The sequence below is a fragment of the Ambystoma mexicanum genome, chromosome 14 (genome assembly GCF_040938575.1).
Source record: "Ambystoma mexicanum isolate Mex_15411 chromosome 14, UKY_AmexF1_1, whole genome shotgun sequence".
NCBI lineage: Eukaryota > Metazoa > Chordata > Amphibia > Caudata > Ambystomatidae > Ambystoma > Ambystoma mexicanum.
Window position 1 is genome coordinate 91,290,794 of NC_090940.1, and position 128,480 is coordinate 91,419,273.

At 48.2% G+C, this 128,480-nt stretch overlaps 2 protein-coding genes across 3 annotated transcripts in view; both read left to right on the forward strand.

Annotated features, from left to right (window-relative positions):
* Positions 1 to 246: 246 nt before the first annotated feature.
* LOC138527164 (uncharacterized) lies at positions 247 to 67,741 on the forward strand. Its single transcript, XM_069638271.1, has 8 exons — positions 247 to 348; positions 2,264 to 2,329; positions 62,723 to 63,133; positions 64,159 to 64,578; positions 64,641 to 65,072; positions 65,145 to 65,543; positions 65,606 to 66,016; positions 66,968 to 67,741. The coding sequence occupies exons 1-8, from the start codon at positions 247 to 249 to the stop codon at positions 67,739 to 67,741; spliced, it is 3,015 nt and encodes a 1,004-aa protein (XP_069494372.1).
* Positions 67,742 to 124,690: 56,949 nt separating this feature from the next.
* The window catches only part of CCDC177 (coiled-coil domain containing 177), a 15,887-nt gene continuing 12,097 nt past the window's right edge, over positions 124,691 to 128,480 (forward strand). The window contains exon 1 of one of the 2 annotated variants that reach the window (XM_069638578.1): positions 124,691 to 125,377. The gene's annotated coding sequence lies outside the window, so the exon portion shown is untranslated. Of the gene's footprint in view, positions 125,378 to 125,442; positions 125,561 to 128,480 lie in introns of those variants that run through there. The other variant, XM_069638579.1, reaches the window with a different exon arrangement.

A 128,480-nucleotide genomic window follows, 5' to 3' on the forward strand; every position in this document is an offset into this window, starting at 1 on the left:
GCCACCTGGCTTGTTTCCCCTTTTTGGCTGTTGCGGGACTGAGGCCACCGGTCGTTTGATATCCAATAGATCACCGTGGCGTTGTCCCGCGGCAGACCCTAGCTGCATAAAATGAAAACCAGCCTCAAAGACAAACTAAGAAAGGATCGGAAGGTTTAGCTTACCTCCCCCTCTGGTGAAGAGACAGAGATAAGCAGAGAATCAACAGGTGAGTGTGACAGATTGCAACGCCCATCCAACCCGAAGATGGCAATGGCAGAACAGATTCAAGAGCTGGTGGCCGCTGTTCATTCACTGAACATGGAGATGCAAAATCTTAAGGCTAAAAATATGGTGCTATGCCAGTTGGTAACCAATAGGGATCAACCTCCAACAGACCTGCCCCCCATGCCTCTTTCCTCAGTCAAATATAACGGATCGCCAAAACGCCTAAAAGAATTTCTCGAGGCATGCACGGTATACTTTGCCTTCCGTCCCACGAGGTTCACTTCAGGTTCAAGCAAGGTGGGATTTATGGTGTCCATCCTGATTGGCAATGCCCTGGCCTGGGCAACACCTCTTGTGACCAGCAATAACCAAGTCCTTAGGAACTTTGATTCTTTTGTGGCTCTCTTGAAACAGACATTTGAAAGACCCGAAGTGACTTTTGGGACCTGTGAGACAGATGGACTTATTATCCTACATTACTCTCTTCAAACGCTTGGCTTTAGAGGCCGGATGGCCAGAACAAGCCCAGTTTTCTATCTTCAGAAGGGGTCTCAAAGAGGAGCTAAAGGATGAGTTGGCAAGAATTCCTCACCCTTCCTCCATCTCGGATCTGTTGTCCACCGTATTACAGATTGAATTCCGGCTGTCGGAACGCAAACAGGAGAGGAAGAAGAACAAAGCTACCAGCTGGTCCTCAACTACCTCAAGTACAGGAACCCCTACAATCCCACTCCAAAGTAGAGAGGAACCTATGCAGATAAGAACCACCAGATCGCCACTCACTCCAGAGGAGAGGAAACGATATAGAGGCACTGGCCTTTGCATGTATTGTGGGTCATCTGCACACCTACTACGGAATTGGCCCGAGGTTCCTTCCTGGAGATCGGGAAACTGACCGCCTCAGACCTAAATGGGATGAAGGTCCGAGGGGTTAATGAAAGTCCCTACGTTACATTGGCAGCGGCTCCCAGCAACGTTTCGGAGGATTCTGGACTCATGGTGGTTTCTCTCACACTAGCTTGGGGAGAAAAGAAAGTCGACTCCCTGGCCCTCATTGATTGTGGGCTGCCGGAAACCTCATCCATACGGTGTGGGCCAATAAAGTAGGCATCAAAAGTATACCTAACAATGAAAATCAAAAGGTGGAAGGAGTTGACGGTACTCCTTTGAGCTCTGGCCCCATTACCCATTCCACCAAAAAGATACAGGTTCAGGTTATACAGCATACCGAGAAGATGTCCTTCTACATAATCAGAGCCGCGCATTTCCTCATTATTCTGGAGATAGCTTGGTTAAGGAAACACAACCCTCTGATCGACTGATCCAGAAACACACTTAGCTTTCACTTGCAGTTCTGCAAACAAAATTGCCTTCACACCTTGCATTACGAGCCAGCTTCTTTCTTGGCTGATGACATCAAGACCCGCACAGTGCATTGATTGCCCACGGAGTGCAGAAACTACGAGGATGTATTTACAGAAAAGAAGATCTGTGACCTCCCCCCTCACCGGCCGGAGGACTGCACCATTAAACTAGTGCCAGAGGCCTTGATACTCTTTGGGTGCATGTTTTCCCTTTCCTTCTGTAAAAAAAGCAGTGTTGATAGAGTATCTGGACACTAATCTGCAGAACAGGCTCATCCAGGCTTCCCGGTCACCAGCAGGAGCCTCATTGGTTTTTATAGCCAAGAGGGACACCACAGAACTAAGACCATGCATTGACTATAAGGGTCTCAACCAGGTTACCATTCGGGATAGATATCCCATGCCCTTAATATCCGACATATAGGAGGCAGTAGAAGGCGCCTCTGTGTTTACTAAGCTTGATCTTCGGAATGCCTACCACCTGCTGCGCATTGGCAGCGGATATGAATAGAAGACTGCGTTTAGGTTTAGGACACCATTTGGGCATTTCGAATATAGGGTGATGCCCTTCGGCTTGGTCAATGCACCTGCAATATTTCAGTGATTTATGGACCGCATCTTCTCCGACTTCCTCTTCCATTCTGTTATTATCTACCTGGATTATATTCTGGTGTTTTCTTCATCCATTCAAGAACACTCTTAACATCTCCAAACTGTCCTCCAACGTCTACAAGAAAACCACCTATTGGTTAAACCAGGTAAATGCACCTTCCAGGCATCAATGGTTCCTTATCTAGGTTTCATTCTATCACAAGAGGGAGTTAATATGGACCCCTCGAAGGTCTCAGCCATTATGAATTGGCCCTCCCCTGCTCCTGTAAAAGACATTAAATGTTTCCTCGGACTGTCTAATTTCTATCGGAAATGACAACTTCTCTGCCACAGACCTTCCCATAACAAGACTTCTCAAGAAAACCATCAATCCGTTCTGCTGGATGGAAGAAGCGGAGAAGGCCTTTTTGTGTCTGATACATACATTTTCCTCTGCACCCATACTCTGACAACCCAACCAGTTGAAAGGTTTCATAGTGGAGACAGATGCATCTGCCAATGCCATCGGTGTGGTGCTTCTGCAGGATTATGAAGGGCAGGAATACCCAGTGGCCTACCTTTCTAAAACCATTACATCCAGTCAAAGTAACTATTCAGTTATTGAAAGAGAACTCCTAGCCATGAAAACCGCTTGTGAAAAGTGGAGACACCTGCTGCAAGGAGGCTCTCAGCCTTTTGTTCTTAGAACGTATCATAAGAACCTGCAGGTGTTACGCAATATGGAGTTCCTCAACACTCGCCAAGCACGTTGGGCCCACTTCTTCTCTCAATACGATTTCAAAATCAGCTACATATCCTGTAGTCAGAACATCGTTGCGGATGCTCTTTCCTGCAGAGATCTTCCCAATGGTCCCTACGGCAACCTTCCGGAAAAGATGTTTTCTCAGGACCTTCGCATAGTGTCAGTTGTCTCTTTGTTGCTCTCACAAGTTAAGGATGCCACAGAAAGCGAATCACCCCTTCGTCTCCCTGGAGCTTCAGGCCACATCGAGGAAAATTAAGGCCTGGTGTTTGTCATCAAAAAGCTGTACATACCACAAGGTGAACCGCAATCCCAGATTTTACACTGGACTCATGATCACAAGACCGCTGGACATCACGGTGTGAAAGCCATGTATGATCTCGCTCAACAATGTACTATTGCTCAGGTATGGTGACTGACATCAAAAGATATATCAAGAAGTGTACCGAGTGCGCCAGGAGCAAGAACCGGACTCAACGACTCATCGGGTTGCTAGAGCAAACCCCTCTTCCTACCAAACCCTGGGAGCTCATCTCCACGGACTTCATTGCAGAACTTCCTCCTTCGAAGGGTTGCACCTGTATTATGGTAACGGTTGATTCCTTTACCAAACTTGCACAGTTCTCACCACTCAAAGGGGTCCCTTCAGCTTCTCTGATGGCATTGGTATTCATTCGGGACGCGTTCCGTCTTCACGGACTACCCTCAAAGATCATATCAGATCAAGGCAACCAATATACCTCGAACTTCTGGACTGCTGTATGTCAGAAACTAGGTATCGAACGAGGCCTATCCTTGGGATTCCACCTTCAGACTAATGGGCAGACGGAGAAGCTGAATGGCACTCTGGAGCGGTATTTGAGGTGTTACATCAATAACCAACAGGATGATTGGGTAGCTCTCATCCCTACTGCTGAATTTGCATACAATAACTCGATCCACTCAGCTTTGGGACTCAGTCCATTCGTTTGTACCTTCGGCATACATCCCAGGGGCATTCTCCCTGAAGTTGCCCCTTGTACCAACATATCATCCGCCGATAGCCGCCTACTGGAGATTTCCCAAGCCCACAAGACAGCCCAATGCGAGTTTGGAAGATGCGAGGCAAAGATACAAAAAGTCGGCTGATCGGAACCGCAGTAAAAACCCCACCTTGATGGTAGGATCCAAAGTCTGGCTCTCTACCAAATATTTGCCTCGCTGGGTACATCCTTCCAAACTTTCACCCCGCTTTTTGGGTCCCTATGAGATCATTAGCCAGATCAACCCTGTTGCCTTCTGTCTGAAACTCTCTAGGAGTCTCTGTCGTATTCATCCGGTCTTTCATTCTTCTCTACTTCAACCGTCAGATGGGAACTGTAAAACCATTCCAGTCCGCAAACAGATACAGGAACAAAGCTCTGAGGAGTATGAGGTTGCTAGGATACTCGACTCATGATTTCGCAGAGGAAGGCTGGAGTACTTGGTCTCCCGCAAAGGCTATCCTTCTTCCAGGATTCATGGGAACCAAAGTCCTTCGTTCATGCACCCCGTCTTGTACATAGGTTTCATCGTGCCCATCTTGCCAAGCCGGGTTGCCCCCGGAATCGGAAGGGGCATACTGTCATGAACCTGCACTCATGGAGGACCTGGGACCGGTGGATACTGTGGCGCCATTAGAATCTGCCTTTGTTGTGGCTCACACTCTTTCTGTTACCAGTCCAGTCTTTTTCAAAATGGCCACCGCCGGGAGCTCTTAGCCCTCCATTCCCGACGGTCGCCACATTGCAACTGTGCTTGCTTTGCTTTCTGCTTCGTTGCTAACGCTCCTGAGTTTTCCACTGGGCATTTCGCTTCCTTTCCTCCCTTGAGCTCTCTCCTGCTGGCTCTTCTCCATGTCGCTTTCCTTTGCCCGCTCAAGTTTCCACCTTTTCTTATTCCGCTTTCCCCCTGAGTCCGCTTACCTGCCCTTTCTGCCTCTAGGATACGTTCTCTCTCTTTCTCTTCGGTTTCCTTCTGGCCGCGGCTTGCTTCCTGTTCTCTTCATTTCCTTTTCCCCATTCTTTCGGTCCACCATTCCTACCTGCTACCCAGACTTGGCATCAACCTCTAGCTGCTGTCAGACCCTCGGCAGTCCTTGGATTCGGTTTCCTGATTACTCCGGGCCAGAGCATTAACTCTTCCTGCATCCTTCTGGAACTCCACCTGCTCTGGAACCATCCTGCTGGATTACACCTATTGGTTCGATGGAAGATTTTTTTTTGTGCCGCCTGGTTTTTTTCCCCCTTTTGGCTGTCGCAGGACTGGGGCCACCAGTCATTTGATATCCAATAGACCACCGTGGCATCATCCTGCGGCAGACCCTACCTGCATAAAAAGAAAACCAGCCTCAAAGACAAACAAAGAAAGGATCAGAAGGTTCATCTCACCTCCGCCTCCGCCTCCGGCAAAGAGACAGAGACAAGCAGAGAATCAACAGGTGAGCGTGACACACAGACCGAGGGGGTGACAAGGAGAGAGTCGACCTTGCCCTTTCCGACCAAGGCCCGTGAAACCTCCACAGACGGGAAAATAAGACTGCAAACAGAGACCAACATGTGTTGCAGCAGATGTCTATGGTACACAAGACACTCCTACACTGATTACCAAGCTGGGGAGAGAAGCTTGCCTCGGTGGTACCAACCTTGACTCAAAAACCAAGTGGCACATCACATCCGGTGAGTCGAGGGGAGTGTCAATAAGAAACAGAACTGTATTGAGCAAAAAGTAGCAAGAGCTAATTTGAACTTTGAAAAGATACGATTGCGGAAAGAGAGGGAAAACCAGCAATAGAGGAGTTTGGCATCACATGGGTGCTCACGCAGGAAACTATGGGTGATTACCCAACAGTAAAGACTACCGTAACCAGAAGGCCTTGGGAAGAGGCGAAGAAAGGTCAAAGTGTTCATACAGGGGTCTTGTAAAATCCTCTGTACCGTCGAAGGTCTTTGACCGGAAGATGATTGAGGAAGCTAAGGGAAGTGAATCCTGCATGGTGAAAGTTAGTACATGAACTTTGTATCGAAAAAGTCAGCGAGAGTGAATCCGGCAGAGGGAAACCGACAATGCAGGGCAAAGCTCCAAAACCTCTTTAAAAAGACATTAAGATTTGTGAAAGCAAGAAGTATTGCAAGACAAGCGGAAGGGAAGTGACCCCGTCACCTAAAAAGGTTATTCTGCTCAGCCCCTATACTCAGGCAGCCTGACTAAAAACTGCAATTCATTGTGGAAACAGACGCCCCTGCAGGAACTCTAGGAGCAGTTCTCAAACAAGCTATAGATGGATAAGAACACCCCATAGCTTACCTCTCTAGGACCTTTGCTCCTAACAAATTGAACTATTCTGTTATAGAGAAAGAACTTATGGTGAGGAAAAAAGCCTGCATGGAGTGGTGTCATCTTTTGCAAGGTGCTGTTCAACCATTCGAGATTCGCACTGACCACTGGAATTTGCGAGTCTTGCAGCAACTGGAATGTCTGAATTCCAGACAATCCTGCTGGGATTTCTTTTTTGCACAATTCGATTTCAAGACCACCTACATCCCAGGAACAGAGAACATACTAGCTGATTGCCTCTGTAGGACGTGGTCAGGTGAATCGCCAACAACCACTAGAGCAAAATCTCTTTTCAAGGAATACATTCCTATGCATTATTACGTCCTTTCTCCAGGAAGTTTAGGACACCTCGCATCTTGCGTTTCATCTTTGAAAAATAAAGACGGACCTCTGTTCCATCAGGATCGATTAGTCCTCCCTACGGAGTCTCTCCAACAAAGAGCCATGTCCTGGTGTCACGAAGGTCCAGCTGCAGGACACAAACGTTACAATACCACTTAGGATCTTATCCGACATTCCTTTTGGTGGTCGTCAATGTGCCATGATACCAAAGAATATGTTAAATCCTGCCAAGTATGTTGTCAATGCAAATACCTAATGGGCAAACCGATTTGCCTATTGGAACAAAGAGCACTTCCTACCAGACCTTGGAGCCACATTTCCAAGGATTCCGTGGTTGAACATCCTCCCTCAAGAGGCCAAACAGCTATCCTGGTAGTAGTAGATTCCTTTTCTAAGTTGGTGAATTGTATTCCTCTACCAGGCATACCCTCTGCCTCTGAAACAGCCAACAAGTTTCTTCATGAAGTATTTTGTCTACACGGATTTCCAGATTCTGTTACGTCTGACCGGGGGACCCAATTTACCTCCAAGTTCTGGAAGTCGTTGTGTACCCTACTCGGTATTGAAAGAGCCCTCTCATTGGGTTATCATCTGCAGTCAAATGGGCAGACGGAACGACTCAATGCCACAATAGAACAATACCTGCAATGCTTTGCCAACGATAAACAAGACAATTGGGTAGACGTTTTGCCTACAGCAGAATTTGCCTACAATAACGTGATTGATACCGCCATTGGCATGAGTCCGTTCTTCTGCACCTACGGCTACTCTCCCCGGTTTCTACCGCTTCCGGGATTCCCAACCACAAATATACCGATGATTGATACTCTTCTAAGGGATTTATCCAAAGCTCACAAAAAAAATCACTCTTCTGGCAAAACGAAAACAAGAATACAAGACTCAATCTGACAAGCACAGAAGTCTGAACCCAGAATGGGAAGTAGAATCCAAAGTTTGGTTGGGTCACCAGATACTTACCTAGATGGGTTCCCCCTTCCAAGGTGTCACCTCGTTACATCAGGCCTTACGAAATACTGACCAAGATCAATCCTGTGGCGTTTCGGTTGAAACTCCCTTCTCCACTGAAAAGGCTAGACTTGGTGTTTCACGCTTCCTTATTGCGCCCATACATCCCAGATACACATGGACATAAAAGGAAGGATTTCATACCAACGCTGGATCCTGAACCAACTGAGTACGAAGTATCTGAAATATGCGAGATTCTCGCTACTTCAAAGGAAGACTACAGCATCTGATTCATTGATTCCCAGAGGTCTTCTGATTCAGAAGACCTCTGGGAACCTACGACATACATTCATGCCCCATGTTTATTGCAGCGGTTCCATTCTGTACACCCAGGGAAACCTGGAAGAACACAGTATAAAAGGGGGCATAATGTCATCAGCCTGTGTCCCTGGAGCTTGTGGAAACATTGGCGCCTGAACCGCCATTAATGTTCAGCCATGTTTCCTCCACACTAGACGGACCGGTCCAGTCTTTTTTCAAGATGGCCGTCACCATCCTTATCAACGCCGCTTTCTCCCGATCGTGGCGTTGCAACCCTGTGCTTTCTGTTTCAGGTAAGACACTGTTCATGCTCTGCTTGTGCTATCCTTTTTTCTTGCTCTTGCTTAGCATTCCAGGCACATTTGCTACCTTACTCCTTCCATCACACTTCTGCCTGTTCTCTCACTCTCTCTTTTGTCCTTCCTTGTGCCTTTGCCCCATTCCCTTTGCTTTGGCTTGCGCTCCGTATTTCTTGTTCTCCCGCTGCTACCTCTTTCTGCCAGGTGCATTCCTAGCGAGCCCTTGCTTTACTTACCGCTGGCACTTTCCAATACATCTGGGGCTTATCTGAGGATATCCAGCTTTACTCATCTAACGACTCTCATACCTTGGGCATACAGAATCACATTTTGGAGAGGCGAAAGGATTCAACCAGCTTTGGACTACTCTGAAAGGTTTTTTCAGCCAGTCATGGCTTTTTCCCTTCAAATACGGTTTATCTCGGGGAGAGGTCTCTTGCCTGAAAATATACCCACAGGCATAGTGGCTTCATCTCGAGGTAGACCCTACCTCTATGAGGACCGCAAGTCATGTCGCAAAAAGGCATGCTCACCTGCACCGGACCATCTTTCAGAGGAGCTCTCTGGTGAAGACTAAGGTGAGGATATTACCCCTATTGCTGACACAGACTTCAGGGATGAAATAAAGGTATTGCTACAAAACCATGGGAAAGATCCCTTCCAGATCCATCAGGGGGGTAAAATTGTACACGGGTGCTTGAAAGAGAAAAGTTCCCCAGGGTAAAGCAAGAGGGCAGGAAAGAAGTAACAGATCGAGGTACCCGAGACTTCGGGGAGGCTGATAAAACATCTGATACCCCTCTTAGTTCTGAGCCCAGAAGGGCCATGGAAGAAGAACCAGAAAATCTTACCGACCTAGCATTTGCCCAAAGGAATGACCGGCTGTTAGCTACAGCCTTCCTACAAATCATACCAGAACTAGGGGGCTGTGAGAAAAGAGAACCCTTTTTCTTTCTAAATCATGGGTTGATGTACGAGTCATAAGCAGGTCGTCCTAGAAATAGCCCATTCCCATCTGACGGGCGGTCACTTAAGACAGACAAAAACACAGGCACAAATCCTCAAAAAATGTATTGGCCTAGAATTCACGCAGCTATTAAAGCCTTATACAAGCATGTGCAATCTACCAAAAAACCAGGGCCCATATGCCACTCCAGTACCTTTACAGCCACTACTGATTACTGAAGTGGCATTTTCCAGAATTTGGATGGACATTGTAGTACCCCTGGAAACATCTAAGTTAGGGAATACATTTATACTTGTAATAGTAGATTATGCCACACGGTATCCGGAGGCCTACCCCTTAGAGGTAACACCACCCAGCAAATCCAAATCGAGAGTAGGGTTTCCCAAAGAAATCTTAACGGATCAGGGCTCTACATTTATGAGTAAACTCATGGGTGAAGTGAAGCAACCTTTGCATATTACCACCTTAAGAACTTCAGTATATCACCCACAGACAGATGGCCTTGTAGAAAGGTTTAACAAAACCCTGAAAACAATATTGCGTGAGCTGTAGACCGAAGGAATTGAGATCAGAAGGTAATTTGGGCTTATTTTGCTGTCAGAAAGACCCCCCAGATTTTTACAGGATTCTCCACATTTGAATTACTATATTGGCGGGTACCCCGAGAGATCCTGGATATTTTGAGAGAAACCTGGGAAGAAAGGAAGGAACCCCCAATTCCATTTTCCCAAAGCGCCCACCGTCTTAAAGAGCACATGACTATAGTAAGATCTTTAGTTCAAACACATATGGCCAAAGCACAAGAACAGCATAAACCCTCATATAATCAGAAAGTCATTTTAAGATCCTTCTCGGTAGGATAAAAGGTGCTAGTGTTATTGCCACCTCAGAGAATAAACGAATTTCCAAATGGCACAGGCCTTATGAGGTGATAGAACAGACAGGACCCTGTAACTACAACATTTCTCAACCCAACCGCCGATCAAAGACCCAGGTATACCACATTAACCTTTTAAAAGAGTGCAAGGAAAACTCTACAGCGACCACTACGGCTATTCTGTCATGTTTATTACCTGATGACTCTGATAGAACAGTGCTTATCCCTCCTGAACCTGGTAATAACCAGAAACAAGATCTGTATGATTTACTCCAACAATTTACTGATGTACTCCCACATCTTGGGAGTCGCCAGCACTAGCACTTAGCCTGAGGTTCTCCCCCTTGGCTCCACTTAGCACTTCCCTTCCGGGCCCTCTACCTGCACTTGCCACTCCTCTGCTCACCCCTCCTCCCTATCTCCTGCACTTCTCCTCAGTGCACTTGCGTATCTGAATGCCACAAGACCTAGTAGGACCATGACTGTTTTTTAGTTTTTACTGTTGCTATTTTGTCCCCTGTTCCCTTCCCATTTAGCTTTGTGGCACTTTGAAACACTATTCAGTTGTATAAATGCCTAACAAATGCTCAATAAAATAAAAAATAAGTAAAATAAAAGTAAATGCCATCTGCGTTCAATGCCTATCCAATGCCCCGTATTGTTGATCTCATTGATCGGCTTGGCAACGCTATATATCTCTCCACCATAGACCTTACAAAAGGGTATTGACAGGTTCCACTTCATTGCCCTGATAAAGAAAAAAACTGCCTTCCCCTCACCCTTATGCCTGTTCCACTTTAAAGTCCTCCCTTTTGGACTCCATGGGTCCCTGCAACATCCAACCTGAAAAAGAAGAACCTATGAACATTGTGCGATAAAGTGACAGATGAAAGAGCGGCTCGAGCTCGGTAAACGGAAGCCTGTGCAGAACTTTATGCTATAAGGATCTCAGCCCGGGTGAGGGGGATCTGGGGTGTATAGGGACTCACCGATGTGAATACTTGTGAAAATCTAGAAGGGAAAAGGACTTTGTTGTTTATTTGGTTGCATCAGGCCCTTTGAGTGAAGAGACTTTGAGAAGCAAGGTGACTTACGCTCCGAAGGCCCTGATGCTGATGAGTGAACTGTAACCTTGTGCTTAAGAAGCCAGAGACTTTGCTACGCTCGAGTGAACTGCCTTATACCGTGCTGACAATGTAGGGAAGGGAGGCCAATGGCCTGAAAACCTGACATCTCTTTTTGAACACTTCTTTCTTTTTCATAACATTATTCCCCACAATATTTGTATTTAGAGGTAAGGATTGGCAATAGGTTTTTTGTAAAGGCCCTTTTATTTTGACAAGACACCACTAAGACTGCGTTATTATTATTTGATGGTCGTAGTTTGCTCCCATCTGTAGATTTAGGTTCAGAAAGGTGTTTAGCATACCCTTTTTGCAGTACAATAAACACCTTTGAACGGTAGTCACGTGTGACTGTCTTACTCTTGATGCCATGCCTTCATCACATGTGGTGTCAGGAATGGGATGTGACTCAATTAAAACAAATTGGGGACCCCTAAAATTCCAGAAGCTTAGTCATAGAGCCTCAGACACATCCGTTGCCACAAAATAATCAATAGGCTTTGCTATCTGTAGCAGCAGAGGAACTATTATCCCTCCCGGCAAAGGAGGAATGATTCCCACAGACTTCGTTTTGATACCCCCTCCTGTGTGTTATATAAGATTGGCCCCAAAATATGGCCTAGCCTGGAAGTTTGGTCTAGACATTCTGGCAGGCATCATAGATCCCGACATCCGGGGAGACATAAAGGTTATCTTACAGAACCATGGTGAAATTCCATTTGAAGTACATTGTGGGGACACAAATGCACAGGGAATTCTTGAAAAGGCTCTATTTTCTCATTTTAAAGAGAGTGAACTGGAAGATACTGAGAGATGTACCTTAGGCTTTGGGGAAGCTGATCAACCTTCTATGACTGAAGAGAAAAGGGAAGAAGAGCTTACCATCTTTTCCGACCTAGCCTTCGCTCAGAAAAATGACCCAGCTCTTGCTGAAGCTTTCTTACAAGCAACTCCCAAGGGAAGTCCTTTTTTCCCAAAAACAAGGATTACTGTATAGGATGGAAATAGCCACAGAAGGCCTAAGTAAAACTCAGTTGGTAATCCCCAAAACACACCGGAATATCGTACTAGAAATTGCGCATTCACATCTAACAGGGGGACACCTAGGACAATTTAAGACCCAGGCACATATCAGTGGGAGGTTTCACTGGCCAGCTAGCCATGCTGATACAAAAAACTTTATTCAGACATGTGAAATATGTCAGAAAACCAGTGCTCACATTCCCTTGCTTGCCCCTCTGAATCCTTTACCAACAGTGGCGTCGCCAGGAATCAAATTTAGGAGGGGCACGGAGGGGGCCAAAGACAAAAGTAGGGGGGCACAGACAAAAGTAGGGGGAGAACATGGTCACTGCTCATCTTAGGTGGGGGGGCACAGGCCCTGGCCCCCCCAGACCTCCCCTAGCGACGCAACTGTTTACCAATAATAGAAGTTCCTTTCTCAAGGATTGGGATGGATATCATTGCACCTTTGGAAACCTCTAGACTGGTGAGTGGAAGCGCCCCCAAGTTAGCACGATCCTCCCCGCAATGGGAGACAATAATGGACACTCCCGTGATGGGAATAAGGCCAAGACAGAGTGCGGGTGAGCGTAAGTGGGAGTTTATCAAACGAATATGGCATGCAAAGAACTCTGCAACCTCCGAGAGCGCTCTGCCTGACAATCGCAAAGGCAGGCGTATTTCTAATACAAAAAACGTCATCAGAACCTACACACTATAGGGGGCACAAGTTAATTGGGATTGGGTGGCGTCGACTAACTATAGGTGTTGCTGCAGCGTGGTTGGTCCGGGTGGGAGGACGTCACTGGTCAGCCTCGTGGGTTGGGTTGGGCCTGGCAGGCCGGCTTGAGGTCATCCGGGCGGTGTTGGTACGCTGGGGCAGCCTGTGACAAAGATGAATACCTTCCCTGACTTGGGTGCTCTAAATCATGCACATTGCAGTTACTTAAAACCCGATATCTAACTTCTACAGTAAATCTTTCAATCAATACAACACAGGAGGAATGCACCTTGTGAGGGGTCTGGTGGTCATCTATTGGATTTACCGGTGTTCTGACGTCTGGTATTTCAGGTCGAGGGGCTGGGCTCTGGGGGCTTGTGCCGGGTGGTACATGTTTTATTACTACGTTAGAGGCTACTATGAAGGGGGGCTCTGTGACTTGTCCCATTGTCGGGGGTAGTCTTTGTGCGGGGTCAGGCTTCTTGGGGTGGTCTGGGGGATTGTGGGATTTACGAGAGGGTGCTGGTAGATCATTGGATTCAAACGTAAGTTTATTACCGTGCTGTAAATAACGCAGGTGGCGGCCGGTGGCCTTGGATGCTGTGTTGGGGCCTCTGACTCTCTGAAGCGGTTCCAGCTTGGTCGGGGGAGGTGGGGGAGCACGGCACAGGCCTTAGCTTTTTTTTTCTACTTGGCAGGCTTCGTAGGGTGGGAGGGAGAATGGCCTTGCATATATTCACAAAAGGTATTTTCCTCGTGTGTTGCCTAATTTTGAATACAAAACTTTTATATCATTTGTCTTATTTAAACTACTATACCATACATATATACTTCGAGTTCATTAAACATTTCGTTAATATATTCAGTCTGAGTACCTTTTCGTTACCTAACATTATATTCACTACAGTGTTTGATTATTTTATGTACATTAGACGTTACATGAGGTAGTTCTAGGTTATGGCCTACAGAGATTGATACTCGCCGCTTTGGGTGATTAAGAAAACATATACGAGTTTAGGTTTCTACATAAAATTGAAAGAACACTTATACAGATAGAGGTTATACGTTTCGTCGACATCTTTCTCTGTGGTTATAGCAGCATTAGTCCAGACCTGGGGTGACATCATATAAACGTTACATCTTTATGGTTGATTCACAGTTTACAGAATCTGTTTAAACAGAGGTAGTTCATTAATACCAATACTTGAATTATTTTCTACTTTCTTCAGATAGTGATGCTTCAGTTTTTTCCCCGTCGCCCCGGCCTCGCGGACCAGGTCATGCGGGGTGCAGTATTACATTGTGAACGATGAAATGTTACAGTGTTAACATCTCGGGTTAGCTCATACCCGGCTTTCTCATGGGAACGCGCTCGCAGCGGATCTACCATGGTGCTACGGCGGCAGGGATGCTTGGAAAGCCCTCCAAAGGTGGGGGCCGCGCTACAGCGCGCTGAACTCACGCCATCTTTGCTGGGCAAGAAGGCTTCTAGGCCTGTCTAAACTTTAGTGTGTGTGACTGATGGATACGTGGGGGCAATGTCATCGGCGGGCAAGCCCTCCTCCACCTGGGCCCGGGTGGCATGAGGGGACGCTCGGCGAGCCATGGTCCTCACCTGGGGAGAATAATGCAGGAGAGGGGGGCCTTAAGGCCTGTCCTCCCCTACATTTCCCCCCTTTCGTTACTAAAGTAACGAATTCTTCAGGTCTTCCAACCTTCTGCACTCTTGTTCCTCTACTACCGCGTCATCCCATGCGGGTGTTCCCTTAATGGGCATCCATGCCCTACACACCCCCCTTAAGCTCTCTCCTCTTCTAGCATATTCGTCTGGTGTGCACGTTAAATATATACAGTCACCACTTTCCTCCAAATCTACCCATACCTCTGTGTACCATTCTAATTCCACATCTCGGGGTTCCTTGATAGTGGTATGCCATAGTTTGTCTACTATGTACTTGTCACGGTACATAGGCACTAACCGGTACTGGGGGGTGTTGTCTATTCCTGTCTGCACATGTACTTCTTGTGTTGCCCTCATTGTACCACCAGAGTTGCCCATTGTCACCATCATCATTGCGCCGTTAGGGACCGCATTTGCACAACATCGGAGGCCCACCTGGCACAGGCAGAACACCACAAGGAGGAACACCACAGCTGGTACCAGAAATTTCATCGTCATTCCAAGCCACGAGGGAACCCAGGAGAAGATATTGTCGAACCACGTGCTGGCTTCTGCTCCACCTTCCATCTTCATCTTCTCTCCCAGATTGCGTACTGCTTCGATCACGTGGGATAGGGAACCATTTTCCGCGTCTTCAGAAGGTACGAAAGTGCAGCAGGCACTTCCTATTTTTTGGCAAACACCTCCGTCCATCGCTGTCAGTAGGTCCAGAACATACCTGTTCTGCATGGTCATCAGGCGTAGAGCTCGCAGTTCTACTTTTATTATGTTGAACCCTTCTTCAGTGTCATTGGCTAACTGAATCAGTTCCCACCGTGTTATCTGGAGCCATTTTGCATTTGCCCTTGCTTGGACACTTGAAATTAGCGAGGCAAAGAACGTTTCTACAGAGCTGAACAGTCGGTACCTGTCTGGGATCTGTGCCAATAAATCGGACGAAGCTTGAGATATGTAATTTGATGCCCGTCTGTTCCGTGATAGCTCTTCTCCCTTCTCTCCGGAGGACAGGACATAGAGGTGTGATTTTGCAGTGGGAGGAACCGCACCCTGGTGCATGTTCCCTGGCGTCCTTTTATTTTCATCAACGTGGCTCTCTGGAATCACCATTAGGGCCGAGTGCAGAGTGGCCATCGAGCAGCTGCCGCTCCATGCCTGGGGAAGGTGCAAGTATGCCTGGTTCCCACATACCCAGTATGTGTCCATCAATGCGGCTGTTCCTTTTCTCATGTCTGGGATGGTGAGAGTTTTGTTGCAGTTTTTATTCGTCCCTATTGCCACTTTTCCTTCTCCCTTAAAACATAGTTCGTTCTTGATCTCACTTTGTAGCTTGAAGGGTTTCTCCATTGCTGTTACCCATGTCAGTTTGGAAATGTGCTCCTTCCATACTGGTGTGCATGTTTCTTCCATCCATCGCATTCTGGCTGGTTGGACACCTCTCAGTGCTTCCGCTTTGCACAGTACTTCTTCATCTTTCCATTTGTTTTCAGAAAATAGTGTCCCTTGTATCGCAAAAAATGGTTCTTTGAGACATACCACTCCAGCTGCTTTTGGGTAGCATGTTTTTTCAGTCTGTATAATCTTGAAAGTGACGTCGTGTGCCTGGAAGGTGTTTTTTATTCGGCATAGCGTGAGATGGAGGAGACACTGGGCATCTACAATGGGCAATTCTCTGGGCAACAACACTTTAGGTGTGCCTGATGCATGGGGGATGAGCGAGCAGACATAACAGCTCTCATTTGTCGTTTGTTTGGCTGTGGCACTCATATCAGCATACCATTTATTTGCTTGGTGGGGGTGCCGAGGGTCTTCCATTTTGTCTAAGCCTAACCCATAGTACTCATCATACCCCCTCCTGCTTGTCTCTCTTCTCCGCCTACTATCCTTGCTTCTCCTACGTCTGCTGCTTTTGATAGATGAAAAAATGGGCCCCCCTTCCTCCTTCCCACCCCCCTTGTCAAATTTCTGATATATTTCCTTATGTTCTTTCATAGTTATAATATTCCCATCTTCCTCAATAAACAACAAGTCACTTTCTTCTGATGGGGTGGGAAGGGTGTTGGGGCTGCTATATAGTTCAGGTATGGACATTGTGTTGTTTTCCATTTCTGTTTGTATACCTCTTGAATCTGACAGGGCGACAGTGGGTGGTTCAGTGTAGTAACCCCATACAAAGTGTGATCCATCCCATACCAAAAAATCACCTTCTTTAATATTTACACTTGTGGTTGCATTGCTCCCAGGAGCTCGGGTGATGTTACTCCCCCCTCCCCCCTCGGTCATCTCGATAGAGATGAACGCTATAAACCAATATGTCACCAGGCAAAATATTGATAGGAAGAACACAATAACACAAATTGACAATCCGCATTCGTATGAATATGTAAGTCTATCTATTAACATTTCTTTAATTCTAACAAATCTATTAGTTGCAGGCTGCCCATTAGATGCCATGGTAATTCCTGTTTGAGATACAAAAGTGCATTAGGTACAGGCATGTAAACATTTCCAAAGTTGTTAACTTTTTTTTTTTTTTTTTTCATAAAGCATGGACGTGGGTGGGGGAAGGGTTTGTTTCCACAGACACGGGTATTTACAATCAATACTTTTAGATCATTGTATATTATATAGAAAAAACTTCTTCAAAAGAAAGAAAAATTTCAAAAAATGAGAGAACAAAAAAACATTCAATTAAAAGAGCAAAAATATTTTTTTTTTTTTTTTTCGTACGAATGCCATGTCATCAGTTGCATTCATTGTCAATCGCTGCACATACACAAAATCACCTTCACTCATTCTGCACAACTCCACTGTCCGCTGTTGCCTGTGCCTCGTCCTGCACCTCACCTTCCACGGCGCTATAGGCTCTGCGTACGTCTGTCAAATGCACCCAGTATCTTAGGCCCTTCACCTTTACTGCCGTGGGTGTGCAAAACACTACCTCATAAGGGCCATGGAAACGTGGCGCATTCCACCTTCGCACAAAACTTCTGACATATATAAAGTCACCGGGCATTAGCTGTAATGGTTTGTCAGGCAGTGTCACTGTTTCTGTTGTATTCCCCTCCTCTCTTGTAGAGGGGGGGGCTAGTTGCTTCGCTATTATGCGCGCTGCCCGTGTCAGTTTTTTCAAGTACTCTGTGAACTCCTCTCCCAATACCGCTGCGCTTCTGTGTGCATCAGAACGTTCACGGAGAGGTGAATGTGTTGTGTTCATTCTCCTTCCCGTGACGATCTCATGCGGGGACAAATGGTGGTCTTTACTTGGCTGATTGCGCAATTCGAACAGGGCCAGAGGTAGGCAGTACATCCAGGTCTTTTTGAGGGAAAAACATAATTTTGACAATCTGCTTTTTAACAGGCCGTTCATCTTTTCCACTACGCCATTACTTTGAGGATGATAAATCGAGCATAATTTGTGCTTTATTCCTAATAACGTAGTCACTTCTTTGAATAGTTCATTGACAAAATGTGTACCATTGTCTGAGCGAATGACTTCGCAAATTCCCCAGCGCGGGAATACTTCCCTTACTAGGAACTTTGCGGCGCTCTTCGCATCAGGGCGCGCACAGGGACCTGCCTCCACCCACCTCGAAAAGGGACATACAACCACAATCATGTAACGAGCCCCATTGCATCTTTCTCCCATGTCTACATAATCAATGTGGAGCTCTCTGAATGGGCCATTTGGTTTTGGTATCGTACCTCTCAGTGTGCGCAATGTCATACCTGAGTTGTAAATTTGACATGTCGTGCATTCCAAAGCCAGCCTTGTGATGTGTTCCTGGAGGCAAGGTGCAAACCAATCTTCTTGTATCTCCGCCATTATGTGTTGTTTTGCATTGTGTGCGGGAAAGTGTAGTTGTTGAAATGCTATTTCTAACAATGTAACTGGCATCACGGCTTTTCCTGAGCTTTCTTGTCGCCACAATAAATCTGTCGGCGATTTGCTGCATCCCCTCTTATTCCACAGCAATTTCTCTTCTGCACTTGCTCCCTCTTGCAGCTCTATTATTTCCTGTGTAGGCATCATGTTGTATCCTGTGGGGACCTCTTGGCTTGTTGTGTGGTGCAACATGTACTCTCCTACCTCACCTTTCTGAAAATATGAAGCTTCTTTGGCAGCGGCGTCTGCTGCCGCGTTCCCCAAAGATATAAGATCTGTATTTGTAGTGTGGGCTTGGCATTTTACGATGGCCACTGCCGTGGGGTCTTGCAGGGCCTCAATCAGTTCTTTCAATAATTCTGCATGCTGAACCGGTGTTCCATCTGCTCGTCGAAACCCTCTCCGCCCCCACCGTGCCAGCCCTCCGTGTACTGTTGTTGTCATGTATGCTGAGTCTGTATAGATTGTCACTGCGCACCCCTTGGCGGCATGCAATGCTTCTATTAGCGCTATTAGTTCTGCTGCTTGGGCTGAATAGTGTGATGGAGGCGGTGTTGCACTAGTGTCTCGTATTCATCTTCCTCTAATCGTACCACTGCCATACCCACATGTTTCTCTCCTGTCTCCATGTCTATTGATGCTGACCCATCCACGAAATACACCTCTCCCTCGTTCAGGGCATTCTCAAAAACCACCTGGTCCTGACCTCCGTCACCTGTGTACGTTGCGCAGTTGTGGTTCTGCATGTCTTCTATGGTGCACGCCTCTGTGATGAATGTGGCTGGGTTCACTGTTTTGCATCTTACTATATGGATGTTTGCGCTGGACAATATTATTTCATATGCTGTGGCGCGTTGTGTTGTCAATGTGCTCTTTGATCGCTCTAATATTGCAAAGAGTGAGTGTTCCACAAATAGTGTCACAGGACAGCCCATTACTATCGTGGCACTTTTTTCAATAGCGAACGCAGCTGCAGCTAGTGATTGCTCGCACGCGAAATGACCTTGCATTACTGCGTCTAGGGTGCCACTATAGTAAGCCAGTGGCTTGTGCCCTAACGATGTCTTTTGTGTCAGCACTGCTGTCATCAGTGTTCCTTTGCAGTGTGAAAATAAGAAGAATTCGCGCCCATAATCTGGATTTGCCAGTACTGGAGCGCTTGATATCAGCTCTTTCAGTGAGTTAAATGATGTGTTCATTTCTTCTGTCCATTCTATGTGTTTGTTTTCCTGCTGGGCTTCTTTTAGTGCCTGTAATAAGGGCCTTGTGTATGCTGCATAATCCAATATCCATGCTCGGCAGTAGTTGCACATACCCAGGAATTTCTGCATCTCTTTTACTGTTTTGGGCTCCCCAACTGCTCTAATCGCCTGTGCCCTGTCTGGTATGATCCGCTTGCCATCCTTTGATATCAGCTGTCCCAAATATAGGACCTCTGTCAGGCAGTATTGTAACTTACCCTTGTCCACTTTGTACCCTTTATTGGCCAATAATATCAGGAGTGTTATTGAATCCTTTCTACACTCCTCCTCAGTTTGTGCACAAACCAATAAATCATCAACGTACTGAATCACCGTGCTTTCTACAGACAAATTCCCCAGATCTTCATGTAGTATCCTGTTGAATATGCTTGGGCTCTCGCAATATCCTTGTGGTAGTCTGCAATGTTCGAACCTCCTCCCCCCTAGTGTAAATGCTGTTAAGTACCTGCTCTCTTCTGCTAAGGGAATCGAGAAAAATGCATTTTTCAAGTCAATGACCGTGAAGTGGGACGCCGTTTTTGGAATATTACATAGTATTGTCGCCGGGTTCGGCACTAGAGGGAACTCCTTCTGAATCACATCATTGAGTGGGCGTAAATCTTGTATCATCCTCCAGGAACCTCCCTTCGCCTTTTTAATCGGGTAAATGCATGTGTTACATGGGGAGTTTGAGGGCACTATTATTCCTTGCGCTAGCAGTGCATCTATTGTCTCTCTGATCCCTTCTTCTGCTTCGCATGACAATGGATATTGTTTTACCCGGGGTAGAATTGCTCCCTGTTTAAGTTTTATTACCACAGGCTGAACCCCATGTAGTAACCCCACATCGTCGGGGCCATTTGTCCATATGTTCGTCATCAAAAAATGTATGTGGTGCTCCTACTACTGCCATTAATTCAACTTTAGTTTTTCTGGCTGTAACTACAATGTCGCACGGCATTGCTAGTTCCATCACTATTTCGCCATCTGTCTCAGTGTCAGAAAATAGCTCCTCGTCCGATAGCTCCCGCAGTGGGATATTTGCATTTGTACACAGTACTGTCCGCCACTCACATCCTTCCATGTCAACGCCAATCACACATATTCTGTTTGCTGATACGTGTACTGCGTGTAAATCCAACGATAGCACTGACCCGGGAGCAGTGTCGGGGCTCACTATGGGGCGGAAAAGGAATTCGGCTGGGATTCTCCAATCCATCCTTTTTAGTTCTGGTACTATGAGAGCCAATGTTCTCATGCCCTCAATAAACATCTCCTCGTTTCTTGGTAACCCTCTGATCTCTTGCATGATTGTGTGGCCGTGTATTACTGCTAGTATGCGGAGGGGACATATGCCTGGTGTTGAACATACGATACCGCTTTCTGTGAATGATATTGTCATATTTAGTTTGCTTAAGAGATCCCTCCCCAGCAAATTAATGGGAGAGCGTTCATAGTACAGTAAGGGTGCTTTCACTGTTTTACCCCCCACTGTCACATCCAATGCCTCTGTGTAAGGAACTTCAATTACAGCCCCAGAGAACCCCTGCGTCTCTAACGTTCTATTAGATAACGGGAACCGGCCCTCTTTAATACATGATTTTTCCGCTCCCGAATCCACCATGAATATGAATTGCTTGTCTCCTATCTGCGCTCCTATCAATGGTTCCTCTGATGCATTGTGGGTCGTAGATAGTACTGGACACGCAAGTGCTCTCTGTGGGCTGTCCTATGCGGGGTGTCTCATTGCCCCCCCTTGATCAAAAATGTTCCCCGAAACTACTGACACCCCGCTATAAGGTGCGGGGGCGGGCGCTCCATTAGCTGCTGTGGCGAAAGTGTTACCTGGCGTGTATTGCATATTGTCATTATTCTGTGGGTGGTTTTGTGTTCTGTACTGATGTCCGTGTAGTTGTGCGTTACTTCTTTGTCCTGCATTTTCTGGTTGTTGGTATTGTCCCATGGGGAGGCCGTATGGGCTTCCTGGGTGGGGGTGACCGTACTGCTCTGTCTCCTGGAACCCGTTGTTTTGTCTGCTCCTGCACTCCCTTGAGTAATGCCCCCATCTCCCACAATTCCAGCAGCTCCCCTGTGGACCTCTGGGACCCTGCCAGCCATTTCCTCCCATTCCTCCATACCCTTGTCCTCCTCTTCGGCCCCTGTACCCACCTCTTCCCCCTCTTGGGGCCCACTCTTGCCACGCGAGACCTCCGTTCTGCTCTTGTTCGTTCCACTGTCGCTGGCCTTGTCTGGCCCAATTAGCTGCTATTCTCCCTTGTATTGCTATCTGCCCCTCCTCCCCTTCGTCTCCCTCCCTCATGAGTGGGAGTCCGGCTACCGCTGCTGCAACCTTCACTAGCTTTGATTGTACCAACTTCGCTTCGTCTGCCAACCTTTTCTGTGCTACTTCCCTCTCTCTTTCTTTTATTCTTTTGCAATGGTGCACTATTATGCTTTGGATCTCTGGCCACCCCTTCGCCTCAACACCTGCTATTTTGTCGAGTGCCTTCTGCACCTCTTTTGGGAGCCCTCTCTTGATGATAAAGTAAAACAGAGACGTTGACTGATGCCAGGGCGTGCCCGTTTCCGCTCTCCACATCTCCTGCACCCGGAGAATGTAATCCATAGCATCTTCCCCGTCATTCATTGTACATTGCATTACTGACTGTAAATCAGGGGTATCTGGGAACGTCTCCCGCAGTGCGTCCCACACCCTTGCTCGCACTGTATTAAAGGAAGCCCCGTCATGGCGATCACAAGTCAACGTCACGCCCGGGAAACCAGCCTTAGCCCATACTCTGTCCGCTTGATCTCCTACTGCAGATACTAGTAGGCTTTTCACATCGCCTACTGCCAACGGTATGCCGGCGGTATGTTTCTCAAATGCATATATCCACTTGCTTGCCCCTCCTGACAACGGGGGCAATAATTTCATTAGATTAGCCTTGTCCATCTGGGCCCAGGGTATATAGTTTTGTCTCCCCCCCCCCTGTGTATCAACGGAAGTTGTAACTTCCCTTTTGCAGTTGCACCCTCCCCTACCTTAGTCGCTGCTGACTCCAACGACGCCATCTTCCCCACTCTATTTCTTAGTCGTCCCATCCATTCATCATCTATAGTCCCTAGCGAGCATGCACCGTCCACCTCCTCGCTTTCCCCTCCTACTGCCATACTCAACCTATCACTCTCATCCATCCCTCCTCTGACATCACATAGCAAGTCCTCTCTGATCCCTCTCTCTCGTGATACATCACCAATGCTCCCTTCTACTGCTCCTACCTCTATTATTCGTGTCGGCTCTTCCTCAATTCTAAACAGTATTTCTCCCTTTTTCCATCCTTCCTCAATCTGTCTACTTTCGCTTGACGCTCTAGACGTGCGTCCTGATTGTGTAGGGGCGCACGCTGTGCGCTCACATATGTCTTTTATTCTTGAGAGTTCATCCCTTGCCACAGAAAGCCTCGACTCTAAGTCACTCGTTAGCTTTTCTATATCCACTCTCTGTGTGCTTCCCTGGGCGCGCTCTCTAGTGCTTTCGTATGGCGGGGGGGCTGTTGGTCTTTGTGGTGTAACAGTTATGGGGGGAGGCACATAAGTGGGGTCGCTATATCCTGCTGCGGGGGCTGGTTTGTTCAATATTGGGTACAAGCTAATCACCTCCGTAGGTTGTTCTGTATTTAACTGGTCCTTTTCCCCTCTTGGAATCATGAGTGGGTTGTCTGTTGTGGACGGCAGATCGACATTTGGTGCCGGATCTTTGGGTGGGGGTACTACCTCAAACAGTCTCCAGAGGTCTAATATCTCCTTCCTATTTTGCCATTGTTTTCCCTTATACTTGAGGCTAATGCATGCTCGTACCATATCAAGAACGCTTTTGTCAAAAGACCCTCCCTCGGGCCAAATCTGGGGCAATCCCTCCCCTTTCAATTCTGTTACCCATTGATCGTGATATTTATTTATTCGTTCAGTGTACCCCGGTAAGCTCTTACAAATATGCGACAAGGGAGTTTCTGCCCCCATATTCTAAATCACTAGCAACGACCGTGTCCACCTCCTTTACTTTTAGTTAGGTGTAGATATATGTATCTATATCTTTATGGCACAGACAAGAGCGGACGTCTCAACGATATCACCCAAAGTTATTCACTGCGCAAATCCTTTCTTACTCACCACAACTCATCCCCTTCCCATTCCCATACACTCTCATGTGATTTCACTTACAACCAATCAACTACTAGTTATGGCCAACACTCTCTAGCACCCCCTCGCGGTCAACCGTTCGTCTCCAATACTCACACGGTGCGCGCACCCCTCACAATACTTTCCCACTCACACCTCATCTTTTTTCCTCCCTTTCCTCCCTGGCCAGCTGTCCCTGTTTTTCTGCTAAGGTTACTGTGTTCACGTCTGTACGTGCCACTACTTAATCCCCACTCCTACAAAAGTGCTCCCTATTTTATAGTTCTTCTACAAGTATATTTACCTTATACCCTTCTCGCTTTCACCCCTTGCCCCGTGGAATGGAAAAAAGAAATAGAAAGAGTAGCAATCACTAAAAATATTCTCTGTGCCTCCCTTTGCCAGACACCAATAACGTATTTTTTACTTCTTCATATATTCCCAGTACTAGTTTAGATAGCACTATGCGGCGCCGCCTTCCACCCCCTTTCGGAGCTAGGTTTCCGTCACTTCTACCTCTTCACTTACTTCTTACTCCTAATGGCCATATGCAAAGAAAAGATAAAGAAAGTTTTAAGACCTGTCTTTAGTAGACACCCGTGATTCTCTCCTCTATCTGCCCACGTTCTCCTGTTCACAAGTTCCCCTCCCTCTCCCTTTATGATCGCTCGCACTCGGTACTCACGTGCCCGTCTTGAACCGATAGTCTCCGAAACTGGGTCCGTCCAGGCGGTGTTGCCTTTCTGCTCAACAGTCAGCCCCGGCTCCGGCGAGCGGTACTCAAAGGGGATTTTGCAACCGGGATCCCGTACCCCTTCTAGTTTGAGTGCGCACTTCTAAGCGTACCGGTCGCCGTTGGCGGGTAGCTTCCCGGAGCCGGCCCACCGTGCGTTTCCCTTTCTGACCGGAGATTCTCGTGCCAAAAGGGGGTCGTTAAAAGGAGTTCAGGAAAAATAAATTTGGAAATATCACGCTATCGGGGTCACCACTGAGTGGAAGCGCCCCCAAGTTAGCACGATCCTCCCCGCAATGGGAGACAATAATGGACACTCCCGTGATGGGAATAAGGCCAAGACAGAGTGCGGGTGAGCGTAAGTGGGAGTTTATCAAACGAATATGGCATGCAAAGAACTCTGCAACCTCCGAGAGCGCTCTGCCTGACAATCGCAAAGGCAGGCGTATTTCTAATACAAAAAACGTCATCAGAACCTACACACTATAGGGGGCACAAGTTAATTGGGATTGGGTGGCGTCGACTAACTATAGGTGTTGCTGCAGCGTGGTTGGTCCGGGTGGGAGGACGTCACTGGTCAGCCTCGTGGGTTGGGTTGGGCCTGGCAGGCCGGCTTGAGGTCATACGGGCGGTGTTGGTACGCTGGGGCAGCCTGTGACAAAGATGAATACCTTCCCTGACTTGGGTGCTCTAAATCATGCACATTGCAGTTACTTAAAACCCGATATCTAACTTCTACAGTAAATCTTTCAATCAATACAACACAGGAGGAATGCACCTTGTGAGGGGTCTGGTGGTCATCTATTGGATTTACCGGTGTTCTGACGTCTGGTATTTCAGGTCGAGGGGCTGGGCTCTGGGGGCTTGTGCCGGGTGGTACATGTTTTATTACTACGTTAGAGGCTACTATGAAGGGGGGCTCTGTGTCTTGTCCCATTGTCGGGGGTAGTCTTTGTGCGGGGTCAGGCTTCTTGGGGTGGTCTGGGGGATTGTGGGATTTACGAGAGGGTGCTGGTAGATCAGTGGATTCAAACGTAAGTTTATTACCGTGCTGTAAATAACGCAGGTGGCGGCCGGTGGCCTTGGATGCTGTGTTGGGGCCTCTGACTCTCTGAAGCGGTTCCAGCTTGGTCGGGGGAGGTGGGGGAGCACGGCACAGGCCTTAGCTTTTTTTTTCTACTTGGCAGGCTTCGTAGGGTGGGAGGGAGAATGGCCTTGCATATATTCACAAAAGGTATTTTCCTCGTGTGTTGCCTAATTTTGAATACAAAACTTTTATATCATTTGTCTTATTTAAACTACTATACCATACATATATACTTCGAGTTCATTAAACATTTCGTTAATATATTCAGTCTGAGTACCTTTTCGTTACCTAACATTATATTCACTACAGTGTTTGATTATTTTATGTACATTAGACGTTACATGAGGTAGTTCTAGGTTATGGCCTACAGAGATTGATACTCGCCGCTTTGGGTGATTAAGAAAACATATACGAGTTCAGGTTTCTACATAAAATTGAAAGAACACTTATACAGATAGAGGTTATACGTTTCGTCGACATCTTTCTCTGTGGTTATAGCAGCATTAGTCCAGACCTGGGGTGACATCATATAAACGTTACATCTTTATGGTTGATTCACAGTTTACAGAATCTGTTTAAACAGAGGTAGTTCATTAATACCAATACTTGAATTATTTTCTACTTTCTTCAGATAGTGATGCTTCAGTTTTTTCCCCGTCGCCCCGGCCTCGCGGACCAGGTCATGCGGGGTGCAGTATTACATTGTGAACGATGAAATGTTACAGTGTTAACATCTCGGGTTAGCTCATACCCGGCTTTCTCATGGGAACGCGCTCGCAGCGGATCTACCATGGTGCTACGGCGGCAGGGATGCTTGGAAAGCCCTCCAAAGGTGGGGGCCGCGCTACAGCGCGCTGAACTCACGCCATCTTTGCTGGGCAAGAAGGCTTCTAGGCCTGTCTAAACTTTAGTGTGTGTGACTGATGGATACGTGGGGGCAATGTCATCGGCGGGCAAGCCCTCCTCCACCTGGGCCCGGGTGGCATGAGGGGACGCTCGGCGAGCCATGGTCCTCACCTGGGGAGAATAATGCAGGAGAGGGGGGCCTTAAGGCCTGTCCTCCCCTACACTGGGTAACAAATATGTACTCATGATTGTCTATTACTCTCAGGAATAGGGTTTGTGGCAAGCCAAGGAGACAGTATGTAAAGAAATTAGCATGAAACTACACTTTCCAGCATGCTTACGGGCAGATTGTAGTTTCAATAGATTTGCGCCGTGAGCCAGCTGTAGGTCATTAAGACGGTATTTAACCATTGACCGCCCGTGCACAGGTGCTGATAATTGGTGATTGTGCAGCACGGGCACTCACAACGGTTTGGCTGGAACTCTTGAAGCAGCTGGAGGCAGAGCTGCAGTTATCATGCGGGCGTGGCGGTGAACGGGTCAATTTCACTCGCAGTTCTGCTGCTCTCCCTGGGCCACAGCGGTGACTCTCAGAGGCCAGGTGATTTCGCGCTCGCAGTTCGGAGTGCATTTCCTTCCCGGGCTGCGCTGGTGAGCTCGGAAAATCCATGTGATCCACGCCCGCAGAGGAGGGAGTCTGGGCAGTACGCGGCAGTGTGCCACAAGAGGCCATGGCATGTCTAAGGCGGCATGCTTCGAGCTCCAGGTGAGCTCTCGAGTCACCCGGACACTAAGATAAGTGCACAACATTTGTTTGTTTAAGGAATTGTGCAATGTGTTTTGAGTTTTCTGTTCAACTAAGGAACTAAAGGCTTTATTTCTTATGGAACGCACAAAGCCATATCCAAGCATCGAAAGGTTATTTGTAGTATGTTGTAAAATCCGGAGTATGATGCAATACTTGCAGTGAAGAGTGGTATCTTTACTGAGGGTGCAGGGTATGAGGTATGGAAGGGCAGAGTCTTCCATGCACAGAGAAAACCCTGCTTTATGTTGACCGGCAGCCCAACGGGCAATGTGTCATGCTATTTCATTGTAGGGAACCTCCCTTGTTTTGTGCCATACAGTTTGTGGTTTGCTTCATGTCTGCAATGTGGTGTCATGATCTTGTTTTCTCTATATGTTGACACGTTATCTGGTATGGCAAATACCAATCAAGGTTTATTATGCTGCTTATGTATTTAGTTAAGCAGGAGTAGGGTAGGAAAGTTGGTAACAAGTGTGGAGAGCAGGATTGGGAGCACAGTCTGTCTCATTATTAAGTATATATGCTAGATGTATAGATATGCATGTTTTTTCTTCCCCACCTCCCTTTGTCAGTCCACACCCTTTCCCTAACTCTGTCTTCCCCCCATTGGCTGCCACGTGGTTCTCTGTATTATTAACATTCAGATGCCCGTGCCAACCACGGTGGTAGGGTCGATCTATTTGGCTTTCATTGGTTCTGGAGAGGGGGTCGATACCCGTTCATCACTTAGTAGACTTGACAATTACGCAACTGATATCCCGAGGCATTTCTTATGAGGAACAACCCCACCTGCAGATTTGAAAACACCTATTACTGTATTTTTCAATAGTTGGTATTCCTAAGGAAATCCTGACGGATCAAGGATCCAATTTCATGAGCAAGCTCAAAGGTGAAGTCAAGGAGCTACTCCATATCACCACCTTAAGAACTTCAGTTTACCACCCCCAAACAGATGCATTAGTAGAAAGATTCAACAAAACACTCAAAATGAATCTGAGAAAGTTGCAAAATAACAGTGGAAGGACTGGGACCGTATGATCCTGTGGGCACTATTTGCAGTAAGGAAAACTCCTCAGGCAACCAATGGATTCTCTCCTTTTGAATTACTCTATGGAAGAGAACCCAGAGATGTCCGCGACATGTTCCAGGAGACCTCGGAAGAAAGAGAAGAGGCACCCATTCCCCTTTCGCAAACCACCACCTGATTGCGAGGGCATATGAAACTTGTTCGAAATCTGGTATACTCATATGGAAAAAGCCCAAGCACCACAATAGCCCACTTTTGACAGAAAAGTACATCTGAGATCATTTTCCATAGGACAAAAAGTATTGGTCCTCTTACCCAATTCGGAAAACAAACTTGTCCCTAAGTGGCATGGGCCATATGAAATATTGGAACAAACAGGAAACTGTACTTATAAGATAGCCCAACTCGACAGGACACAAAAGACCCATCTATATCATGTAAATCTCTTAAAAGAGTGGAAGGAAAGTCCTTTAGCCGCCAATGCCACAATACCATCCTGTTTGGTACCAGAAGAAATAGATAACTTCAAATTAATTCCCCAAGAGTTACCTAATCAACAAGAACATTTAAAGTATTTAGTTATATAATTTCCCGATGTATTCTCGGAGAAACCAGGAAGAGTGAAAGGTACCTATCACTATATTAGAACAACTAAAGGAAAAGTGGTCCATCTGAAACCATATAGACTCCCGGAATCGCGTAAACAGATAGTGGTTGAGGAAGTAAATAATTTGTTAGGGTGAATATTATCTAACCCTCTCCAAGCCCTTGGTCCACCCCTTTCGTATTGGTCACCAAACTGGACCATTCCTGGAGCTTTGCATAGATTTCGCCAAGTTAATGCCATCTGCAATTTCGATGCCTATCCCAAGCCACGCATCGAAGACTTGATTGATAAACTCACTTTCTATCCACCCTAGACCTAACCAAGGGGTGTGCATGGACCTGATAAAGAGAAGAAAGCCTTCTCAACGCCCCTGGGGATGTTTCAGTTTAAAGTCCCCCCTTTTTTTGCTTACACAGGGCCCACGACACTTTCCAATGACTTATGGACAGAATATTACAACCCTACTCTGATTTCTGTGGAGCTTATATTGACGATATAGTCATTTATAGTAAAACCTGGGAAGACCATCTTTTCCACCTTTTTACTAATATGAGAGCCTTCAGGGAAGCCAGCTTAACTGCTAATCCATCCAAATGTAGCCTAGCCCAATCAGTCGTGAAATACCTCGGCTTCTTTGTAGGGAATGGTAGTTGTTAGTAAAGATTTCATTCATATTGTATTTTTCCCTCTATTTGTGGACCCGCCCAAACCTTTTCCTTTTCTTTGGCTATCCTATCCTGACATTTTACCAGTGGAGCCCAGCCTTCATCTGTGCTCGCCTGGGATTTTGCGCACTTGTTATGGGTAAACTGACATGTCCTTCAGACTGTCAGTACTGGGAAACTATGTTTCCCTTAGTCTTTGACGGATCAGGGTTGAAAGCCTGAGATCCAAACGTTTGAGGGAGAAAAGACTGAAGATTACTTTTCCGAAATAACATTTAGTCTTTTCTCCCCTGAACATTTGCAACTTGGTCCCCGGCCCCCACCCACACACCCACCACACCCCCACCCCCTACTCACCTTATGGCTGCTGACTCACAGTGTCCCTGGAACGCCTGTTCCCTTTCACTTACGTGATTGGGATCCAGTGCCGCAGGGTCCATTCCTTTTTCTTTTTTTGGGATGACTGCGGGGTAAACCCTGCTCACAATATAGTGAGCAAGGGTTTGGGTGGGACAACCCCACCGCCGGATGCCTGCATGAAAGCATATCTTCGATTGGAAGTCCTCAATTTTGGCGTGAAGCTAATCTTGGATAAGAGAAGGGGCTCTGCATCCATTCCAGGTCGATCACCTGAGTTCTCTCTGAACTACAGAAGGAGCCAAGTATCCTGTACTGAAGAAATGGACTTGTGGAATGGCTGGAGATGCTTTGGAAGGTTAGGAACCTTTCACCCTCTGCTGTCCCGTTGGACCCCTGCTTTCTTCATCCATCAAGAAGGCTTGCCAAGGTGCTTTGCCCCTTTGGAGTAGTGGGAACATCTACCCTCGTTGAATGAGCCCCTTCGAAAGTGTTCCTGGGCCATCCAGTGAACTTTCCAGCTCTACCTCAGGGTATCCCACAGAATCGCTGCTGTCTCGAGTTGAAACCCGAGACTTGGGACATCACTTGCCTGTGGTCCCGTGCCCTCTCCCGTCATATTTTGCAGTCCTGGCTCCAATGCGCCCCGAATTAGGAGAGTGCATAATGCTGCACACATCTGTGATTCCCACGTCACTACCTGTCGGTGACAGTCGCTGTAGGTGTCTTGCTGACCAGCTCTCCTGTGCTCTGAAGCCTGCTGCACCAGAATTTTCTTTGTATCTCCTTCAGAAGCTGAGAAAAGGTAACTGTCCTGACACAGACTATCATTCTATCCCGCAGCTGCTGAGAGCCAGAGCGCCGTGAAACTGCAGGACTCTAACCTACTAGCAACCTCAACTAAATCTGGCAAAGTTTGTTCCATACTGTGCCGAGGGTCGGTGAGTACTTGCATCACTTACCGATGACCCCCTGGCACAACCAATCTCTTTTATGCACAAATATCCTAAAATGGTATTCGCTTTTGACTGGGTTAGCCTGCGCTTCCTAGCTATTCTCACCTTTTGGAAACTGCTCTGCCGCCAAGCTCAGATCCTACTTGAATAGTGGGAACCAATTCTTTAGCACCTCAAGCCCCTTTCTGACTTGCTACAGCTCTTTCAAGAAGACCCTCTTTTTGTTCTACCTGCGCGATCGTGAATTTTTACGCACAGCTGTACTGTTGAGCACAAGCTCCCCACTTCTTAGGGCTGGACTTGAAAGTTGGGGAACGACTGTAAAGAATTGTCTAATGCTCCTAGTGTGTTAACCCATCCTTCTCTTTACAGGTTGTGTTTGTGTTTTATTCATTAGTCGCATTAGGAACCTTATTGTATATATGTTATATAGTAGAGTATATTGTGTGGTAACTGTTTTTATATAACTGAAGTTTACTTGAGTCTATTGGTCTGGCCAACAATAAATGTATAGATATTTTTTATATACACTTGCCAAAGAGTAATTTGTGGTTTGTTGCTGTGTGTGCTCATTGTGGGCTTCCGATCACTCTCACCCCTCCTGAGACCTAGTCTTGACCGCCTGCCAAGCTACCTAGTTTGGTCTGGCTTGTCCAGAAGGTTTCATTAAACAGAGGGTGGCCTCCTAAACGTCTGCCCACCAGGTCAGAATTTAGAAATCCATCTTAACATTAGCGTCCAAACTCAGTGAGAGAAAGTGAAGGCTGTCCTAGATACCCCTATGCCTAAAACCAAGAGAAACTGTAGAGCATTCTTAGGGTTACCGTAGGTTTATCCCTAACTTCTCTGACATGACAGCTTAACTTGACAGATAATTTAAAGAACTCTGAACCACCAGAAAATTCATTGGACTGATGAGGATGATGTATGTTACAACAACCTAAAACAAACCCTGTGCCAGAACACGATCCCAAAGGTGGTACATTTCTCAAAAGAGTTTGCATTACAGACAGATGCCTCCCTTACAGGGCTAGAAGCAGTCTTGTCACAAATTTTCAACGGATTGGAACATCCTATCTTATTTACTAGTCGCAAACTCTTTTCACATTAACAAAATTACTCTGTGCTCCAATTAGACGCCCTTGCCATCAAGTGGGCCATTACCCACCTTAGATATTACCTCAGATGATGAAAGTTCACACTCGTCATGGATCATTCTCCACTAGTTTGGATCAGCCAACAGAAGGATTCTAATCCTTGAGTCATGCAATGGTTCTTAGAACTGCAACCCTACTGTTTCACAGTGGAGCACTGAAAAGACAAACATCAAGGGAACGTGGATTTCCTTTCTCAGTCCCCTTGTGAAACAGATGCGGCTACATTGCATAGGGGAAGGGTATGTGAGACACCTGAAGGTGTCTCACCCACTAGTCCCCGGGGATCTGTCATCCAGGTGGCCAGGACCCTGCCATCGCTTTTGGATCCAGTGTGGGAGGATCACCTAGATGGGAGGTCTTCTGGGAGTGGAAGTGAGACACCGGACGGCGAGACACGGTATCCCCTTCCCTGTAAAACCTTTACCCCATCCTACCAGGTAGGATACATAGGGAGTCACCCCCGCCCCTTTTTCTGACACAAACACTTTCTCACGGACAACTCACTGTAAGGGAAAACTAACTAACACCCGAGTTGTATACCTGACATGTCCCACTACAATGGTCAGGCAAGGTCAGGCAATTACTGATCATTACACACGCCCGACTTCCATCACACTTTCCCACACAGATAAAAGGCAGAGCACGAAAGCACACTCTGGGCAAGGCAAATCACAGGAGGAAGCAGCAGTTCCAAGATGGCAGTTTAATGCAAGGTGGAAGACAGCAAGACCGAAGAAGGTTGCAAGGAGGGAAGTAACCTTGACCTTTTCACTGAAAGACTGCATCTTTCATGAGCCTTCGAGAATAGGTAATGTAAGACCTGGGCCCTCATTACGAGTCAGGCGGTGGACCATGGTGCTATTAGCACCATGGTCCATGCCGGTAACTCACCGACTCCGCCATGGTGGATGGCGGAATTACCGCCCCATTCCAAGGTTGGCGGGGTGGTAATTCCCCATTCACCATGGCCCCTTCCCCATTCCCATTTTTGCCCCCATAGGGCATAATGGGAATGGGGAAGGCGCTAATTACGGCACCGTAAATTACGGTGCCGTAATTAGCTCCAAAGTCCCTTTGCGGGTTGGATTTTTAACACCTGCTAAAAGCAGGCGTTAAACACCAACCCGCAAAGGGACACTTGTAATCAGGCATTAAGGGTTTAACGGCGCCGACGCTCTTTACGGCGCCGTTAACCCCTTAACGCCTGACTTGTAATGAGGGCCCTGGAAATAAATCTGAAGAATCCTGCATTGTGTGTCGGAGGTACACAGGGCTCTCCTGCATCGATAGTCAAGGTGGGGAGAAGCGTTTGCTGCCGTGATACTGTCCTTGGCTCCTACAACAAAGCAGCACCAGTGAAGGGTTCATAGTCATTTTTTCAAAATTAAAAATGTTGAAAGTCATTTTTTCGATTTTTTTTAATTACGTTTTTCATTCGAAAAGGGGGTTCCCCTTTTTTCCTTTTTTTAAAAATTTTACCCCTTTCTTTTTATTCCCGGACCCCAAAATAAATATATAATTAAAAAAAAGGAATTCAACTTTTTTTTTTTTTCGACATTTATTTTTCGACATTAATGTCTTTTGACATTTTTTTTTTAAAAAAAAATTACTGCACACACCAGTGAAGTCAGCACAGCCGGTGAGTTGGGGAGACTGATACCAGACCAGTCTGTGTGGAAACCAAGGTTGTAAGCGGCAATATTGTATAAAGAAGATTATTAAGACAGAAGATGAGTGAATGAACTTTGAAGCTAAGATATGATACCGTAGACAGAGTGGTCCAGCATTACGTGGGTGCTCATTCAAAAGTCTCTGTTAGGTATCCAACCAAAAGGTGAATGTTAAAAGAAAGGAATTGTGAAATCGAAGTGGTCATGCAATGGGTCAAGCCAACCCTGTTCCCATTCGAAAGTCTTCGATACTTGATGTAAAATTGACATTGGTCCAAGCCTGGTTGAGGGAGACTAATTGTGTTGAAGGGATCTGAGCCCGGCAGAGGGGGTCCGTATGAACCATGAATCACCTGAAAAAGAAGAACCTATGACCAGTGTGTGATAAAGTGAAAGGAGAAAGACAGGCTTGAGCCCGGCAGAGGGAAACCTGTGCAGAACTTTATGATAAAAGGATCTCAGCCCGGGTGAGGGGGATCCGGGGTGGATAGTGACTCACCCGGTGTGAATACTTATGAAAATCTAGAAGGGAAAAGAGCCTGTTGTATTTTTGGTTGCATCAGGCCCCTTGAGTAAAGAGACTTTCAGAAGCAAGGAGACTTAGGCTTTGAAAGCCCTGATGCTGATGAGTGAACTGTAATCACTTGCTAAAGAAGCCAGAGACTGTTCTACACCGAGTTTACACCTTACCCCGTGCTGAAAACATGGGGAAGGGAGGCCAACAGCCAGAAGACCTGACATATGATTTTGAACACTTCTTTCTTTTTCATAACATTATTCCCCACAATATTTGTATTTGGAGGTAAGGATTGGCAATAGGTTTTTTGAAAAGGCCCTTTTAGTTTGACAAGACACCACTAGGACTGCGTTATTTATATTTGATGGTCGTAGCTTGTTCCCCTCTCTAGATTTAGGTTTAGATAGGCATTTATCATACCCTTTTCGAAAATTCAAGAAACACCCTTAAACTGTGGTAACTTGTGTCTATCTTACTGTGGATGCCATGCCTTCCATACACAACCCAAAGGCAGGTGGGACCAATCACTACCAGATGTTCTCCCCAGGACACTTTCAGAAAGCCGTGTAGGAGCTGGTACATGAACATCTTACATCAGGACACATGGGGTTAAGAAAAATGCAAAGAATGTGGGAGTCGTTTGTATTGGCCTAGACTCTATGCACACATCCAGCAGATTTGCACAATTTCCCCATATGCCAGAAAGCATTCCCTGACAATATAATGAAGACACCACTGCAGCTCTACCATCGAGGTGATGTTTCACAGAATCTGTATGTACATTGTGGGTCCTCTTGATCCCTCATCTCCCATTGAGAAGTAACACCACAAAGACGATCCTCAAAGTGTTGACCCCACTAGCATGGGATTTCCTCAGGAGTGCCTGACAGACCAGGTCAGCAGCTTTATGTCCACTTTAATAGGAGAAATGAAGGAACTCATGAACATAAAGCCTTTGCACATGCCTGTATACCATCCTCCAACCAATGGACTAGTAGAAAGATTCAATCCAACGCTGAAAAGGATCAGATGAAGACTGGTTGATGATGAGGAAAGAAATCTGGATGATCTGATTCAGTGAGCTCTCTTGGCTGTATGAAAAACCCCAGAAGCCTCAATGGGATGCTTCTTTCAAATTGGTTCATTAGCAACATCTGCAATATGTCCACAGAGAAAATAATGTAGGAGGAATGGGAGGACACAGAAAATCGGCATTCCAGTGACCATCCCTTGCTGTGGAACACTATAAAACACATGGAGAAAGTCAGAGACCTAGTCAAATCCCACCTCCTAGTAGCGTAGGCAAGACAGGAGAGATCATACAATCAGAGGGCCAAGCTACAAACTTTGATAGTCCTCCTGCCCACAACCCCAAATAAGTTGTTGGCAATATGACAAAGACCCTACATCATTACTGAAGAGGTATCCAAAATGACATATAAAGTCCAGTAAGCAGATCAAAGCAAACTATCTTAACTCTACCATGTCAATAAACTTAAAACCTGAAAGGAAAACAGGAATCCCTTTCTGCTAGCACCATAGAATTACAAACCTAGAGAACCACCACTACGTATGTTTGTATATGTGGTGACTATTCCCCCTGGTCTATGTGTTCCGGGCACTCAGACCTGGTAGAGTGCCTCTAAGCTTACCCTGATATCTTCTCAGAAAAACCAGGAAGAGTGCAGGGATTTTCTATGAAATCAAAAAACTGTAAGGGAGAGTCATCTGTTTGAAACCCTATTGGCTGCCAGAGGTGTGGAAAATGATTGTACGAGAGGAACTGAAGAAGAAGCTACACTTGGGAATCATTGAAAGGTCCTAAAATGAGTGGTCATCCCTAATAGTGCTTGAACAAGAACCGGATCGAAGTACGTGGTTTTACATAGACTTCAGAAAATGGAATAAAATATCTGAATGCAATGGCTACCCAATGTCTTGCATCGACGAGCTTGTGGAAACCTTGTGTAAAGTCACTTTCATATTGGTTCCTCGATCTTACAAAGGTCTACTGGCAAGTACATCTGGATCCAGAGGCTAAGAAAAAGACAGCTTTTTCAAACGCACACAGACTTTTATAGTTCGCAATGTTGCCCTTTGGTTTACATGGGGCCTCAGCCAACTGTCAGCGACTTATGGATAAAGTCCTGGAACCATGCCGTAGCTGCGCTGGGGCCTATCTAGATGACAATGTTATACACAGATAGCCATGGAGGGACCATATCCAACACCTCTATTTTGTTGGCGATAGCCTAAGACAAACTGACTTCAATGCTAACCCTGCCAAACGTCATCTGGCCTCCTCTGTCAAATTCTTGCGATTCCAAGTTGGGAATTGGCCTTCTATTCCTCCACAAAAGTATAGTAGAGGTAGTTCAGATTGCCACCCCCACCTAAGGACCAAGAAGGACATCAGAATGTGAGCGTTCCTTGGGTTGATGGGAACCTGTTGCCACTTTGATCCAAATTGTTCCACTCATCGGAACCATTAACCACTAAACTAGGGACAACTCAATCAAATCCCATCATTTGGGGTGACCAAGCCCAGAGGGCATTTGACCACCTTAAGATCAAGCTAGGTCATAGCCCCATGTTAATTATGCCAGAATTCTCTGTGGAAATCATCTTGCAGACTGATACTTCCTTAATCGGTCTAGGACAGTTCTGACCCAGATAGATCAAAAGTGGGGAAGAAAGACCGATCCTTTATATCAGCAAGAAGTTATAGCCTCGAGAACTGAAGAACCCTATCATCGAACTGGAATTTCTGGCCGTAAAATGGGCACTCCAAAGTTTACAATATTATTTAGCTGGAAGAAATTTTAGATTGCTCACCAACCCAACACTCTTAGCATTGATGGTCCAAAACTAGGAAACCAACCAGAGAATCCTTAGGCAGTTCATAGCTTTAGAACCCTATTTGTTTCATATGGAACAGAAAGCAGCAGAAAAACCAAGTAAAGGTGAATGTTGTATCCAAATACCACCAGGTAGTCTGCAATATGGAAGATGAAGGGGGCTTGGAAGTAGGGGGATTATGGAAAAGGGCAAGGGGCCCCAACCCAATCTGGGGTAGGCGGCCTACTAGAGTGTATGCCAATGCTGATCATAGCCCAGTGGCGGAGTGAGGAAGATGGGGCGGGGGGGGACACAGCCAATCACTCAAAGCCTACCAGACTTATTAATTTGCAGGACCACAAGATCCAGAGGCCCACACAGTGGCAGACAAACAGACTGAGCTGATGGAGAAAATTGCTAACCACGACGTTCCCGGTCATACTGACTCGCAACTTACTGACAAGAACTGCAGCCTTACAAAGAAGAGGGGAAGCAAGACACCCAGCAAATGCCAACCTGCCTGGACCAATAAGCTGGCATGAACGCATGTCAACTAAAAGGGGGCGGGGTTTAAAGGGGGTTTTGAAACTGTGCAGCCTGATGATCCAGTGACAGGGAAAAGCCTAGGACTTGATTGTCCCAAATGGTCAGGTGAAGTAAGGGACTAACGGGGTTAGGTGCATAATAGTAACAAGAAATCATGGGTATCAAAATTCTGCATTCACAAGGTAGAGTGAAAGTTGTTCGTGTGAGGTCAGGAGGTGTGGTGGTGGACCAAGAGACCAGGAGGAAGGCAGAAGGTGGAGCTGGGTTCTAAGGAGACTGTGGATATGTGGGATGAAAATGCAGGTAAGGTATTGGCTTTGATAGAGAGAGAGGGACCAAGTGTGATATGTTGAAGTTGTGATTGTGAGATGGTATGCTAGAATGAGTGCTCGTATAGAGAGAGAGGGTGTGGGAGATAGGAAACAGTGAGGGTAGATAGTAACAGGAGAGACTGAGTGAGAGAGAAAGAGCTTGTGTAAGGAAGAGAGGAAGTATGAGTGAAAGATAGGGTGACCAGACGTCCGGGTTTTCCCGGGACAGTCCGGGGAAATCACCCGACGTCCGGGGGTCCCAGGAGTTTTTTTCTTTTATAAACCCCGTCCGGGGTTTTGGTCATGGTCCCTTTTTTTTGCCGGGACCCGATTTCGAAATCCCGAAATCGGGTCCCGGCGCAAATCTTTTTGCGCAAATGGGGGCGTGAAATGCTTTTCACGCCCCCATTTCCTCCCCCTTCCCTTCCCTGGCGCTCTCCTCCAATGAGAGGAGTGTGCATGTTAGCACACCATCTCCGCGCCCCCCCCCGCAACAGGCCAGCAACATAGAAGTAGGACTAAAGGTGTATGTGTATTTACCTTAGTCCTACTTCTATTTCAGTGGCCCGTCCGGGTTTCTTTTTTTTAAATCTGGTCACCCTAGTGAAAGAGAAAGGATGTAGGTGTAGAGGGGGAAGGTTGGAGACAGGATTGAGTAGTAGGAGTAGGGGATTTTGTTAAGGACTTCAATTGGATGACACACACCGGACCAGGACCTTTGCCCTTAGCCTTGGATGTAGCACACAATTGGAATGCTTTCTCTTTATTTCCTGCAAATTCAATTTGAGATGGCACGCAACCCGTCTCACACCCCCTTTTACTAATACCCCTGGTAACAATGGGCCATGAACCAGGCCGGTTGGTGGGAATCCAATATTTATTTATTTTAACATTTAGAGAAATCACACACATTTTAATATTGGGCAGCAATCAACAGTGGGGTGATAATTACAATAAAAATCACTGAAATACACTTGGTTCACCTTCGACCAGAAAAGATCCAAAGCACAAATTAATAGGAGCTCTTTTTCAATTAGGCTAGATAGCACCAGAGTTATGATTTCCCGATGCAATGTTCTCTCAACCCACAATTAACCTAATTCTAACAACTAAATGAGATTTCCAAGATAAAAGAGGGTTCGGTTATATATCTAACGTGTACCCCAGATGAATATGCCAGGAGAGGTGAGAGCTTAAGGGGGGTGTGCAGAGCATGGATGCCCATCAAAGGAACTCCTGCATGGGATGAGGCGGTGATGGACAAGGCAGAATGTAGGAGGATAGAAGATTTAAAGAATTCGTTACTTTAGTAACGAAAGGGGGGAAATGTAGGGGAGGACTGGTCCAGGAGACCCCCCTCGCCTGCGCTTTCTCCCCAGGTGAGGGCTATGGCTCTCTTGGGCGTCCCCTCATGCCACCCGGGCCCAGGTGGTGGAGGGTTCACCCACTGGAGACATTGCCCGCACGTATTAATTGCCCACATGTATTAAAATTTAGCTAGGCCCAGAAACCATTTTGTCTGGTAAAGATGGTGTGAGCTCAGCGCACTGTAGTGCGGCCCCCACCCTTGGAGGGTTTCAGTCATCCTTGTTGCCGCAGCACCCTGGCAGATCCGCTGCGAGCACGTTCCCACAAACAAGACGGACATGAGCTATCGTAATACACTAACATTGTAACAGTTTACCTCCCGCAGTGTATCATCGCTCCCAGCATGACCCGGCCAGCAGGCCGGGCAATGAAAAGAACAGTAAAATAGTCATCAGGTGGCAGACAGTCTTTATATATTAATGTTGAGACCACTCGCAAAGCATGCTTTCTTCCACAAAATCCCTTATATTACAAAAACTTGTAAAATGTATAAACATAAGAAAGCATGCTTCCATGATATAAGCAATGGCGAGCCCACACCATTGCAGTTGGGTGCTAATAATAAAGGAACGCACCAGGAATCTATTTGTTACGTGTATCACTGGGAAACTTACACCCCATGGGCTTGCGCCATAACTGAACTAATGCTGCTAGAGGACACAAGAAGACGAATGTAACCATACAGAGGGCCCATGTGAAGGATGCACGAGAAGGCGCATGTTATGTGTGCATGTCTAGGCCCCACATGTGCCACCACCGTCACGAACAGTGGCGGGTTACTTTCTATGTTCTCCACCAATCCTAATTCTACCTCACTTACTGCAAATATATATGCATATAACTAAATACTGTACTTGTTAAAACATAATGTATGAATAAGGTGCTCAGACTGGGTATAATCGAGACACATCCAGCAAAGTTTAAATGTATGTTTTGTATTGCTTTGAATAAGTATTATAGAGTGTTCAAATGTTTGTGATGTCTTTACCTAAATCGGCAACACACGAGGGAGATACCTTTGTGAAATACGTGCAAGGCCATTCCCCCTCCCACCCTGCGAAGGCTGCCAAGGCATGAGAGCAGAGGCCGCGCTGCTTTACCTCCCCCAACCAGACTGGAGCCGCTTCAAAGATTTGTAACCCCCTCTGTAGCACCCAAGGCCGCCGCCCGCCACCTGCATTATTTACAGCACAGCAGTAAACCTCTGCCTGAACACACGCGCCCCCTCGTAAACCTCACAACCCACCGGACCATCTCAGACTTATGGCCCTGTGCAATCAGGACACCCAACACTTTGACAACACACAGCGGAACATCCATAACAACTTCTAACAAGGCAGAAAGACCTGTACCATCCGTCCCAGGCCCTGAAGCTTAGCCCCTTGACCTAAGGCCCCGGTCAACAGGACACTGGTAACCATGTCTTGACGTATTACCTCCAGGCCCCTCACAAGGTGCATTCCTCCTGTGTTGCATTAACCTGTAGTATAACCTATTGGAAGATTTACTAAAGAAGATAATATTGAAATGGCTGAATGACTGCGGTGTGCATGGCCTAGGGCAAATAAGTCAGGAAAAGACATTCATCTCTGACACTGGCCGCGATGGCAAAACAACACCGCCCGGATGAACTCTGCCACCCTGCCAGGCCCAGCCCAACCCACTAGGCTGACCAGTGACGTCTTCCAGCCAAAGCCAACCACATCGCAGCAGCACCTATAGTTAGTCGTCGCCACCCAATCCCCTTGAACTTGTGCCCCCTATAGTGTGTAGGTTCTTATGACGTTTTTTGTAAATATATACGCCTGTCTTTGCTATTGTCAGACAGAGCGCTCTCGGAGTTTGCAGAGTTCTTTGCATGCCCTATTCTGATTGATAAACTCCCATTTACGCTCACCCGCACTCTGTCTTGGCCTTATTCCCATTTTGGGAGAGTCCTTCATTGTCTCTCATTGCGGGGAGGATCGTGCTGTTTGGGGACGCTTGCTTTCAGTGGTGACCCCGATAGCGTGATTTATTTTTCTTCCTAACTCATTATCACCGTCCCCTTTTGGCACGAGAATCTCCGGTCGAAAAGGGATACGCACGGTGAGCCGGCTCCGGGAGGCTGCCCGCCAACGGCGACCGGTACACTAAGAAGTGCGCACTCAGATAGAGAGAGGGTACGGGATCCCGGTTGAAAAATCCCCTTTGAGTACTGCTCGCCGGGGCTGACTGTTGAGCTGACGGCGACACTGCCTGGACGGACCCAGTTTCGGAGACTATCGTTTCAAGACGGGCACGTGAGTACTGAGTGTGAGCGATTGTAAAGGGAGCGGGGAGAGAAGTGTAGGACAGGGAACGAAAAGGGGGTACGAAGATATACTAAAGATCATTCTAAAATTTCCTTTCTTTTTCTTTGCATATGGCCATTAGGATTAAGAGGTGAATAAGAGATAAAAGTGACGGGAACCTAGCTCCGAAAGGGGGTGGAAGGCGGCGCCGCGTAGTGCTATATTGACTAGTACTGGGAATATATGACGAAGTGAAATACAAGATAAAAGTGTTCAGCAAAAGGGGGCACTGAGAATATATTAGTAACCGCTATTACATCTTTCTTTTCTTTTTCTTTAGGGGTAGGGGGAGAATAAAAAGTGAGGTTAACACGAACTCAGGAAGAAAGTAAGAGAAAAAGGGTCCTACTAGAAGGGGGAGAGCAAGGTTGAAACATATACATATATGCATATATATATATACGCATCCATCTATCCAAATAAGACGGACAGGGACAGCCGGCTAGGGAGGAAAGGGAGGGCAGCTTGAATGGTGAATTGAGTGTTACCAAGAGGTGTGTGCACCTCGTATGTGTCAGGGGACAATTTGATGTTGTGAATGTGCATAACGGTTATAAATGTATAATAGTTAAATGGTCATGGTAAGTGTGACCGGATAAAACTTTTTCGAAGGCAAAGTTGACACAGTGAAGTGAGTGTGTACCTTTTTTTGATTTCCGGATTGATATTGTCGAAATAAATGATGGGTTGCCCTTGTATGTGCCCCCCCAAGAGAACAGAGTAGACACTGTGTATAGCCAGTTTTGTATTGTGTAATAAGGGGACGGGGGGAGAGCCCAAACGAGCCCAACATTGAATGTGAAGTAGCATAAGAAAAATAATATTGACACTACATTTACAGTGTAATTGCAGACACACAGAGACACACAAGCACTAGGAGGGCACAGAGATGGGGGCCGAAACACCCTTATCACATATTTGTAAAAGTCTTCCAGGGTACGCGGAGCGGATTAAGAAATATCACGACCAATGGGTAACTGAGTTGAAGGGAGAGGGGCTACCCCAGATATGGCCAGAGGGAGGGTAATTTGATAAAAGTGTTCTGGATATGGTGGTCACATGCATTTTCTGGAAGTACAAAGGAAAGCAGTTGCAAAATAGGAGGGAAATATTAGATCTTTGGAGGTTATTTGAAGAGATACCACCGCCTAAAGCACCAGCATTAAATCCTGATCTCCCATCCACCACAGACAATCCACTGATGATACAGAAAGATATCAAAGAATTGTCAAGTGTAGCGCCACCAGTAGAGGTAATAAGTTTGTACCCGATATTAAAAAAGCCTGTACCCGCAGAAGGATACAGTGATCCGACGTATGTGCCTCCCCCGACAACTACTACACCCCTCCGGCCCACTGCACCCCCACCATATGAAAGTACAAGGGAGCGAGGCCAGGCGAATACACAAAGGGTGGACATAGAAAAACTCACAGATGATTTACAGTCAAGACTGTCAATAGCAAAATATGAGCTCTCGAGGATAAAAGACATGTGCGGACAAACAGCACTTAATGCGGCTAGATCAGGGCGCACGTCTAGAGCGCCAGGTGAGAATAGAAAACCTAAAGAGGGGTGGAAAAAAGGTGAGATACTGTTCAGAATTGAAGAAGAACCGACACGAATAATTGAAATAGAGACACGCGAGGGAGATACTGACAATGATGAAAGGCCTATGGGGGATAGAGAGGAATTACTATGCGACATAAGGGACGAGTTAGAAGAAAGTGACAGGTTGAGCATGGCTATGGGAGGGGGAAGCGAAGGGGGGGATGGCACATGTTCAGTGAGAACACTGGACGATGAGTGGACGGGACGTCTAAGGAACAGAGTGGGGAAAATGGCATCACTGGAAACATCAGCATCCAAATTGGGTCCGGATGCCATAACGAAAGGAAAGCTACAGCTCCCGTTGATACACAGAGGAATAGGGAGGCCTAACTATATCCCATGGGCACAGATGGATAAAGCCAATTTATTAAAGCTATTGCCCCCATTATCAGGAGGGGCAAGTAAGTGGATATACGCCTTTGAAAAACATACTGCTGGGGTACCCCTAGCTATAGGAGATGTGAAAAGTCTGCTCGTATCAGCGGTGGGCGATCAGGCTGAAAGAGTATGGGTTAAAGCCGGTTTCCCGGGAGTAACGTTAGATTGTGACCGCCATGATGGGGCCTCCTTTAACACAGTGCGGGCTAGGGTGTGGGACGCCTTACGCGAAACATTTCCAGATACACCGGACTTACAGTCAGTGATGCAATGTACAATGAATGACGGGGAGGAGGCTATGGATTACATTTTTCGGGTCCAAGAGATGTGGAGAGCGGAGACGGGCACGCCTTGGTATCAATCGACATCTTTATTTTACTTCATTATAAAAAGAGGGCTCCCAAAGGAAGTGCAGAAAGCGCTCGATAAGATAGCAGGTATTGAAGCAAAGGGATGGCCAGAAATTCAGAGCATAATAGTACACCATTGTAAACGAATAAAGGAAAGGGAGAAGGAGGTGGCGCAGAAAAGATTGGCAGACGAAGCGAAGTTAGTACAGACAAAATTGGTGAAGGTCGCAGCAGCAGTAGCTGTGCTCCCACACAGCAGGGAGGGAGACGATGAGGAGGAGGGGCTGATAGCAATACAAGGAAGGATGGCAGCTAATTGGGCGGGAGCAGGACAGCGGCAGTGGAATGAGCAAGAGCAAGGTGGAGGTCCGCAGTGGCAAGAGTGGACCCCTCGAGAGGGACGAGGTGGGTACAGGGGCCGAAGAGGAGGCGGAACGGGGTACGGGGGAACGGGAGGAAATGGATGGCAGGGTCCTAGAGGTGCACAAGGAAGTTGCTGGAACTGCGGGCGATGGGGGCACTATTCTAGAGAGTGCAGAAGCAGACCTAATAACGGGTTCCAAGAAGTAGAACAATATGGCCATCCCCACCCGGGAAGCCCATATGGCCTCCCAATGGGACAACAGCAACTAAGAAACCCAGGCCAAGGTAATGCTGGCCAGCAACAGGGACCCCAGTATAGAACACAGAACCACCCACAAAACAATGACAGTATGCAATATACGCCAGGTAACCCTTTCGCGACAACAGCAAACGGGGCCCCCGCACAAGCCCCTTACAACGGCATGTCAGTGGTTTCAGGAAATGTCTTTAATGAGGGGGGGGCGATGAGACACCCCGCATAGGACAGCCCACAGAGAACACTTGCGTGTCCAGTTCTATCTACCACCTACAGTGCAGCAGAGGAACCATTGGTAGGGGCGCAGATAGGAGATAAGCAGTTTATATTCATGGTTGATTCGGGAGCGGAGAAATCATGTGTCAGAGAGGGCCGGTTCCCGTTATCTAACAGGAAGTTAGAGACGCAGGGGTTCTCTGGGGCTGTAATTGAAGTTCCTTACACAGAAGCTTTGGATGTAACAGTGGGGGGCAAGACTGTGAAGGCACCCTTACTGTATTACGAACAGTCCCCAATAAATTTGTTGGGGAGGGACCTTCTAAGTAAACTTAACATGACCATATAATTTACTGAAAGAGGAATAGTGTGTTCTACACCCGGGATATGCCCCTTGCGTGCAATGTTGGTAGTGCAAGCCTACACAACCACACGAGGGCTGCCACAAAATGAAGAAATGTTTATTGAAGGGCTAAAAACTTTGGCCCTCGTAATTCCAGAGCTAAGAAGAATGGATTGGAGGATTCCAGCAGAGTTCCTCTTCCGCCCCATAGTGTGTCCCAATGCAACACCAGGATCAGTGGTATCGTTGGATTTGCACGCTGTGCAGGTATCAGCGAAAAGGATCGCTGTGATTGGAGTGGACAGGGGAGGATGTGAGTGGCGCACAGTGCTGTGTACAAACGCCAACCTCGCCCTACGCGAGGTAACAGATGAGGATCTCTTTTCAGATACAGAAGGGGATGGTGAGATAGTAATGGAAATAGCAATGCCCTGTGACATTTTGTTCCAAGCCAGGGAGATCCCCGTCCAATTGATGGCAGTGGTAGGAACACCACCGTCATTTTTTGATGACGACATGAGGCTCGTACCAAACAATTTATGGACAACAGGCCCCCATGATGTAGGGCTGTTGCACGGAGTACAACCTGTGATAATAAAACTAAAGCAAGGAGCAATCTTACCCCGAGTCAAACAGTATCCATTGTCCCGTGAAGCTGAAGAAGGGATAAAAGAAACAATAAATGCACTACTAGCACAAGGGATAATAGTGCCTTCAAACTCCCCATGTAACACATGTATTTATCCAATCAAAAAAGCGAAAGGGGGATCTTGGAGGATGATACAGGACTTACGCCCCCTCAATGACGTAATTCAGAAAGAGTTCCCTCTAGTCCCGAACCCTGCATCAATTCTATGCAGCATCCCAAAAGCGGCATCACATTTCACAGTAGTGGACTTGAAAAATGCATTTTTCTCAATACCCCTGGCTGAAGAAAGTAGATACCTTACAGCCTTTACACTGGGGGGTAAGAGATATGAACACTGCAGACTACCACAGTGGTACTGTGAGAGCCCGAGCATATTCAATCGCATATTGCATGAAGACTTGGGAAACCTATCAGTTGAAAGTACAATTATTCAGTACGTAGACGATTTATTAGTGTGTGCACAAGACGAGGCAACATGTAGAAAAGATTCAACAACGCTCCTGACTTTACTAGCCAACAAGGGATACAAGGTAGACAAGGAGAAGTTACAATACTGCCTGACTGAGGTCCTATACCTGGGACAGCTCATATCAAAAGACGGAAAAAGAATAATTCCCGACAGGGTAGAGGCTATAAGATCAGTAGGAGAACCCACAACAGTGAAAGATATGCAGACATTTTTGGGGATGTGCAACTATTGCCGAGCATGGATACTAGACTATGCAGCATACACGAGGCCCCTCCTACAAGCACTGAAGGAAGCACAACAGGAGAATGAAAAAATAAAATGGTCAGAAGAAATGAGCACTTCATTTCAATCATTGAAAGAGCTAATTTCAAGCGCTCCAGTACTAGCAAACCCTGATTATGGACGCGAATTCTACCTATTTTCAGACTGCAAGGGAACACTTATGACAGCAGTACTGACACAAAAAACATCTTTAGGACACAAGCCATTGGCTTACTATAGTGGTACTTTAGATACAGTGATGCAGGGTCATTTCGCGTGCGAACAATCACTAGCTGCAGCCGCATTCGCGATTGAGAAAAGTGCCACAATAGTAATGGGTTGCCCTGTAACATTGTTTGTGGAACATTCGTTATTTGCAATACTTGAGAGATCAAAAAGCACATTGACCACACAGCGGGCAACAGCCTACGAGATTATATTGTCCAGCGCCAACATCCATATAGTGAGATGTAAGACAGTGAACCCCGCCACATTCATTACAGAAGCGTGCACATTAGAGGATATGCAGAACCACGATTGCGCAACCTACACAGGAGAAGGAGGGGAGGACACAGTGGTGTGTGAGAACGCCCTAAGCGAAGGGGAAGTGTACTTTGTGGACGGGTCTGCATCAATTGATGTGGACACGGGAGAAAAACACGTTGGCATGGCAGTAGTGAGGTTAGAAGAAGGTGAGTTCGAAACACTAGTACAGTACCGCCTCCCGTCACATTACTCTGCACAGGCAGCAGAACTGATTGCGCTCATAGAAGCACTACATGCAGCAAAGGGTTGTGCAGTGACAATATACACAGACTCAGCTTACATGACGACGACAGTACATGGAGGTCTAGCAAGATGGGGGCGTAGGGGATTCAGACGGGCAGACGGAACACCAGTACAGCATGCAGAATTGTTAAAAGAGTTAATTGAGGCCCTTCAAAACGCTACTGCAGTAGCAATAGTGAAGTGCCAAGCCCATACATCCAACACAGATGTTGTGTCTTTGGGGAACGCGGCAGCGGACGCTGCCGCCAAGGAGGCTTCCTATTTTCAGAAATATGACACGGGTGAGTTCATGATTAAGAACAAAACAACCGAAGAACTCCCAGAAGGGTACAACATGATGTCCGTATCACAAATACTAGAATTACAGGAAGGATCTAGTGCAGAAGAAAAATTGACGTGGACAAAACGGGGGTGCAGCCAGTCGGGAACAGACCTACTATGGCGGCAAAATAACTCAGGGAAAGTGGTAATGCCACTACAGTTACTAGAAGTTGCATTTCAACAGCTACACTTCCCTGCACATAATACCAAACAGCACATCGCAGCGGAAATACAGGAAGAATGGTTCGTGCCCTGTCTCCAGGAGCATGTGTCTCGATTGGCAATGGAATGTACAACATGCCAAATATACAATTCAGGAATGACATTACGCACGCTCCGGGGAACAATTCCTAAACCCATTGGCCCATTCAGAGAACTGCATATAGATTACGCAGACATGGGGGAAAGGTGTAATGGCGCGCGGTACATGATCGTGGTTGTGTGCCCATTTTCAAGGTGGGTGGAAGCAGGACCCTGTGCGCGACCTGATGCCAAAAGCGCCGCCAAGTTCCTAGTAAGGGAAGTGTTCCCGCGCTGGGGAATTTGTGACGTAATTCGCTCAGACAACGGCACTAATTTTGTGAATGAACTTTTCAAGGAAGTTACCACATTATTGGGTATAAAACATAAATTGTGTTCGATTTATCATCCCCAAAGTAATGGCGTAGTGGAAAAGATGAACGGACTGTTGAAGGGCAGGTTATCAAAACTATGTTTCTCATTGAAGAAAAATTGGATTTACTGTCTACCCATGGCGCTATTTGAATTGAGAAATCAGCCAAGCAAAGACCACCATTTGTCCCCGCACGAGATCGTGACCGGGAGACGAATGAATACAGCACACTCTCCACTGCGCGAACACTCAGATGCTCACAGAAGCGCCGCAATATTGGGAGATGAGTTCACAGACTATTTAAGGAAATTGACAAGGGCAGCGCGCGCGATATCAAAGCAACTCTCCCCACCCTTCACTAGAGAAGAGGGAAACATAACAAGATCTGTCACGGAGCCAGAGCAACAGCTACAGCTGATGCCAGGCGACTCAATTTATGTCAGAAGCTTTGTGCGTCGGTGGAATGCACCACGATTCCATGGTCCATACGAGGTAATATTTTGCACGCCCACAGCAGTGAAGGTGAAGGGCTTGAGGTACTGGGTGCACTTGACCGATGTACGGAAAGCATACAGCAATGTACAAGAGGAGATAGATGAGGAGGCACAGACAACAGCAAACGATGCAACTGAGTAGAATGTCTAAATATGAACTTGTGTGTGTGTGTCAGCACCGGACTTGAATGAGAGAATAACTAATAAGGATATTTCAAAAAAAAAAAAAAAATGTTTTCTTTTTATCTTGTCGAGTTGTATGTAATTAATGAAATGACAAAATTATAGCCTGTATACACCCTTGTCTGTGAATACCCCTCCCCGCATCCCCACCCGCTTCCATTCCCCGTCAAATATATTTTGGCACCGATGGTGCTAGCAAAATGTTTACACACATGCACTTAATGCACTTTTATATCCCAAACAGGAGCTTCCATGGCATCTAACGGGCAGCCTGCAACGGATAGAATTAGTAGAATGAGAGAATTAATACATGAGAGATGCAGATTCGAGATTCGTATGAGTGTGGATTATCTTTATGCATCACATTGTTTTTTATGATAATGTTTGGTCTGGTCACATACTGGTTTATAGCGTTCATCTCTATCGAGATGAACGAGGGGGGAGGGATTAACAGCACTACTGGGCCTAGCACTACTGGGCCTAATGCAACTACAGGTGTCAATACTAGGGAAGGTGATTTTTTGATATGGGACGGAACTAAACTTGTATGGGGGTATCATACCACACCATCCAGTGTTGTCACCTTACAAAGAAAAAAGCCACATGGTGGAATGCAGAACAACACAGTGTCTCCACCAGGAGTATCTAATTACAATGCCCACAGTCTAAATGACTGAAACCCGTCTGCCATATCATGGTTGTATAACACCCCCACCAGCCAGCCTGCCCCCATACTAAAAAACAACCTGCCAGATAACGTCAGGAAAGAAGAAGAAAAGCTACTAGCAATGCACGAAATATTATATGATGAATGGGCCAAGGGGGGCGGGAATGAGAAAGGGGGGTCTAGTTTGTCCCTTGCCCAGGGAGTTGGGAAGTACATGAGGAACAAGAACAACAAACGGAAGAGGGAAGCAGGGAAGAGGAAGTATGATGAGTACTATGGGCTAGATCTAGATAAGATGGAAGACCCACGACACCCCCATCAAACAAATAAGTGTTATGCAGACATGAGTGCCACAGCTAAACAGACAACAAACGAGAGCTGTTATGTCTGTTCCCTCATCCCTCACGCATCAGGTACACCCAAAGTATTATTACCCAAAGAGTTGCCAATTGTAGATGCCCAGTGTCTCCTTCATCTCACGTTGTGCAGGATTAAGAACACCTTCCAGGCACACGAAGTGACTTTTCAAATGCTGCAGAACGAGAAAACGTGTTACCCAAAAACGGCAGGGGTGGTATGTTTGAAAGAACCATTTTTTGTAATAGAAGGGACACTTTTTTCTGACAACAAGCGGAAGGATGAAGAAGTACTGTGCAAAGCGGAAGCACTGAGAGGTGTGGCACCGGAGAAATTGCAGTGGATAGAAGAAACATGTACGCCAGTATGGAGAGAACACATTTCAAAACTAACATGGGCAACTGCCATCGAAAAACCGTTCAAACTGCAGAGCGAAATGGACTATGGACTGTGTTTTAAAGGAGAAGGGAGAACCCCCATGGGAACAAACAAGAACTTTAACAAGACCCTCACCATCCCAGATCTGAGGAAAGGGACAGCGGCCCTGATGGACACGTACTGGGTATGCGGCAACCAGGCATACCTACACCTCCCCCAGTCATGGAGTGGCAGTTGCTCAATGGCCACTCTGCACTCAGCCCTAATGGTGATACCAGAAAGCCACATCGATGGGAGCAAAAGGACACAGGAATACGTGCAACAGAGTGTGGCTCAACCAACTGCCGAGTCACAAATATATGTCCTGTCTTCCGGAAACAAGGGAGAAGTGCTGACCCGTAACAGACGAGCATCAAATTACATATCAAAGGCATCATCAGAACTATTGGCTCAGATCCCAGACAAATATCGATTATTCAGCTCAGCAGAAACATTTTTTGCCTCGCTCGTCTCAAGTGTCCAAGCAAGGGCAAACGCAAAATGGCTCCAGATAACCCGCTGGGAATTGATTCAGCTGGCAAACAACACTGAAGAAGGATTCAATATAATAAAGGTGGAACTAAGAACTTTACGACTAATGACCATGCAAAACAGGTATGTCCTGGACCTGTTGACGGCGATGGACGGCGGTGTTTGCCGAAAAATAGGAAGTGCCTGCTGCACTTTCGTACCTTCTGAAGACGCAGAAAATGGCTCCCTGTCCCATGTGATCGAAGCAGTCCACAACCTAGGAGAAAAAATGAAAATGGAAGGTGGAGCAGAAGAGAGTACATGGTTCAACAACATCTTCTCCTGGGTTCCCTCATGGCTTGGAACGACTGTGAAATTTTTGATACCAGCTGTTGTGTTCCTCCTTTTACTTTTTTGCCTGTGCCAGGTGGGTCTTGGAGTTTGTGCTAACGCAGTACCAAATGGTGCAATGATGATGGTGACAATGGGCAACTCACACGGTACAATAAAAACGATGCAAGAAGCACAAGTACAAACAGGGATAGATAACACACCCAGGTACCAACTGGTGCCTATGTACCACGATAAGGATATTGTAGATAAGTTGTGGCACACCACCATCAAAGAGCCCCGTATACTAGAATGGTACGAGGAAGTTTGGGTAGATTTGGAAGGAGATGGTGGATGTATATATCTAACGTGTACCCCAGATGAATATGCCAGGAGAGGTGAGAGCTTAAGGGGGGTGTGCAGAGCATGGATGCCCATCAAAGGAACTCCTGCATGGGATGAGGCGGTGATGGACAAGGCAGAATGTAGGAGGATAGAAGATTTAAAGAATTCGTTACTTTAGTAACGAAAGGGGGGAAATGTAGGGGAGGACTGGTCCAGGAGACCCCCCTCGCCTGCGCTTTCTCCCCAGGTGAGGGCTATGGCTCTCTTGGGCGTCCCCTCATGCCACCCGGGCCCAGGTGGTGGAGGGTTCACCCACTGGAGACATTGCCCGCACGTATTAATTGCCCACATGTATTAAAATTTAGCTAGGCCCAGAAACCATTTTGTCTGGTAAAGATGGTGTGAGCTCAGCGCACTGTAGTGCGGCCCCCACCCTTGGAGGGTTTCAGTCATCCTTGTTGCCGCAGCACCCTGGCAGATCCGCTGCGAGCACGTTCCCACGAACAAGACGGACATGAGCTAGCGTAATACACTAACATTGTAACAGTTTACCTCCCGCAGTGTATCATCGCTCCCAGCATGACCCGGCCAGCAGGCCGGGCAATGAAAAGAACAGTAAAATAGTCATCAGGTGGCAGACAGTCTTTATATATTAATGTTGAGACCACTCGCAAAGTATGCTTTCTTCCACAAAATCCCTTATATTACAAAAACTTGTAAAATGTATAAACATAAGAAAGCATGCTTCCATGATATAAGCAATGGCGAGCCCACACCATTGCAGTTGGGTGCTAATAATAAAGGAACGCACCAGGAATCTATTTGTTACGTGTATCACTGGGAAACTTACACCCCATGGACTTGCGCCATAACTGAACTAATGCTGCTAGAGGACACAAGAAGACAAATGTAACCATACAGAGGGCCCATGTGAAGGATGCACGAGAAGGCGCATGTTATGTGTGCATGTCTAGGCCCCACATGTGCCACCACCGTCGCGAACAGTGGCGGGTTACTTTCTATGTTCTCCACCAATCCTAATTCTACCTCACTTACTGCAAATATATATGCATATAACTAAATACTGTACTTGTTAAAACATAATGTATGAATAAGGTGCTCAAACTGGGTATAATCGAGACACATCCAGCAAAGTTTAAATGTATGTTTTGTATTGCTTTGAATAAGTATTATAGAGTGTTCAAATGTTTGTGATGTCTTTACCTAAATCGACAACACACGAGGGAGATACCTTTGTGAAATACGTGCAAGGCCATTCCCCCTCCCACCCTGCGAAGGCTGCCAAGGCATGAGAGCAGAGGCCGCGCTGCTTTACCTCCCCCAACCAGACTGGAGCCGCTTCAAAGATTTGTAACCCCCTCTGTAGCACCCAAGGCCGCCGCCCGCCACCTGCATTATTTACAGCACAGCAGTAAACCTCTGCCTGAACACACGCGCCCCCTCGTAAACCTCACAACCCACCGGACCATCTCAGACTTATGGCCCTGTGCAATCAGGACACCCAACACTTTGACAACACACAGCGGAACATCCATAACAACTTCTAACAAGGCAGAAAGACCTGTACCATCCGTCCCAGGCCCTGAAGCTTAGCCCCTTGACCTAAGGCCCCGGTCAACAGGACACTGGTAACCATGTCTTGACGTATTACCTCCAGGCCCCTCACAAGGTGCATTCCTCCTGTGTTGCATTAACCTGTAGTATAACCTATTGGAAGATTTACTAAAGAAGATAATATTGAAATGGCTGAATGACTGCGGTGTGCATGGCCTAGGGCAAATAAGTCAGGAAAAGACATTCATCTCTGACACTGGCCGCGATGGCACAACAACACCGCCCGGATGAACTCTGCCACCCTGCCAGGCCCAGCCCAACCCACGAGGCTGACCAGTGACGTCTTCCAGCCAAAGCCAACCACATCGCAGCAGCACCTATAGTTAGTCGTCGCCACCCAATCCCCTTGAACTTGTGCCCCCTATAGTGTGTAGGTTCTTATGACGTTTTTTGTAAATATATACGCCTGTCTTTGCTATTGTCAGACAGAGCGCTCTCGGAGTTTGCAGAGTTCTTTGCATGCCCTATTCTGATTGATAAACTCCCATTTACGCTCACCCGCACTCTGTCTTGGCCTTATTCCCATTTTGCTTTCACTAGATAGCACCAGAGTTATGATTTCCTGATGCAATGTTCTCTCAACCCACAATTAACCTAATTCTAACAACTAAATGAGATTTGCAAGATAAAAGAGGGTTCTGTTTTGGTAAAATTAAGTCGTTAAAGACAGAAAATCGGTTTGGAAAGGAAAAGACAGATTTTGCTTATACTAGTTTTAATGGCTAGAAAAGAGGAACGCCACCCGTGAATATAAAAGTTACGCTGCAGTTGTAACCCTTCACGCAGTGTACCTCTGTTCTTTAGGGAAAATTAATTAATTGAATCAAAATACAGGATGGGGTGAATTAAAGAATGGCGCTAACACTAGGAAATCCCAGACAAGATGCACAGAGAATTCCGACAGTTGGACAAATTAACCAAGGCATGGATAGAGTTGCTTAGAGAGTGGAACAAAGACAAAGGGTCAAGACGGGGTAGGCTGTATTGTTATGGGATGGGTAAATACTCACAGTCCATACTTGAGTTTGGGATTTTAGGACAGTCAACCAGGTTCTGGTAACCGCTCGGCGGGCGCCCCTTACAGCAAACAGCTGGGCAAGTCTGGTCGCTGAATGGCAAAGGTACAGCGGGCATGCAGGTAGTGGACTCAATAAGCCGGTCTGGTCACAGGATGCTACTCAAAATGGGTACCACAGCTTTTCCCACTGGTTATTGGGATTTTCAGTGGGATTTCTGGATCAAGGCCTTGCTGGAATAGGGTCAGCTATGCTTTGGTCTTGCAGTGGGATCTGGAATCTAGCAAGATGAATGTAGAATATCAGGATACGCAGGCGCTGGAAATTCAGGAGAGAGTGTGTCCAGAGTTCTGTCAGGCTCCCATATTTATAAGGCATGGTGACATCATAGAATGATATGGTGAGGCAGGCTTAAGCTAGGCACGCCTCTAACAACTGGATTGGGCAGGGGTGATTGTTACCGCCTTCCTGTGAGCTGGTTGGACTTTTAGAGACATGACATCAGCTTTATGATGTGGCTTTACAATGCATAGGATCATCCCACAGTTACTTTAGCTAAAATCCAGTTTTGATATAAATGGCACATTTTTACAGTTGTGGCATCTTAACAAATTACATAGGCAGATTACATATTTTACGCAGACCATGGCAGTCCAATACGCAGGTTTGTATGCCATTGTTTCACCCTTCTAATCGTTTTTCGTGATTTTAGTGAGAACCGCTTCACCCAAAATCCCACACTTTTAGGTGTGTGTGCATATTATCATAGGGCATATTTCTATAAATTTTTAACGTTCCATCATATGTACTTCCCCATGATTTACATTCTCCTGGCGTTTGTGTCCCATACATGCTATGGACGGCTGCAAAATCTTGTTTATAAACCACAAAAATCACATTTAAGCTGTAAAACTTTTACATTTCTGCGCTGTCCGGTTACAGAATTAACAGTCTTAAAAGTTTATTCCTCCAATAGTATTTTGAGAAAGATGGTCAAAAGCCTTTGTCCTTTAACTGGGACCAGCTACCACCAACTGTCAGTTTCAGCCCAGGGTGGGGGTTTCTAGATCTATTGTCTCAAGCTGAAGCCCAAACAAATGTCTGACAAGCGTGTGACATTTCTTTGTCTTGGTCCATTCAAAGTTTTCAAAGGTGGCAGTTAACAGGTAAGTGTCCTAGAATATAGTGTGGCTTCTTTTGGTGGGGGGGGAGGCCTCTCCTGTTTGTTAGCAACCCCCCAGCAGAAAACCTGTTTGGGCAGATTTCCCCAGTGTAGCCAATGCCATTTTTTTAAATTTTATTTTATAACACAAATGTGTTTCCCAACACAAACCCCTTTACATTGCTAGGCCAGGACAGGGCCTTATCCAACATACACTTTTAAAACAGGTATTTTTCTTATTTGCAAAAGTACATTTAAACACGTAATGAAGCCTGCTGTCATGTTCCTTTCAAAAGGTTGCATCTGAATTTCCCACATTTTTATGCAACCATAGCCAGTTTCTTTTATACAGCAATTTGTTTGAAACACAGATGCGCTGAAATTGACATAGGCCTAGAGAGCCAGGCCTTTTTGAAGCATTCATTTTTGACATTTTGTAGCCCAAAAGTCAAGCGATTTCCCGCACGGCTGAAAGTAAAACCTCTTTTGATTTCCCAGTTCTGAACAACAGCCTGTCATTCAGGGATACTGCTCTCTTCTGCTGGAGCACAATGTGAATATAGATGGACATGGCAGGGTCTCACTGATAAAAGTAGTGTGATGATGAACAGATGAACATAGCGTCAGGGCAGCATCCTTTTTCATGCAAAATATTCCCTTTTCAATGGGAATTTTTTAGCAAGCAGCAGAGAAGCTTCTTTTGGTGCACACAAGAACACACACTGGCACCTTTCTCGGTGTGCGCCCTGTTCCAACTCGCCCAATAGGTATTTGGCAAGATGGTACAGCCATCATTTTTCAGCTGCAAAATGCAGTTTTGATGCGGTGGTCCTCCAAGGAGCCAGCGCAGCCATTTTGCTGTTAACTGCTGCAGCTTGATCATGGATGGGGATTCTGCTGAGTGTGTCAATGTATCCCACAGGTGTAGGAAAAGATAATAGAAGTGCGACAAGACCAGAGAGAGAGAGAGAGAGAGAGAGAGAGAGAGAGAGAGTGGAGGGAGTAGGAGAGCAGGGAGTAACAGGATACAGAAAGAGAAAGAGGAACTAACTGGTCCAGAGGTAGAGGAGAGAGTGGGAGCAAGGAGGGATAAGATTAGGAAAAGGGCAGAGAGGACAAGTGGAAGAAAGTAAGTGTGTAAGGAGACATACATTCTCTTGAATATCATTGATTAAATTGGGGGACACCAAGAGAATATAGCAATCACCCTGCTCAGGGGTAGTACAGGGCTGCCCGCCAGCCTGAGCCTAGGTAGGCTCGAGCCAAGCGAGGGCACCCCAGGGTTCGTCCGAGGTATGAATAGTTTTTTTTTTGGGGGGGTCTCCACGCTTCTTGCACAAGCCCAATCTCCCGATTTAAAAAACAAGATGGCCACCACCATACTAAATAGAAAAGAGACATACTCCCTTTTCTATTTCTATTGTGGCACCAGTGGCAGCCACATGTGGGATAGATTGCCGCGACCATAGCACAAACCTCCAGTCCAGCAGGTAAGTGAGGGAAGGATGCGGGATGTCTCAAGGGCTTGGGGGGGGTGGGGACATGGGGAGGCAACAGGGAGAAGACTCCCTGTTGTGTATCCTTAGAAGGTCCAGCAGAGCAGGTGGTACCAATCTCTATTTGCATTACATCATCGGGAAATAGGAAAGCGTGGGATAGGGTGCCGGAAGCCCACAAGATGTCAAGGCTCGAGTTAGGGACTGCGCTTAGTAGGGTTAACCCGTAGTCGGCTAATTCCCCAATAAAACCCCTGGAACTGATGTTGCTGAGTTTTGTGGAATTATTCAAGCCATCCGTGACAGAACTTAAAGTATAATACATTGTCTGCAAAAAAACGTGTTTGTTGAAAAAAAAAAGGAATAGCCTGGAAAGGTATGAAAAGATGTAGAGCGAGCCTTCCGCACCAAGACATGTTGTTCAATTGTTAATAAGAAAGCTAAAGTAAATGTCAAATGTGACAATATTTTGATACCAAAACTTGGGGCAACCTTATCAGGGAGTATTTTCATCCAGAAAACTGCATTACTGGAGCCCCGGATGTTAAGTACAGGCTGCGTCCACATTCCATCCAGGAGCACGAGCAAGGCAAGCAGTCTCCATGGCCCTGCGTGGGTGATGTGTGCGGTGGGATCAAAGTGGGATCAAAGTGGACATAAACCCCTTGCTCATCAGCACTGTGGGTGCAATGTGCACATCTGCTAGCTAGAAAGTCAGCTCAGAGAGTTGTGCACCCGCTGCATAGACCTGAACCTAAATCGCAAAGAACAGGTTCGAATTCTGTCTGACACCACATCAAGCGCACTACTGCCTGCTGTTCAGCCCCTGCCCCTCCCTGCACTGCCCGCCCATCAGAAATGGACTGCCAACATTTTAAATCTTTGGTGGTCGATAAAATTGGGCATTACATTAAACGTGCTTATTCTTCAAGTGCCTAGAGGCAATTCAGTTGTGGATGTGTGAGCTCTAAATGGTCAATATTATTAGATATTATAACTATCACATCATATATTTTCTTTTCTTGACCTCCCGCCACTCGCTCACTCCATCCATCCCTTTCCCAACCCTCCTCACCCCAGCGTTCTAAGGTGATCACACTATCTTATTGTTACTGTCCTGTCGCTGGCTAGAATAATGCCCCTGCTATTAATTCAGAAGCAGTAGAATAAAGGGAGGAAAGCTTTTTTCCACTGATACGTTTTCCGCAAACACTCCAACTCCGCAGTATTATGGGAAATCTTGACAGGCACATTGTTAAATGTAAGGGAATTTCTGCTAGACCGGGCATTGAGTAGAAAGAGGATTTGTTTTATATGGCCCCTCACTATGTATTGATGATATGCGTGCAAGCTAAAATGGGCAGGATTTTTTATGTGTCCTCCTAATGATGACTTAGACCTACTTCAATTTTTTGGACAGTAGAAATTGTGACAAATGTAACAGCTAGTGCAATAAGGAAAGGTTTGCTTTAAACCACATCATAGAACATAACTCTAAGGTTGCAATGTTCTGTTTTTAGGTCCTTACCCAGAGACTGTGCAGCCCTTAGAGCAACACATCACGATTGTAGGCAGCACCAACAAATCAAAAAATCATTCATATAAGCTCTCAATTCCATCATGCTCGCCGCAGTTTGTCACCCTAAGGCTGCCATTCTTTTCCTTACCCTGAGTCACCTGACCCCGTCTTGAAAGCAAGTCATTATAGGCCAACGCGGCGACGCTTTGGCACACGGCAGCGTCTTGCAGGGCTCCAAACTGCAATCAAGCCCTGCTCTGGAAGATCAGAAGGGCAAAGAAAGCTCTTTCGTGTTCAAAAAGGGACTCTCCGAAAACTCCTTATTCCGTGGTCCGCGAACATTGCGCACTTTGCTGCCGGAATGCCGATAACCTACTAGAGAACATGCTCACGCGGAAGACGCCGGATGCTGGAGGATGTGCGTCCCTTGGGCTCTAGACAATGTCTGGATTGATAAGTGGGGGACACTGAGCCCAGGAGGCCAGCATAAAGCATGCTGCCACTTCTAGCTAAGCACTGCAGTCCAACTAGTCGCAAACCCAGACAACAACGCCATGACTTTGCTTCATTGTTATGTTATGTTATTTATTTTTATTTCTTGTATTGGTTTTTTCATAACGCGCTTTAATACCTGAGTTCGGTTTCTAAGCTCGGGTTCTAAGCGCGGATCCGGGATTCGAACCTCTGTTGCTCTTTGCTTCGTTGCCCCTGTGCTGTCCTCCGTTCATCAATGTTATTTTACAACAATAGTTTTTTATACTGTGCCAGTGTCAGCCTTTGACAGGAAGCAGACATAACCAGGTGTCTATGTTCATAGGTTTTATTGACAAGGATCAAAGCAATTGGCTCACGGTCCCATGAGGCAAGAGGAGAAGAGTTACAAAGTCATCCATTTCCCTGCAGTCTGCGTTAGTGTTGAGGACCCTTTGGAGAGCTGGCAATGGTTGAAAGATGAATCCCTGGAGCAGGATATGACCTCATCCATCCCGGAAGGCAGTAGGCAAGCAATGGTAGCTCAGGATGACTCCTTGGGATGCCGGCTCAGGGTCACATTTGCAGGTAGTATCTCTCCTGGGATTTGGAGCATGAGCGCTGGGGGCACTACCCAACCAGCTCATGATCATGGGTTTGAAGAGAATGCCAACTACGCTTTGTCATGCAATCTTTGTTTACTGCCCCACTGGTAAAGGAGTCTGGACCCTCAGGGAACATGGAGGCATCCCAGTCTGTGGCAGTGAGTAACCAGAGGGTTTTAAGGAACCTTGCGAATGTACCTGTGGGATTACCCTTGACTGAAGCTGCTGTCCCTGGGCAGGAGAGACACGTGGATCTGTGCTGATGCCCATGGAGGTCTTCATTGTGAGATACGTTTTGGGACTCTGAGACCACTAATGAGTCAGTGGCTTGGAAGTGTGACACCACCCTTCTCTCCAGGTTCCCCTTCTATATAAATCCAAATTCAGGGAGACACTGAAACAATGCCCTTTTTGGAGCGTGGATGTTCTGCACAGGTTCTCAATTTCTCTACTCAGGTCCACACCCCTTCCAAGCCACCAGGTATTCAAGTGTACTTCCTTTGAGTCTGCAGTCATATATTCTTTGAATTTCAAGGTCGTGGGCCTGCAAAACGTTGTCCAGTAGTATGTGTGTTGATTTGTCATCTCTGGGAGCAGGCTTTAATAAAGATATGTGGAAAACTGGATGGATTCTCTAGCCCTCCCCTAGAATACGTTTATATCTAGGCAGTCTCTCAAGTACTTCTGTCTATTAGGGACAGACCTACGAATCTAGAGTGGGACTTCTTGCTGGTCTGTGGTATGGCCAGATTCGTTGAGTTCAGTAATACTGACTAACCCGCACGAAAATATGCTGCTAGCATATGTCATTTAGCTGAGTGAGGTTTGCATGTTTGTTTGGCGTGACAAAGATGTCTTTGTTCACTTTTAAGTACTTCCTCTGTCTGACATGGTCATTGCTCACATGAGTGGCAGCTAGTGGTAAGTTAAGGGAAAGGATTTGTGTGTGATAAGCCTGCTAACAATAAAAGGGGGACAAATCCAAAGACGAATCTAAAACATTAATTTGGGAGAACATTGAGTCAACCATTGAGACAACTGCAGATATGTGTTCCAACAATGTGGCTATTGCTCCAATATGCAATTTAATCTTTCAGTTTACCAATCCATTTGAGGATGATAGTTGATGGAGCAGGCTATTTCAGTTTGGAACAAACAACAAAAGACTTTTCAAAGTCTGGCTATGAATTGACTTCATCTATCCAACACTATCTTGGTGGGTAGCCTATGACGTTTGTATACGTGTTACAAAACATACAAGTTAGAGTGATTGTCAAGGGACCACTGCTCTTGGTATGAAGTGATCTATTTTGCTGTTATAGTCAACAATTACGGTTATACGACTATATACATGAGACTCCTGGAGGATATTTGCGAAGTCTATGGATATATTTCTCAGTGGCAGGCAGTTATAGTAGGAGGACTAAAAGGCTTTCTTCGAGTCTTTCATGCTCACACAGGTGTTGACTCACTCCCCTAGAGGTCCATATGCAGTATTCTCGAAGCCATCACGCCCTGCACCCTTTATGAACAGGTGCAGAGTACTGTCTACCTATCCCCACTGATCCAACACCCTTTCATACACATTCCAGGTGTTGGCTAGAATGTTTCCACTCTGCCCAAGGGTAGAGTTACCAGATGACTCCATGTCACCAGGCACACAACACATTCCAATCTGAAGATGATTATCCGCTCCTGTTTTTTTCTTTGCCTTCTGGAACTTGTAGCCTGAATTTTAAAATGGGAAAAGTGCAACTACAAGAATGCAAAGAACACAATCAGGACTGGGTGAGCACCTACAGATTGGAATGGGTAATGTGGGCAACTACGCAGACACACTGGGCCTGATTCACAGAAGTATTTTATAATGGTGCAATCCCATCGGAAAATGCTGTATGAATCAGGCCCACCTTGTCCCAGTCCTGGGCTTTTATTTCCCCATCGGTTGCTTTCTAGGAGCTGTAGTGTTGGGTCATTTCCATTGAATACAATTAATTGCAGTAAAATTAAAGCAAAAAGAAAAACCAGCACTGGCGTACCATGTTTCTGCTGACATGGAGACATATGGTAACACTGCTCAAGTTTGCAGTCATTCCTCCTCTTTGGGTATTTGCATTTCAGTAACAACTGAAAGCTACATGAGCTGGACTCTTTCATCCTCCGGACCTCCACTCTTCAACAACAACTCCCAATGTGCCTTTAGGTTCTGCCTCACCAGGAGCCAGGATCAGGGAGCCCCAAGATCTGAAGCTTGCCAGCCGGCCGAACGCTTGTGGATAGAAAGCACACTCTTGTGGGGGGAAACGGTAGTCCTCAAATCCAACTCTTATAGTGGTGCAATTTTCTTTAATGCTTTGCACATCTGTACCTGGGCCACATGCATCTGTACCTGGGCCACATGCATCTGTACCTGGGCCACATGCATCTGTACCTGGGCCACATGCATCCGTACCTGGGCCACATGCATCCGTACCTGGGCCAAATGCATCCGTACCTGGGCCACATGCATCTGTACCTGGGCCACATGCATCTGTACCTGGGCCACATGCATCCGTACCTGGGCCACATGCATCTGTACCTGGGCCACATGCATCCGTACCTGGGCCACATGCATCCGTACCTGGGCCACATGCATCTGTACCTGGGCCACATGCATCTGTACCTGGGCCACATGAATCTGTGCCTGGGCCACATGCATCCGTACCTGGGCCACATGCATCCGTACCTGGGCCACATGCATCCGTACCTGGGCCACATGCATCCGTACCTGGGCCACATGCATCCGTACCTGGGCCACTTGCATCTGTACCTGGGCCACATGCTTTTATGGTTATTGTCTTTCTCTCTAGTGCTACATCCATTTGGCTGGAATAACGGAAAGTGCAGCAAGACAGGAGTGTGGTGGATTGACAGATTAGTGAATGTGTGGGTCTAACAACCGAAATAAAAATGACGTGCGGCAGATTAGGAGTGAGGTGCATTGACAAATAAGTGCGTGTGTGGGTTCCACAACCCGAATGACGGGAGGTGCAGCAGGTCAGGAGCGAGGTGCATTGTCAGACAAGTGTGTGTGGGTCCTACAACCAGAAAAAATGTGGTGCATGAGGTTACGATTGAGGTGCATTGACATATGTGTGTGAGTAGCCGGCCGGAATAACAAGAGTTGCATCAAACGAGGCGTGAAGGGAGTACCAGAAAAGGGTCTGTGGCCAATAAAACCGAACTAACAGGAGGTGCAGCAAGTCAGCAGTGAGGTGCAGCAGGTTAGCAGTGGGGTGCAGCAGGTCAGCAATGAGGTGCAGCAGGTCAGCGGAGAGCTGCAGCAGGTCAGCAGTGGGGTGCAGCAGGTCAGCAGTGAGGTGCAGCAGGTCAGCAGTGGGGTGCAGCAGATCAGCAGTACGGTGCAGCAGGTCAGAAGAGAGCTGCAGCAGGTCAGCAGTGGTGTGCAGCAGGTCAGCGGTGAGGTGCGGCAGGTCAGCAGTGGGGTGCAGCAGATCAGCAGTGAGGTGCAGCAGATCAGCAGTGAGGTGCAGCTGGCCAGCAGTGAAGTTCAGCTGGCCAGCAGTGAAGTGCAGCAGGCCAGCAGTGGGGAGCAGCAGGTCAGCAGTGAGGTGCAACAGGTCAGCAGTGAGGTGCAGCAGGTCAGCAGTGAGGTGCAGCAGGCCAGCAGTGGGTGCAGCAGGTCAGCAGTGAGGTGTAGCAGTCCGGCAGTGAGGTGCAGCAGGCCGGCAGTGGGGAGCAGTAGGTCAGCAGTGAGGTGCAGCAGGCCAGCGGTGGGGTGCAGCAGGTCAGTGGTGAGGTGCAGCAGGTCAGCAGTGGGGTGCAGCAGGTCAGCAGAGAGCTGCAGCAGGTCAGCAGTGGGGTGCAGCAGGTCAGCAGAGAGCTGCAGCAGGTCAGAAGTGGGGTGCAGCAGGCCAGCAGTGAGGTGCAGCAGGTCAGCAGTTGGGTGCAGCAGGTCAGCAGTGAGGTGCAGCAGGTCAGCAGTGAGGTGCAGCAAGTCAGTAGAGAGTTGCAGCAGGTCAGCAGTAGGGTGCAGCAGGCCAGCAGTGGGTGCAGCAGGTCAGCAGTGAGGTGCAGCAGTCCAGCAGTGAGGTGCAGCAGGCCGGCAGTGGGGAGCAGCAGGTCGGCAGTGAGGTGCAGCAGGCCAGCGGTGGGGTGCAGCAGGTCAGCGGTGAGGTGCAGCAGTTCAGCATTGGGGTGCAGCAGGTCAGCAGTGAGGTGCAGCAGGTCAGCAGTGGGGTGCAGCAGATCAGCAGTAAGGTGCAGCAGGTCAGAAGAGAGCTGCAGCATGTCAGCAGTGGTGTGCAGCAGGTCAGCGGTGAGGTGCGGCAGGTCAGCAGTGGGGTGCAGCAGATCAGCAGTGAGGTGCAGCAGATCAGCAGTGAGGTGCAGCCGGCCAGCAGTGGGTGCAACAGGTCAGCAGTGAGGTGCAGCAGGCCAGCCGTAAGGTGCAGCAGGCCAGCAGTGAAGTGCAGCAGGCCAGCAGTGGGGAGCAGCAGGTCAGCAGTGAGGTGCAACAGGTCAGCAGTGAGGTGCAGCAGGCCAGCAGTGGGTGCAGCAGGTCAGCAGTGAGGTGCAGCAGTCCGGCAGTGAGGTGCAGCAGGCTGGCAGTGGGGAGCAGTAGGTCAGCAGTGAGGTGCAGCAGGCCAGCGGTGGGGTGCAGCAGGTCAGCGGTGAGGTGCAGCAGGTCAGCGGTGGGGTGCAGCAGGTCAGCAGAGAGCTGCAGCAGGTCAGCAGTGGGGTGCAGCAGGTCAGCAGAGAGCTGCAGCAGGTCAGCAGTGGAGTGCAGCATGCCAGCAGTGAGGTGCAGCAGGTCAGCAGTTGGGTGCAGCAGGTCAGCAGTGAGGTGCAGCAGGTCAGCAGTGAGGTGCAGCAGTCCAGCAGTGAGGTGCAGCAGGCCGGCAGTGGGGAGCAGCAGGTCGGCAGTGAGGTGCAGCAGGCCAGCGGTGGGGTGCAGCAGGTCAGCGGTGAGGTGCAGCAGGTCAGCGGTGAGGTGCAGCAGGTCAGCAGTGGGGTGCAGCAGGTCAGCAGAGAGCTGCAGCAGGTCAGCAGTGGGGTGCAGCAGGTCAGCAGAGAGCTGCAGCAGGTCAGCAGTGGGGTGCAGCATGCCAGCAGTGAGGTGCAGCAGGTCAGCAGTTGGTGCAGCAGTCCAGCAGTGAGGTGCAGCAGGCTGGCAGTGGGGAGCAGCAGATCGGCAGTGAGGTGCAGCAGGCCAGCGGTGGGGTGCAGCAGGTCAGCGGTGAGGTGCAGCAGGTCAGCAGTGGGGTGCAGCAGGTCAGCAGAGAGCTGCAGCAGGCCAGCAGTGAGGTGCAGCAGGTCAGCAGTGGGGTGCAGCAGATCAGCAGAGAGCTGCAGCAGGTCAGCAGTGGGGTGCAGCAGGTCAACAGTGGGGTGCAGCAGATCAGCAGTGAGGTGCAGCAGGTCAGCAGAGAGCTGCAGCAGGTCAGCAGTGGGGTGCAGCAGGCCAGCAGTGAGGTGCAGCAGGCCAGCAGTGAGGTGCAGCAGGTCAGCAGTGGAGTGCAGCAGATCAGCAGTGGGTTGCAGCAGTTCAGCAGTGAGGTGCAGCAGTTCAGCAGTGAGGTGCAGCAGGCTGGCAGTGGGGAGCAGTAGGTCAGCAGTGAGGTGCAGCAGGCCAGCGGTGAGGTGCAGCAGGTCAGCGGTGGAGTGCAGCAGGTCAGCAGAGAGCTGCAGCAGGTCAGCAGTGGGGTGCAGCAGGTCAGCAGAGAGCTGCAGCAGGTCAGCAGTGGAGTGCAGCATGCCAGCAGTGAGGTGCAGCAGGTCAGCAGTTGGGTGCAGCAGGTCAGCAGTGAGGTGCAGCAGGTCAGCAGTGAGGTGCAGCAGTCCAGCAGTGAGGTGCAGCAGGCCGGCAGTGGGGAGCAGCAGGTCGGCAGTGAGGTGCAGCAGGCCAGCGGTGGGGTGCAGCAGGTCAGCGGTGAGGTGCAGCAGGTCAGCGGTGAGGTGCAGCAGGTCAGCAGTGGGGTGCAGCAGGTCAGCAGAGAGCTGCAGCAGGTCAGCAGTGGGGTGCAGCAGGTCAGCAGAGAGCTGCAGCAGGTCAGCAGTGGGGTGCAGCATGCCAGCAGTGAGGTGCAGCAGGTCAGCAGTTGGTGCAGCAGTCCAGCAGTGAGGTGCAGCAGGCCGGCAGTGGGGAGCAGCAGATCGGCAGTGAGGTGCAGCAGGCCAGCGGTGGGGTGCAGCAGGTCAGCGGTGAGGTGCAGCAGGTCAGCAGTGGGGTGCAGCAGGTCAGCAGAGAGCTGCAGCAGGCCAGCAGTGAGGTGCAGCAGGTCAGCAGTGGGGTGCAGCAGATCAGCAGAGAGCTGCAGCAGGTCAGCAGTGGGGTGCAGCAGGTCAACAGTGGGGTGCAGCAGATCAGCAGTGAGGTGCAGCAGGTCAGCAGAGAGCTGCAGCAGGTCAGCAGTGGGGTGCAGCAGGCCAGCAGTGAGGTGCAGCAGGCCAGCAGTGAGGTGCAGCAGGTCAGCAGTGGAGTGCAGCAGATCAGCAGTGAGGTGCAGCAGTTCAGCAGTGAGGTGCAGCAGGCTGGCAGTGGGGAGCAGTAGGTCAGCAGTGAGGTGCAGCAGGCCAGCGGTGAGGTGCAGCAGGTCAGCGGTGGAGTGCAGCAGGTCAGCAGAGAGCTGCAGCAGGTCAGCAGTGGGGTGCAGCAGGTCAGCAGAGAGCTGCAGCAGGTCAGCAGTGGGGTGCAGCATGCCAGCAGTGAGGTGCAGCAGGTCAGCAGTTGGGTGTAGCAGGTCAGCAGTGAGGTGCAGCAGGTCAGCAGTGAGGTGCAGCAAGTCAGTAGAGAGTTGCAGCAGGCCAGTGGTGGGGTGTAGCAGGTCAGCTGTGAGGTGCAGCAGGTCAGCAGTGGGGTGCAGCAGGTCAGCAGAGAGCTGCAGCAGTTCAGCAGTGGGGTGCAGCAGGTCAGCAGTGGGGTGCAGCAGGTCAGCAGAGAGCTGCAGCAGGTCTGCAGTGGGGTGCAGCAGGTCAGCAGTGAGGTGCAGCAGGCCAGCAGTGAGGTGCAGCAGGTCAGCAGTGGGGTGCAGCAGGTCAGCAGTGAGGTGCAGCAGATCAGCAGTGGTGCAACAGGCCAGCAGTGAGGTGCAGCAGGCCAGCAGTGAAGTGCAGCAGGCTAGCAGTGGGGTGCAGCAGGGCAGCAGTGGGGTGCAGCAGGTCAGCAGTGGGGTGCAGCAGGTCAGCAGTGGGGTGCAGCAGGTCAGCAGTGAGGTGCAGCAGGCCAGCAGTGAGGCGCAGCAGGCCAGCAGTGGGTTGCAGCAGTCCGGCAGTGAGGTGCAGCAGGCCGGCGGTGGGGTGCAGCAGGTCAGCAGTGAGGTGCAGCAGGTCAGCAATGGGGTGCAGCAGGTCAGCAGAGAGCTGCAGCAGGTCAGCAGTGGGTTGCAGCATGTCAGCAGTGAGGTGCAGCACGTCAGCAGTGGGGTGAAGCAGGTCAGCAGTGAGGTGTAGCAGATCAGCAGTGGGTGCAACAGGCCAGCAGTGAGGTGCAGCAGGCCAGCAGTGAAGTGCAGCAGGCCAGCAGTGGGGTGCAGCAGGTCAGCAGTGAGGTGCAGCAGGCCAGCAGTGGGGAGCAGCAGGTCAGCAGTGAGGTGCAGCAGGTCAGCAGTGAGGTGCAGCAGGCCAGCATTGGGGTGCAGCAGGTCAGCAGTGAGGTGCAGCAGATCAGCAGTGGGGTGCAGCAGGTCAGCGGTGGGGTGCAGCATGTCAGCAGAGAGCTGCAGCAGGTCAGCAGTGGGGTGCAGCAGGTCAACAGTGGGGTGCAGCAGGTCATCAATGGGGTGCAGCAGGCAAGCAGTGAGGGGCAGCAGGTCAGCAGTGGGGTGCAGCAGGTCAGCAGTGAGGTGCAGCAGATCAGCAGTGGGGTGCAGCAGGCCAGCAGTGAGGTGCAGCAGGCCAGCGGTGGGGTGCAGCAGGCCAGCAGTGAGGTGCAGCAGGCCAGCAGTGAGGTGCAGCTGGCCAGCAGTGGGGTGCAGCAGGCCAGCAGTGAGGTGCAGCAGACCAGCAGTGGGGTGCAGCAGGCCAGCAGTGAGGTGCAGCTGGCCAGCCGTGGATTGCAGCAGGCCAGCAGTGAGGTGCAGCAGGCCAGCAGTGAGGTGCAGCAGGTCAGCAGTGAGGTGCAGCAGGTCAGCAATGGGGTGCAGCAGGTCAGCAGAGAGCTGCAGCAGGTCAGCAGTGGGTTGCAGCATGTCAGCAGTGAGGTGCAGCACGTCAGCAGTGGGGTGAAGCAGGTCAGCAGTGAGGTGTAGCAGATCAGCAGTGGGTGCAACAGGCCAGCAGTGAGGTGCAGCAGGCCAGCAGTGAAGTGCAGCAGGCCAGCAGTGGGGTGCAGCAGGTCAGCAGTGAGGTGCAGCAGGCCAGCAGTGGGGAGCAGCAGGTCAGCAGTGAGGTGCAGCAGGTCAGCAGTGAGGTGCAGCAGGCCAGCATTGGGGTGCAGCAGGTCAGCAGTGAGGTGCAGCAGATCAGCAGTGGGGTGCAGCAGGTCAGCGGTGGGGTGCAGCATGTCAGCAGAGAGCTGCAGCAGGTCAGCAGTGGGGTGCAGCAGGTCAACAGTGGGGTGCAGCAGGTCATCAATGGGGTGCAGCAGGCAAGCAGTGAGGGGCAGCAGGTCAGCAGTGGGGTGCAGCAGGTCAGCAGTGAGGTGCAGCAGATCAGCAGTGGGTGCAGCAGGCCAGCAGTGAGGTGCAGCAGGCCAGCGGTGGGGTGCAGCAGGCCAGCAGTGAGGTGCAGCAGGCCAGCAGTGAGGTGCAGCTGGCCAGCAGTGGGGTGCAGCAGGCCAGCAGTGAGGTGCAGCAGACCAGCAGTGGGGTGCAGCAGGCCAGCAGTGAGGTGCAGCTGGCCAGCCGTGGATTGCAGCAGGCCAGCAGTGAGGTGCAGCAGGTCAGCAGTGAGGTGCACTGACCGATACGTGTGTGTGGGTCCTACGACTGGAATAGCAGTCAGGCTTGGGGTGGATCGATAGAACAGCGCGGGTCCCCATGGTGGCACAGCGGCGGCATGCTGAAGATTAGGATTCATGCAATGTGTGGCTTCCGGTGGTGCCGCAGTGGAGGTTTCTGTGGGCCAGGTTTCGGGTGTTTTGGACTGCCATGAGCATCGGAGTGATGCAACATTTGGGACAGGCTAGAGGCTGGAAAAGGAGTATTTCCTAAGAGCCTCCACTTCTTAGTGCCCCTTTTCCACCTCCTCCCCAGGCCCCCACCACTGTGTGTGTGAGGGAGAGAGAGAGAGAGACCGTGGCACTCATACATTTCGGGATTATTCCTTAATCACAAAAATGTATTCACAAATACATTGATATGATATGATATGTTTATTTATATTGGGCCTCTACACAATGTGTTTCAAAGCGCTTCATTCCAACTAATATTGTTCCGCATTTATCGAAATTAAAAATGTAGTGCTTAGATGGCTGTGGTGGGACCCTCACAGCGCTGAGCTCTTGTGCATGAAAAGGCAATATTGATTGCCCCCTTACAATCAGCTGGCTGTTGACATGAACATAATCTCTGCAGCCATTTAAACAACTTCAACGTGAAACACACTCCTTGTTTTTAGACTCTCTGCATTGTTCATGACTGACACCCTGGAGAGGCAGGGGAGAACCCCGCATTTCTGTTTCTTCTCTGCTTTTTGCAAATAAATACTGAAAGGAAACAGAGTCACTTTGCGAGGGTGTGTCGCCCCCAGTCTCCTCAAAACAGAAAGCAGGACCTACCGCGCAAAGAGAACGACGAGGGTGGCTCCGGTGGAGATTTCGCAGCACAACACAGACACAGATGATCCAGACGAGGAAGATGACATGTTCTGCATACGCAGTGCCCTCAGAGCAGGACAGATGCGACATGGGCGTCTCTGATGCACAGCAAACATTCAGGGCGGAGACACACCCGTGATAATAGGCCCTGGAGCGTCAGTGGATGTCATGTCGCACAACAATTCCAGCCAGCTGTGGAAAGCATGTCAACGTCAGCCCACCAGGGTGTCAATCCATGGGTTCATTTGTAAGGCGCTTATACAGCAAGTAAATTGTACTTCAAAGCGGCCACAGGGCAGCAGGGAGGGAACATGGGATTGAAAACAAATGAATACACTGCAGGATAAAGACGGACCTACTAGGCATTGTGAGCATTCATAGCGTGCAAGTGCAGGGAGAGGAGACGGAAGAGGGAGTGGGGGGTAAGTGCTGGAGCGCCCATGATCGTGAGTGAGCAGCAGATGGAAGTGCCCATTGTAGGAAATGCTAGGAAGCGTTCAGATGCAATAAATAGGTAAGGGCAGCCCTGCAGTGCCATAGGCCGGTGGGTGCTACGGAAAGTGCTGGGGCGGACGGAGGCTGAAGGCGATTGGGTGTTGGAGGCCAGGGCCCCAATCTCAGCAGCTGTGGGGTTAACAGAGGAGGGAAGAAGGGAAGGAGGAGGTGAAAAGGAAAGTCTTGCGGAGATTCCGGAATTTCAGGAGCTCCGGCTCAAGACGTAGAGGAAGGGGGAGGCTGTTCCACAAGAGGGAGTAAGCTGAGGAAAGAGATTGGCCTCAGCCCTCTGTTTAGTGAAACACTTGGCACACAGAGAGTTGATACCAGAGGAACATAGAGGTCTAGAGGAAGAGTATTTAGTAAGAGAAAGTTGTAGATAGCGTGGTCCCTGGACCCAGACAGTCTTGTGGATGATGCAGAGGGATTTGAATTTTGCTCCTTGCAGCATCCGTGAGCCAATGAAGAGTTTTTAGGGAAGGAGAGATGTGGTCGCTGGGCTTGAGGCCAAGGATAAGTCTTGCTGCACTATTCTGGATCAACTGGAGGGGTCACAGGGAGGAAGAGGGTAGATTCAAGAGAAGGCTTCTGCAGAAGCCTAGCCGAGTGAGAACCAGGGCTCTGGTAACATCGAGCTTCTGGGGGAAAGTGAGAAAAGGAAGAATTCCTTTGAGAAGGAAGAGTTGAGAGTGGGATTTCTTGGCAATGTCCGGAATGTGAGGGAGGAAGGAGGGAGAGGAGTCGAAGATGACTCCAAGGTTTCAGGCTTCAGATGAAGAAGAGGGGGGCATAGAAGATGGCCAGAGTGAGGGGAAGAAAGAGGCAGAAGGGCCCCAATAGGAAGGACCTCAGTCTTGCTGACATTGAGGCAGAGATTGTTGGAGGTACACCAGGACTGGATGGCAGATAGGCAGTCCGGGATGAAGGGAGAAGTAAAAGGGTCAGCGGGAAGTTTGAAGAAGAGTTGTGTGTCATCTGCGTAGCACTGGAAGTTAGGGGAGAAGGTTGAAATTATGAGTGCCAGTGGAGCAAGGTATATGTTAAAGAGCCAGGGGGAGAGGTTCAAGCCCTGGGGGACACCACAGGATAGAGTGGTTGACTGTGTCAAAGGCAGAGGAGAGATCAAGTAGAATGAGAACAGCTGGAGAGTTAGAATCCAGGGATGCGAGCAGTTCTTCACGGGTATTCCGAAGATCAGTTTCCATACCTCTGGATGCTCGGAATCCAGATTAATGGCTGTGGAGACTGCCACCAAGTTCAGTTTGTGAAGTACGTTGGGGGAAGGCTAGCTTCTCGTGGAGTTTCCTGAGGAAGGGTGTGATAGAAATAGGGTGGTAGTTGGCTGGATAAGTGGGGTCTGCAGAAGAGATTTTTAGGAGCAGGAGGGAGCCCACAAGGGTGTACTTAAGGGAGGAGGGGAAAGATCCAGTGGCAACAGAGTGGTTGCAGACATCAGCAAGTGCAGGGGCAAGAGAGCCAATGCTGCCCTTAATAGTTGTGGAGGAGCAAGAGGAGACCTGTTTGGAGGAGACCTGCATGTAGCCGACAACTCTGGTGACCATCAAGTGTGACAGAGGTGAAGGAGGAGAGAGAGGAAGAAGGAGGTTGGGAGACCACAGGAGGCAAGGGAGTGGGGCACAAGGGTGCACAGGATGTCCTGGGTTTTAGTAATAAAGTGTGTGGCCAATGCGTTGCAGAGGGCTTGGGAAGGGAGCGGTGAGGAGGAGACCGCTGAAGGGTTGACCAGTTCCCTGCAGATTTGAAAGAGTTCAGACATGTTTTTGGATGCCCCAGAGATGCGAGCCTGGATGTGGGCCCTTTTCTTGGTGCGGATAGAAAGTCTGTATTGCCTTTGGAGCAGGTGCCAGGCTATTCCCCTAGATGGAATGTTATTCCCTCTGCATCATACACAAGGCTGTCTGGGGCCGGTGACCACTCTATATGCAACTCTCTCTTACAAAATAGTCTCCTTCTAGACCTCTACGTTCCTCTGGCACCAGCTTCCTGTGTGTAAAATGTTTCGCTAAACAAATAGCAGGAGGTCGCTCGCTTTCCTCTGCTGAACCCCTCCTATGGAACAGCCTCCCCCTCCTGTCTGAGTCTTGAGCAGGACCTTCTTAAGTTCCGTAAGCACCTCAAGACTCTCCTCTTTTCCTCCTCCTTCCCATCTTCCCTCCCCTGCTAATCTCACAGTTGCTGCAAATGGTGTCTTGGACCCTTATTGATATTGATATTTTATTTCTATCGCACTTGTACACAGTTGTTTCAGAGCGCGACAAATCAAGGGAGGGGAACAGGGGAGAACAAAACAACGATCTTACTAGGCCCAGTGACATTGAGAACGCACAAGTGCATGGGAGAGGGGGAGGGGAAAAGTGATTGGAAGTGGGAGAAGTGCAAAGTGTGGAGCAAAGGAGAAAAAGATAAATAATAAATAAATACATTCACAGGGGCCCTGACCACTCGCACCCAATTTCTCCAGCTTCTGTCTACCTTCAGCACTTGCCTAAGGGCCACCCTCCGCACTGGATACTCGTACTTCCACCCAATGCGGCTCCTGGTCTTGTAGCACTTAACATACATTGCACTTCATCCATGGCTCTCCCTCGAGCACGGAAACCACAGTACCTACCCCACTGCCCTCTTTCTTGCTGCACTTGCACGTTCTGAATACTCACAAGGCATAATAGGTTCGTCCATCCCTTCCCCCACTGTATTTTTTGTATATGTTAATGTACTGCAATCCGGTGTTCCCTCCCTGTTGTCATGTGGGCGCTTTGAAACAGAATGGGCCTCATTACGAGGTAGGAGGTATCCATGGTGCTACTAGCACCATGGCTACCCCCTTATCGCATACCGGGTCCAGGTTCTCGGAATGGGTACTTATGGGGTCATTCCAACCTTGGAGGACCCTGTAAGTCCCCATTCTGAGAACCATTCCCCATTCCCATTTGTGCCCCCATAGGGCTCAATGGGAATGGGGAAGGAGCTAATAACGGTACCGCAATTTGCGGTACCGTTATTAGCTCTGAAGTCCCTTAGCGGGTCCCGTCCTTAACACCTGGTCAGACCAGGCGTTAAGGAAGGGACCCGCTAAGGGACCTCGGAATATGGAGGTATGGGATTACCGGCACCGGCACCCTTACCGGTGCGGTAATCCCTTACCTCCTACCTCGTAATGAGGCCCAATGTATGTGTTGTGTAAGCACCTAACAAGCAAATAATAAACAATTACTGGAAGTCAAACATGGAACACAGGCAAATAAATCCAGGTTTTATGTCACAAGAATAAGTAAATATACTTTAGTAGGATGTGATGCTGTGGAAGCCCTACAGAAAGTACATTGTGCATATGGTTTATTTGTAGAGGACGTGACAAGTCTGGTTCATTGCTACAATACCCTGTTTCATGGAGTGGGGCACCTCAGGGTCAGTCTATACATCTCCACATTGATGCCACAAGTCATCCCATAACCTTGAAACACTGAAGGGTACCATTCCATCTGAGAGAAAAGGTGAAATGTGATCCTGACAAGCTGGAAAAAGAAGACATTATAGAGAGGGTGGAAGGCTCCACTTCTTCGGCTTCCCCTATGGTATTTGCCATGAAATGCAAACAGCCAGGATCAGTACGAATTTGCGTGGACATGCGCTGCCTAAAAAGGTGGTAAAAGGAGAAAGGCATCATAGACAACGTAATTGCAGATCTTCAGGGAGCTGCCGTCTTTCAAAATGAAACCTGAAAGCTGGGTACAATCAGGTGGTCTGGCATCAAGAGTCAAGATACATCACCTCTACTACACACAAGGGTTTGTACAGATATAAAAGACTGATCCTGGCAAATCGTCTGCCAAGGGGTTTTCAAGAATGCAATCAGGAGCATGATGCCTGGCTTCCTATTGGTGTTGAACATAAGCAACAATACCGTCTTGTATGTCTCCTCAGAGACAGAACATTTAGATTGACTAGAGTGTACTAGCTCAAATACAAGAAAAGGGCTTACTCTCCATTTTGGGAAGTGTGAGTTTCTATACACAAATCTTGAATATTTTGGATATACTTTCCAGGCAACAGGGTTATAAGTGGATCCTCGAAAGGTCCATAATATCAATGTGACCCCCTCTCCCAGGAACCTGTCTATCTGAAAGGTTACCTACAGCCAACGGTTCATCAGGAACCTGGCAACCCCTTTGACAAACCCCTAAGAAATCCCATGAAGAGGTACTTGTTGTGGGAACAGATCGTGTTGGAAGACTCAGAGTTTCAAAGCATGAAGAATGCATTAGCATAAAACACCACGGGTTAGCATCAAACACCACCATAGCTTTTTTCAATCTTGCAATCTTGTAAAACCAGCCGTTAAGGTAGGGACCAGCAAAGGGACCTCGTAGTAGGGCAGTAATGGATTACCGGCACCGGGGCCCTTACCGGTGCCGGTAATCCCTTACCGCTATCCGTGCAATGAGGCCCATAGAGAAGCTATCCCATTTAGACTGGGGACAGTCTCACCCAAGAAGAGCAGAGGGGAGAGATTATCCAGGTAGCATTTGACAGCCAAGCTTTTTTGGGACCCAGGAGAGGGTTTCAAATTGAGAAGGAGGGCTTGTTTGTATTTGTATTTTATTGAATTTATATAGCGTTTTTAATCCAAAACGCTTTAAAAGAGGAACAAGCAAAATACAACAAGCATTAAATAACAATTGAATTAAACCAGAGAACAGTGCAAAAAACAATTTACATTACAGAAGAGGATAGGAGAGTAGAGAGGGACCAAGGTGTGAGAGGAAGTAGGAGGTATGAGCAGTGGTGGGGGCAGAAGTAAGAGAGGAAGCAGAGGGTGTAAGGGAGAAGAAAGGAAGAGATGAGTATTAGAAAAGTGCAGGAAGTGGGTTAGGAGGGATTAGAGTGAAAGGAGAGGGAGAGGTGGAACAGAAGTCGAAAAGGGAGTAGGAGGCGTGGATAGAAGTAGTAGCAGAAGTAAGAGAGGATGAAAAGGGTTTTAGGGAGGTGAATGGAAGAGATACGATTTTGGAGAGGTGCAGAAGTTAGGGAAGGAGGGAGTAGAGCGGATGGAGTGGGGGAGGCAGTTCCAGTGGAAACGGGCGAGCAGTTAGAAAGAGCGGAAGCTGGAGGGGGCGCAGGGTGGTGGAGGAGGAGCGAGTAGGAAGAGATCGGCAGAGCAGAGAGAACGAGAAGGATGCCTGTTTGTGTTATGTGGATGCCAGCACTAGTAAATATACAGTTATTGTAAACCTATCTCAATTATCACCAATCGGGATAGCTCAGAGGCAATGCACTCATCTGAGAAACAAGAAATCTCCAAGCAACACAGGTTTCAAGCGCGGCTCAGAGGGTAGAGGCCGGAATCTGCCATGAAACACGATGTCGAAAAACAATGTAATTGATTTAATACGCGTTAATTCCCGTGATGTATGGAGCAAAAATGGCAGGTACAGCTGCAAGAATATAATATCACTCTCACATATCAATCCAGATGTGATAATCCCGTGGAATTCCTGTCCAGACTTCCCAATGCTGTAAGCACTGCCGGATGGAAGAATATGCTCAGTTCTTTGGATCGATTCACGTCTGCTGACAAAACTGTGATACAGAGTCTTTGGACAACCGTCATGAGTTATCGATATCCCCAAAGGCTTGCTGCTGCGGGATATCTGCATGGTGATCACCACCCCATCACACTGAAAGTGCTACAGTTGGAGAAACAAGAACTCCAGGCAGAGGTTGAAACAAAAGTCAGACATAGGCAGATGGTGTGGCTTCCTCGCCGCGCGAGGATCCGTGCATGAAATTCCTCCTGGCACGCTAAACCCATTCAGTTTCCAATCAGAAGTGAGAAGCTTTGGACCCATCTGAGCTTTGACTTTGGCTCAACAAGCATGGAATGGCATTGTCATGGTGGTCATCAACCAGTGGTCTTGTATCCTGTGGTGGAGTTTATTCGATCCACTGCATCGAGAGGATGCAGCATTCGAGAGGATCTTTGCAACCCACAGACTACCTGAAGAAATAATGACAGACAAGGACCCCTCAATCCAGGAAAGAGCATTTTAGGAGTTTCAATCAGGCCTCAAGATTCAAAACAAGCATATTATGCTCATCTGGCCAAGAGCCAATAGGGATGATGTGTATTTTATGCACATCTTAAACAAGGTCAGGGACAAAGGCAGTGCAGTCAGACAGCCCTATGTAATAGTTTCTGAGATTATTGTTCAACCCTGCAGTCATCCAAAGTGGTGGCCCCTGCTGAGGTGCTCATGGGAAGGTTCCTCTGAGGCATCCTGCAAGGAACAGTTTCACGATTTACAACGGGGCTGTATCTGACAAATGGCAAACAATCAACACTTGAGTGTCCGCAGGCGACTGGTTGATACAGAGGTCCACGTGGTTGCCAAGGTGTTGATCAAAAACAGAAGACATACTACCAAGATGTATCTACGGTATGAGCCACACCCATGGCATGTGTCGGACGTGAAGGGGTCAATGATTATAGCCTCCAGTCAGAGACCATCACCCGAAATTCCAGTTTCTTTAGACGCCTAGTGGGGGGTGACTCTGCCAGAAAAGTGAAAGGGAATCACTAGGAGAATGAAGATGATCAATTAGGAGTAGCTCTAGCACCTGAACCCCACTGTCCATGGCGGTGCATCCAGGACCATTGCGTCAATGATTTCCACTCTAAGGACCACCACAGGGGTGAGATAGCCAAAACGGGTTTAACGAAGCATAGCCTGAAGTTTGATGATTAACTGATATATGACTGATTACTTTGTCTCAGCCAGAAATAATATCACTTTGACATGTGCCGATCAGCAGTGTTGAAGGTTTTGTTTTATTGCCATACGGTGGGTGTTGGTGTGAAAGTGTGCACTTTTGTTGTTTATGTTAAAGGAGGGATGTTTACCCTGGTGGTCAGGGGACCTATGTAGATAGTGTGGTGACATGTGAAGGGATCACTATGCCTGGTTAATAAATACAGTGGACCATTCCCTTGAAAGGCCGGATGACTTTTCAAAAGGTGCAAAACAAAGCCCTGAGGATATCAGTTGGAACCCCACTTTTTACAAGAACAGCTGACCCGCACAGGGAGTTGGGCATTGAGATGTTGGATGAACTTCTAGAGAAGCTAAACAGGAATTTTTGCCAAGGACCGAATCAGAACGCAAATCCTCTGATCAGCAAACTTGCTACGATCACTGCAACTCCTTTTGACCGCTAGCCGCGGCCCATCGCAGCGCTGACCCCGTGAAACCATCTCTACTGTCGCAAGATAACACAGTTCACGGAGGAACCCAAACCCTGACTACACTTATAACCAGTGAAATTGGAGTAATGAGGCTCAGCCTCGGTATCCAGCAACCCCACTGACTGATCAAAACTGTCAGCAAGACAAAGAACGAGACATGAAATGCAGTGCTTGCTGAAGGCAATTTCAGTGTGCGCTTGGCATTTGTTGAATCCACTAGTACACGTGGTCCAGTTTTAGCTCATGCACATAGACATCATCCAGTGTGCCACCAACTATGATGTAAGGAGAAAGACCTATTTACACAGTGGTGGAAGGAACTGCACCACAGGTAGAAAGGGAGCAGGGGATGGGGCAGCGGAGTTAAGGAGCAGGGAAGAGGGGTCTACGAGGCATCCCCTTGAATCCAGTCAGCAGACAGAGTTGCGAGGGAGAGGCTGAGACTGGGGGATAAAAGCCCTACTGGGGGATAGCTGGTTGGATAGCACAGCAAGCAGAGCGCTTCCCTTTGACAGAACAGAGCCTACTGATGCAGGTTCGAATCCCAGCAGGGCCAAACTCAGCATTTCAGGTCAATAAATGAGCACCACACACTGTGGGTAATAATAAGCAGCGCTGTTAAGACGGATTTCTGAACTCTGTCCTGGTGGCGCAGAAGTTCAGAAGGCCAACCTAATTACTTGGAACAGGGTAACCTCTGGACGAGCCAGACCAATCAAGGTAGCGATCGCGGCGGTCAAGACTAGGTCTCAAGAGGGGTGAGGGTGACTGAAAGCCCGCAATGAGCACACAAAGCAAGAACACTTACAAACTACTCCAAACAGTTGTTATATTATAAATATATACACATTTATTTCAAGGCCTTTAAAACAATGACCGAAGCGAGAAAATCACAATATAACGATAGTAAACCGACACATACCATATCAACACAATATATATACAAATACAAGTCTCAAGCGTTATATGCACGAAATGTGTAGTCCACCTAAAAGGGAGGGAAAACAGGCAGTGCGCAATAATGCTTAGACCCAGTTCGCCTTCAGAGGCACCTAACTAGATGGAAGTCCGAGCCCTGCGAAGAGTGGAGCCTTGTGCTCAAAAGTACCTGCACGCGATGGTGCCAACAGGCAAAAGGAGAAGCTCTTCGAGGGAAATCAGGCAGTTCAGTTTAGTGCACAAAAGAAGAAGAACAAGTTCCGCGACTCAAGCGCAGCCTCCACAGTGGGCAGAAGCAGAGCGCGAGTACAGAAAAGGGTGCTGTTTGACACAGCGGGGAAAAGCAATGGGCTCCTGCAGGAGGGCGACCAGATCCTAGCTATGCTACTCACCGGTCCCCGATGCAAGCAGACCCAGGCTTCTCCGCGTCAGTTTCAGCAGCTGGCAGGTTCAGAAGAGCAGGGAACGCCTCGTCGTCGTGTTGAGTAATAAGACGTCCCAATCGAAGAAACCTGCACAGTTTGTTACCACAGCAGGGCAACGGAGCGGCCGGGTGTATCTGAGCCAAATGTACACTACTCACTTCAGACCTGGGAACGCCAAGTGTACAAAGCGTGTGAGAGTGACAAGGACTCGAAATACTACACAACCTGGCGGCGGTTACAGAGCAAGACTCCCGTGTAAGCTGGTCAGTCAGCTGGATGGCCCAGAGACGCTTTCGAAGGCTTACTGGCAGGAGATGGTGAAGATGCCGAGAATAGCTGTTCCCACTATTCCAAGGGTCGAAGTACCAGTACAGGCCTTCTGGTTCGATCAAAGGTGAAAAGGGTTTCACAAGACGACAGCAGTGCAGAGGAGAAGTCCTTCAGCGGGTCACCAGCGATTCCTCGGTTCAGCCTCTTGGTTGCAGGATACTTGGCTCCTGTATTCCTTCGTTCGTGAGAACTCAGGAGATCGACATGGTAGTGGTGTTTCCAGCCCCCTCTTATCCACGGTTCCCTTCGCGCCAAAACGGAGGGGACCCAATGGGAGATCCGCTCATCAACACTCACACCATTCGTGGACCAATCACGGACCACGGTGGTCCCAGGCATTCACACCACCCTAGACTCTCTGGCACCCAGGATGTGTATTGGGACCAGACATCCCAGCCCACATCCTGGAGGCACACACAAGACATGTAGAAGCCCGCGAAAGCATCCGTGTTTCGCGGGGAAAGTACATGCCCAAATAAGGAAGGCCCCGGGTCGGCTCGACCTGGGGAAGGTGAAGGGAGCAAGACGGTCAGCGGACAGGACAAAGGAGCCTCGTGGTCTGGCCATTTTGGGAGCCAGGCCACCATTTTGGGTTAAGCGCGAGAAACGCGCTTAGAACGCCAAAAGGAGCTCAAAACACAAGAAACGATCGCTGCCACCATTCCCGTCCCTGAGTTACTTGCACCGATCAGATACAATCCTAAACGAGTATCTAGGGCCTGTAGAAGGCTAGAGACCCAAGAGAGCTGTAACTTAGCTTACAGTGCCCTCTTGTGTCATGTTGCACGAAAGCCGCAACATGATAAAAGAAACTACGGGAAACAGCGTTCCCCGGTACTGACTGTCTTAAGGGCATGTCAGTTTCCCTGTAAGAAAGGAGCGAAAGCCCAGAGGAGTGCGGCAGAAGGCTGCACTTCTCTGGCAAAGTCAAGAACAAGGTGAAAAAAAACAGCAAAAAGTTTAGGGGTTGCCACATGGAAGGAAAATTACCTACAATTACGAAATCTTTCCTAACACTCGCCCCTCCCAGACTGCAGACAGGGGGAACTAATCCACCCCTGGATGAGTCTCTTGTTCAGGTCGGTTAAACATTCTGGACAACCCATCAGCATTGCTATGTTGGACACCTGGCCTATGCTCATTAGTGAAGTCGAAGCCTTTTAGACTTATGGACCACCTAAGCAACTTTGGATTCTCCCCCTTCATGTTCATTAGCCACTTTAACGGCTTATGGTCAGTTTGCACAGTGAAGTGGGTCCCATAGAGGTAGGGCCTCAGCTTCCTTAGGGCCCACACAACAGAGAAATATTCTTTCTCTACCGTGGACCATCTGAGCTCTCTGTCCTTAAGCTGGCGGCTAATAAAACCAATAGGGTGTTCCTTACCCTTCTCATCTACTTGTGATAGTACAGCTCCTATCCCAGTGTCAGAGGCGTCCGTCTGCACGATAAAAGGTCTTTGATAATCAGGGGCCCTGAGGACAGGGGCCTGGCACAAGGAGTCTTTTAAGCCATTGAAGGCCTTCTCACACTCGTCGGTCCAAGTTACCTTCTTGGGTTTCTTCGGAGTTGTGAGGGCAGTCAGAGGGGCAGCTATGGTGCCATAGTCTGCCACAAAATTGCGGTAATACCCCGTGAGTCCTAAGAAGGCTCTCACTTGGGTTTGCGTAGTGGGGGTAGGCCAGTCTTGTACTGCTTGTACTTTACTGGGAAGAGGCTGTATCCTCCCTCCCCCTACTTCATGTCCAAGGTAAACCACTGAGCCTTGTCCAATCTGGCATTTACTAGCCTTTATGGTCAGGTGTGCTTTCTGAAGAGCCTGGAGCACAATCCCGAGGTCTTCCCAGGTGGCACTGAAAACAGCTATATCGTCCAGATATGCAAGACAGAATTCGTCCAACCCATTCAACACATGATTCACAAGCCTCTGGAAAGTGGCAGGTGCATTCTTCAACCCGAACGGCATTACCCAGAATTGGTAAAGGCCGTCTGGAGTAGAAAATGCTGTCTTCTCCTTGGCATGTTCTGCTAAAGCTATTTGCCAATAGCCAGCAGTGAGGTCAAACGTGCTGAGGTACTTGGAGGTACCCAAAGTATCCACCAGCTCATCTGTTCGAGGCAAGGGGTGTGCATCTGTCTTGGTGACAGCATTCAGAGCCCTGTAATCCACGCAGAACCTCAATTCAGAAGTGCCTGCCTTTGGAACCAAAACCACAGGGCTGGACCAAGGACTACTAGAGGGTTCAATCACCCCAAGGTCTAACATCTTGTTGACCTCGGTCTTAATATAAGACCGTACTTTGTCTGACATCCTGTATCCCCTACTTTTGGTAGGTACACTGTCTCCTGTGTCAATGTTATGTTTGCACCAAGGTGTCAAACCAGGCGACTGTGAAAACAGGGGGGAAAACTGCCTAAGCAAACTTTTCACCTCAGCCTGCTGATCAGAAGTCAGGTGAGGGGCCACTCGGACACCCTCAAAGGAGCTATCTGAAGGACCGCTTTGGAACAGGTCGGGGAGAGGTTCAGACTCCTCTTCCTCAACGTCTGAAGCCAGTAGCAGTGCTGCAATTTTGACTCTTGGGACGAAAGCCTTCAGCCTATTCACGTGAAACACTTTTGGAGCCTGTCCAGGCCTTCCAAGGTCCACTAAATAGTTAACCTCACCCAGGGGCTCCACCACAGTGTAAGGGCCTGACCATTTGTCCTGTAAAGCTCGAGGCCTTATGGGATTCATGATCAGGACTTGCTGACCAGGTGTAAAGTTGATGAGGGAAGCTTTCTGGTCGTACCAATGTTTCACCAGCGCTCGTCCTGCCTTCAATTTATCACTAGCCAAGCCCATCAGAAGTACCATCCGTTTTCTGAGCCCTAGCACATAATCAACTACGTTGGTAGTAACAGGGGGAGTGGGCATCTCCCATCCCTCTTTGACGATGGCTAAGGTCCCCGTACGGGATGACCGAACAGAAGTTCGAAGGGGCTGAAGCCAACACCCTCCTGTGGTACCTCTCGGTAGGCAAACAGTAAGCATGGTAAAAGAAGATCCCATTTTCTTCTATGAGGTTCCTCCAGAGCCCCAATCATGCTTTTTAACGTTCTGTTGAAACGTTCCACCAGACCATTGGTCTGGGGGTGGTATGCAGAAGAGAACTTGTAGGTGACCCCACATTCTTTCTACATAGCCTGCATATACTTCGACATAAAGTTGCTGCCACGATCCGACACAACTTCTTTAGGGAAGCCAACCCTAGTAAATATGCCAAGTAAAGCTTTTGCAACTGACTTGGCAGTTACAGTTTTCAATGGGATGGCCTCAGGATATCTGGTTGCATGGTCGACCAGCACCAGGATAAACCTATTGCCCGAGGATGTTTGCGGGTCAAGGGGACCAACGATGTCGATCCCTACCCTTTCAAATGGTACCCCCACAACTGGGAGCGGTACCAACGGAGCTTGGATTGTCGCGCCAACCTTACCAGACAACTGGCAGGAGGCACAACTCCTGCAGTGACTTTCTACTTGCACCCCCATCTTGGGCCAGTAGAAGTGCATGGATAACCTTTGCTTGGTCCTCTTCATACCAAGGTGACCAGCAAGGGGAACTTCATGCGCCAACTGCAGGAGGAAGGGCCTAACAGCAAGGGGAACCACCAACCTCCTATGGTCTCCTTCTGTAGACTCTGTGGGCTCACTATACAGGAGTCCACCTTCCCAATAAATCCTATGCGTCCCAGGAGGTTCACCCTCAAGCTGGGAGCAGGCCTGTCTCCTTAGGCCTTCCAGAGATGGGCACTCACGTTGGCCTTTACTGAATTCGTCCCTATCAGTATCTCCTTCAACTAACAAGTCTTTTAGTTCAGGATGATCGTTGGGGTCAAATACTTCAGGCATCGCCACCTCCTTGTCAGGCCCGGGCAATTGACCAACTTCCTCCACCGCAGTGGTAGGCGAGCTCGGGGGAATATTCTCTTTCCCTCGTCTTGACTTGTCGACTCCTTTCGCCTTGGGTTTCCCCTTCGGCTGGGGCGGCGTATTGGTCTTGGCCAATGCTGCCCGTGCTTGAGACCGTGTGTAGGGTCTTTCGGCAGTGTCTCCTACGAGCCCTAAAGCTCTGAGATCATTACCTAACAAGACCTTTCCCGGGACGTTTCTCTGAATGCTCACTGGAATCCTGACTGCTGTACCATTTAAAGTAAAATTTACAGGTATTACTGGGAACATACGGAGTGGGCCGTCAGCCAACTTAGTGGGCATCAGAGTAGCTCTGGCAACTTCCTCTGAGTCTACCAACGTAGAATCCACTACAGTGCGACTGCACCCACTATCCCTAAGAGCTGGAGTATCTACTCCATTGATCAGCACACTGTCTTTAAAGTAGTGCTTGGTATTATCCGGAATCCTAGCATAAGCCTCTGCGACTTTAGGCTCCCAGGAACCCAGGGAAACTAAAACTACCTCAGCCTCTATCCCGCTGGGAAATGAGTCTGAGGAGAAGGATGCTCCTGTAATCTCTTCTTCCTCGTAGGAGGAGAAGGCCAGATTAGCGGAGTGGACCCCCAAAGGTCTAACCTTACACCGGGGATCCCCCTTCACGTGGTCAGTTGCTCCACAAGCAAAACAAGATCCATTGGGTCTGTTTACATAGGGAGGCTTATTGTAACCAAAGTTCTGTTTCGGAGGCTGACCTCCAATACCCTGTGAGTTCTCTTGTGTCTTACCCTTATTTTTCTTTTTGTGGCCCTTATGAGAAGAAGATTTATCAGATTCTCCACCCTCCATATCTTTGGACTTTTCCCCTTCCTCCTGCTTACCAGGATGAGTTTTGTCCTTATGGGACACTCGATGTGACACCCATAAGTCTGCTGCAATGGCCAGCTTCTTAGGATCTATCTCCTTTGAATCAGCCAAATGCTGCTTAAGCTCCGGGGAAGAAGATGCAAAAATGTGTTCCAGCATGACAAGATTTATCATGCCTTCGAAGGTAGAAACCTTATAACCTTCGACCCAGCCAGTTAAGTTTTTCAAGGATTCAGTGACATAAGATACCCAAGTACCACCTTCAGTTTTCTTATACTCTCTGAAACGTTTCAAATATTGGGCCGGAGTCTTCCCAAACTTTAAAATGAGAGTTTGCTTTAACATTGCGAAATCAGCTCGCTCAGCCTTCGACATTTCCATAATGGCACTACAGCCAGAATGGGGCAGTCTGCTGAGTAACCAGGCAATCTTATCAGCATTGTCAACTTGTTGAACTTCGCATGCATACTCAAACGCATTCAGCCAGTCCATAATGTCATTCCTTTCTTCATACACACTGAGCAGATCTTTCGGAAACCGTGGATGAGAGGAAGCCCCAGACCCATGTCCAGGACCCTTGTGTAACGCTCACCTGATTCCCGTAGAGGCGCCGGTCTTGACTGGGCGTGTACCGTATCTTCAAAGGTGATGTGTAACACACGGCTGGCTCTTTGGGCTGGACCTCTGTGCACTGTATGTTTGAATCGAAGGGTAAGATGTCTGCAGATAGAAAATATGGGATTAATGAACTGGGTTATTGAATGTCTCTCTCTTCTTCCCTTTCTCTCCTCCTGTAGAACCCCGAAGGTTAACGCTCTCACCTTAGGTAAGTGAACGCCGTGCTCTCCATCTGCCTCGGGGCAGGGTGCTGTAACCAGTTTCTTCACTGGATAAGGGGAGCAGGCCTCTTGACTTCAGAGGACTGCTGTCCGTCGTTTACTGCACGAACGGTAAGTTTCGAGTAATTCTAATGTCTTTAAAGTCTTTAGTAATAATGTCTCTTGTTTTGCAGGGTTCCGGCGATGGTGGGTGACGGGCTGAAGTGAGTTGAAGATGGAGCCCGTGTGATGAATACAAGCGCCTGGAAGCACGTAAGTAAGCGCTTGTTGCCTGCTTCACGATGCGCTCTAACTGTCTTTTTATTTTGCAGGTACAAGTTCGGAGCGGCTGCAGGGTGCCGGAATACCCACTGGGTTAGATGTGGAAAGGAGTAATGGCACGTGAGTATTAAAGTTCCCCAATGTCTTTACACGCACCTTGTTTTGTCTTTCAGATGCGGGATGCAGCGCCGAAGGCCTCCGGAGCGTGCAAAGAGTTGGTAAGCTTTTGTCTTCCAGATGCCGGAATGCAGTGTGAAGACCTCCGGAGCGCACGAAGAGTAGGTAAGCCTTTGTCTTTCAGAATGCAGCGCGAGGCGTTGGTGACAGCCGATGGACCAGGTAAGTGAAGAGCTGTCACTAAAGACCGTAATGCTAACCTGTTCTTTCTTGTCTTTATAGGTGTTGCTGAAGACTGGATTCAGGATGGTAAGCCTTTTTCCTTAGGCCCAGGATCAGATGCAGAAGACACGATGAGTGTTCTGCTGCAGAGGATGCAGAATAACGCAAAGCAAGATTCATCCATCGGGTGTGGTTTAAATAGCCTCCTGTAGTGCTTAGGTGTCTCCTTCCACAGCCACGCCTAGGTAAGAAAAGAGTTCCTGCTTTCCAGAAGAGTTCCAGTGTTCTGTACCTAGGGAGTGGCTCCTGCCCCACCCAACAGGAAAAGTAGTTCCAAACAGAAGAGGATCAGAGGCTCAACTGGCAGGCAAGTAAGCAGCATGGTCTGCTGCAGGTAAGTCCACCCAAGCATTATGAGCCCGGCGCTTCCAGCGCTGGGACTGGGCATATTTATGAGCCTGGTGCCACTGGCGCCAGGACTGGGTCCAAAAGGTCCCAATTGGGACTGGTTGGCACTCGGAACCTGGGTTATGGATCTGCTTCCAAGGGAGTTGGGAAAACCGTGACCTTTTGGAAGCAGAGATCATGACAGTACCCCCCTCAAGGCCCCTCCCAAACCGGGCTTCTCCGGGGGTTTTGGCTTGTCAGGAAATGTTCGGTGAAATCTTTTGATTAGGCGAGGAGTGTGGACATATTCAGCAGGTTCCCAGGATCTCTCTTGGGAGCCGTAGCCTTTCCAGTCAATTAGGTAAAATAGTTTAGATTTGGAGATCTTGCAGTCCAGAATGCTTTTGACTTCAAACTCGAGTTCTCCATCAACTAGGATAGGTTTTGGAGATTTAGTTAGTCGGGTTTGAGGTTGCACGGGTTTTAATAGAGAGACGTGGAATACCGGATGTATCTTCATGTGCGGGGGCAAGTCCAACTTGACCGCTACGGGGTTTACTATGGTAGTGATGGAATAGGGACCAAGGTATCTTGGGTTGAATGTGCGTGGCCCTTTTAGAGGTAGATATTTGGTGGATAACCAGACTTGATCCCCTACTCGATATTGAGGGGCTTCTTTCCGATGTTGATCTGCTCCTTTCTTGTATTGTTCTTTAGCCTTTGAAGGTGAGAAACAGCTTCCTTAAAGGCTTGGGTGATTGTAGAATGCAGGTAGTCTACTGCTGGTGTTTCAAGATCTTGGAGGGGATCCAACTCCAAGGTTCGAGGGTGACTGCCGTACAAAAGAAAAAACGGGGTTTTCCCAGTTCCCGAATGGACAGAGTTATTGTAGGCATATTTGGCTATCCAAAGGATGTCTTTCCAAGTTTTTTCAGTTTGTTGCAGCATGCAGCGTAAATACTGTTCCAGAGTTTGATTGGTCCTCTCGGTTTGTCCGTCGGTCTGAGGGTGGTGATTGGTCGATAGTCTCACATCAATTTGAGCCAACCGACAGCAACTTCGCCAAAAATGAGAAATAAATTGACTACCTCGATCCGAAATTAGAACCGAAGGAAAACCGTGCAGTCGGACGATGTTTTCGAGAAATTCTCGGGCCAGAGTTGCTGCTGTTGGCAAGCCTTTGAGCGGAATGAAATGCGCCATCTTGGAGAATAAGTCCACGATTACTAGAATCGTATTGTATCCGGAGCATGGAGGTAGATCGATGATGAAGTCCATAGAAAGCGTATGCCAAGGGCGAGGTGGGATGTCAATAGGGCGTAAGAGGCCTGCTGGTCTTTCCTTTTGACTCTTGTTTTGGGCGCATACTCCACAGGACATTATAAAGTCTCTGATATCTTTTTTCCAAGACGGCCACCAGAAGTAGCGCTTGATCTTTTCTCAGGTCTTGGCTATACCGGGATGTCCTTCCATTAAAGAATCGTGATAACAAGAGATTACTTCTTTCTGTAAATCTGTGCTGGGTAGGTATAATCGTTCTTGGAAATACAATAAGTTGTCCTTTACTGCAAAGTCCTTTCCTTGCAGATGCCAATTCTGTATGTCTGCTGGAGTTACAAGTTGCCTGGCTTTATCCTTAACTTCCTCTATGGATTGTGTGGCGATTACACCCAGAATTCTTTGTTCGGGAATGATTGGTACAGGTTTAGGGTTGATCAAGTGTTCTTCCACTCCCATCCGAGAAAGGGCATCAGCTTTACCGTTTTTTGTACCAGGTCGATAGGTAATTATGAAGTCAAACTCGGCAAAGAATAATGCCCAACGGAGTTGTCTAGAGGATTGGGCTTTTGCGGTTTTCAAATATTGCAGGTTTCGGTGATCCGTAATCACAGTAACGGTGTGTCGGGCCCCCAGCAGATAATGCCGCCAAGCCTTAAAGGCAGACTTGATAGCCAGAAGTTCCTTGTCAGTAATCGTGTAATTGATTTCAGGAGGCGAGAATTTGCGGGACCAAAATGCCACGGGATGCAACCGATTGGTTGCCGGGTCCTTTTGTGATAGAACTGCCCCCATGGCAAGGCTTGAAGCATCAGTTTCCACGATGTAGGGGAGTTCGGGGCGAGGGTGTTTTAAGATTGGTGCAGAGATAAATTTAGTCTTCAAATCCTGGAAAGCTTGTTCCGCCTCGGTAGACCATTCAAAACGTTTGTTTTTCTTTAACAAGGCAGTGATGGGCTGGACTATTCGAGAGAATTCGGGGATAAACCTGTGGTAAAAGTTAGCGAAGCCTAACATGCTTTGCACACCTTTTACGGAGGATGGTGATGGCCATTTGAGAACTGCATCGACCTTCTTTGAATCCATACGCACTCCGCCAGGTGATAATATGAATCCCAAGAATTCAACTTCAGTTACGTTGAAAACACATTTTTCCAACTTAGCGAAAAGTTTGTGTTGACGCAATCTTTCGAGGACCATTTTCACGCGTTTCCGATGTTCAGATTCCGATGAAGAATAAACGAGGATGTCGTCAATGTAAACAACAACACACACATCTATGAGCTCTCTGAGGACATCGTTCATAAAATATTGAAAGGCGGCCGGGGCATTGCAAAGTCCGAAGGGCATGACCTGATATTCAAATAGCCCATACTTGGTGCGGAAGGCCGTCTTCCATTCATCGCCCTCTTTTACTCGTACCAAGTGGTAAGCTCCTCTAAGATCCAGCTTTGTATATATGCATGCTTTTCTGACTTGGTCCAGGAGTTCAGGGATCAAAGGTAACGGATATCTATTCTTAACGGTGATCTGGTTCAGGGAGCGATAATCTATACAAGTTCTAAGGTCTCCTTCCTTTTTTGAAACGAAGAACAAAGCTGAAGAAGCAGGGGACTTGGAAGGACGAATAAACCCATTTGCCAGGTATTGATCCAGGTATTGTCGAAGGTGAAGGTTCTCAGGCTCGGTGAGGGCATAAATTCTACTACAAGGTGGAGTAGATCCAGGTATCAGGTCTATCTGGCAGTCATAAGACCTATGAGGAGGTAGAGAGTTAGCCTGATCCTTCCGGAAAACATCTTGGTATTCTAGGTATTCGGGAGGTAACTGGGGAGTCTCTGAAGAAATTGCTGCCAGTGCAACACCAGGTGGAGGGTGACAAGTAGAGACACATTCTGGAAACTGGACCGTTCTTGCTCGCCAATTGATCAGAGGATTGTGTTTCTCTAACCAAGGTATTCCTAGAATAATCTGAAACTGAGGGGCCTTGATCACATCGAACACGATCTTCTCATGGTGTCCATCCTGACTTACTAGCGTCACTTCTTGAGTGGTATGCGTTACTGGCCCGGAGGCTATCTCCGTACCATCCACCGTAGTAATGACGTCCTTTACAGCCTTGGGACAAAGAGTTAGATTCATCCTCAAAACCATATCATGATCCACATAATTGCCGATGGCACCGCTGTCGACGTAAGCTTCAATTGCATGTAATCGATCCGGATTATCAGGGCTAATGAAGACCATAGGTATCACGAAATGCGAGGTCACGGAACTGGTTTTCACGCTCGGCAAGAGGACCTCTATTCTTGTCGGGCGAGGTCGTTTCCCTGCTCAGAGTTTGTAACTTTGGTAACTGCAGCTCATACTGCCTTCTTAGCAGGTTTCACCGGACAGTCTCGAAGAAAGTGCCCTGAGTTTCCGCAATAGAGGCATAATTGCAACTGTTTTCTCCTTTCCCGCTCCTTTTGTGTTATAGGACCTTTCAGACCCCCTATTTGCATGGGTTCCCCGGAGTCTACTCCTTTGGAAGGAGTTGGCGGTTTGGAAAATACTCGAGCATCAAACTTGGAACGATCGGCCTTCCTGTTCTGCAGTCTGTGATCTATTTGAACGACTAAGTCTATATAGTCCGAACAATCTTGTGGGGGATTCACTACTTGGGCTAACACATCTTTGAGCTCTCCACGTAGACCTCTATAAAACAGCGTAATCCTTTTGTCCTCAGGCCATTGAGTTTCCACTATCAGTCTGTTGAAAGACGCAATATAAGCCAAAAGGTCTTAATTACCTTGTCGCAACAAAAGAAGCTCATTGTCCAAGGCCTGCCCCTGTGAATGTCTTGCGAACAGTTTTTCCATACTGTGTTGAAAAGCTTGAAAATCATGGAGGACCGGATCATCTTGATTTACTAGAGGGATCGACCAGTCTGCCGCATTGCCACTAAGGTACGAAAGCACGAAAGCTACTTTAGCTTGATCAGTTGGAAAGGCTGCTGGCCGGCATAAGAAATGCAACCGGCACTGATTGATAAATACTGCAAACCTCTTTGGGTCACCAGAAAATCGTTCGGGCGGAGCCAGAGGTACATTCCCAGGTAGGTTGATCTGCACTGGATTCATAGAGGATGTAGAAGGAAGATTTCCCCCAGATGCGGGTAACGGGGTCTGTCCGGTTTGTGACTGTAGCAATTGTCTAGCGAGATCATCTGTTCGCTCCTTGGAAATAATCAGTTCCCTTCTTAGAGCGTTCGTTTCCTGACGGGCTGCATGCACTTCTGCCCTTAGTTCCCCAAGTAACTGGGCTAGTTGGTCGGTATCCGAGGTTTCCATAGCGCCTGGACGGGAGTTTTGTGGTAGGCTTTGCGTTCTGTAACGCTCACCTGATTCCCGTAGAGGCGCCGGTCTTGGCTGGGCGTATACCGTATCTTCAAAGGTGATGTGTAACACACGGCTGGCTCTTTGGGCTGGACCTCTGTGCACTGTATGTTTGACTCGAAGGGTAAGATGTCTGCAGATAGAAAATATGGGATTAATGAACTGGGTTATTGAATGTCTCTCTCTTCTTCCCTTTCTCTCCTCCTGTAGAACCCCGAAGGTTAACGCTCTCACCTTAGGTAAGTGAACGCCGTGCTCTCCATCTGCCTCGGGGCAGGCTGCTGTAACCAGTTTCTTCACTGGATAAGGGGAGCAGGCCTCTTGACTTCAGAGGACTGCTGTCCGTCGTTTACTGCACGAACGGTAAGTTTCGAGTAATTCTAATGTCTTTAAAGTCTTTAGTAATAATGTCTCTTGTTTTGCAGGGTTCCGGCGATGGTGGGTGACGGGCTGAAGTGAGTTGAAGATGGAGCCCGTGTGATGAATAGAAGCGCCTGGAAGCACGTAAGTAAGCGCTTGTTGCCTGCTTCACGATGCGCTCTAACTGTCTTTTTATTTTGCAGGTACAAGTTCGGAGCGGCTGCAGGGTGCCGGAATACCCACTGGGTTAGATGTGGAAAGGAGTAATGGCACGTGAGTATTAAAGTTCCCCAATGTCTTTACACGCACCTTGTTTTGTCTTTCAGATGCGGGATGCAGCGCCGAAGGCCTCCGGAGCGTGCGAAGAGTTGGTAAACTTTTGTCTTCCAGATGCCGGAATGCAGTGTGAAGACCTCCGGAGCGCACGAAGAGTAGGTAAGCCTTTGTCTTTCAGAATGCAGCGCGAGGCGTTGGTGACAGCCGATGGACCAGGTAAGTGAAGAGCTGTCACTGAAGACCGTAATGCTAACCTGTTCTTTCTTGTCTTTATAGGTGTTGCTGAAGACTGGATTCAGGATGGTAAGCCTTTTTCCTTAGGCCCAGGATCAGATGCAGAAGACACGATGAGCGTTCTGCTGCAGAGGATGCAGAATAACGCAAAGCAAGATTCATCCATCGGGTGTGGTTTAAATAGCCTCCTGTAGTGCTTAGGTGTCTCCTTCCACAGCCACGCCTAGGTAAGAAAAGAGTTCCTGCTTTCCAGAAGAGTTCCAGTGTTCTGAACCTAGGGAGTGGCTCCTGCCCCACCCAACAGGAAAAGTAGTTCCAAACAGAAGAGGATCAGAGGCTCAACTGGCAGGCAAGTAAGCAGCATGGTCTGCTGCAGGTAAGTCCACCCAAGCATTATGAGCCCGGAGCTTCCAGCGCTGGGACTGGGCATATTTATGAGCCTGGTGCCATTGGCGCCAGGACTGGGTCCAAAAGGTCCCAATTGGGACTGGTTGGCACTCGGAACCTGGGTTATGGATCTGCTTCCAAGGGAGTTGGGAAAACCCTGACCTTGTGGAAGCAGAGATCATGACACCTTGGACCCATTTGCAAACTGAAGCTTGGCCAGTTCCAACTGGTGATACCTGTCTTTTTGTTTTTCTGCCTGTTCGATTTTTAGTTTGGCTATGCTGAATTCAAGCTCCTGCTGCCTAAACCGCAGCTCTTGCTTCTTGAATTCAAGCATAGCCTCCCCATCAGCACTGGCAGAGGAAACATTAGACATCTCGTCCTCCCTGTCCTCGTGGTCGCGATGGATCAGTGCAGCGGCAGAACTGTCGGTTCTACCAGTGAGAGCAGCCCCACCTCCTTCCGCACTGTCCTCAGCAGTTATAGCATCAAGCTGCGCTTCTTGCCACGCCACGATTCTTTGGATCATTTCCAATTTCGTGCCTTGAGAGGAAACACCTCTCTCCGCACACATCTTTTTCAATGTTTCTGATTTGGAAGCATTTAAAGTTAACAAGGTATTTGTTTCCATACTGTTAGATAGGACTATGGCCTTTTTAAAGTTATACTACAACAATTCACTACGTGTCCTGGTTGGAATAACCTGAAATGCCTTAGTTCGTGCGCAATACTGGATACCTTCAGTCGTATCCCACCGCTGTACACCAATTTGTTAAGACGGATTTCTGAACTCTGTCCTGGTGGCGCAGAAGTTCAGAAGGCCAACCTAATTACTTGGAACAGGGTAACCTCTGGACGAGCCAGACCAATCAAGGTAGCGATCGCGGTGGTCAAGACTAGGTCTCAAGAGGGGTGAGGGTGACTGAAAGCCCGCAATGAGCACACAAAGCAAGAACACTTACAAACTACTCCAAACAGTTGTTATATTATAAATATATACACATTTATTTCAAGGCCTTTAAAACAATGACCGTAGCGAGAAAATCACAATATAACGATAGTAAACCAACACATACCATATCAACACAATATATATACAAATACAAGTCTCAAGCGTTATATGCACGAAATGTGTAGTCCACCTAAAAGGGAGGGAAAACAGGCAGTGCGCAATAATGCTTAGACCCAGTTCGCCTTCAGAGGCACCTAACTAGATGGAAGTCCGAGCCCTGCGAAGAGTGGAGCCTTGTGCTCAAAAGTACCTGCACGCGCTGGTGCCAACAGGCAAAAGGAGAAGCTATTTGAGGGAAATCAGGCAGTTCAGTTTAGTGCACAAAAGAAGAAGAACAAGTTCCGCGACTCAAGCGCAGCCTCCACAGTGGGCAGAAGCAGAGCGCGAGTACGGAAAAAGGGGGGGCGTGGCTTGGAAGCCATGTGAGAGGACGCGCTCTTGGAAGAGCTCCTGGAGATCCTACACTTATCCTGCGCAAAAGTGCATAAGCACTAACTCCTGAAAGCCAGAAACGTGGGCATCCGTCCATGAATGTAAGCTGCACAACTGCTGACGAGCTGGATCCTTCGCAAGCCCGATAACGGCAGATATACCGGATTGGAGTTTCTGGAGTCGTGGCCCTGACTGAGAGAAAATGGCGGCCCATACCGGGCAATGGAGGAGTCACATATAGGATGAAAGAAGCACCCCCGAAGTGAACGGCAGTAGCACGGGCTGTGCGGAAAGAGATACGCCCCTGGGAGAACATCGGCGCGACTCTGTGGGCACCGATTACCTAGCACGGGTTCGGTGGACGGTCGGCGACGGTCGGCGGTCGGCGTTAGGACCCGCCCGGGCTGACCGGTGGAACGGACCTTGCGACTTGAGTACCGAGGTACCGCATGCATGTCACGCAAGTCCCGAGACGAAGGGCCCACATTTTGACGCTGCTGGCCTTCTTGGTGGCTGGCAGCCAACGGGAGACGCTTGGGTTATGGCCAGTCCTACGACGGTGTCGCGTGGGACTTGGCGGTGATCCGAATCGGCGACTCTGCGGGAGTTCGGGAGTCCGTGGGTGGGGAATTCGGATGAGTGGCGGAAGAGGCGAAGAACACGCTCCACTGTGGGCGAAAGTGGGCCTCTCTCCCCCTTGGTGGTGGTGAGGTGGGACATACAGTGGCTGCGGGATGTCGAATAAGCCCATTAGACAGAGAGTGAAACAGCCCACGTTGGATGAGTTTACCAAGACACCGACGGGCCCTGAGAGTGCTCGGAGCAAGGAGAAGCCATCCGCATGTGGCATGGCCACCGCTAGTCCAAATCAGGATGTGTTAGTGGCGATCGCTGAATTGAAAGCGGACTTGAAAACCGCTTGGGAGGCCAAGCTTGAAATGGTGGTGGCGGACCTGAAAACGGTACTCGACCTCAAAGTGGGAGAAGTTCGGGAGGAGGTGAATCTACTTCGACAGGATGTGAAGACCCTATCGGAGCGCACGGAGAGCCTGGAAAAAGAGGGGAGCGCCAATGCGGCGGATTGTGCCTCACACAAGGCCGACCTGCATGTCTTGGCGCAGAAAGTGCGCAACTTGGAGAACAGAGCTGAAGAAGCAGAAGGGCGCGCCCGGAGGAACAACGTCCGTATTGTGGGCATCTCGGAAGGACTGGAGGGTCATAGCCCCACGGAGTTCATCGAGAATATGCTGCTCCAAGAGATCACCGGAGGTGCGCTGTCGCAGGGTTTTGCGGTGGAGCGAGCACACAGGGCATTGGCTAGGAGGCCTCCACCGGGCAATCCGCCCAGGCCTATGATAGCCAAAATCCTTAACTATCGGGACCGAGAGAGGATCCTGGAGCATTTCCGTAAAGGGGGAACCATCAAGAGAGGGGAGGCGACTATAACGGCCTACCCAGACTACACCATGATGGTGCAGAGGAGTCGGATGAACTTTGGGGCGGTTAAAAGAAGACTGAGAGAGGTGGGAAAGAAATATATGCTCCTTTATCCAGCCAAATTGAAGGTGATTCACAACAACAGATCCTTGTTTTTCGAGTCGCCTGAGGAAGCCATGGGGTGGCTGGACATGCAAGGCAGCCCCCAGGAGCCGGATGTTCAGGCGGATGAAGGTGGAAATAAGAGATAAGTGATCGACGATGGGAGAGGGTGCAGCTGGAGACTGTGGGACTTGACTATAGTTATTGCTACAGCCTGGGGAAGTCGGGCCTGGAACTGGATGGTTAAATGCACTGTTTGCACCATAACTGTTGTCCTATGAAGGAGCCTTTCGGGGCAAGTCCATTCACCCCCGTTTAGTGTTTTTTAGTTAAGTGGCCGTTAGGGCGACTTTACCCTACTGGGCTCTGTGTGTAACAGCCGGAACTAGATGTGGGGGGGCCTGAGATCCAGGGATGGAGCTGGGCAACAGTTGGGGAGAGAGTTGGGGGGGAGGGCATGGGAGGGGGGAGTTGGGGGTGTGGGGACAGTTGGGGTGTATATAGTGTTGGGAAGTTTGAGTTTAATCGCGAGCCCTAAGGGAGTATCTTGGATGAGAAGTCTGGACGACATGGATGAGCGGGGATGGTTGGAGGGGAGAGAGCAGGATACCAGTGAATTATGGGGGAGCTAAAATTGTTGACATGGAACGTCAGAGGCCTAAATAGCTATCTGAAACGAAACAAAGTCATGCTATATCTGAGAAGACAGAAGATAGACATCGCATTATTACAAGAAACGCATCTGACCCGAGATAAACTAGAGCTGGTGAAGAAAAAGTGGGGAGGAACGGTGGTGGGATCCACGTACTCAGCTTACGCTAGGGGTGTGCTGATCTGGGTGGCGCCGCATGTCCCGTTCCAACTGAGGCGGGAAATGTTGGATACTGAGGGGCGTCTGGTTATGATAAGAGGGGTGGTTGAGAACAAAGAGATGTGTATAGTAAACACATATGCCCCTAACCAGGGCACGGCAGAGTACTTCCGGACCATGAGTGCTAACTTGAGCTGGTGTGTTGGGAGTGCGGTGATGTGGGGAGGGGATTTTAATTGTGTGTTGGACCCGGGGATGGACAGATCCGACGACAAGGTGACTGGGCCCGCCCCGGCAGCCCGGGCGCTGCGGACACTGCTGCGGGATTTCGAGCTCGAGGATGTGTGGAGGACTAGGCACCCCAGCGAGAGACAGTACTCACACTACTCGGCCCCACAGCAGTTGCACACTAGGCTTGACTACATCTTTGTTACGTCGGATGTATTGGTAGAGGTGTCTAGTGTGGAATATAAAGCGAGGGTCCTATCAGACCACTCGCCTATGGTGGTGAGATGGCAATATGGCCGCCCCAGAGCACGGATCCCGACGTGGCGTCTGCGCGCAGAGGCGCTTAAAGACCATGTTTTTAGAGAAGACATGCGGGAAGAAATAGTTAGCTATTTCGAGACAAACACTGGCAGCGTTGACTCGGCGGGAACTCTGTGGGAGGCTTTTAAGGTGGTGGTACGAGGGGTGGCGATTGCCAAATCGAAAGGCTTGCAGAATGGGGTCCTGGCTGATTTACAGAGAGCAGAAAGCGAGCTGGAACAGGCGTTGAGGAGCGAGCACATAGACAACGAGCTGGTGCTTAAACTACAACAGCAGTGTACGGAATACTGGGGGAGGCTCTGTAATCTAAATTACAAAAAGTATATTGAGAGACAACACGCGGGAGGAGATAAAACGGGCCGTCTTCTGGCATGGTTGTATAAAAGAGAAACCCCGAGACCCCCGATTAGGACGATAACAAGAGAGGATGGGGAGCAGATAGATACCCAAGAGGGCGTAAATGAGGAATTTGTGAATTACTACAGGGAATTATACGGGGATCCAGGTGGTGGTGACCGGGAGGAAATGTTAGAGACCCTGCAAGATATCGGGCTGCCCAAGATAAGCACGGAAGAGAGAGAGGAACTAGATGCCCCAATAACACTGGGAGAGTTGGAGGCGGTCGTCCGGCAGTTACCCACTAGCAAGACCCCGGGAACGGACGGCCTGCCCAGCGAATTTTACAAAACCTTTGGGGCGGAAGTGCTCCCCCCGATGCTTGACATGCTTAATGAGGCGTTTGAGACGGGGAGGCTGCCGGAATCGCTCAGGGAGGCGGTCATCATACCGCTCCCTAAACCCAATAAACCTGGGCATAATTGTGGGTCGTACAGGCCATTATCTATGCTGAATCAGGACAGCAAGATACTAACGGCTGTCCTGGCAAACAGACTGCGGAGGGTGATAGGCAAACTGGTACACCCGGACCAAACGGGGTATGTCCCGGACAGAAACATCACCCAAAACCACAGGCGACTCCATCGGGTGATCGAAATGGGATGCAATAATGAAGGGGAAATGGCAATAGTGTCGTTGGATGCTGTTAAAGCCTTCGATTCGGTTAATTGGGGGTGGCTGCTGGCGGCCTTAGGGGAATACGGACTGGGACCAGGATACATTAGATGGGCGGAATTGCTGTACAGTGCTCCACTGGCTAGAGTTCGGACGGGTACAATCATATCCGAGAGATGGCAACTTAGCAGAGGCACTAGACAGGGGTGTCCTTGGTCCCCGATGTTGTACATTTTGGCCCTGGAACCTCTGGCACTGTACCTGCGGCAGCAGTATGATATTGTGGGTATTGAGGTCGGGGGGGAAAAGCATCTGATATCCCTGTATGCGGACGACTTGTTATTGTACCTGAGCCATCCGGAGGAGAATTTACGGTATATCCTGGATGTGATGGGGAGGTATGCGAGGTTGTCAGGCATAGCGGTCAACCCCCAGAAATCGAGCATCTTCCCGTTGGGCAGCTATAGGGGTGTTCCCATAGAAAGGCTGCCGGTGTTGCAGGTGCCCTGGTCAGTCAACACATTTCGTTACTTGGGGATAGATGTCTGTCACACGGTTGAGAAAGAACATAAGTGTAACACTGAGATGGCTGTTGAGAAAATACGGGCATGCATGACTTTTTGGAAAAAATTGCCCTTAGCGATGATGGGGCATGGAGCGATGATTAAAATGGTGGTTCTGCCTAGGCTGCTACATTACTTTAGCAACATCCCATACATGATCCCTAAGAGTTTCTTTGCTAAAATAGATGGGGTTTGCAGAGAGTTCTTGTGGCATGGTACTCGAAACAGAATAGCGCTTTGGAAGTTACAGAACTTTCATGAAAAGGGGGGAGTCAGACTCCCAAACTTTGAGGCTTATTATATAGCGAGCCAATTACAGTTTGTGTCCAGATGGCTTTCCGACGAAGTGACCCCAGAACTTAGACTGTTCGGGCAAGATTGTGCCCCGTTTTACCTAAAGGAAGTCATTTGGTTGCCTGAGGCTGTCACGAGGAAGTATCCGGCGATGGTGAGGCTGGGGTGGAAGATGTGGAGACGAGCATGCAAAATGATGGGAGACCCATTTCCGTGTTCTCCGCAGGTGCCACTAGTTGCCCTGGCGGGGGAAGATGGACAGCTGAGGGGGATTATCAGGACCTACTGGGAATCGGTGGGGTTGGTGACATTGGGTGACGTGTGGCAGGAGGGCGCCATTAAGGGGTTTGTAGAACTTAGCGAGGAGGGTGGATTACATGGAGGCCAATATGTCACATATCACAGACTGGGTAAGAGAATTCGGGAACTGTGGCCTGAGACTACCTTGGCAGATGAAAAAAAAGAAAAAAAAAGAAAAAAAAAAAGAGTACGGAAAAGGGTGCTGTTTGACAAAGCGGGGAAAAGCAATGGGCTCCTGCAGGAGGGCGACCAGATCCTAGCTATGCTACTCACCGGTCCCCGATGCAAGCAGACCCAGGCTTCTCCGCGTCAGTTTCAGCAGCTGGCAGGTTCAGAAGAGCAGGGAACGCCTCGTCGTCGTGTTGAGTAAAAAGACGTCCCAATCGAAGAAACCCGCACAGTTTGTTACCACAGCAGGGCAACGGAGCGGCCGTGTGTATCTGAGCCAAATGTACACTACTCACTTCAGACCTGGGAACGCCAAGTGTACAAAGCGTGTGAGAGTGACAAGGACTCGAAATACTACACAACCTGGCAGCAGTTACAGAGCAAGACTCCCGTGTAAGCTGGTCAGTCAGCTGGATGGCCCAGAGATGCTTCCGAAGGCTTACTGGCAGGAGATGGTGAAGATGCCGAGAATAGCTGTTCCCGCTATTCCAAGGGTCGAAGTACCAGTACAGGCCTTCTGGTTCGATCAAAGGTGAAAAGGGTTTCACAAGACGACAGCAGTGCAGAGGAGAAGTCCTTCAGCGGGTCACCAGCGATTCCTCGGTTCAGCCTCTTGGTTGCAGGATACTTGGCTCCTGTATTCCTTCGTTCGTGAGAACTCAGGAGATCGACATGGTAGTGGTGTTTCCAGCCCCCTCTTATCCACGGTTCCCTTCGCGCCAAAACGGAGGGGACCCAATGGGAGATCCGCTCATCAACACTCACACCATTCGTGGACCAATCACGGACCACGGTTGTCCCAGGCATTCACACCACCCTAGACTCTCTGGCACCCAGGATGTGTATTGGGACCAGACATCCCAGCCCACATCCTGGAGGCACACACAAGACATGTAGAAGCCCGCGAAAGCATCCGTGTTTCGCAGGAAAGTACATGCCCAAATAAGGAAGGCCCCGGGTCGGCTCGGCCTGGGGAAGATGAAGGGAGCAAGACGGTCAGCGGACAGGACAAAGGAGCCTCGTGGTCTGGCCATTTTGGGAGCCAGGCCACCATTTTGGGTTAAGCGCGAGAAACGCGATTAGAACGCCAAAAGGAGCTCAAAACACAAGAAACGATCGCTGCCACCATTCCCGTCCCTGAGTTACTTGCACCGATCAGATACAATCCTAAACGAGTATCTAGGGCCTGTAGAAGGCTAGAGACCCAAGAGAGCTGTAACTTAGCTTACAGTGCCCTCTTGTGTCATGTTGCACGAAAGCCGTAACATGATAAAAGAAACTACGGGAAACAGCGTTCCCCGGTACTGACTGTCTTAAGGGCATGTCAGTTTCCCCGTAAGAAAGGAGCGAAAGCCCAGAGGAGTGCGGCAGAAGGCTGCACTTCTCTGGCAAAGTCAAGAACAAGGTGAAAAACAACAGCAAAAAGTTTAGGGGTTGCCACATGGAAGGAAAATTACCTACAATTACGAAATCTTACCTAACAAGCGCTCAGATGCCTGAGTCTTTGTAGCGCTATAGAAATGCAAAATTATTATTATTATTATCGGCGCTCTTGCCTAGAGGGCCAGTTCTAGGATTTGCAAAGTCCTGTGTAGCAGAAGATCAGCAAGACCCCGTAATTTTCATATGTATTGACTAAAAGAATGTATTGAATTTCAACGTTTATTGCATACGGTTTAAAACAAAACCATTACAATATAACGCACAATATCAATTTCATAATGTGTATTAAAATTCAATATATGAGAACAGCAAATTTGTAATAAACGTCAAGACAAAATTGCAAATGACTAACAATTTCAAGATTACACATTTCAAAACATTTAAAGAGAGAATACAAAAATTTAAAAAAAACACTATTGCAGTAACACCCTATCTTAACATAAAACACACAGTTAAAAAAAGATCGAATAATGGCAAGTATCATTGCTACAGAACCACCACCCAACATAGTTAACCATAAACGCTCCTAATCAATCCAGGCAAGATTGTGGGCACATTTCCCATTTATTGTGATTGGTTGTGGCAACAATGCTGGACAGGATATCAGTAGGTGCTTCAAGTTTTCCTTTGCATCCAGATTCTTACAGTATCTAAAGAAAGCCAGCTCTTTTGGTAAGCCGCTACGTATGCATGCAATCTCATTAGTTTCCAACACATTAAATCGAAGCTGCATAAAGACATTCTGTTGCATCCTATCCGGGAACCTTAGCACATAAGGTTCCGAGATATTAGAACCCCTGCTCTCTTCTGGAGTTGGCTGAGATGATTATACAAGTTATACGTCCCCAATTCCAATCCAGTCCCTCAATCGCAGTGCTATTTTAACTTTAAAAGGATTTAAAACCTACATTTCCTGGGTCAGATCCAAGGCGATTGGGTAGCTGCCTTAAACAATATTCAATACTTCGACAAACTCACTACATGAAGCGTCAGTAAGCAAAGCAGCTTCTCTGCCGATACATGAGTACCTAGCATCTACGGTTGGACATAACAGTTTCCTATATAAACCCAACTGTCTCCACAGTACACAACCCTGTAGTGACTGGAGTTCCAATTCCCGGCATATGGCCACCAGCAGAAGACAGTTCGGAAGACAATGTAGTACCCTCCTCCATATTATGGCTTCATACTGATCCAATTCGTCCGTCAGACAGATCCAGAGTACTTCCAGCAACTTGGGAACAACTTCTCCATTATACAATTGTATAGCAGATGCTAAGGAAACTTTGCTGTATATTCTAGTATTGCTCTTTATCTGGGCGGCTAAAAGTATAGCTTTCCTTTTTAAAAGATCTTGATATAACTCCTTACAAGGGTGAGCCAGAAGCGGTCAACCCAGATTCACTAGATTACTGACAGTTTCTAAGCACACCCCATTAATGTACCTTGCAAATTTACAACTCTTTCCCTTACAGCAGAATTGTAATACTTTTGTCTTTAAAGGATTGATTTTCAAGTTGTTAGCAGACATATGTTCAAAAGCCCTTATCATGCAATGGGGGTTTTATCTGAAAGAATACAAATTGTCAGCATACCCTCCACTCTTGGGGTGACAAAAGTAGCACTTTCCAAAAACTTCCCAATATCGGCCACATACAAATTAAAAAGGCAGGGCGCTGAAACACACCCATGTCTTAGGCCCGAAGTCAACTCGATTGCCCTGGACATGGAACCCTCATTATTGAACCTTATCTGTATTGAGGTCTCCTTGTGCAAATATACCAATATGCTAAGTAGACCACGAGGCGATCCCCTTCTATGTAGTTTGGACCATGAAAGATTTCTGTCTATCAGGTCAAAGGCAGTAGGAAGATCTAGTGAGACTGCGTATGTAGGCATCGCATCAGTATCCCAAGCCGACTTCTCTATGCAATTCATTAAAAACCCATTGCAATCAATCACCATATTTCTTCTACACTGATTTGAAATGTACTTAAAATACCATTTCACTTTACCCATTCTTCCAATTTTTCTAAAATGATGGCGGCAAAGATTGTACTTTCTGCGTCGGGTAAAGTTATTGGGTAGCGAGTTATAACACAATTTGAAAACCATCCAAAACAGAACAAGAAAGCAACCACATTTCCTGAAGTACTATAATGGTATGAGTTCTCAGGAATGTGCATAGTTCACTATGCACATGCACATTGGACTAGATGCACTTTAAACCTTCCTGCATGCTAAAGACGTAACTTCAGATCTTTCAATATAGAGATTCGAGAGGCTCTCAACACCGACTTTGCACCACACACCAACATGGACTATGAGAGACATATCTTGCATACAACCATGCAGTTAACAGGGGAAACCATGGACAATTATGTCATGTGGCTCAGCATCCGCATGAAGCAATGCGCCTTCCATCATTACTCAAATGACGAAGGACTACGCGCCCAGGTCATCATTGGGTGCGAATCCACAGAGTTCAAAAGGAAATTGCTCCAGAAACAGAGGGCCCTCGATGAAATACTAGCAATGGCCTGCACCGACTCAGCAGTCACACAGCAGGTAGTCGGCCTGGGACGGGTAAAGATCTCATCAGACACCAGAGATCAGGAGGTCATCAAGAAACGAATGCCGGCTCTACCCAACAAACTTAACCAGTTTCTGAAATCGTGCTACGGGTGCGGCTACGACTTTCCTCATGAAGGCACATACCCAGCACTCGGCCAGAAGTGCGCAGCTTGTGGGGGTGACAACCATTTCAGGGCGGTTTGAAGGAATGCCCCAGCACCAAGCACCCAGGCTACCTCTCCGAGGAGCAGCCAATGCCATCCCAATCACTGATCAGACGACAGGAGATTGAGCCGTGAACATAGAAGGTACTGCCCCACGGAAAGCGAGAGCAGCTATCAACCGCCCAGAAAATCGCTCCCGTCTCCTGACAGGAGAATCACTCACAGACCCCAATGGAGAATCTGCTACGTGGAGATACGCTCGCCATCAGGGAGTGATTCCTCATCCTCGCACAACAGCCAAAGGAGGAAATGATATGTGTGGGCACTTGGAAATGAGATAGTTAATGAGCACAGCCCAATTTTAACCCTCCAAGTGCACAACATACCAACAGAGTTCCTCATTGACACGGGTGCAACTGTCAATGTTCTGAGTGAAGAGGCCTATAATTGCCTCCCTCACCCGCCAAAACTGCGGCCCTTGCAGGTCGATATTTTCCCTTATGGCTCAAACACACCCTTGCCATGAAAGGGCACTTTTTCCATGGTCTGCGCACACAAATCGCACACGGCCCGCAAACGGCTACATGTCCTCTCCACAGAAGCCAACAGTGGATGCATCTTGAGCTTCAAAACGGCCGTTGACATGGGACTCGTCCACATTTTATACCACATAATGGCCCACAAATACATGGCCCCTGAAGGAGTTGTCACTAAAATAAATCCAAACCTCTTCAACGGTCTGGGCAAACTGCACAACTGCAAAGTGAAACTTCAGATTGATTCGGAAGTCAAGCTAGTTGCCCAACACTACAGGAGTATCCTCATAAACATTCAAAAGCAGGTGGAGGATGAACTGAGATGCTTACTAGACCTTAGCATCATCGAGCCTGTGGTGGGGCCCACCCCATGGGTCTCCCCGATTGTACCGGTTCCCAAGAAATCAGCCGAAGATTCCCTCCGCCTGTGCATAGATATGTGCCACCCCAACATGGCCAACCAGCGAGAGTGACACCAAGCCTCCTGAAAATAACGGACATGATCCACCTCCTCAATTGTGCAAGCGTGTTCTCAAATCTCAACCTCAACAAGGGCTACCATCAGCTGGAGCTAGCCCGGAGTCCAGATACATCACCAAATTTGTGACTCACATGGGGCTGTAGCGCTACAAGCGCCTGAATTTTGGCATATTTTCAGTTGCAGAGATTTATCAGGAGATCCACCAGGAGATTAAACATATCCCAGGGTGTCTGATCTACAGCAACGACATCCTGGTATTCAGCAAATCAACCCAGGAACACCATGGCAATATACACAAGGTTTGCATGGCCCTAGAAGCAGCCAATGTCACACTTAATAATGACAAGTTTGAGTTTGGAAAATTAACCCTCAAATTCTTTGGCCACATATTTTCGGACCAAGGCAAGCAGCCGCACCCAGAGAAGGTCAAGGCACTACAAGAAGCCCCTCCTCCAACGGATGTGTCGGACCTCAGGTCATTCCTGGGGCTCGCGGATACTGTTCGCGCTACCTGGAAAACTTTGCGACAGTGAGCGGCCCACTCAGAGAATTAAGAGTGGTCAAGAATTCGCAGAAATCCACGCTCGCATTACCTCGGCTTCTGACACGGCATACTTCAGCTCTGCCAAAGACACAGAAGTGACTGTGGATGCCAGTCTGGTGAGACTGGGCGCAATACTGGCACAATATGACCCCAGAACCCTGTACATCAAGAAAGTTGTGTCATACAGGCAGATGGGGAGCAGGTGCAAGTGGAGCTAGGTCACCTGGCCTAAGCCCCGCCCACCCGGTGCCTTCCTGCTTGCCGCTCTTTTTCCCTATTTAAGGAGCCCTCCAGCCTCTTTTCCTTTGCAGATGGGGATCAGGTGCACATGGATCTAGGTCACTTGGCCTAAGACCCGCCCACCTGGTGCCTTCCTGCCTGCTGCTCTTTTTCACCACTTAGCAAGCCCCGCCCACCTGGTGCCTTCTTGCTTGCCGCTCTTTTTCCCTACTTAAGGAGCCCTCCAGCCTCTTTTCCTTTGCAGATGGGGAGCAGGTGCAAGTGGATCTAGGTCACATGGCCTAAGCACCACCCACCTTCTTAACCCTGCCTCTTCCTTCCTGCTCTAACTATTGGATCAAGGGCGTCGCTCGCCTGGGCAAATGAAGAAAAACGCAATTCCTGTTTGGACCTGTTCAGACCAGGAGGAGCCAGGGCTTGACCCCCTGCAAGACAGCAGGAAAGCATGCACCAACATGTGTTGCTCCCTCTGTCCCCACAGGCCATCCCCACCCCCTCTGGTGCCCCTGTGATGTTCCCTTGTGTTTCCACCATTCTCGCACACTGGTGTTGCCTGTTTTGCTTGATTCTTCTACCCTGCTCCCCCCCTCAAGCCTATTTCTGCAGGAGTCTGTCCTGATAAATTCTGGTTTCACCATCACTGTCTTGTGGCCAATGCTGGATTTAACTTTTATGGACTTCATTCATTCGCGGTGTGTCACCCTTTCTCAACTCTCTTGCTGGACTTCCTCTGCATCTTGTACTCATGGTGGCCCTGAATCATGCTGTTCCCATCTTCATCTTGTATCCTGGCTTGCAACATTATGTGTTAGTACTGACTTCTGCAATTGTATTCACTCTTCCCTCTTGCTTCTCCACTCTTTTGACTGCTAACTCACTGTTCTCTCCTCCTTTCCATTCTCCCTTTTCCTATCTCCTCCTCTTACTTTCTTCTATGCACTTACTCTATCAGAATTGTCCCTGGACCTACTACGATAGCAACCTCGTCTGTCTCCTCCCCCCTCCCCTTACTGTTTTTTTCCTCCCCAAGCCCCCTCAAGCACTATCGGAAATGTTGTCAGTCCTAGTATGATAGTCGCTTGTTTTGTTCCTCCCCTACCTTTCTTCACCCCTCTACCTCACCTCTTGTTTTTCTCCGGCTCTACCAGAAATGTTGTCAGGCCTAGTACGGTAGCCGCCTGTCTGTTTCCATTTCCTTCCCACTCTTCCCCTCCCTTCTTTATCTATGTCTTAGCTCTTGCACTATCTGAAATGTCGTCAGGCCGAGTATGATTGTTAATTTCACATCCTTACTGTTCATGGCCTGTAAGAATGTCATTGTATTTTCCCTTGTTCCCTCCCTTGCCTTGAAGCGCTTTGAAAACATTGTGTATAGGCGCTAAATATAAATAAACTATCATATCAAACTATCATACGCAAGCCACAGCCTCTCCACCACCGAACATAAATATTCTCAGGCAGAAAAGGAAAGCCTGGCGGTCGCCTGGGCCTGCGAGCACTTCCAAATATTTCTATTCAGAAAAGCACTTACAGTGGTCACCGACGACCAAGCTCTTCTCACTATTTATGGCAACCCCCAAGCTCGGAATGCCCCCATAGATAGAAAGATGTGGACTTAGTCTCCAAGATTACACATTTTCCATTTTCCTTTTCCTTTAATTCAATTTGACTGCAAATACATGTGGGGTTAGACCCCCCTGCAACTTTCCTCCCCACTTCCCCCTATCTTTATTATCACAATTACCCCCCTCGCATATATTTTTGTCCAAATTCGATTTAAAAAGTTTGTCAAATTGTATTCGACAAATTCTCCCACAATGTAACCTCCCTATTCCGTCTTGCGCTATGGCTGTCTCAACCACAACATTTAAAAACTCTTTCCCTGGACCTTCTTCACGGTGACCCCTTCAATTTACGGGTGTAGAAATAGTATCTCATACAGTGGATCATATGGCCTGATTTGTGAGAAGTGGCAAGGGTGCTGCTAGAGGCTGCATGTCTATTTATGGAAATCTGGTGATGTCAAGCCATGCGATTCGTCCTGAGAAACACCTTGGACCATGCCCCGGTACTGGCCACATTTCAGCTGCCCCGGCACGCTGTCTTGCTATTTTGGATCCTATAAGAGATGCCGGGTGGGCTTGGTGGTGTTAAGACGGATTTCTGAACTCTGTCCTGGTGGCGCAGAAGTTCAGAAGGCCAACCTAATTACTTGGAACAGGGTAACCTCTGGACGAGCCAGACCAATCAAGGTAGCGATCGCGGCGGTCAAGACTAGGTCTCAAGAGGGGTGAGGGTGACTGAAAGCCCGCAATGAGCACACAAAGCAAGAGCGCTTACAAACTACTCCAAACAGTTGTTATATCAAAAATATATACACATTTATTTTAAGGCCTTTAAAATAATGACCGTAGCGAGAAAATCACAATATCACAATATAAAGCCAACACATACCATATCAACACAATATATATACAAATACAACAGTCGCAAGCGTTATATGCACGAATTGTGTAGTCCACCTGAAAGGGAAAGAAAACAGGCAGTGCGATAATGCTTTAGACTCAGTTCGCCTTCAGAGGCACCTAACTAGATGGAAGTCCGAGCCCTGCGAAGAGTGGAGCCTTGTGCTCAAAGTACCTGCACACGCTGGTGCCAACGGGCAAAAGGAGAAGCTCTTCGGAGGAAGTCAGGCAGTTCGGGTTAGTGCACAACAGAAGAAGAACAGGTTCCGCGACTCAAGCGCAGCCTCCACAGTGAGCAGAAGCAGAGCGCGAGTACGGACAAAAGGGTGCTGTTTTTACACAGCGGGGAAAAGCAATGGGCTACTGCAGGAGGGCGACCAGATCCTAGCTATACTACTCACCGGTCCCCGATGCAAGCAGACCCAGGCTTCTCCACGTTAGTTTCAGCAGCTGGCAGGTTCAGAAGAGCAGGGAATGCCTCGTCGTCGTGTAGAGAAAAAAGACGTCCCAATCGAAGAAACCTGCACAGTTTTGTCACCACAGCAGGGCAACGGAGCGGCCGTGTGTATCCTAGCCAAATGTACACTACTCACTTCAGACTTGGGAACGCCAAGTGTACGAAGCGTGTGAGAGTGACCAGGACTCGAAATACAACACAACCTGGCGGCGGTTACAGAGCAGGACTCCCGTGTAAGCTGGTCAGTCAACTGGATGGCCCAGAGACGCTTCCGAAGGCTTACTGGCAGGAGATGATGAAGTCGCCGAGAATAGCTGTTCCTGCTATTCCAAAGGTCGAAGCACCAGTACAGGCCTTCTGGTTCGATCAAAGGAGGAAAGGGTGTCACAGGACGACAGCAGTGCAAAGGAGGAGTCCTTCAGCGGGTCACCAGCGATTCCTCGGTCCAGCCTCTTGGTTGCAGGATACTTGGCTCCTGTATTCCTTCGTTCGTGAGAACTCAGGAGATCGACATGGTAGTGGTGTTTCCAGCCCCCTCTTATCCACGGTTCCCTTCGCGCCAAAACGGAGGGGAGCCAATGGGAGATCCGCTCATCAACACACACACCATACGTGGACCAATCACGGACCACGGTGGTCCCAGGCATTCACACCACCCTAGACTCTCTGGCACCCAGGATGTGTATTGGGACCAGACATCCCAGCCCACACCCTGGAGGCACACAAAAGACATGTAGAAGCCCGCGAAAGCAACCAGGTTTCGCGGGAAAGTACATGCCCAAATAAGGAAGGCCCCGGGTCGCTCGACCTGGGGAAGGTGAAGGGAGGAAGACGGTCAGTGGACAGGACAAAGGAGCCTCGTGGTCTGGCCATTTTGGGAGCCAGGCCACCATTTTGGGTTCAGCCCGAAAAACGCGCTTAGAACGCCAAAAGGAGCTCAAAATACACAAAACGATCGCTGCCACCATTCCAGTCCCTGAATGACTTGCACCGATCAAATACAATCCTAAACGAGTATCTAGGGCCTGTAGAAGGCTAGAGACCCAAGAGAGCTGTAACTTAGCTTACAGTGCCCTCTTGTGTCATGTTGCACTAAAGCCGCAACATGATAAAAGAAACTACGGGAAACAGCGTTCCCCGGTACTGACTGTCTTAAGGGCATGTCAGTTTCCCCGTAAGAAAGGAGCGAAAGCCCAGAGGAGTGCGACAGAAGGCTGCACTTCTCTGGCAAAGTCAAGAACAAGGTGAAAAACAACAGCAAAAAGTTTAGGGGTTGCCACATGGAAGGAAAATTACCTACAATTACGAAATCTTTCCTAACACTCGCCCCTCCCAGACTATGGACAGGGGGAACTAATCCACCCCTGGATGAGTCTCTTGTTCAGGTCGGTTAAACATTCTGGACAACCCATCAGCATTGCTATGTTGGACACCTGGCCTATGCTCAATAGTGAAGTCGAAGCCTTGTAGACTTATGGACCACCTAAGCAACTTTGGATTCTCCCCCTTCATGTTCATTAGCCACTTTAACGGCTTATGGTCAGTTTGCACAGTGAAGTGGGTCCCATAGAGGTAGGGCCTCAGCTTCCTTAGGGCCCACACAACAGAGAAACATTCTTTCTCTATCGTGGACCATCTGAGCTCTCTGTCCTTAAGCTGGCGACTAATAAAACCGATAGGGTGTTCCTTACCCTTCTCATCTACTTGTGATAGTACAGCTCCTATCCCAGTGTCAGAGGCGTCCGTCTGCACGATAAAAGGTCTTTGATAATCAGGGGCCCTGAGGACAGGGGCCTGGCACAAGGAGTCTTTTAAGCCATTGAAGGCCTTCTCACACTCGTCGGTCCAAGTTACCTTCTTGGGTTTCTTCGGAGTTGTGAGGGCAGTCAGAGGGGCAGCTATGGTGCCATAGTCTGCCACAAAATTGCGGTAATACCCCGTGAGTCCTAAGAAGGCTCTCACTTGGGTTTGCGTAGTGGGGGTAGGCCAGTCTTGTACTGCTTGTACTTTACTGGGTAGAGGCTGTATCCTCCCTCCACCTACTTCATGTCCAAGGTAAACCACTGAGCCTTGTCCAATCTGGCATTTACTAGCCTTTATGGTCAAGTGGGCTTTCTGAAGAGCCTGGAGCACAATCCTGAGGTGTTTCACATGGTCTTCCCAGGTGGCACTGAAAACTGCTATATCGTCCAGATATGCAAGACAGAATTCGTCCAACCCATTCAACACATGATTCACAAGCCTCTGGAAAGTGGCAGGTGCATTCTTCAACCCGAACGGCATTACCCGGAATTGGTAAAGGCCGCCTGGAGTAGAAAATGCTGTCTTCTCCTTGGCATGTTCTGCTAAAGCTATTTGCCAATAGCCAGCAGTGAGGTCAAACGTGCTGAGGTACTTGGAGGCACCCAAAGTATCCACCAGCTCATCTGTTTGAGGCAAGGGGTGTGCATCTGTCTTGGTGACAGCATTCATGGCCCTGTAATCCACGCAGAACCTCAATTCAGAAGTGCCTGCCTTTGGAACCAAAACCACTGGGCTGGACCAAGGACTACTAGAGGGTTCAATCACCCCAAGGTCTAACATCTTGTTGACCTCGGTCTTAATATAAGACCGTACTTTGTCTGACATCCTGTATCCCCTACTTTTGGTAGGTACACTGTTTCCTGTGTCAATGTTATGTTTGCACCAAGGTGTCAAACCAGGGGACTGTGAAAACAGGGGGAAAAACTGCCTAAGCAAACTTTTCACCTCAGCCTGCTGATCAGAAGTCAGGTGAGGGGCCACTCGGACACCCTCGAAGGAGCTATCTGAAGGACCGCTTTGGAACAGGTCGGGGAGAGGTTCCGACTCCTCTTCCTCAACGTCTGAAGCCAGTAGCAGTGCTGCGATTTCGACTCTTGGGACGAAAGCCTTCAGCCTATTCACGTGAAACACTTTTGGAGCCTGTCCAGGCCTTCCAAGGTCCACTAAATAGTTAACCTCACCCAGGGGCTCCACCACTGTGTAAGGGCCTGACCATTTGTCCTGTAAAGCTCGGGGCCTTATGGGATTCATGATCAGGACTTGCTGACCAGGTGTAAAGTTGATGAGGGAAGCTTTCTGGTCGTACCAATGTTTCACCAGCGCTTGCCCTGCCTTCAATTTATCACTAGCCAAGCCCATCAGAAATACCATCCGATTTCTGAGCCCTAGCACATAATCAACTACGTTGGTAGTAACAGGGGGAGTGGGCATCTCCCATCCCTCTTTGACGATGGCTAAGGGTCCCCGTACGGGATGACCGAACGGAAGTTCGAAGGGGCTGAAGCCAACACCTTCCTGTGGTACCTCTCGGTAGGCAAACAGTAAGCATGGTAAAAGAAGATCCCATTTTCTTCTCTGAGGCTCCTCCAGAGCCCCAATCATGCTCTTTAACGTTCTGTTGAAACGTTCCACCAGACCATTGGTCTGGGGGTGGTATGCAGAAGAGAACTTGTAGGTGACCCCACATTCTTTCCACATAGCCTGCATATACTTCGACATAAAGTTGCTGCCACGATCCGACACAACTTCTTTAGGGAAGCCAACCCTAGTAAATATGCTGAGTAAAGGTTTTGCAACTGACTTGGCAGTTACAGTTTTCAATGGGATGGCCTCAGGATACCTGGTTGCATGGTCGACCAGCACCAGGATAAACCTATTGCCCGAGGATGTTTGCGGGTCAAGGGGACCAACGATGTCGATCCCTACCCTTTCAAATGGTACCCCCACAACTGGGAGCGGTACCAACGGAGCTTGGATTGTCGCGCCAACCTTACCAGACAACTGGCAGGAGGCACAACTCCTGCAGTGACTTTCTACTTGCACCCCCATCTTGGGCCAGTAGAAGTGCATGGATAACCTTTGCTTGGTCCTCTTCATACCAAGGTGACCAGCAAGGGGAACTTCATGCGCCAACTGCAGGAGGAAGGGCCTAACAGCAAGGGGAACCACCAACCTCCTATGGTCTCCTTCTGTAGACTCTGTGGGCTCACTATACAGGAGTCCACCTTCCCAATAAATCCTATGCGTCCCAGGAGGTTCACCCTCAAGCTGGGAGCAGGCCTGTCTCCTTAGGCCTTCCAGAGATGGGCACTCACGTTGGCCTTTACTGAATTCGTCCCTATCAGGACCTCCTTCAACTAACAAGTCTTTTAGTTCAGGATGATCGTTGGGGTCGAATACTTCAGGCATCGCCACCTCCTCGTCAGGCCCGGGCGATTGACCAACTTCCTCCACCGCAGTGGTAGGCGAGCTCGGGGGAATATTCTCTTTCCCTCGTCTTGACTTGTCGACTCCTTTCGCCTTGGGTTTCCCCTTCGGCTGGGGCGGCGTATTGGACTTGGCCAATGCTGCCCGTGCTTGAGACCGTGTGTAGGGTCTTTCGGCAGTGTCTCCTACGAGCCCTAAAGCTCTGAGATCATTACCTAACAAGACCTTTCCCGGGACGTTTCTCTGAATGCTCACTGGAATCCTGACTGCTGTACCATTTAAAGTAAGATTTACAGGTATTACTGGAAACATACGGAGGGGGCCGTCAACCAACTTAGTGGGCATCAGAGTAGCTCTGGCAACTTCCTCTGAGTCTACCAAGGTAGAATCCACTACAGTGCGACTGCACCCACTATCCCTAAGAGCTGGAGTATCCACTCCATTGATCAGCACACTGTCTTTAAAGTAGTGCTTGGTATTATCCGGAATCCTAGCATAAGCCTCTGCGACTTTAGGCTCCCAGGAACCCAGGGACACTAAAACTACCTCAGCCTCTATTCCGCTGGGAAATGAGTCTGAGGAGAAGGATGCTCCTGTAATCTCTTCTTCCTCGTAGGAGGAGAAGGCCAGATTAGCGGAGTGGACCCCCAAAGGTCTAACCTTACAACGGGGATCCCCCTTCACGTGGTCAGTTGCTCCACAAGCAAAACAAGATCCATTGGGTCTGTTTACATAGGGAGGCTTATTGTAACCAGAGTTTTGTTTCGGAGGCTGACCTCCACTACCCTGTGAGTTCTCTTGTGTCCTACCCTTATTTTTCTTTTTGTGGCCCTTATGGGAAGAAGATTTAGCATATTCTCCACTCTCCATATCTTTGGACTTTTTCCCTTCCTCCTGCTTACCAGGATGAGTTTTGTCCTTATGGGACACTCGATGTGACACCCATAAGTCTGCTGCAATGGCCAGCCTCTTAGGATCTATCTCCTTCGAATCGGCCAAATGCTGCTTAAGCTCCGGGCAAGAAGAAGCAAAAATGTGTTCCAGCAGGACAAGATTTATCATGCCTTCGAAGGTAGAAACCTTATAACCTTCGACCCAGCCAGTTAAGTTTTTCAAGGATTCAGTGACATAAGATACCCAAGTACCACCTTCCTTTTTCTTATACTCTCTGAAACGTTTCAAATATTGGGTCGGAGTCTTCCCAAACTTTAAAATGAGAGTTTGCTTTAACATTGCGAAATCAGCTCGCTCAGCCTTCGACATTTCCATAATGGCACTACAGCCAGAATGGGGCAGTCTGCTGAGTAACCAGGCAATCTTATCAGCATTGTCAACTTGTTGAACTTCGCATGCATACTCAAACGCATTCAGCCAGTCCATAATGTCATTCCTTTCTTCATACACACTGAGCAGATCTTTCGGAAACCGTGGATGAGAGGAGGCCCCAGACCCATGTCCAGGACCCTTGGACCCATTTGCAAACTGAAGCTTGGCCAGTTCCAACTGGTGATCCCTGTCTTTCTGTTTTTCTGCCTGTTCGATTTTTAGTTTGGCTATGCTGAATTCAAGCTCCTGCTGCCTAAACCGCAGCTCTTGCTTCTTGAATTCAAGCATAGCATCCCCATCAACACTGGCAGAGGAAACATTAGACATCTCGTCCTCCCTGTCCTCGTGGTCGCGATGGATAAGTGTAGCGGCAGAACCGTCGGTTCTAATAGTGAGAGCAGCCCCACCACCTTCTGCACTGTCCTCAGAAGTTATAGCGTCAAGCTGCGCTTCTTGCCACGCCATGATTCTTTGGATCATTTCCAATTTCGTGCCTTGAGAGGAAACACCTCTTTCCGCACACATCTTCTTCAATGTTTCTGATTTGGAAGCATTTAAAGTTAACAAGGTATTTGTTTCCATACTGTTAGATAGGACTATGGCCTTTTTAAAGTTATACTACAACAATTCACTACGTGTCCTGGTTGGAATAACCTGAAAAGCCTTAGTTTGTGCGCAACACTGGATACCCTCAGTCGTATCCCACCGCTGTACACCAATTTGTTAAGACGGATTTCTGAACTCTGTCCTGGTGGCGCAGAAGTTCAGAAGGCCAACCTAATTACTTGGAACAGGGTAACCTCTGGACGAGCCAGACCAATCAAGGTAGCGATCGCGGCGGTCAAGACTAGGTCTCAAGAGGGGTGAGGGTGACTGAAAGCCCGCAATGAGCACACAAAGCAAGAGCGCTTACAAACTACTCCAAACAGTTGTTATATCAAAAATATATACACATTTATTTTAAGGCCTTTAAAATAATGACCGTAGCGAGAAAATCACAATATCACAATATTAAGCCAACACATACCATATCAACACAATATATATACAAATACAACAGTCGCAAGCATTATATGCACGAAATGTGTAGTCCACCTGAAAGGGAAAGAAAACAGGCAGTGCGATAATGCTTTAGACTCAGTTCGCCTTCAGAGGCACCTAACTAGATGGAAGTCCGAGCCCTGCGAAGAGTGGAGCCTTGTGCTCAAAGTACCTGCACACGCTGGTGCCAACGGGCAAAAGGAGAAGCTCTTCGGAGGAAGTCAGGCAGTTCGGGTTAGTGCACAACAGAAGAAGAACAGGTTCCGCGACTCAAGCGCAGCCTCCACAGTGAGCAGAAGCAGAGCGCGAGTACGGACAAAAGGGTGCTGTTTTTACACAGCGGGGAAAAGCAATGGGCTACTGCAGGAGGGCGACCAGATCCTAGCTATACTACTCACCGGTCCCCGATGCAAGCAGACCCAGGCTTCTCCACGTTAGTTTCAGCAGCTGGCAGGTTCAGAAGAGCCGGGAATGCCTCGTCGTCGTGTAGAGAAAAAAGACGTCCCAATCGAAGAAACCTGCACAGTTTTGTCACCACAGCAGGGCAACGGAGCGGCCGTGTGTATCCGAGCCAAATGTACACTACTCACTTCAGACTTGGGAACGCCAAGTGTACGAAGCGTGTGAGAGTGACCAGGACTCGAAATACAACACAACCTGGCGGCGGTTACAGAGCAGGACTCCCGTGTAAGCTGGTCAGTCAACTGGATGACCCATAGACGCTTCCGAAGGCTTACTGGCAGGAGATGATGAAGTTGCCGAGAATAGCTGTTCCTGCTATTCCAAAGGTCGAAGCACCAGTACAGGCCTTCTGGTTCGATCAAAGGAGGAAAGGGTGTCACAGGACGACAGCAGTGCAAAGGAGGAGTCCTTCAGCGGGTCACCAGCGATTCCTCGGTCCAGCCTCTTGGTTGCAGGATACTTGGCTCCTGTATTCCTTCGTTCGTGAGAACTCAGGAGATCGACATGGTAGTGGTGTTTCCAGCCCCCTCTTATCCACTGTTCCCTTCGCGCCAAAACAGAGGGGAGCCAATGGGAGATCCGCTCATCAACACACACACCATACGTGGACCAATCACGGACCACGGTGGTCCCAGGCATTCACACCACCCTAGACTCTCTGGCACCCAGGATGTGTATTGGGACCAGACATCCCAGCCCACACCCTGGAGGCACACAAAAGACATGTAGAAGCCCGCGAAAGCAACCAGGTTTCGCGGGAAAGTACATGCCCAAATAAGGAAGGCCCCGGGTCGCTCGACCTGGGGAAGGTGAAGGGAGCAAGACGGTCAGTGGACAGGACAAAGGAGCCTCGTGGTCTGGCCATTTTGGGAGCCAGGCCACCATTTTGGGTTCAGCGCGAAAAACGCGCTTAGAACGCCAAAAGGAGCTCAAAATACACAAAACGATTGCTGCCACCATTCCAGTCCCTGAATGACTTGCACCGATCAAATACAATCCTAAACGAGTATCTAGGGCCTGTAGAAGGCTAGAGACCCAAGAGAGCTGTAACTTAGCTTACAGTGCCCTCTTGTGTCATGTTGCACTAAAGCCGCAACATGATAAAAGAAACTACGGGAAACAGCGTTCCCCGGTACTGACTGTTTTAAGAGCATGTCAGTTTCCCCGTAAGAAAGGAGCGAAAGCCCAGCGGAGTGCGGCAGAAGGCTGCACTTCTCTGGCAAAGTCAAGAACAAGGTGAAAAACAACAGCAAAAAGTTTAGGGGTTGCCACATGGAAGGAAAATTACCTACAATTACGAAATCTTTCCTAACACTTTGGTGGGATAACCGTAGCAGAGCCCTGTTGCCTTTACTAAAGTGGTGATGTGATGCAGAGCAGAGAAACCGCGATCTGAGGCGGGCACGCGTCCAAGCTTTAAGAAGCATTGGATGAAATGTGTGTTGAAGGGTGACATCATCCTGGAGCTTCATGTATGGAGGCCTTAGTAGAAATAACCCTGGGCTACATGTCCATGAGCATCAGGGGGCTTTGTTGAGTTGGTAGGTTTGCAGTTTGAAGATCAACCAGAAGATGGGTTGCTGGAGCGTGTGAGGGAAGATGCTGTATGTTAATATTTGCGTGACCAGAGGCTGGTGTTTGGTACTTGTGTCAGGGTATGAGGTTGAGAGTTAGTTGTCAGTCACAGAATGAAGTCTTAGAAATTGGACAAAAATAAATCATAAACCAATGTTCCAATTGGCCAATCCCCCTTCTGATGTGCTTCTGCCCTGTCTGCCCAGTACAGGTTCTTCTCTGCAAGATATATTAGGGGACATCACATGTATTTATCTAGAGGAGCCTATAGGATAGGTAACCTGTTCAATGGTTTAAATGGGGTGTACTTGCATTTCTCAACAGAAATATTTACAAAAACAATAATACAGTCCTTTCTTATCAGGGACCTTTTAAATAATAGTAGATTTATTGCTCTGTTGACATTTGCAAAAGACAATGCAGGGTCATGGCATGTCATGGTCATGTCATGGCGTCATGTCACGCCATGATATAAATACTTGCAAAGTTGAATATGAACTTCCTTCTCCAGGGGCATCTTGGGCATAAGCCGGGAAAATACATCAACACTAAAAATGAAGATTTAAGATGGGAATAGAAACATTGCAAATCTACTTTGTTCTTTTTTGGAGGTCAAATAGATTAGGATATCATCTAAGTAGATATTAACATAGACATCTAAGCTGTCCTTGAATACATAATTTAGAAAGAATTGGATGGCAGCATGGGCATTCCACAGCCCGAAGGTCATCACAAGGTATTCGTATTGCCCATAACAAGTGCAAAATGTGGTTTTCCATTCACCCCCTGCTGCTATCTGTACCAGGTTGTATGCCGCCTTTAAGTCTAACTTGGTATACATCGTACTATGATGGGCTTGATGTAGCAGGACCTGGATCAGAGGTAATAGATATTGATTTTTTAATAGTGATTTCATTGAGCGGTCTATAGTCTATACAAGGTCGGTGCTTGGTTACATCTTTTTTGGGAATGAAGAAAATCGGAGCCCCAGCAGGGGATGCGGAAGGGCATATGGATCCTTTTGCGGGGTTATCATCTATGTATTGTTTGAGTATGATGTACTCTTTTTCAGTGAGGGCATACGTTCTTCCATAGGGTACTTGAGCTCCTGGTAACAACTTTATTTGGCAATCATGCTGTCTATGAGGTGGGAGTTTGTTGGCTTTGGTGGGATCATATACATCAACAAAATCCTGGTATTTGGGGGAATGGTAGGTGATTGTACTGAAGCCAAAAAGGCTGTTTATTCCCTTTGGTTTGTGTATATTACCACTGGGACTTGGCATGATTTAGGGCATTTATCCCCAGAGAAGGCGAGTTTCCTTTGTGTCCAATTGATCACGGGGTTGTGAACGGCGAGCAAAGGGATACCTAGCATCAACTGAAAATGAGGGGCAGCAATAGCATCGAACTGAATGAACTCCTGATGTCCCTAGGAGCATATCATCTGTAATGTAATGGGCTGGTGCGTGATAGGTCCAGATATCAGATTGGAGCTGTCCACTGAAAGGATGGGTTCCTGCAGTTTCGTAGCGATCAATCTTATCCGTTTTTCATGGGCAAAAGAGGCATCAATAAAATTGCCCGTAGCTCCACTTTTGATCGTGGCTAATTCATCCACCAATTTGGGTGAAGCTCCTTCGATCATAACCAGTATCATGAAATTCCTTTGGGGTTCTATGGCCTTAACCAGTGGAGGGCATGAAGGGGAGATTCTATGCACACTCCTCGATTTCTCTCTTGCAACCGACAAGTGTGTTCGTTTTCCGATTTAGGGATGGTTTCGGACAGGATCATACCGGATGTCCTTGGTTGACACAATAAAAACAAAGATTCCCTTTTCTTCTTTGTTCACTTTCTTCTGGCATAACTGGTCCTTGTGTACTTCCCAATTTCATCGGCTTGTGGTCTGACTGGGATGAACTAGCTTCACAGTCTACTGGATAGGAGGTTCTTTGCCATTCGGAACATCTGCATTCCACTTTACGGTCTTGCCAGCATTTGTCTAATTTCACTACCAAGGCCATACATTCCTGTACAGTGGCCAGTGGGTTCACAACTTGGTTAAATGGGTCCTTAAGGTCGTCTATTAGTCCTCTTTGAAATATAGTGAGCTACATGTCTTCTGACCATGTAGTTTGGGAAGCTAATTCCTAAAATGTGCAATATAGGAAAGAAGTTCTTTGTTCCCCTCACGTAGATCCATGAATTTGTTTCTAAGTGATTGGGTAGCATTTTGCCTACTGAACGTAGCCTGAAACACCTCAAAGAAATCATCATATCTACCCAGAATATGATCATTTGAGTCTAGATAAGGCGTAGCCCAAAACAAGGAAGTCTTGTCTAGGTTAAGGATAATAAAGGAGACCTTTGTTTGATCTGAAGCATATAGTCCTGGTCTATATGGAAAGTGAATCTTACACTGCATAACAAAGGCTTTACATTCTCTAGGGTCACCTATGTATTTGTTGGACATAGGTAGGGTGGGGATAGTTGGGCCAGCTCCCAGAGGTGGCAGCGTGGCTCGACTCAATGAAGGACGTGAGGTGCTTGCAGTTTTCTGTCGGCTAATCTGAGTGTTACTTCCACCTGTAGCGCCCCAGGGATTGCTAGCAGCAGGGCTTTTGCTAACCATAGCCTCAACCTTGTTTTTTAGTGCTGCGATTGTCTAAAACAACACTGCGTTTTCTTGCCTTTGACGTGTTAACTTCAGTTTGAAGTTTGTGCATGGACTCAGCCAAGTCCTTAAACATAGTCTCCGCGGTTCAGGAAGCAAAAAAGATCTTTACATCTGTCAAACTTTGTATACAGACCTGACATTCAGACACCATGGAGTAAGTTTACCAGGGCAAAGGAGGGAAGGAATGTCCAACTTTATGCAGATCAGAACCCCTTCCGTTCCTCATCTAGCTATTAGTGTAGACTCTGGAGTACATGGAGATTCAGGTGAGCAGGTTTTCTAGGCTGAAGAGCTACAGTAAATGGGGAGAGACAATATGAATGTTTTAAGCAACACAGGTTGCTTCCCTTGCCTTGAAACCATTAGAATGGTTAGGGTTACCTGGTATGGATTGTAGAGGAGGAGCCAAGTACCCCCCGCTCAACTGTCCCACCCACATTACCTGTATGCTGGAAGCCGCAGTATGTAACATACACGGAGCAGTTGAATCGACAAAGGGCGGAATATGAAAACCATGCAGTAGCATTAAGAATACTGATACTCAGAAGAATCCTGGAGGCAAGATTCCCATTAAGGAAACCATACCTCCTTACGAGAATATATGATGGTCGTTTAAATCAGATTCCTGAACAAGCAGAACAAATGAATGACAAGGAGGAGTGGTGATGTCACTAACCATCACCAAGTAAACGTCACACAAAGCTGAACTGACGTACCTAGAAGAGATGCAGAGCCCAGAGAATGCAGATATTCTATAAGGCCTCGAGAAAGTATCAATGATAAGTGACATCTTGGGATCAAGGTGAAGAAGCTTATGCCACAGAACTGATGAAGACATAAAGCTATTTTACACGTGTACAGATGCAAAAGAAACGCAAGCAGACAAAGTAATCTTGAGGCTAGCTTTATAGTGAATAGATTTTGGCAAGCGCCTATATATATTTATATACACATATGGACAAGTGAAGGATGAATATTTCCACTACGCATTATAGCAGTGCTGAACCTTAGCAAGAAGGCTGAGAAAACCTCATGTCCAGAGTGTGGCAGTTAAAAGCAAATTGAATTACAAAGTGAATCTCAGCAGACATGGCTGGACGAGCCAAAGAAGCCAAGGTCTTATCAAACTAGAATAAACTCACATTGGATACAAATCGTGTGAAAGAACAAAACTCCTGTTCAGAAGGCATGGACAAAACAAGGAAGACGTCAGAGGTCTATTAAAAAATAGTATTTTAATGCACTAGAAGTTCGATTTCATGGTCTCTAGTCACGTGTAAGGATGAAGTTGGACAAATGAGATGGTCACACCTACGCATGAGGGCAGACCGTGCCTTCACTCCCTAAATTTCTCAGAGCCAAGAACCCTCTCAAGGCCGAGCTTCAAAGCCTAATTGACAGTAGACCACTGAGGTGATGATGGATTGATATGCTAATTGGTGGGAAGCAATGGTTAAGGTGAGCTCACCAGCACCTGGATGGCCAGCCTGCATGCTGCTAGACATAGATAAAAAAGTACTGACAAAGGTTAGAGTGCCAACCAATTGTAGAGGACCATGTAATTAGGGGTCCTATAGTTGTGTAACCAATGGGACATCATACATTTAGTGACATTCGTAGTGGTCATTTTTAGGGAAGGGCTTAGTTGCCCCATTCGATAAGTAACCAATCACATATTCTCACTTTTTTAGACTAGTATGGATCATATACTTAGATGTTCACTTAGAGCCAATCACCCATACCCATAGGTTTTTGTAGTTTGCCACGTAGGATGATGTTAGTAAACACGTAGGTTAACGTCAATGATGACAAGATTTGTGTGTAAAGTCTCCGTTTTTACTAGAATGCATTGAGTAAGCGGATCGAGTGAATTCGTTGATGTTCGTTATGCTCCCTGTTTTACATAATTGATATTAAAACAGTCTTCCTTTTGCCAATTACCTGAGTCGTTTCGATTATTGATGTATGAATAGAATCTGCATCCCCTTCCATCTCCAGGGTAATTGCTACTCATCTTAAAGGGCTGGGCAATCCAGTTTAGGATAGTCAGTTCTCTTGAAGAGAAACTGCACAATACTGTACTCACAGTACTGTGAAAGCCACTTTGAGTTTCTATAGTGAAAGGGCGAGGACAGGGAAGGAGGTGCACTCAGTCAATGGTATGTATGTAGACTTTATGGTTTACACGTTGCTCCTGGCAAAATGAAAAGTGAAAACAAGTAACAGAGACATGAGCATCTGTTTGTGGAAACTTGAAACTTATGGGAGATAAACGCTCGGCATGTGCATTGTTCATGAAGTACATACAGTTGGACTCACAGCACTAGGGAGTCATGTATGTTTGCTCCTGGAAACGCGAAAGGAACGGAAAGCAAACGATAGGCAGGCGTTGTGTTCATAAAAGTCAGAAAGTTGAAACTAAATACCTAATTAATAGCAGCATTCGCATCTTCATCTGGCCGCCAGCCATTTCAGGTGAAATCTCTGCGCGAGGTGAAAGCGAGTTGCCATCTGGGTCTGCGAGTGTCCTGTGAAGTCGCGGCAGTCCTCCAATGCGTTTACATCAAAGAGTTTGTTGAAAGATGAGTGTGTCTCAACACTGACATCCTAAATAGAAAAACTCAATCGAGTTCCGGGTCACACAGCTCATGGAGTTGACCGTGGATAATCGGGCCACCATTAGCAAGCGGAGTGGAATTCTAATGCGACCCATATCTCTGGGTACAATGGGGCTGCCAGAGCCTTCCTGGCAGGATATGTGGTGCAGGGGATTTAGGTCTAGTGTCAGGTTTGGGAAACCTGACACATCCCTGGGTTCACAGTGAAAATACTTATTTACACCTCTCATGGCAGTTTGCCTGCATATGTAACCAGACCAATTGTTGGATTTGTGCCCATTTGCAACATGATCTGTCCTCCAGGTTTCCTAACACATCCATCCCCTTTGAGTGGGGGGATGTCTGTTTGGATCTCAAGTCGGTGACCCAGTCGCTGGGTCCAGGACCTTGTAGGGATGCTCATTCCCACTTGGGTTTTACTGGCCCTTCGAATTTCCCCACAGTTCAGACCAAGTACGCGTTAAACCAGCCACACTTCATCTGTCCCGCCCAGCAATTGGTCTTCTCCGTTATACCAACTAAGGATCTCTGTGCATGGGAACAAGCAAGTGTCAGTATTATCTGGCCACTAATTCTAGTGTAGTTATTAATAGTGTCACATTCGGCTTTGATTAAATTATTTCAGTCTCGCAGTCTGGGTACGATACTTACTCTGTGACTTACTTCATCTGTGGGGACAAGGCTTACCCCTGATTGCTCATCAATTGGGGAGGGAGTGCTTACATAGGATGTATTCTTCCTGCAGTGTGTCACACTCCTACTTTTGCAACTCAGCCCCATCCTAGGAGAATCGCTGATTGGGAAAACTTTGTTTTGGGAGTGAGGTATTTGATACTAGCTCTTGGGGTTAAGATAAATGGACACCGGTTGACTCAACTGTCATGGTTAGTGGAGGATATCGCAAATGCTATTCCAGTCTCCCTGACCTTGTTGTCCCATGAACAAGTAGCCACCCAAACTATGGTGCTCCAGAACTGTATGGCTCTAGCTATTGTTCTGGCCTCACAAGGAGGCATCTGTGCAGTCGTAAAAAGTGAGTGCTGCTTTTTTGTACCAGATTTTCAAGTAACATCACTGATATCATCACACACATTCTTCATACTGTAACTCTCTTGTACTCTAGCCCAGGGGCTTCTTGTACCTTTGGGTCATGGATTATAGGTTTATCTTTCCCCTTAGGTGCATTTATTGGTCACATATTGCTTATAGTAGTAGTTATAATTCTAAGCCTGTCCTGTCTGTCGATGGGTTATAAGTGTCTCTATTTGCGGGTATGCAACACCTGTTCTCAAGTATTCTCAAACTGCTCAAATGCTTTATTGTCATGCTACTGAAGAGGCATTTTTTTACGATATGCCAGGATGTGATGTTTGTTCCCTTGTAGGTGGCTGTAATAAAACTGGAGTGAAGGTCGCATAGGAGGGGAATGTGGGAAATGTTTGGGAACTGAAACATTATGTGCTCCCCTTCCATGTTACTGCATCATTATATCGAGTAGGTGCTGCAAGCTGCCATGTTTAAACCATTGCTTCTTGAATGTGTGAGGCGAGGCCGTAGATTGCACTGTGTGTGTCTTTTCCATGAAGGCTCTTCATCTAGCTTGTAGGAATGCTTGCTTTCGAAGTTCTCGCTTCTGACGTATTTCCGTTTTGGCATATGTAAGCATGTTTTAGGCTGCCGCTTTCCTAGGAAAAGTGGTGTTAGTGGATGGAAGTCATCATATTCCAAGCGTGTGTGAATCTTTAAGGAGTAAATCTATTACGATACGCTGTCCTCCCATATAACACTAACTAGCATGACTGAATGCAGCCTGCATCAAAGGCTTGTACAAGGAGGCTTTGTTCTCAGACAGCAACAATGTTACAAGGTGTGACCTTGTCGAGTTGGGACCACCCCATTCTATAGAAACTCATGTGTTCCTTTGAGTATAAGAGAATGGTGCACAGAAGGGAGGGGGTCCCTTGTGCCAGAGGATAGTGCTGCCATTGGTTCTTTTTTATTATTGCTTTTACTACTAAAATGTTCACCAATCAATCAAAATCATGAGGGGTCTATCCACTGCATGATTGGTGCCGTAAGACGTCAGTCAAATTCCTATGGCTCTGCGGCCAGGACCAAGGGCTGCCAGTCACACTTTGCAGTGATCCCCCTGGGCTCAGGAGAGAGGGTGCTGTTGAGGGGAGAGCTGGCTGGGGTGCCCGGAAACTCGAAGAGGGCAGGCACAGAAGGTGCAGAAGCAAGAGCTGATCAAAAAAATGGTGAGTTGGTGAACACAGGTAATAGTGCCAATGTATAGTTAAGTGAGTTATCTGAAATGGGTTGGGGTAAATGTTTGTCATTGAAATCTGAAAAAAAGAAACTGAAGCCTGAACACTAACTAGCAGTTTATAGTAATAATTTCGAAACCAATAATGTCGAAAGTCATTTTTTCGAGAGAAAAAAAATGTCGAAAAAAATGTTTCGATTTTTTTTTTTAATGCATTTTTTTTCAATATGGGGGGTTCCCCCCAACCTCCTTTTTTAATTTTTTTTTGTTTTACCCATTTTTTTTATCCCGAACACCAAAATAAATATATAATTTTTAAAAAATGGAATTCGACATTTTTTTTCGACATTATTTTGTCGAAAAAATTGTCATTCGACATTTTTTCGAAAAAATGACCGACCACCCTAACTAGCATGACTGAATGCAGCTGGCATCAAAGGCTTGTATAATGGGGCTTTGCTTTCGGAACAATGTTTCAAGGTGCAACCCTGCACGGTTGGGACCACACCCTTCCATTGAAACTCACGTGTTTCTTTGAGTATGAGGAAACGGTGCACAGAGGGCGCGGGGTACACTTGTGCCGGAGTCTTGTGCTGCCGTTGGTTCTGTGTTTTACTTTTACTAATAAATTGTTCACCAATCCACCAGAATCGTGAGTGGTCATTTTTTCACCGCAGCGGGCTAAGTTAATTCGACTGGGTGAAAGACGGGAGTGGATATGGGACAAACTGGATAGGTTTAGAAGGGCCAGATATCAGTCGTCCCTTAAGGCTACAAAACACTATGTTGCTTGTATAGTGATTTAAGCCACTGTTAGGCCACTAGAGGACTGAGGGGCAGAGAGGGTGTATTTCTAGTTTTAAACCGATGAACCCCAGAAGGGGCACCCCAGCCAACCAAAGCGAAGAAATTGTTCTGCAACAGCAGTGAACATGCTCCAAAACGGACTCACAGTGATCGGTGCAGCTTGTATCCCGTTTTAATGATATATGATATAACAGGTTATTTCTAATGCGCTCAATACCCAGGGGTTTCTAAGCACGGATCAGGGATCGAACCTGTGGTGCTACGTGTCGTCTTGCTTCCAAGACGAGCACGTTGCCGCTGAGCTATCCTCCCAAGACAATACATTAAACCATTCAGGAGGGGTTGTATGCTAGAAATACGAATTTGTCATTCTCACAAGTCCCTGAAAAATGAGCAAAATCCTCCATGATAGACTTGGAATATTGTTGTGTTTTATGATTTGTGTCAGTAAACCGATAGAGGAAACAAGAAAGTGAAGGTGTGCAAGTAGAGGTGGGTGATTATTTGGTGGCTATAAGCACTGGAATAGAGATTGAAAAAAGATGGGAAGAGAATGAGGTCACAGTGTGTGGGTTTTGTCTGGCTATTTGCCCCCGGGTTGCATGCCCATAGCCACACTAATCCCTATGGTTATGACCCACCCGCTACTTGTCCCTACCCACCCGCCTGGTAACTCTTTGAACTAGCTCTATCAAGCAGTAAAACTAAACTTTGGCCCTTCCAGTGTTACTCATAAGCAGTTTTCTGAGATAATAGACCTTCGTGGTAATGCCTGAAATGTCCTATCCTATGCCTACATAAAAGCCAACACTGTTGCCTTTGTCAATGCTTGTTAAACAGGAGAACGGCGTGGGAACGACAGCCAGGGAGGCAGCAATTGCATGTGATGGTGATGGCCAATAAGAACGGCTAGGCCCCATGCCGTCTTTCCTTTAGATGCGCGGGGCCTACACGGTCTCCCGCTTTACCCTTGTTTAGTCAGTGCTAGGTTACCCCGTTTTTCTTCCCGGTCCTTGCATTATTCCACCCGGGGGCCTTCCTCGCCGTTTCTACGTCAACATCTCTCGCCTCCCAGACTCTGGGGCATTACCGGGCCGGTTTTTAACACACTAATGAACCCCTCCACATCAGAGCGTTTGAGGAAATTGCCCGCCTTGCGCAGATGTTGCCGGGAACCGTAATTAAAGCGCTGCCTGCTCCACTCGTAGGATTAAGAGACCGCGCTACTCGTCGCCAGGCCTTGATGTTCACGTCGGAGACGTCCTCCGGGCTCGGAGGTGGGGGCGAGAATAAAGGCAGCCAACCCGCAGAATAGCTGGCGCCGCTGAACTCCACCCCCCATGGCATGTTGAAGCTGGCAGGGCTGCTGTGCCGTGATCGGCCCCGCTCGCCTGCACAGGCTGCGCCCCGGCGCCCGGTACCCCATCCGCCTCCAACAGCATCCCTCCCGGAGACATGGTCCAGGCGTATCCACGGAAACCGGAAGAGTCCTGCATCCTTGGCCGAGCAGCGCCGTGAGCCGGATGCTGTTCCGAGGAGGCACCTGCACGGTGAGATCTTGGGCGGGGTCTGCTTTGCCCCTTCCTAAACATTCCTGCGAGGGCTTTTCTTTCCTACTGGGGGTAGAACGTGCTTCTAACAGCATCCTCTGATGGCAGCCAGCTGTGGTGAAGCCTTAACCTAGGCCGGCCTCCCTGCCCCCAAAGAAGTTACCGCGGACCGGCCCCGCACAGGTACCCGCTGGCTTTCCTCCTCCACTTGCGCCTATTTGCTTGAGTTTGTGTGCGTGGTCAGGGAGGGGCCGCATCCGGCAGAATCTACTGCACTGGCGGGGGGGATTGGGGGAGGTGGGGGGGTGGGGGTACGGCAATGGCAACAGCCCATGCGTTACACATGTCCTTATGCTGCTGCAGTGCCTTGTGGATCGCCCTTGCGGGTTTCGGAACCGCACAGTGCCCATTTAAGATCCGCCGGGATCCAGGCTAATGATTACGACAACGTGTGGGAATTGTATTTTACGTACGGCTCTCAAGACAATTGTTTTTAATAAATCATTTAAATTGTGTTTTGGGGTATTTCGGGGAATAGTGCGGTCGTACTGACCCACTGCATATGAAATGAAATAGACCCCGCGCCCTCCTCCCATGGTCAGAGATCTCAAGTAATCCAGAGTCGTGTGTGAGTATTTTGCCAGTCCGGGTTTTCTTCATTGGGTTCTGGAAATCCTGCATTTTATAATGGGAGAACATAGACGGGCATGTCTCAGGTGGGAAAGAGAAACAATAAAAACCAGGACTGGCATCGTCCCCACACCTGACCTGTGCTCCTTGAGCGCTCTGGAACTAATGTCTCCAGTCCTGCCCCTGTCCTTGATTTCCCGCTCTCCTCCGGGGGAGCCGTGCACGCCTTTGCTGCCGTGTATGGGTATGAGGTGGGGGGTGGGCGCAACCGCACCTCTCTCCTACAGAACATCGACTGATGTTAAGGCTTTTGGGAGGTCGGTAAGGCCGGGGCAGAGCCCGTCTCACCCCAGTTTCACTCGCCTATTCCTCTAGTGACCAGTTCCTTAAAACGGATGAAAAATCAAGGGGCGCCAAAAAGAACCAAAATAATATTTATGTAAGGGCGTGGCCTAAAAAGAATAGCACGCTGAGGTCAGTGGCGCAACGACCATTGGGCAGACTAGGTTTAGCCCCGCCCTCCTAATTTTGGGTTATGTGGTCTTGACCTGGCTGACCTGCAGAGCTGTGGCAGGACATACCAGGACACAGATGATACACAGTGCCTGGGGCTGCACAGTTAACAAAGGCCGGGCAATTACTAAGGTCAAGCGTTTCATTGGAAGCACCTGCCCTTGTAGGCAATTGAGAGTGCGATGGCATTTGCGTTAGACCTGGGAGAGCCATGGAATTCATGGGAAGGTCAGAGCTGGGGGCCTGGCTTGGCCCTTGGGGCCAAATGAGAGCCAAGTCAGGGAAAGGGATGGGCAAAACGGGGGATGGGCCTGTGTCAGGATCTTGGGTGCAAGAAAAGGGGCTATTGGGGTTGGGGGCAACAAAAAGGCCTAAAGGGATCCGAAGGCAACCAAGGGGTCTAAAGGAGGCTAGGGGCATGAAAGGGGACAGAGGGCAAGAAAAGGGGCTAAACGAGACTGGGGCATCAAAAGTGGTTTAAGGGGCTGGAGTTAACAAAAAATGGTGGAAGGGGCAAGCAAAGGGGCTGGGGCAATACAATTAGCTAAAGGGAACTGGGGTGAGAAAAGGGGCTAAAGTAGGCAACAGGTGCTAAATGGGACTGGGGCAACAAAAAGGGCGTAAGGGGACTGGGAGCAACACAAAACGCGAAAGAGGCAAGATAATGGGCTAAAAAGGCACTGAGGCGGGAAAGGGGGCTAAAGGGTTTGGGGGCAAAAAAAGGGATTCAATCGGAGAGGGGGCTCAAAAAAAGGCAAAACGGTTGTGGGGCAACTATAGGGTTTGAGGGGCAACAATAGGGGCTAAATGGGATGGGGTCAAAAGAGGGGCAGGCAACACGGATCTGGAGCACTTTAAGGGGTTGAGGGGCAACAAAGGGGGTTAAACAAAACTGGGGATAACTAAATGGGTTGAGGGTATCAAGGGGGCAAGAAAAGGAACTAGTGGGTAAACAGCACAATTTTCAGTGTTATGCAGATGACACACACAACTATTCTTCAAACTTCCTGCTGACCCTCTTGCATCTTCCATCATCCCTGACTGCCTATCTGCAATCCAGGCCTGGTGCACTTCCAATGATCTCTGCCTTAGTGCCACCAAAATGGCGATCCTTCCCATTGGGACCCCTGCTGCCAACTTCTTCCCTTCACTCTGGCCTTCCTCCATGGGATCTACTCCTGCTCCTTGTTTTGAAGCATGAAACATTGGAGTCATCTTCGACTCCTTTCTCTCCTTCCTCCCTCACACTCAGAGCATTGCCAAGAAGTCCCACTTTCAGCTCTTCCTTCTCAAAGTTAGTCTCTTTTCTCACCTTCCCTCAGAAGCTCAATGTTACCCGAGCCCTGGTTCTATCCAGGCTTGACAACTGCAATAGCCTCCTTCTGAATCTACCTTCTTCCACTCTACGACCCCTCCAGCTAATCCAGAATAGGACAGGAAGACTTATCCTTGACCTCAAGCCAAGGGACTGCATCTCTCCCACCCTAAAAAGTATTTACTGGCTCCTGGTTGCTTCACAGATTAAATTGAAATCCCTCTGTATCATCCACAAGGCTGTCTGGTCCCGGGGACCACACTATCTGCAACTCTCACTTACTAAATATTTCCCCTCTAGACCTCTGCGCGGCTCTGACACCAACTCTTTGTGTGTAAAGCATTTTACTAAACAGAGGGCAGGGGGCCAATTGCTTTCCTCAGCTGGCTCCCTTCTTTGGAACAGCCTCCCTCTTCATCTTGAGCAGGACTTCCTTAAATTCCAGAAGCTCTTCAAGACTTTCCTCTTTACCTCCTTCTTCCCCCTTCTCTCCTTGCTTATCTCACCGTTGCTTCTTTGATGTCCAGGGCCCTTATGCATCCTCTGGTCCCTGACCTCCCACACCAAATCGCCCCCAGCTTCTGTCTATCCTCAGCACTTGCCTCGGTACACCCTCCATCCTGGAGGCTCACGCTTATCTTTCAA

What these genes read in the sequence shown, in the direction of transcription:
- LOC138527164 (XM_069638271.1), top strand. Translation starts at nt 247, where the DNA reads ATGGCAATGGCAGAACAGATTCAAGAGCTGGTGGCCGCTGTTCATTCA. An exon ending in ATATGGTGCTATGCCAGTTG is followed by an intron (nt 349 to 2,263) that starts GTAACCAATAGG and finishes CATCCATTCAAG; the next exon opens with AACACTCTTAACATCTCCAA. An exon ending in TCAGCAGAGAGCTGCAGCAG is followed by an intron (nt 65,544 to 65,605) that starts GTCAGCAGTGGG and finishes TTGGTGCAGCAG; the next exon opens with TCCAGCAGTGAGGTGCAGCA.